This window comes from Somniosus microcephalus, chromosome 1 (assembly GCF_052327205.1).
Source record: "Somniosus microcephalus isolate GS21.2 chromosome 1, FLI_Smic_1.0, whole genome shotgun sequence".
Lineage (NCBI taxonomy): Eukaryota > Metazoa > Chordata > Chondrichthyes > Squaliformes > Somniosidae > Somniosus > Somniosus microcephalus.
The window spans coordinates 381,881,069-382,025,247 of NC_140987.1; the positions used below are offsets into that span (position 1 = coordinate 381,881,069).

Below are 144,179 nucleotides of genomic sequence, written 5' to 3' on the forward strand. Positions count from 1 at the left end.
ATCAAACTAATTACAATTAACACTTTTAACATGCAACATTAGCTGAAAATAGTCTATTTATATATTCAGTCTTTGGGGAGGCTTCCTGATCCTTTCTGGATAGCGCCTTTCCCGAGTGTCTTGCTCTTGGTGCGGAGGCGATTCTGGCCCCCTGTCGTCGGTTGGTTCATCAGCTTCCGATGCTACTGTTTCTGGGGTAGATGCTACCTGTACGTCGGGTTCATCACCAGGTGCATATGGGCGAGGCATGGGGTTGACTTGTTCCTGTGACTCTAGGATCTGGTCAGCATGGCGTCTCACGATGCTCTCCCCAATGTCCACTGTGTACATTAGTGGGCCCTGCCATGTGCATATCGTTCCTGGCTGCCATTTTTCTGTTCGGTAGTCACGGGCCAAGACTGGTTGCCCTACATTGCAGCTCCTTGTTGGCTTCTCATGGATGTGCTGGAATTGCTTACTCTCAACATCTCTTCGTACATTTGGTCTGAGCAAATCCAGGTGAGATCTTAACCTTCGGTTAAAGAACATCATGGCTGGGGCCTGGTTGGTGACTGCATATGTCGCATTCCGGTAGGCGAACAGGAAATTGTCCACCTTGTGCTGCAGCGGAATGTTGTCATTGTACATAGCCTTTATTGCCTTCTTAAAGGTTTGTACGAACCTCTCAGCCAATCCATTTGTGGCTGGATGATACGGGGCGGATGTGTAATGCCTTACCCCATTCTTTTTCAAGAACCTCCGGAACTCTTCGGACACAAACTGTGGTCCGTTGTCGGAGCAAATCTGTTCTGGCAAGCCATTCCTGGCAAAAATGGTCCGTAGGACTGCAATAGTTTTCTCCGTGGTGGTGGAGGACATTTTGATGACCTCAGGCCATTTCGAGTGCGCATCCACGGCTATTAAAAACATTGAGTCCATGAATGGACCAGCAAAATCAATATGCACCCGTTGCCATGGAGATGAGGGCCACTCCCATGGGTGTAGAGGGGCCTGTGGTGGTGCATTTTGGACTTTCTGGCATCCTGAGCAGCTGTTGCTCAGGTCCTCGATTTGTTTATCGATTCCCGGCCACCACACATAAGCCCTGGCTAGGCTTTTCATTTTTACCCCTCCCAGATGACCCTCATGAAGCTCATTGAGCACTCTATCCCTTAACTTGGGTGGAATTACCACTCGGGATCCACACATCAAGGTCCCCCGGCACACTGACAGCTGTTCTCTCCTTGGCGAGAATGCTGGCAACAGTGAGTCGCCATGTGCTGGCCATCCCTTCACCATCAAATCATATACCCGAGACAGTGTCGGGTCATTTCGGGTTTCCTTTTCGATACAAGCGTTAGTTACCGGTAGGTATTCAACTATAGTCGAATGAAATATTTCGACAGGATCCACTGCTGGTGCTTCCTCCGCAGTAGGCAGTGGCAGGTGTGATAGCCCATCAGCATTTCCATGCTGTTTCGTGCCCTTATATTCAATCTCATAGTGGTGCGCCCCTAGAAAAAGTGACCATCTTTGTAGTCGTTGCGCAGTCATCACCGGAACGCCCTTCTTCGGATTAAAAATGGAGACAAGAGGCTGGTGATCAGTCAGCAAGGTGAATTTCTGCCCGTGCAGATAGTGATTGAACTTTTTCACTCCCCACACTAGGCTGAGGGCCTCCCTGTCAATCTGGGCGTAGTTACGCTCGGCTGAGGTTAGTGATCGTGACGCAAAGGCTATTGGCCTCTCTGAGCCGTCCGAGAATTTGTGCGACAGCACTGCTCCAATGCCGTAGGTGACGCATCACATGCCAACCGAATTGATAATGCCGGGTTGTAATGGGCCAATACCTCTTTCGATGTGATTAGTGTTTTGCTCTTCTGGAAAGCTCGTCTACATTCGTCACTCCACTTCCATGGCACCCCCGTTTGCAGTAGGGTGTTCAGTGTAGACAAATTTGGCAAGAACTTATGGTAGTAGTTTACCAGCCCGAGGAACGACCTCAGTTGTGATACATTTTCCGGTGCTGGAGCCTTGACTACTGCCTCAATCTTCTCTGGGGACTTATGTAACCCCTCTTTATCGATAACGTGGCCACAATACGAGATCTGTTTTCTAAAAAACTCGCATTTGGGGCGGTTAGCTCGGAGCCCATATTCCTGCAATCTAGTGAGCACCTGCTCCAGGTTGGCAAGGTGATCACTGTCATTTTCGCCCGTGACCAGGATGTCGTCCAAATAACACTGGGTCCCTGGGATCCCTTGCAGGACTTGTTCCTTGCCCTCTGCCAAATAGCCAGAGCTGATGCTACCCCGAATACCAGCCGGTTGTATTGGTAGAGACCTTTATGGGTGTTGATTGTGAGGTATTTTTTTGATGCTTCTTCTACCTCCATTTGCAGATACGCCTGGGCCAGATCAATCTTAGTGAAGCGTTTCCCTCCAGATAGCGAGGCGAAAATATCTTCAATCCGCAGAAGTGGATATTGTACGGTGTGAAGGACCGGGTTCACTGTTACCTTAAAGTCCCCACGGATGCGAACCTTCCTTGGTTCCCCAGACGTGCTGCTCAACGACTTTTTCATCACAGGGACGATGGGTGTCGCCCACTCGCTCCAGTCTACCTTGGACAGTACACATGAACGTTCCAGACTCTCCAGCTCTGCTTCGACGGCTGGGCGGATCGCATAAGGTACCGGTCTGGCCTTAAACAATTTTGGGCTTGCGTTTTCTTCAATTTTAATCGTTGCTGTCATACCTTTTAGTGTTTCGAGTCCTTGCTGGAACACTTCTTTCGCGTCAGTTAGGATCTTTGACAGTCGCCCAGGTGTGACGTCGTCATCCTTTTTGTCAGCCACAGTCAGTGCCTGTATGGAATGCCAATCCAGTTGTATTTTCTGGATCCATTCACATCCCGGTAATGGTGGTCCTCCATCTTGCAATACATACAGGTCTAGTTTTGGTGTTTCCTTACCGTTATATATAACGGTCACCCTTATTTTTCCTTTGGGGTAGACTTTTTGCCCCGTGTACATCTTCAGAATAATTTTTGTGTCTCTCAAGGGTATGTGTGAGAATAGCCGCTCGTAGTCCCGTCGGTTTATGACTGTTAGGGCTGATCCTGTGTCCAATTCCACCTTTACCTGGACTCCTGCTATCTTGAGAGTGACCCAAATGGTTCGGTGATCCTCCGTTGTGGTCACATTATGTCGTTTCAGACAACTCAGTTCCCTGCTTTCGGAGTCGTTATCACTCTTTTGTTCGTCTGAACTATTCTCCGTCATCTTATGTACCTTCTTGTACTTTTCTTTGGTAGGTTTCTTATTGCTGTTTTCTTTCCCGACCTGCAGACTCGTGCTATGTGTCCTACTTTTCCACACTGTCTGCACACTTTGTCTTTGAACCAGCAATCATTCTGGTTGTGTGTTGTTCTGCCGCAGCGATAGCACTTCTCTGTTCTGTATGACATTTCGTTTGTGCCATATTCTTGCGGTCTCTGTTGTATCTCTGCAGCGCCCCATGCTGCTGCTTCATATGATACCGCAATGCTGAAAGCCTTTTCCAGCGTAAGGTCCTTTTCAGATAAAAGCCGTTTCTGGGTTCCTTCACTTTGAAGCCCACACACAAACTTGTCCCTTAAGGTATCTGCCAGTCCCGTTCCAAACTGGCAGTGTTTCAATAGTTTGCGCAGTTCTGTTAAATATTCAGCATTGCTTTCATCCTTATGCTGGTTCCGTTTGTGAAACTTGAATCTTTCTGCTATCAGCAGCGGTATGGGGTTTAAATGTTCCTGTAGTATCGTTACTATGTCTTCAAAACTCTTTTCCATTGGCTTCGTTGGGGTTACTAGATTTCGTAATAAACCATACGTCTTTGCACCCATTAAATTTAACAATCCCAACGCTTTCTTGTCATCTGACACCTCATTTGCCTTGCAGTATACCTCTATTCGTTCGACATATGTAGTCCAATCTTTGACTTCATTGTCAAATGCAGTGATACTGCCACTCTTCGGCATTTTGGGTGTGGTTTAAAATGGCGTCTCCCAATGGCTTAAAATGGCATCTCCCGTGCTTTCCTTCCTCCCCCGCTGCTGCCAACGCCGCTCCCGGCGGTTCTCGTGGCAATGGCGGCGCCCTGTAGGTTTCGCGTGCTTCTCCTGCGCTGCTGCCAACGCCGCTCTCGGCGGTCCTCGTGGCAATGGCGGCGCCTCGCGGGTTTCTGCGCGTCTCTCTCTCCCTCTCTTCGACGCTGCTCGGCCCCTGAACACCGGCTGCGCCCTGTCCGCTCTGCCCTCTCTCTCTCTCCCCCGTCGACGCTGCTCGGCCCTTTGCTGTGCCACTCGGTCGGGCTCTAGCCCGACGCTGTCCGGTAAGGGTCTGCGCACTACCTGTTGCCAGCCCGTTTCGCTGGACCACCTCGACTGGAAAGCCAAACCTGGCTCTCGACAGCCTCCCCCGCAATTCTCGAGTCTCTGCTGGATGACTGGGCGGTTGCCCGTGGTCGACGCCCGAGTCTCTGGCCTTGACCTCCAATCCACTGATCTCCAGGAATGAATCCCCGGGAGGTGATGCAGAGTTGCAGGTAGGTTCGAACTTGCCTTGTCGCCAATGTTGTGTCTGTGTATAATAAGACACAGACTGCAGGAGAACGGTACAACAGGTGTTTACTCAACGTGGCTCACCCTGGAACTGATCTGTACAGATTACTACTCAGTGCTATATACAGGTGTGGTCACTGCCGGTACTGCAGTATACATGAGCTGTAAAAGATAGTTCCCCCCTTAAAGGTATATACATTACAGGCAGGTGACCAAAAGTTTGGTCAAAGAGGTAGGTTTTAAGGAGTGTCTTAAAGGAGGAAAAAGAGATAGAGAGGCGGAGAGTTGTAGGGAGGGAATTCCAGAGCTTAAGGTCTAGGCAACAGAAGGCACGGCCACCAGTGGTTGAGCGATTATAATCAGGGATGCTCAAGAGTGCAGAATTAGAGGAGCATAGATATCTCAGGGGGTTGTGGAGCTGAAGGAGATTACAGAGATAGGGCAGGGTGAGGCCATGGAGGGATTTGAAAACAAGGATAAGAATTTTGAAATCAAGGCGTTGCTTAACCGGGAGCCAATGTAAGTCAGCGAGTACAGGGGTTATGGGTGCGAGTTAGGACAGAGGCAGCCAAATTTTGGATGACCTCAAGTTTATGTAGGGTAGAATGTGGGAGGCCAGCCAGGAGTGCATTGGAATCGTCAAGTCTAGAGGTAACAAAGGCATGGATGAGGGTTTCAGCAGTGGATGAGCTGAGGCAAGGGCAGAGACGGGCGATGTTACTGAGGTGGAAATAGGTGATCTTAGTGATGCTGCGGATATGTGGTCAGAAGCTCATTTCAAGGTCAAATATGACACCAAGTTTGTGAACAGTGTAGTTCAGCCTCAGACAGATGTTAGGGAGAGAGGGATGGAGTCAATGGCTAGGGAACGGAGTTTGTGACGGGGACCAGAAACAATTAATTTTTTTATTCGTATATGGGATGTGGGCGTTGCTGGCAAGGCCAGCATTTATTGCCCATCCCTCATTGCCCTTGAGACGGTGGTAGTAAGCCGTCTTCTTGAACTGCTGCAGTCCGTGTGGTGAAGGTACTCCCACAGTGCTGTTAGGTAGGGAGTTCTAGGATTTTGACCCAGCTACGATGAATGACTTCAGTCTACCCAATATTTAATTGGAGAAAATTTCTGCTCATCCAGAACTGGATGTTGGACAAGCAGTCTGGAAATTTAGAGACCGTGGAGGGGCCGAGAGAAGTAGTGGTGAGGTAGAGCTAGATGTCATCAGTGTACATGTGGAGCCTGACGCTGTGTTTTCGGATGATATCGCCAAGGGGCAGCAAGTAGATGAGAAATAGGAAGGGGGCCAAGGATAGATCTTTGGGGGACACAAGAGGTAACATTGCAGGTGACTCTCTGGCTACGATTAGATAGATAAGAATGGAACCAGGCGAGTGCAGTCCCACCCAGCTGGACGACGGTGGAGGCGTTGGAGAAGGATGGAGTGGTCAACCGTGTCAAAGGCTGTAGACAAGTCAAGAAGGACAAGGAGGGGTAGTTTACCTTTGTCACAGTCACAACAGTTGTCATTTGTGACTTTGATGAGAGCCATTTCGGTACTGTGGCAGGGGCGGAAACCTGATTGGAGGGATTCAAACATGGAGTTGCAGGAAAGATGGGCATGGATTTGGGAGGCGCCAACATGTTCATGGACTTTGGAGAGGAAAGGGAAGTTGGAGATGGGGCGGTAGTTTGCAAGGACGGAAGGGTCAAGGATTGTTTTTTTGAGGAGAGGGGTGATGACAGCAGATTTGAGGGAGAGGGCGGCAGTACCTGAGGAGAGAGAACCGTTAACAATGTCAGCTAACATGGGAGCCAGAAATGGAAGTTGGATGGTCAGCAGTTTGGTGGGAATAGGGTCGAGGGAGTAGGAAGTGGGTCGCATGGACAAGATGAGTGCGGAGAGGTCATGAGGGGAGATCGGAGAGAAACTGGAGAAAGATGTGAGTTCAGGGCTAGGGCAGGGGGAACCTTAGAGGAAGTTTGGCCCGGTGGGTTAGGGGAAGGAAGGGAAGTGGCAGAGGCAGCTGAATGGATGGTCTCAATCGTAGAGCTAAAGAAGTCGATGAGCTCCTCACACTTGTTGTCGGAGGTGAGGGTGGAGGGGAGAGGGGTTTAAGAAGACAGTTAGCAGTGGTGAATAGAAGCCGGGGTTTATGTTTGCATTCCAGAATGATTCTCGAGTAGTGAGTCATTTTGGCAGACGAGAGCAGGACCCGATAATGCTTTATGTGGTCCAGCCAGATCTGGCGGTGAATGGCTAAACCAGTTGTCCGCCATATCCGTTCAAGTCTGTGTCCCTTGGACTTAATGGAGAGAAGATGAGGGCCATGCCAGGCCATCTATTGTCGTCAACAGATGTACACTTACAGCAGAATTGTTAGCTATCAAGGGATGCTGAGACCAATTGTAAGCCCTTGTTACAAATTCAGGTCTGGCAAAGATACTTTTAGACTCAGTGGCATCAGTCACTCTTGTAAGCAGTCTGAGTGTCTTACTTTTATGGGAGTTGACTCACTGCCCTATATCTATTTAGACAATAGATTAATCCAGGGATTTAACAATAGTTTCACCTTATGATCTGGACCAGATATTTGTGTCACTCCGAAGGTGGACTAAGCAAATATCTTGATAGGGAAACTTGATATGAATCATTAAACTGCTTTATTTCACAGCAAGTGAACATACAGAATGCCCGATATAATCAGATTCACTTACCTCAATAAATACAACTTATTTTTGTGTAATGATACAAAATAAAGAACATGTCATGCCTCATCAATAGGTTGTCTCACTTAACTTATCTATGATGTCGTCTAACTATTCATTCGCATTTCTCACTTCTTTACCTTTGTGAAGGCCCTCTCAGCTATCCCTTTATCCTTCATCAAACCTGACTGGCCTCACAGCCTTCCTGTTTCAAAAACCTTTTTTCTTTGTCCCTGTGTCTCTCTTTTTATATCTCTTTCTTTACAGACAGAGAGATATCAAAGAGCTTTCCAACACAATAGGTGTGAGGTGTTCTTCAATTATCAAGGCAAGCAATCTATAAGGAAAACAACGCCCATTTAGCAAATCAACCATTTTTTGTCTTTTTAAATGGGTTGGATATGCTTTGCTTAAAAAGCAACATTAAAGGCAACCCTCAGTTTGAGCATTACTCCGAAAATAGCAGATGCAACAGGAGTCCTGGGGGATTACCTGCTGAAGCAGGTCCTTTAAAGGGAAAAGATAAGCTTTGTGAGAAAAAATCCCAGATTCATGTTCACTTTGTTTCATGTTGCACCATGAATTCGTTGGTTTTACTCGGTAATCCTCCAGTTTTTCATGTTTGCTTTTTCTCCCAATACTTTTCTTCATTATTTTTGGTTTCTGTTTGTTTAGACGTTGCACCATGCAAAGCAATGAGGATGGGTATTTTTTGAGAGTTCCATACACACTGCACTATTAAAATGAGGAAAAGGGGTTTGTGAGGGTCCAACAAATGCACGGACAATGAGTTGTTTAGCCACACCTATTACTACTCCAGGACCTGCACATGTCAGAGGATTCCTGTGTTCGGCGACTGCTTCACAAGAGAATCGAGCAGAGTTGTGCTATCTGCTGCTTGATGACCTGCACACAACATCTAGATCATCATTCCGATAGAAACGAGGGTTACAACAACACACAGCTTTCTTACTTCTAGATCCTTCCAAGCAAAATTGAGGAAATTGCCTTCAGCTGCCTCGGCCCTAAGCTCTGGAAGTCCCTCCCTCAACCTCTCTGCAGCTCTACTTCTCTCCTCCTCCTTTAAGTCACTCCTCTTTATCCAAGCTTTTGGTCACCTGTCCTAATATCTCCTTAATAACAACAGAAAATGCTGGAAAAACTCAGCAGGTCAGGCAACATCCGTGGAGAGAAATTTGAGTTGACGTTTCGGGTTGGACCCTTCTTCAAAACCAGTTTTGAAGAAGGGTCCAACCCGAAACGTCAACTCAAATTTCTCTCCACGGATGTTGCCTGACCTGCTGAGTTTTTCCAGCATTTTCTGTTGTTATTTCGGATTTCCAACATCTGCAGTATTTTGCTATCGTACTAATATCTCCTTATGTGGCTCGTTGTCAAATTTTGTCTGATAACGCTCCTGTGAAACACCTTGGGACGTTTTTACTACGTTAAAGGCACTATATAAAGGTAAGTTGTTGTTGTTGAGGACTACAATTGCCTTTACCTTGGTCCTGATACCAGCAAGCTTCCTCCTCATTTGCATCCAAATACAAGTGAGCTGAGAGACTGCACTGACTCAGCTAGTAAACTCCCTCCATGCAGCTGGCACATATGATTTTACTCAAGGGGCACCTCCTGCAGCTTGAGCTCCAATTCTTCACTATCAAAAGTAGCAGTGCTGCTCACATATCTCCACTGCTCCCATTGTGAACAATTCAGCAACTTTTCTGTCCCACCATAATATCCCCTTTTTTGATGAACTGTAGCCCTTTTAAGAGCTGCTACCTTGCCAGAGTTTGCAAGTCCCAGTCAAGTGTGGTGCAGGCAAGCTTTGTCTAGTTAAACGAGGGGGCAGGCATTATATCACAAACTTTGATGTGACATGCCCTCACATTACGGGCATGAGTACAACTGCATGATAGGAAGGCATACACGCAAAATTTTCAATATTGCAAAATCGGAACACTCATGGTTACTTTTTGAAGGTTTGAATAGAACAGAAGACATCGCAGTAAAAATCAAGCAGTTTATTCACACAAAGCCATGGCACTGCAGGAGATTCTCCTAACATATGGCCCAGCATATGGTTCCAGAGTTACAGAAACTTCTTTGCAGCTGAGATTATCTTTAGCTCTGAGTCTGCAGGATTTTGCAGACCCTACAGAGCTTTGGCCTACATCCAATTAACAACACTCCTCCAGCCAGATAAGTGAATGATCTCAAATAACAACTTTTCCATCTTCAGTTATTCTGCAAGGACAGAACCCATACTTATTTTTTGTCAAGTGATGACTACTCAAGCTCCCAATGTCTCAGTTGGTAAGACACTGTCAGTAGATAACTAAGCAATATCGACAAGGAAGATCCCAGGATCAGCTAGCGCAGCAGTGGGGGTGCTATAAAAACGTGTCAGCACCTCCAGGTAAAGGAGGGTAAATATCAGCTATGCTCGCTCTCCCGATCTCCCGATTGCTGTACAATGGCCCATGTGCCGTCCAACTGACATATCTAGTTTCCTCCTACTGAATCAAGAGTACCACACCCACTGAACCATTGGGGGAACTCGTTTAAATACTGAGCACTAATGCAGTCTGAAAAGTGCCTTCTTACCCCTTCCAGAGGAGACCTTCTCCTGAACTTACACATGTCGTGACAGCTGTGTCAGCCATGGCTCAGTTGGTAGCACCCTTGCCTCTAAGTCAGAAGGTTGTGGGTTCAAGTCCCACTCCAGGGACTTGAGCACATAAACCTAGACTGACACTCCAGTGCCATAGAGGGAGTGCTGCACTGTCGGAGATGCTGTCTTTCAGATGAAATGTTAAACCGAGGCCCCGTCTGCTCTCTCAGGTGGATGTAAAAGATCCTATGGCACTATTTCAAAGAAGAGCAGGGGAGTTATCCCCGGTGTCCTGGCCAATATTTATCCCACAATGGACATCACTAAAAACAGATTATCTGGTCATTATCACATTGCTGTTTGTGGGAGCTTGCTGTACGGAAATTGGCTGCTGCGTTTCCTACATTATGACAGTGATTACACTTCAAAAGTACTTCATTGGCTGTAATGCACTTTGGGAAGTCCAGTGCGCGTGAAAGGCGCTATATAAATGCAAGTCTTTTTTCAGTTTACTGGAGTCCGTCTACTTGGAGTATGAGTCTGCTGGGTTTTTTGGAGGGATGAGGTAGCCAGAAGCACCTCCACTCCCCGCCTAAAAGGACCAGTAGATAAACCAGATATGAATGGGCCTGTCCTGTAGGAGCCAAGAAAGGAAAAATTGTCTAGCAAGATACACAGTGAGAACACTGTCCAGGAACCTACTTAGCCATCCCCCCACTTAGCCCACATAGAAGCTCCCTTGCCAAAATGGTGGCAGGTATAGGCCTTGATGGATATTTAAGCTATCTGTGCTATTTCACGGCATTAGAGTTGTGGGAGGGGTTAAAAGATAAAAAGACAGAAAGAGGTTGCACTAGTATTATTAGGGGCTTCTGTTGTTAAAATTAGTCAGAATTAATGAGGTTGTAATATGGACTGTGCCTATTTCATATTGTGCAATGCTTTTCTGCAGTTTGGATATTTAAGAACTGTGCGGATGACCTTTGTCATTGGGCAATGTATCTAGCTTGTGTATTAATATCAGTCACATCAAGAGGAAAGGGTCAAAATTCAGACTACGAATGTACATAACCATAGTGATACAGGTTGATCTCCTTTGTTGGAAACAATTATTTGAATAGTGAATCAAGATAAAGACTGAAAACAATAGTTTGAGTTACTAGAAATTAGATAGTTGAGTTCAAAGGTAAAAAGAAAAACTACTAATGCTCAAATTTTTAAATAAGTAACATAAAATGCACAGCAGTTAAAGCAGACTCTGAAAAAGGAAGCTAGGTTAATGTCTCACTGCTGCTAAGTGTGAGAAGCTCATGATTTTTTTCATCTCAAAGATCAAATACTATTCGGTTGGCTCTCTCTGTCTTCTCCCCATCTCCCCTGCTCTGACCCCAGTCAGCCCCATACCCAACACCAACTTGATACCATTCTGTAGCTTCTCCCCCTGCTATTTTCCTCTGAGAGTCACATCCTATGTTCTCAATCACTTCTGACCCACCTCCTCACCACACAACTACATTTGCTTGGTCTAACGCTGCCTGAATTCATCAGGGTTTGTCTCTCAGCCCTTCAAAATTGCCATCGGCAACCCCTTTTTCAAAAAGCTCACCACTAACCTCTCCATCTTCTCCAACTGCTGCCTTATCTCTATCGTCCATTTCCTCTCTCAAGTCCTTGAATGCATGTATGCCACCCAGATCCATCCCCACTTTCCCTATCATTCCCTGTTTGCATCCCTTCAGTCCAGTTTCTGACCTGACCATGTTCAACGGGATCAACCACTCCATCCTCCTTCATCATCTCTCCTCTGGAGACCACCACTTGGTTCCAGTCCTACCAGTTTTCCACATTACAACATGTGACTCCACTTTAAAAGTACTTCATTGGCTGTAAAGCGCTTTGAGATGTCCGGTGGTCGTGAAAGGCGCTATATAAAAGCAAGTCTTTCTTTCTTTCTCCTTACCTGTCCGTAGGTAGCCAGCAAACTCCTATATGGCCTTCGCCCCATACCCCAACATGGTTACTTTGGGAGTGTTCCTTGCCCCTCTCTTTTTCTCCTCATCTATACGCCGGCCCTTGGTGACATTATCCATAGGTGTGAGGCCAGTTTCCATATATATGCTGAGGATACCCAGCTCTACCTCTCCATCATTATTCATGATTTCAATATCAGCACTGTTCTGTTTGACTGCTTGTCCAGGATTAAGTCATGGATGAGCAAGAACTTTCTGTAACAATGTCAGCAAGACCAAAGCCATTCTGTTTAGCTCCTGCCAAAAACTCCATATTCGAGCCCTAGATTCTATTCCCCCGCCCAACTAATCGGTGGACCAGGTAGGTACTTTTTATATTGCAGAGCCTGCAGCGGTGGCCCTTCCCTTTAAGGGAGGGAAGGAGCCTTTGAACGCAGCAGCGCTGCACGGACCAGTGTGCAATGCTGCTAAAGTCTCCGCCCCGCCTGCTGCTGATTGCACTCCAAGAAGGAAGTGGAGCACTTGATTTAGCACTCCACTTCCTTCCTGGAGCGCAAACGGCGAATTTTTCAAAAACTTGAAATTGTTAGCGCCTGGCGCTAACTTTTCAAACTTTTAAAAATTAGCACCCCCAACAGGGCGATAGTGAATTTCTCCCCCTTAATGTCTTGTGCACATCCTCAGTTCCAAGCCCTTTTGCATCTTCTATGTTTTTTGCCTTTTCTCTGACTGCTGTCTTACAACGGTAGTACTGAAATAATTTTTTACTGTTATGCCTTGGCCTCTGCTGCAATGCTTTGTTCTCCCTTTGATCGCCCTTTTAACATGTTTCTGCATCTTCTTATATTCATCCCAGGGAATTACGTGAATCATGCTCCTGTGGCGTACCGATCACAGAACGGACACAATCCGCTTTCCGGTCCGTAGACTATAAATCAGGCGTCATGCCTTTAAGAAGGATCACACCTTTAAGAAACTCGATCTGCAACATAGTTAAGCCCAGAGCGGGGGAGGAGGAGTCGAAGCTGTGCACTGATGAAAGAGAGTTGTACTTTGTGTATTCTCTGACTCCATTTGGTGTTCAGCATGCAGCCTCAACAATTAAACCTTTTCTGTTGAACCTCTCCGAGTTCAGTATTTTTTGCTAGGAGTACGTAAACTCCTATATTGGTGACCCCGACGCTCAGGATGACTCCTAAGCGTAACCATGGCTGACACAAACGCAGTTTCTGTGAAGCTGCTGGAGTTCTGGGAGAACCTGGCCACCACCTGGTTCCTTCAAGCCGAATTGCAATTCCGACTCCGCGGCATCACCGCCGACGCAACGATGTACGGCTACCTCCTCGCCTCCCTGGGCAGCTCCACAATCACGAAAGTCTGGACAACACTACAAAACACTCCGGAGGAAGGCAAGTACGCACATCTCAAGGCCGCGCTCATTAAAAAATTACAGCCTCCCAATTCGTGCGCAACTGCCACCTCCTCGACCTCCCGGGCCTCGGTGGCTCCACGCCGTCAGACTTGCTCTCACACATGCTTGCTCTGACCGACGAGAAACCACCCGGCTCCCTCTTCCGCACGCTCTTTATCCGCCAACTACCTCCCAGCATCCGCCCGGCGATCGTGGCGTCCAGCCTCACGGACCTCGAGGCCCTGGCCGACGAAGCCGATAAGCTCCTGTCCGTCAGCTCCAACCACGCAGTCACCCCCGACCTGGCCTCCGCAGCGTCGGCGCGCGCTCCACCCTCTATCGCGCGGCCACACAGCTCGGCCACGAGGCCCCCCAGGCCCCCACGTCCCCCAAGCCCTCCGACCCAGGGCTACTGCTACTTCCATACCCGGTTCGGCGCACGGGCACGCCGCTGCAGCCATACCTGCACGTTTCCAACCGCCCCCACACCGGCCTACACGATGGCCGTGGGGCAAGCAGGCGCGCTGCTGTACGTTACGGACAGCGCCTCTGGTTGCCGTTTCCTATGCGACACGGGCGTGCAGTGCAGCATCATCCCCGCGTCCGCCCTCGAGATCCAGCGAGGCGGCCGCGGCCCTGCGCTGGCTGCCGCCAATGGCACCGACATCTGGACGTACGGCACCCGCACCGTCACCATCGACCTTGCAGGCCGCCGCTACCACTGGGAGTTTATCACTGCCAAGGTGCTCTCCCCGCTCCTCGGTGCAGATTTCCTGTGCGCCCACGGCCTGTTGGTCGACATGCCTCGGCGCTGCCTCGTGGACATGAACACCATGTCACCTGTCCCGGGCACCATGGCCCCCCCCCAACCCGCCAAAATGGCGTGGCAGTGCCGCGCCCGCTCAACGGACGACTACTCAGCACTCCTGGCTGAGTTCCCAGCCCTCACCAACCCGACCTTCTCCGCAAAGGTTGCTAAGCACGGGGTAGAACACTTCATCCCCACCACAGGCCCACCGGTGTATGCCCACGCCCGCAGACTGGACCCGGCCAAGCTGGAGATCGCGCGGGCCGAGTTCGCCACAATGGAACAGCTCGGCATCATCCGCCGCTCCAACAGCCCCTGGGCCTCCCCACTCCACATCGTCACCAAACCCGACGGGGGATGGCGCCCCTGCGGGGACTACCAGCGCCTAAACAACGCCACCACGCCGGATCGGTACCCCATACCGCACATTCAAGACTTCTCAGCTAGACTGGCCGGCCGCTCAGTCTTCTCCAAAGTCGACCTGGTGCGCGGTTACCATCAGGTGCCAGTCCACCACACGGACGTTCCCAAGACGGCCATAATCGCCCCTTTTGGGCTATTCGAGTTCCTCCGAATGCCCTTCGGCCTCAAAAACGCGGCCCAGACCTTCCAGCGGCTCATGGACTCGGTCCTCCGGGACCTGAAGTTCCTCTTTGTCTACCTGGATGACATCCTGGTAGCTAGTTCCTCCAAGCAGGAACACATCGAGCACCTCCGCACCCTGTTCCAGCGGCTCAGTGAGCACGGGCTCATCATCAGCCCAGCCAAGTGCCAATTCGGCCTCAGCAGGATCGAATTCCTCGGCCACCACATCACGCAGGACGGAGCCATTCCCCTGCCCGCCAAGGTGCAAGCCGTCCAGCAGTTCCCCCGGCCTACCACCATCAAAGGCCTCCAGGAGTTCTTGGGGATGATCAACTTTTACAACCACTTCATTCCCGGAGCGGCCTCCCTCATGCGGCCCCTATACGAAGCCCTCCGGAGTAAGAAAGACAGAATGGCGATCGAGTGGTCGGCGGACATGTTGACCGCTTTCGACTCGACCAAAAAGGTGCTCGCCGACGCCACCATGCTCGCTCACCCACAGCCCAACGCCAGGGTGGCCCTCACCACGGACGCCTCCAACCACGCGGTCGGCGCCGTGTACGAACAGTGGGTCGACGGGGCCTGGCAACCGCTGGCCTTTTTCAGCCGCCAACTGCGCCCCCCGGAGGCCAAATACAGCGCCATTGACCGCGAGCTCCTCGCACTGTACCTGGCAGTCCGCCATTTTAGATTTCTTCTGGAGGGCCGCCCCTTCACCGCGTTTGTCGACCACAAACCCCTGACATTCGCGATGGCGAAATCTGCGGACCCGTGGTCAGCCAGGCAACAACGCCAGCTCGCCGCGGTGTCCGAATTCACCACGGACATTCGGCACGTCTCCGGTCGAGACAACGTGGTGGCCGACTGCCTATCCCGCCCCGCCGTCCACGGCGCCCACCTGGCAGTGGACTATGCTCAACTGGCAGCGGAGCAACGCACCGACCCCAATCTGCTCTCCGCGCCCACAACCCTCCCAGGGCTGCGACTGACCGACGTCGCCTGCGGCCCATCCGCCATCACAGTCAAATGCGACACCTCCTTGGCGCAACCCTGCCCCGTAGTCCCGGCGTCCTGGCGAAAACGGGTGTTCGACATCGTCCACGGCCTCTCACACCCCGGCACCCGCGCGTCCATTAGACTGGTGGGCAACCGATTTGTCTGGCGCGGCCTGCGCAAAGATGTGCGCGTCTGGGCCAGATCCTGCATAGCTTGCCAGCGTGCCAAAATCCACCAACACGTCAAAGCCCTACTCGAGGAGTTCACCGTGCCAGAAAGAAGGTTCGACCACGTCCACATCGACCTCGTCGGCCCCCTGCCGCCATCACAAGGTCACACGCACCTGCTGACAATCGTGGACCGTACCACCCGCTGGCCCGAGGCCATTCCACTGACGTCCACCACCACCGCCGACATCGCGAGGGCGTTCATCGGTACCTGGGTCGCTCAGTTCGGCGTTCCCTCCGACATGATGTCGGATAGAGGCCCGCAGTTCACCTCTGACCTGTGGGCCGTCATTGCCCGAAACCTTGGGGTGGCCGTTCACCGCACCACGGCTTACCACCCCCAAGCCAACGGACTGTGCGAGCGATTCCACAGGTCCATGAAGGCGTCCCTCCGCGCCAGCCTCGAGGACGAGGCTTGGATCGACCGCCTCCCGTGGCTGCTACTCGGCCTACGCTCCGCGGTCAAGGAAGACCTACAAGCCTCGGCGGCGGAACTCGTGTACGGCCAGCTGCTGCGCGTACCCGGTGAGTTCCTGCCCACCGCCACGACCCCCTGGTCGGCTGACCAGCAACGCTGCGCTTTCGCCAACCGAGCACAACAGTTCGCTCCAGTACCCACCGGCCGGCACGGCGAACCAGCAACCCACGTACCACCTAGCCTGCACATGGCCAAATTTGTTTTCGTGTGCCATGACGCCCACCGAGGACCTCTACGGCCCCCATACAACGGACCCTACAAGGTACTCCAGACGGGAAACAAGTTCTTCCTCCTCGAAGTGGGCGGCAGAACTGACAAGGTGTCGGTCGACCGGCTCAAGCTGGCACACCTAGAGCCTGACGAACCCGTTCAAGTGGGCCAACCCCCACCGCGGGGCAGACCGCCTAAGAGCCCGACGCGTCCGACTGCCCCGCTCCCGTCACCAACCGCAAAGAGCCGTTCCGGCCGTGCCATCAAGCCGCCACGCCGGTTCGTACACTCCCTACTAGTGGATTCTGGGGGGAGCTGTGTGGCGTACCGATCACAGAACGGACACAATCCGCTTTCCAGTCCGTAGACTATAAATCAGGCGTCATGCCTTTAAGAAGGATCACACCTTTAAGAAACTCGATCTGCAACATAGTTAAGCCCAGAGTGGGGGAGGAGGAGTCGAAGCTGTGCACTGATGAAAGAGAGTTGTACTTTGTGTAGTCTCTGACTCCATTTGGTGTTCAGCATGCAGCCTCAACAATTAAACCTTTTCTGTTGAACCTCTCCGAGTTCAGTATTTTTTGCTAGGAGTACGTAGACTCCTACACTCCTATGGCTCTACTGCTTTGATCGGTTTGTCTTATCAGTCATGTAGTTAACATGGACCAGTCCCTGTGCTCCCACTCAGTAGCCAGCTTCCCTGCTATCCATTGCTGTCAGTAAAACCTTGACCTTGCCTCTTGTCTGGGTACAGCCCCCACTCTTTCGCCTTCCCAGAAAGTTCAACACACACATCCCCAACACTTGACCCATCCCACCAGAGCCACTCAACTAGACTTCCTGGTTTCGAAGCTTCAGTTTTAGACGATTTACAGAAGATAAATAATCTGCAGGTAAACTTGTCTCCTTTTCGTTGCATTTTTTGTATATTCTTCAGTTTGCAAAGGAGAAGCATTTGAAAATTTCGCCTGTTTCCTATCAGGTGTGTATGGCTCAGACGACTCTCACTTCACAAGTAGCTGGTTGTTGCCTTGTGAAATTGATTCTTCTAGGTAATACGTATACTGATATATGCCTATCTGTTTTGCCTAATCTCTGTGCGGATATTTTGATTGGTCATGATGTGCTTCAGTTACACGAGTCTCTTAGTCTTTCATTTGGAGGGACTAAGCCACCTTTATCTATTTGTGGATTAACCTCTTTATCCATTTCTCCATTATCACTTTTTTCCAATTTGATGCCGGATTGTAAGCCAATTGCTACCAAGTCAAGAAGGTATAGCAGTCAGGATAGAGAATTTATTAATTCTGAAGTTCAACGTCTCTTATTGGAAGGAATCATTGAACCTAGTTGTTCGCCTTGGCGGGCACAGGTAGTTGTCACGACTAACGAGAGACATAAGAAACGAATGGTGATAGACTATTCCCAAACTATTAATAGGTATACTCAATTAGATGCGTACCCTTTGCCTAAGATTGATGAGCTTATCAATAAAGTATCTCAGTATAAGGTTTTTAGCACTATTGACCTAAAGAGTGCTTATCATCAGATTCCTATTGTTAAGAAGGATCAACCATATACGGCCTTTGAAGCTGTATCAGTTTTGCCGAATACCATTTGGTGTTACTAATGGTGTTGCTTGTTTTCAACGGGCAATGGATGCTTTTATAAGTGATAACTCTCTCTCTGACACCTTTTCATACTTAGATGACATCACGGTGTGTGGCAAATCAAGGGTGGAGCATGATTCTAATTTAGAAAGATTCCTTCAAGCTGCGGAAAAAGTTGGTTTAACTTTCAATAAAGAGAAGTGTACCTTTTCGACCACTGAGGTAAATCTACTGGGGTACATTATCTCGGGAAACAAGATTAAACCAGACCCAGAACGTCTGCGACCATTGATTGATTTACCTTGTCCTACTAATTCTAAGGCTTTGCAACGAGTTGTTGGACTGTTTTCTTACTATTCTAATTGGATTGCAAATTTTTCACAGAAGATCCGGCCTCTTATTCGGGTTACGACATATCCTCTATCATGGGAGGCCAGGACGTGTTTTGATAATTTTAAAAAGGATATTCTTGGAGCAGTTGTGCATTCTATTGATGAGCAGGTTCCTTTTGTGATTGAGATGGACGCTTCTGATTTTGCAATTGGGGCTACTCTGAACCAAAATGGAAGACCTGTGGCCTTTTTCTCACGTACCTTGAACAATAGTGAAAAAAGGCATTCTTCAATAGAGAAAGAGGCGTATGCAATAGTAGAAGCACTGCGTAAATGGAGACATTATTTATCGGGGCGACATTTTATGTTGGTAACTGATCAAAAGTCTGTGTCCTTTATGTTTGATGTCAAACATTTTGGAAAGATTAAGAATGATAAAATAATGAGGTGGAGGATTGAGTTGGCATGTTACCATTTTGATATCGTTTATCATCCGGGGAAGGATAACGTTGCTGCTGATGCGCTGTCGAGGGCTTATTGTTCTGTGATTCACGGAGATACGCTTATTAATCTTCACAATGCCTTATGCCATCCTGGGGTTACGAGGATGATACACTTCCTACGCAGTAAGAATTTGCCCTTTTCAGTTGAAGACGTCAAGCGGATGACTTCATCATGTTCTATCTGTGCTCGGTGTAAACCAAATTTCTTTAAGCCTCAACGAGCTCATCTTATAAAGGCTACTTCTCCTTTTGAACGTTTGAGCGTCGATTTCAAGGGGCCTCTTCCTTCAACTACTCAAAACCGATATATATTTACTGTTGTGGATGAGTTTTCAAGGTTCCCTTTTGCTTTTCCTTGCGCAGATGTATCAGCTGCTACAGTTATCAAATGTCTGACTCAACTTTTTGTCATCTTTGGGATGCCTGCGTATATCCATTCGGATCAGGGAAGTTCTTTTATGTCTTCCCAGTTGAAGGAATACCTTCAGAGTCGGGGAATTTCTACTAGCAGAACTACCCCGTATAATCCCCAGGGTAATGGACAGTGCGAACGATACAATGGGGTGATCTGGAAGGCAGTTATGTTGGCTTTGACATCCCGGAACCTTAAGAATACACAGTGGGAAATGGTACTGCCTGATGCCCTGCATTCCATTAGATCATTGCTTTCAACGGCTACTAATGTGACCCCCCATGAAAGGCTCTTTAACTATCCGCGGAGATCTACTACGGGATATTCGGTACCTTCATGGCTTACTATGCAGGGACCTGTGCTGCTTCGACGCCATGTTAGATTGTCAAAATATGATCCTTTAGTGGAGGAGGTGGAGCTGTTGGAGGCAAATTCCCAATATGCTCATATTCGATTCCAAGATGGGAAAGAAAGTACCGTTTCAATTAAAGACTTGGCTCCTTGTGGTGGCCAGCCCTCTTCTGAGGATATTAACAATAGTCATGATTCAGATAATGTGGATGCTGTTACAGATACTACGAATATTTCCAATCCGACTGCAGATAATTATACTTCTATTAGTCAGCCCTCGATGGATGTTCTGAACTGGGTGGTGAGCACTGTGCATTCTCTGAACTGGGCGGTGTGAGCGCTGTGTGTTCTCTGAACTGGGCGGTGTGAGCACTGTGCGTTCTCTGAACTCGGCGGTGTGAGCGCTGTGCGTTCTCTGAACTGGGTGGTGTGAGCACTGCGTTTTCTGAACTGGGCGGTGTGAGCGCTGTGCGTTCTCTGAACTGGGTGGTGTGAGCGCTGTGCGTTCTCTGAACTGGGTGGTGTGAGCGCTGTTCGTGCTCCGAGATGGGCGGTGTGAGCGCTGTGTGTTCTCTGAACTGGGCGGTGTGAGCGCTGTATGTTCTCTGAACTGTGCGGTGTGAGCGCTGTGCGTTCTCTGAACTGGGCAGTGTGAGCGCTGTGCGTTCTCTGAACTGGGCAGTGTGAGCGCTGTGCGTTCTCTGAACTGGGCAGTATCTTGGAGTATCAGCTTTTCCAATGACCTTGGCTGGATTCCAGGTTTTCAACACCGGGTCTTGCACATGCACTGATTGTCCATTCAGCAATTCTGGTAGCGTCTTTGCATGTTTATCGTAATGTTTGCTTCCTACGATTTGTGCTTCTGCCAGCTTTTATCTGAAGTCCTCCTGGTCCTGGGGAGGATGTATTTTTGCTGGTAGTGTAGTCTTAAACTTCCTCCCATTCAGCAATTCTGCAGGTGGTTTCATGTCTGCTTTCAGTGGTGTTGATCTGAGTGATAGGAGGGCAAGGCCTTGGTCTTCCCCCACCTCACTACTTTTGATGAGAGTTCTCTTGACAGTCTGGATCTGTCTTTCGATGAACCCGTGTCCCCTTGGGAAATGTGGGGATGAGGTTACTATTTTGAACCCATACTTTTCTGCCAGAGCTCTGAATTCACTCGATGTGAACTGGGTTCCATTGTCACAGATTATCTTTTCCGGGATTCCTTGTTCAGCAAACAAGCTCTTTGCAATCCTGGTGGTAGTTGTGGCTCTCAAGTCTTTCATCCTTCTCACAAAAGGAAACTTGGAATAGTAATCTGCCACTATGAGATACCATTCTTGATTGCACATGAAGAGATCTGCCCCAACAGTGTGCCATGGTCTTGACGGTATTTCACTAGGTATCATCTCCTCTTTCTGTTGTGCATTTCTGTATTTCTGGCATATACCACATGCAGAGACCATCTGTTCGATATTTTTGTACATGCCTATCCAGTATACAGCTGATCTGGCTCTCAGCTTGCATTTCTCCATTCCCATGTGGCCTTCATGTATGAGATGGAGAAGTCGTATTTGCATTGTCTTTGGCACGATGATCCTCGATCCAGCAAGGAGAATACTGTCTTCTACTGCAATATCGTCTTTAATCGTCCAGTATTGACGAATTGTCGCCTGTACCTGCTGGATTCTCTCCGGCCACCCCTGTATTACTTGTTGTGTGAGTAGTTGCAACTCCTCATCTTTGCTAGTCTCATCTCTGATTTGACTGAGCTTTGCAGGGGTAACATTCACTAGGTGGTGGATTTTTACTGTTAGGCCCTCCACCTCGTGTTTCTCATATGGTGACAATCGAGACAACACATCTGCTAGCACCATTTCCTTTCCTGGCTTATATTTAAACGTGGTCATAGCTTTGGATCCTTAGAAGTAGTCTTTGCAGTCTTGCAGGCGCTTTGCACTGATTCTTCTTATAGATCTGTTCTAGTGGACGATGGTCACTCTCTATTGTAAATCGCCTGCCATATAGGTATGTATGGAATTTCTCGCATCTGTACACTACTGCTAATAGTTCTCTTTCTATGTTGGCGTATCTCATCTCGGCTGACGTCAAGGCCTTTGATGCGAAAGCTATCGGCTTTCCTTCCTGCATCAGAGCTGCCCCTAGTCCTCTGGTAGAAGCGTCTACTTGCAGAGTGACTGGTTTTCTTCTGTCATAATATGACAGACTTGTTTCTTTGCACAACAGTTCTTTAAGTTGTTTGAAATTCCTTTCGTGTGATTCAGACCACTGGTATTCGGCGTCTTCTTTCAATAGCGCTCTGAGATTTGTTGTATGTTCCGACATGTGTGGGATGAAAGAACTCATGTATTGGACCAAGCCGAGGTAACTCCTCAGCTCTTTCTTGTCTTTGGGTGGTTTCATTTCAGCAATCGCCGCAATCTTCTCTGGATTTGGCTTGACTCCCTCTGGTGTATAAATCATACCGAAGAATTGGCATTCCTTGACTTTAACTATGCACTTATCTGCATTTAACTTGATGCCAGCCTTCCTGGTGCTCTCCATGGCCTCATGTAGGTGCATGTCATGGTCTCTTTCATCTGCTCTGTAGATCTGAATATCATCAACTATTCCTTTAGCTCCTTTTCTGTTGAAAGATATCTTGACTGACCTTTAGCCCGAATGGTAGCCGCAGGAATTTGTAACGCCCAAATGGTGTGTTGAATGTTGTCAGTGTTGTTGATTCCTCATCCAACTTCACGTTCCAATATCCATTTCTGGCATCAAGTTTTGAGAAAACCTTGGCTCCTGCCAGTGATGGCGTAATCTCCTCTAGCATTGGGGTGGGATAGTGGTCCCCCTTTATCGCCTGGTTTAGATCTTTGAGGTCCAAACATATTCTGAGACGCCCGTTTGGCTTTTCTCGTACCACAATTGAGTTTACCCAGTCTGTGGGTTCAGTGACCTTTATGATCACTCCCTTTTCTTCCATCTCCGTTAGCTCTCTTTCAAGCTTTGTCTTCAGCTCGATGGGTACTTTTCGTGGAGCATGGATAACGGGCTTTACCTCTGGATCAATGGTGATGTGGTATTGGAAATCTCCGAAACATCCCACTGTATCATTGAAACATTCCGGATACATGTCTTTCAAGTCTTTTTTACTCTTGATTTGTGGGCGGTTCGCCAGTGGGGTGTTGCTGTTTATCTTCAGTGGTGTTTCCGTCAGCTCGTGATGCACTGAGATCAATCTCAACTTCTCGCAGCTGTTTAATCCCAGGATCACTGGCCCCTCAGTGTCGGTGACATAGAACATGCAGTTGATGTTCTTTCTTTTATGTGTCCCTTTGATAAAGGTTATTCCGAGTTGTTTAATCTCACTCCCCCCGTATGCTGTCAGCGTGACATTACTTGCCTTTAAACAACCATTTTTCGGGTAGCTATCTTCTCTCAGGTTTTCGGGAAAGATCTGCTGGTACAGTCTCAATGGGAGAATGTTGCTCTGAGCCCCTGTGTCCAGCTTCAACTTTAAGTTGATGGTTGTGGGCCGACCTTTGACCTTTTTTTTTATTTGGATGATGGTGTGCAATTCTCTCCTCGGAGTATTTTCCGCTCTGGACATCTCGTGAAGCTGTATCTTTATGGTTTCGATGTTTAGTGCATTGTCGTGATCATCATCATCATCCTGCTCATCCATGGCATGGATATTGTGTTTCTTTCTCTGGTTCTGCTGTCCGCCTTTGTTTTTGATGTATGTTCCTTCTTTCTTCATTCTACACCTCTTTTCCCAGTGGTTTAGTTTGCCACATGCATTGCAGCTTGTTCCATATGCTGGACATTTCCTCTTGCCTGTGTAATCGTGCGGTCTTCCACAATTTCTGCACATGTTTCCCCCGTTGTCATGTGCATGTCTTTGTGTGTTGTACTTTTCTCTCACTGCATCCACTCTGTTGTCCGTCTCAGAAGCCGTCCGCATGTCAGCCGTTTGAGAAATCAGCATTTTCATTTGCTGCTTCATGGCTTCATGAGCTCTCGCAGTATCTATAGCCTCTGTTATTCCAAGCTTTTCTTTTCCTATCAGGGCTTTTTGTACCTCTACATGCGCTGACCCCCATATTAGCTGGTCCACAAGCCTTTCCTCCATTTCCTTAAATTTACACTTGCTGGCTTTATTTCTCAGCCTTGTCAGGAAATTGTCAGCTGTTTCACCGGGTTCCTGTCTTAGATTCTGGAATTTGTATCTGTGTATATGGTGATTGGATTTAGGCTCTAGATGGTTGCTGAATTTGTCAAAAATTGTCACAGGGTTTTCCTTTTCCTCTTCAGTCAAACTCCAGCTATTATACAAATCTAGACCTTTTTCTCCTGTCCACAACAGAATGTAACTAACCTTTTCCTCGTTGGTAGTACCCTTCAGGAAGCTTTTGAATGTAAGCTCACATTTCTGTTTGAACTTGCGGAATGCTTCTACTATATCGTCGGCTTCCCAGTTCATGAGGGGTTGCATTTGCACAGTCAGCACCGGCACTCACAATCAGCTCATAAAATCACTTTTCGTCTTATTCGTAGTTCGTATAGCACAATTTTGTACTCACTTATACCGTGCACAGTGTGCCACATAGCGATATAACTACACCATACCAAAGTAGTTCCATACCAAAGTAGTTCCATTTAACGATGTGATACTATAACAATGTAACACCGATTCTCAGTAGGATGTGGACTGGCGGTATTTAAATGAGGCCTGGTGGTTAAAAGCATCGCAACCTCCTGCTGCCTCTGGCGGGCGGAAAATCAACTCAAAGTTCAACTGTTGTTTTGTCAGAAAATTTTACAGATTGGATTGTGCTGGTCAGTTTCAGGTTCCAGTTTAGAAGCACCTGGAACTTTAAGATTGTTTGGCATTTGTGATGTCTGGAGTGTAACCAATGTTCCCTCTAATTTTTATTTTAGGTATCATTTCCAGCGGAACAGCTGGTGAGCGGCCTGTGCGGGACCTACCGATTGTTGCGCAGCTGCGCAATCGCGTGCCCGCCACCCGCTCAGCTTAGGGGGAGCGTTGTGTGTGACCTCTGCACATGCTGATGTACCATTTTAAAATATGGCTGCGTTTAGTGACACTGCCCCAGTACAATTAAGAAGAAGTGTAGTGGCACTGCCAGGAAATGGAAGGACAATACTCATGCAACACTTTGCCTGGAATGTGTAATTTGATCAAGTCAGGCTGTACTGTATTGAAGTTCTCTATATGGCTAAGTTCAATGTGTAATTTGATCCTGTATTACGAGCAGATTTTGTGTGGCATGGCTCAAGGTCAATTGGTTGATATAATGTTTTATAAGAACAGGAGCATTATGCCATGTAATACACAATGTATATTCTTCTGCAAAGGTGAAACTGTTGTTGCAATTTTCAGGCCTTGCTAAATATTTCTCCTGTGCTCTGCACCAAGTGGCACTCCTGTAAGTAAGCTCTTCAAACCTATGTGTAACTTTATATGCACAGTAGCTAGTAACGTAATGTTACTCGGGGGCCCAAAAGAACTCCTTTGTTACTGTAATTCACTTATTACAGTGCAACAAGAAGAACTGATGATCTGCTTCTGGAAGTTCCCTTTGAAGTTCAAACTGGACCCAAGGAAATCGAAAAGAACTCTCACAATTAAATAAAGCTAGCAATCATCTATAGGGTATTTCATATACATATATAAAAAATAGCCTGATGTTTCCGCTAGGTTGCGCTGTTTTTTTTCAGCGCAATTTGCCTGAAATCAGCCAAATCATGGAATTTAAAGCGCAAATTACGTCCAGCGCTAATCGAGTTTCCGCGATCTTTTGCGTTTGTTTAAGAAACATTGTGCTAGAAGTCGGCCCCCATCCACAAAACTGGCCATCCCCCCAGATCAAATTAATCATCATTGCGAGTTTCCGCTAATTGCGCCCGTTTACAGGTCTTCAAGGAAGCTCTTAAAATTAAGCTTTTTTTTTTAGGCGCAAGAACACAAATAAGCATGTTTTAAAAGCTTTTAAATATAATATTTTTAAAATTTACTGACTGCTGTACACCAATATAACTAGCAAATGGTTCTGTATAGTCTTTCAGTTATTTAAAATTTGGTTACTCACAGGTGGTGGGCTGGACACTCTGATTAAAAATGCTTATTTTTTGTGATAAACCCATCTTCAGCTGTATTAATCAAACTACACCAAGTTACCACTCAAATATATCAAGGAGTAAAATGCTATCCGATTGCACTGGTTCATGGAAGATTTTACATTCGGCGATATGCAAATGAATTTGAGCGGAAGCTTGAGAGAAAACACATATCTCAGTTTTAGGCGCCCAAAGCAGGAACTCCAGGCCAATATATCCTATAGATGATGGACAACTTTAATATATTATATCCACTCCATCAACAAAACTGCCTACTTGTACCTCCGTAACATCGTCCATCTCCGACACTGCCTCAGCTTCTGTTGAAACCCTCCTCCATTGCCTTTGTTACCTCTAGACTTGACTATTCCAATGCTCTCCTGGCCGGCCTCCCATTTACCACCCTCCATAGACTTGAGCTCATCCAAAACTCTGCTGCCTGTATCCTAACTCGCACCAAGTCCCGTTCATCCATCACCCCTGTGCTCACTGACCTACATTGTTCCCGGTCCGGCAGTGCGTCGATTTTTAAATTCTTGTTTTCAAATCCCTCAGTGGATTCGCCTGTCCCTAACTCTGTAACTTCCTCCAGCTCTACAACACTCCGAGATCTCTGCGCTACTCCAATTCTGGCCTCTTGCACACCCCCAATTTTAATCGCTCCAGCATTGGCAGCCGTGCTTTCAGCTGCCGAGACCCTAAGCTCTGGAATTCCCTCCCTAAACCTCTCTACCTCTCTCCCTTCCTTTAAGACTCTCCTTAAAACCTACCTCTTTGACCAAGCTTTTGGTCACCGGTCCTAATATCTCCTTATGTGGCTCGGTTTCAGATATTGTTTGATAACGCTCCTGTGAAGTGCCTTGGGATATTTTATTACGTTAAAGGTGCTATACAAATGCAAGTTATTGTTGTTGTTTTAATTGGGACGCTGAATATAAACTTTACCTGAATGAATCTTTTGAAATTTGTCCTCTAGCTTTTCTTCATACAATTTTCAGAAACGACTATGCAGAATCTGCTGGAAGTGCCATGGGACGTCTTCCCATGTTAACACACTATATAAACGTAAGTTGTAGTGGTTGTTGTTACTGAGAAAAAATGGTGGACAAAAATCTTTCCAAAAAGCATTTTGACTGATTCAATTGGTTCATAACAAAGTGCAATGGTGAAATGTTGATTAAAGGTTTTCCCATTATAAATGTTTACATAGGGTTTTCCCATTGTGACATGTTGATAGGTTTTCCATCTGACTCAGGAACTAAGGCTAATGTGTATAGAAAGTGTGCAACATATGTGAGTCTTTTAATTATATATGAATATATAGGCCAGAATTTTGCGGGGTGTCAGCGGGCGGGATTGGTGGCGGGTCAGGTGGGAAAGTGTTCTTTTTTGACAATGGGTTGGGATCCTGCTGTCAACCTGCTGCCACGTGCCTTTCCCAATATTGGGTCTGTCAGCGCTGAGCAGACCCAACAGGCACCGGTGGGGGAGCCAATTAAGCTCATTATTGCCTCATTGACAGATCATTAACAGGCTTTTTTAACTTACCTTTTCACTTTAATTTCATGGCCACGGGAACCACGCTGTTCGGGGACGACAGCTCTCAACCTGAGGCGGGAGTTCATTGGGCATTGCTCCAGCTGAATTCTTGACAGCTTCAAATGTACAGTAAAAGCTCCCACCTGACAGATCTTCACTTTCCTCAGCCACAAGCTATTTCTCAGTCATTTCCAGCACAGATTCTGCAGGCTTTCCACTTACCACTCTCCATCCAGTATCACCTCTTTGGAAGAACTCTCTCACCATTGACAGAATGCTTTTGCCATCTGTACTTCACCTTCCATCTATTCAATCAATGTGGGTGCCCTTTATACTGTCTCACCTTGGTCCTCAGAATCCGACCACAAACAGCCCCAACACCAGCAGCACCAGGCACACCAGCAGCACCAACAACAACACCAACCTTCTCTGCAATCACCTGATGCTACACAGGACAGAGGGCATCAGCACCCGAGCACATTGCAGCCTGGGAGGCCAGCAATTACATCACCATGGCCAGATTTACTTCACTTGATGCTGTACACCCTGGCTGCCACATGATGCGCCAGGTTGGCACCACCCCACACCAACAAAATAAAGCATCCCTACAATGACCAAGCCATTCCTTTCACACTCACCATCATTGTGGGGTTACCGTTATGTCTCACCATTCACTGCAACTCACTAAGCCACTTCCAAAGGTGCACACAGATCTGTCCAAGAACACAATGTGTTGAAATTAAAGGTTTCAATGTTTGACAGCACATTAACAGAAACTTTACATGAACATTGGATAAAACACCCAAGTGCCTACCCTTGTTGTTAGTTGGTATGATTACACTAGGATGAGGGTAAGTGTGAGGGGTGGCTAGTGAGATGGGGATGTGATAAGTTAGATAGAGAGAGAGGGATGGGTGGAACGTAAGTTGGTGTGAGTAAGGATGTGCAGGTGTAGGGTAGGGAAGGCAGAGTGATGGGGATGTGATGACAGGCACAGCAGGATGAAGGTGAGTGTGGCTTTGTACTAACGCTTTGTGATATAATGGGATCATTGAAAGGTTTGTGCCACTGCACCCAGGTCCACCTGACCTGCTTGTGCCCTCCTCTGCAATGTGCAACCAGGCTGTGTTGATCTCCTGGGGAGGTCTCTTCCACCCATGGGAAGGGAAGAAGACCTCCCTGCATGCTGTGACTCCCTCCATAAGCATATGGAGGGAGGCATGGGAGAACCTGGGTGCAGCCCTGCACCTCCGTGCAGTGATTGTCAGTGTTTGCAGCACCTCAGTACTGTAGAACACTGACAGCACAAATGTCAAAATAAAGTTGGCCATGGTCCCTTTAAGGAAACCGGCTGATGACGCATCATGAAATGATGTCACCCGACCTGCTTCCTCTAATTGGCCCGGGAAACGATTAACAAACCCTATCAATGGAAAGTCATTTCACAGTGCGGGATGGAGCCAGCAGCAGGGTCAGGACCCGCCACTGATGTCGCCCGCCACGGACCTGCCGAGGTAAGTAAAATCACGGCCATAGTGTTTTTGTAGTGTGTCTAATGCAGTACGTTATGTATAATGCCCCTCAATGACATGATCCGCAGGCATGGAGTCAACGTCCACATGAATACGGATGACACCAAGCTTTACCTTTCCAATACCTCTTTTCAATCTTCGACAGCTTTAATGCTGTCAGACACTTATCCAACATTCGGTTTTGGATGGGTCACAAATTACTACAGCTCAACATTGGAAGACCAAAGCCACTGTCTTTGGTCCCCACCACAGATTTCACTCCCTTGCCATCAGAGTCCGCTCCCTGCCAGCCCACTGTCTCATGCTCAACCAGATTGTTTCCACTTCTGCAACATTGCCCACCTCTGCTTTACCTCAGTCCCTTTGCTGTGGAAACTCTTCCACATGTGTTCATCACCTCCAGACTATACTACACCAATGCTTGCCTTGCTGGCCTTCATTCTCCACCCTCCATGAACTACAATGTCTCCAAAATTCTGCTGCACGCTGTAAAGTCTGTGGGTATATGATGAATTAATACACAGACTACAAGAGTAACTTTAACAGGACTTTACTATTCGAAGGTCAGGGCGAATCTGCCCAATAAATCCTTACACAGCACTTATATACCGGTGTGGTCACCACCGGTATTACAGTATACAGTAGCCAAGATAAAGTAGTGCAACCCTTAAAATAGTTCTCTTTAAGGTGGAACGTTACATACACTACAATCCTCCCTTTTTAGGTTAACAATATATACATATTCCCATTAATATAACATCTTAACATATATACAACTTTATGTGAAACAGTTCACAGATTCAGTCTCTCTGGAGGCTTCCGGACTCTGTCCGGATAACGCCTCGGTGGTGTAGTCGTTTTCGGTGGTGTAGTAGGTTCTTCTGGCAAGGTCGATTCGGCTTGAAGGACCGTTTCAGGTTCATCGGATTCCAGTATTACCGGATCGGAGGTAGATGCTCTGGGTATCTCTGCTTCAACATTAGACGTATAGAGTTGTGGAGTAGGTTGGGCCTTTGTGGATGATTCTATGATCTGGTCAACATGGCGCCTTAATATGCTTTCACCAATGTCCACGGTATACATCAACGGTCCTAGCCTTTTTCCAATAGTTCCCGGCTGCCATTTCTCGGTACAGTAGTCCCGGGCCAAAACTTGTTGACCTATCTGAAAGGATCTAGTTGGCCTTTCATTCATGCCTTGAAATTGCCGGTTCTCTACGTCCCTTCTGACGTTTGGCTTAATCAAATCCAGCCGGCATCTTATTCTTCTATTGAAAAACATCATGGCGGGAGTTTGGTTTGTGACCGCATGTGTTGCATTCCTGTACGCCAACAAGAAGTTATCTACCTTATGTTGTAGATTTATGTCTGCATTACCCATGGTCTTTATGGCCTTCTTGAAGGTCTGGACAAACCTTTCAGCTAATCCATTGGTGGCGGGATGGTATGGGGAGTACGTATAGTGCTTAACTCCATTGCTTTTTAAGAACTTCCTGAATTCTTCAGACACAAATTGCGGTCCATTATCAGAACAGATCTGTTCCGGCAGCCCATTCCTGGCAAATATGGTCCTTAATACTGTGATGGTTTTTTCCGTGGTGGTGGAGGACATTTTTATTACCTCCGGCCACTTGGAGTGTGCATCCACCGCGATTAAAAACATTGAGTCCATAAATGGACCAGCAAAGTCGTTATGTACCCTTTGCCATGGAGATGAGGGCCACTCCCATGGATGCAGAGGAGCTTGTGGTGGCGCGTTTTGGACCTTCTGGCATCCTAGACAGCTCTTGGTTATTTCTTCGATGTCTCCATCAATACCTGGCCACCACACAAACGCTCTGGCTAGGTTCTTCATTTTCACTCCACCCAGATGCCCCTCGTGAAGCTCCTTTAGTACTTTCTGCTGGAGTTTGGGTGGAATCACCACTCTAGATCCACACATCAAGGTTCCTCGGCACACTGACAGCTGTTCTCTTCTGTGCGAAAATGCTGGCAGCATTGGTTCGCCATGTACTGGCCATCCCTCCACCGTTAAATCATAGACTCGTGAGAGAGTCAGGTCATTTCTTGTTTCCTTTTCGATCATGGAATTTGTTACTGGTAGACATTCCATTATGGTTGAGTGGAACATCTCCACTGGGTCCACTGTAGTCGCCTCTTCTTCCACTGGCAACGGTAGGCGCGATAACCCATCAGCATTTCCATGCTGTTTGGACCTTTTGTATTCGATGTCATATTGGTGTGCCCCTAGTAGAACGGACCACCTCTGTAGCCTTTGTGCTGTCTTAGTGGAAACGGCCTTGTTAGGGTTGAATATGGACACCAACGGCTGGTGGTCTGTCAGCAATGTAAACTTCTTGCCCTGCAGGTAATGATTGAATTTCTTTACTCCCCACACAAGGCTGAGAGCCTCCCTATCTATCTGAGCATAATTTCGCTCAGCGGAGGTCAATGATCGGGACGCAAATGCGACTGGCCTTTCCGAGCCATTTGGTAACTTGTGTGAGAGTACAGCTCCAATACCATAAGGGGAAGCATCACAAGCTAGACGAAGAGGTAGCGTTGGGTTGAAGTGAGCCAACACTTCCTCAGAGGTAATCAATGCCTTGCTTCTGCGAAAGGCCTTCTTACAGTCCTCGCTCCACTTCCATGGTACTTCTTTCCGCAACAGAGCATTCAGCGGATGCAGCACCGTGGATAGATTTGGCAGAAACTTATGGTAATAATTAATCAACCCCAGAAACGACCTCAACTGTGATACATTTTCCGGAGCGGGGACCTTCACGACCGCTTCGATCTTGTCAGGTGACTTGTGCAGCCCCTCTTGGTCAATGACATGACCGCAGTACGAGATCCGTTTCTGGAAGAACTCACATTTCTGGCAATTAACTCGAAGGCCATATTCCTTCAACCTGGTGAGCACCAGTTTCAAATTTGTGAGGTGTTCCTCCTCGTCTTCTCCCGTAATCAGGATATCGTCCAAGTAACACTGAGTGCTTGGAATACCCTGTAAGACCTGCTCCATGGCCCTCTGCCAAATTGCTGGAGCCGAAGCTACTCCAAAAACCAGTCTAGTATATCGATACAAGCCTCTGTGCGTGTTGATTGTGAGATACTGGCGTGACTCTTCCTCGACCTCCATCTGTAAATATGCTTGTGCCAGGTCTATCTTGGTGAAGTGTTTCCCGCCAGACAATGAAGCAAAGATATCCTCAATCCGCGGAAGCGGGTATTGTACCGTGTGAAGCACCGGATTAACTGTGATCTTGAAGTCTCCGCAGATGCGGACCTTCCCCTGTCCCCCTGACTTGTTACTTGATGAAGACTTCATGACGGGAACAATGGGCGTGGCCCACTCACTCCAGTCCACCTTCGACAGTACCCCTGCACGTTCAAGCTCTTCCAGTTCTGCCTCCACAGCAGGTTGTATCGCGTAAGGTACCGATCTGGCTTTGAAAAATTTTGGGCTTGCATGTTCTGCAATCTTGATTTTTGCCTTAATTCCTCTCAGTGTTCCCAGTCCCTGCTGGAATACCTCTTTAGCCTCGTCCAATATTCTGGACAACCGTTCAGGTTTGACATCTTTCTTTCCGAAATCTACCGTCATTGTGTTTAGTGAGTGCCAGTCTATCTTTATTTTCCTGATCCACTCCCATCCCAGAAGTGGTGGACCTCCCTTGGGTAGTACATATAAGTCCATTCCTTGGTGATCTTTGCCCTTGTGTCTCACCTTGACTATTATCTTTCCGATGGGGTATACTTTATGCCCCGTGTATGTCTGCAATACTATCTCCATATCCCGTAGGGGAATATGTTTGAATAACTTTTTGTAATCTTGTTTATTCATGACCGTCAACGCCGATCCGGTGTCCACTTCCATCTTCACTTGGACTTTTGCAATCTGCAGTGTGACCCAGATAGTTTGTCGGTCAGCTTCTTTACTCACATTGTGAATCCTCAGACTACCCAGTTCCTTGCCGTTGGGGTCTGAATCCGAATTCAGTTCATCTGGACTCTTCACAGTCACCTTGTGTACCTTTCTGTACTTCTTCTGCGGTGACTTATTGTTGCTGGTCTTCTTTCCTGACCGGCATACTTTAGCTATGTGACCAAGTTTGCCACATTTTCTACATTCCTGGTTTTTAAACCAGCATTGGTTCTGGTCGTGTGTTGTCTTCCCACAACGGTAACATTTCGTTGTACCTGAAGTCATTTGATCCACACTGAGTACCGCTGTCTTCAGCTGCATTTCCGCCATGCCTCTCGCTGCGGCTTCGTGCGATGCTGCAATAAGGACAGCCTTATCGAGTGTAAGATTGTTCTCTTCGAGCAGTCGCTTTTGTGTTCCTTCCTTCGACATCCCACACACGAACTTGTCTCTCAGTGCCTCTGTCAGATTTACCCCAAACTGACAGAATTTTGCTAGCCTACGCAGTTCAACCAGGTACTCCGCGTTGCTTTCCTCCTTTAGTTGCGTTCTCCCGTAAAATGTAGCTCGTTCCGCTAACATCAGCGGTGTGGGGTTCACATGATCCTTCAGGACAGCAACAATATTAGCGAAAGACTGATCCACCGGTTTAGCTGGTGATAGAAGATGCTTCAATAACCCGTATATCTTCGCACCCATTGAGTTTAGTAAGGTTAGAGCTTTATCATAATTTGCTATCTTATTGACTTTACAATATATCTCGATGCGTTCTACATACGTGGTCCAATCTTCCACATCAGAATCGAATTCGTTGATGTTGCCACGCTTAGGCATCTTCACAATCTTCCTGAGAAACAACGAAATTTTTCTTTAACTTTTTTTTTCTTTTTTTTTCCAAAAATGGCGGTTTCCCGCGCTTGTCTTCTTCCCCGCCCACTTTCAAAATGGCGGTTTCCCGCTCCTGTCTTCTTCTCTGCCTACTGGCAGGAGGGGTAAGCTTTTCCCTCGGGCGACGACCGCTGGCTTTCGGGGTTCGCAGCCTGCGCGCCGGCTTCAGTGCGTTCTTTGTTCCCTTTTCTCGGCAGGGCAACCGGCACTGGGGACAACCCGTTGACGGCGAACAGTTCCAGCCGCTGGCTGAATCTCCTCGGTCTCCCTCGCTCGGCTCTGTCTCTCCCGCTCGCTCGGGCTCTGTCTCTCCCTCAGCGGCTTCCAATCGCGCCTCCCAGCCCTCTCGCAGTCCGGTCCTTTCCTCCCCCGGCTGCGGCTGAGTTCTCCGCGGTTTCTTATTTTTATTTCTTCCCGCGCCTTACGATCCCGGTCGCAGCGCCTCGCGGCCTCGGTAGCTGCCTGGCCTTTCGCCGGTCGCGGTCGAGCTGTCTCACGACGCTGTTGCGTCTCCCAGCCCGCTTGTAGCCCGGTCTCTCACACCGGCTGCGTTCCCGCTGGTAGCCCGGTCTCTCACACCGGCTGCGTTCCCACTTGCACCGCGGCTTCCGTGCCCCACGCTGCCCCAGTCTCAGCGCCTCTGGGCCCGACTTCTGTCCGGCTCCTTTCCCCCCCGACCGTGGTCGAGTTCACCGCCCTTCCTCCGTTTTTTTATTTTTTATTTTCCCCCTACTCACAGTCAACGTGGCCGACTTGCTTCTCGTGGCTGATCGGCTCACTCACCACTGTGGCAGAAGGGACGATCACTGCCTGTTGCTGATGGAAGGCTTCGTGTCTGAATTCTTCCTTCTTCCTTGCTCTGCAGACTCGAGTCTTCTCTCAGCAGAATGACGAGGGCGGGTGCCTCCTCTCGACGCTCGTTAACTGCTTCGGATGTATCGCTGCCGCAGGGTAAGATCGAACTCGTCGCCACTGTAAAGTCTGTGGGTATATGGTGAATTAATACACAGACTACAAGAGTAACTTTAACAGGACTTTACTATTCGAAGGTCAGGGCGAATCTGCCCAATAAATCCTTACACAGCACTTATATACCGGTGTGGTCACCACCGGTATTACAGTATACAGTAGCCAAGATAAAGTAGTGCAACCCTTAAAATAGTTCTCTTAAAGGTGGAACGTTACATACACTACACACGCATCCTGTCCTTTATTGTCCTGCTTACCCACTGGCCCGGTCCTTGCTGACCCACATAGGCTCTCATCTCCTAATGCATCAAATTTAAAATCCTTATCCTCGTCTTTTAATTCCTCCATGACCTTGGCCCACCCTATCCCTGCAATCTTGTCCATTCCTATTTCTCTGTTCCTCTGGCTCTGAGCCTCTCCTTGCCCCGTCATTAGTGGAACAGCCTGGGTCCTACTCTCTGGAATTCCCTTCCTAAATCTGCCCATCTCCCTCTCCTCCTTTAGAAATCTTCTCAAAACTTACTTATTCGACCAAACTTTTGGTCACCCCATCTAATCTCTCCCTTCTTGGTGCAGCATGTGTTTGCCTTATGCTTACATCTGAAGTGTCTTGGGATAAAAACAGAAAATGCTGGAAATACTCAGCAATCAGGCAGCATCTGTGGAGAGAGAAACAGGGTTAATGTTTCAGGTCGATGACCTTTATCAGAACTGGAAAAAGTTAGAGAGGTAACAGGTTTTAAGCAAGTGCAGAGGCAGGGAAAGGGGGGGGAAGAAAGAGCAAAAGGGAAGGTCTGTGATAGGGTGGAAGGCAGGAGAGATTAAATGACAAAGGGATGATGGTGCAAGATGAAAGAAGATGGTAATGGGACAAGTAAAGAAACAAAAGATGGGTCCAGAGGAGGTGTAAATGAGAATAGCAGAATCATCAGCAACACCTGTCATCTGAAAAATTGGGGGCAGAGGTTATGATCTCAAATTGTTGATCTCAATGTTGAGTCTGGGAGGCTGTAGAGTGCCTAATAGAAAGATGAGGTGTGTTCCTCGAGCTTACGTTGAACTTCACTGGAACAATGTAGGAGGCTGAGGACAGAGAGGTCAGAGTAGGAGTGGTCCAGAGAATTAAAATGACAGGCGACCGGAAGCTCGGGGTCACCCTTACGGACTGAATGGAGGTTTTCCATAAAGCAGTCACCCAATCTGCGTTAGGTCTCTGTAGGGGGTGGTGTGTGGTGCCCAGCCAGCTTCGCCCCTTTTGAGCGGTTCGAATCGCTCCCACACCCCTGGGTTCTAGACACCGGACTTAGGTACAGGCGGCGATACAGAAAATCGAGTAGACAAGTGGTTTGGTGCAAGAAAACCAAAATTTTATTAAAAGCAGAATAGAACAATCTTATGAGAATTACTGGTATGAAAAACTACAGGCATAAAACAATTACACTTATATATGAATGGGGAACACGCGGCACATCGAGGGAAAACAACTACATTAAACAATCCCCTTATCCTTATCCCACCCCCTATACCTAACTAGATTAAGCTATGAGGGGCCAGGAATTCATGCTCACCGATCCCAAAACCTGTTGCTTAAATGGTTATGAGTTTTGAGGTCCCTTCCCGCTGTCCTTTGGGGTACCCCGTCGCCACGTGGTCTCAGGGCGCGGTGCTGAAGTTGTTGATGCGAAGCACCCTCCCTTTTCCTCAGCTACCATCGTCGTCTCGTCGCGATGGGTTTTCTTCTTCTTCTCCCTCGGGCGGTTGTCGGCGGTAATGTTACGATCGGAGTCGATTGGCGGTCTTTACCATCTAAAAGATTTTACTACCCATCCTTTGAACGCTAGTATATTCATCATGGGTGCTGCCACCCACTCTTCGAACGCCTGCTTATTCGTAATGTTCATGCATGCACTGCCAACTTATTCACCAAACACCAGCTTATAACAAGGGCATATAAGGTAGCCAAATCTAGTGGGAGGATAGAGGATTGAGAAAACTTTAAAAGACAGCAAAATAATAACAAAAAGATTGATTAAGAAAGGGAAGATAGATTATGAAAGTAAATTAGCAAAAAATATAAAAACAGATAGTAAGAGCTTTTATAGTTATATAAAAAGAAAAAGGGTGGCTAAAGTAAATGTTGGTCCCTTAGAGGATGAGACCGGGAAATTAATGGTGGGAAATATGGAGATGGCAAAAACACTGAATGAATATTTTACATCAGTCTTTACAGTAGAAGACACTAAGAATATCCCAACACTGGACAAGCAGGGGGCTAAAGGGGGGGGGAGGAGCTAAACATGATCAAAATCACTAAGGAAGTGGTACTCGGTAAAATAATGGGACTCAAGGCGGATAAATCACCTGGACCTGATGGCTTACATCCTAGGGTCTTGAGGGAGGTGGCGGTAGGGATTGTGGATGCATTGGTAATAATTTTCCAAAACTCCCTGGACTCGGCAATGGTCCCGGCAGACTGGAAAACTGCTAGTGTAACACCCTTATTTAAAAAGGGCAGTAGACAGAAGGCTGGAAACTATAGACCGGTTAGCCTAACATCTGTGGTAGGTAAAATTTTGGAGTCCATTATTAAGGAGACAGTAACAGGACATTTGGATAATCATAATTTAATAGGACAAAGTCAGCATGGTTTTATGAAGGGGAAGTCATGTTTGACAAATTTGCTGGAGTTCTTTGAGGAAGTAACATATAGGGTGGATAAAGGGGAACCAGTGGACGTAGTGTATTTAGACTTCCAAAAGGCATTTGACAAGGTGCCACACAAAAGATTATTGCTTAAGATAAAAAATCATGGGATTGGGGGTAATATTCTGGCATGGATAGAGGATTGGCTATCTAACAGAAGGCAGAGAGTTGGGATAAATGGTTCATTCTCAGACTGGCAATCAGTAACTAGTGGTGTTCCGCAGGGGTCAGTGCTGGGTCCCCAACTCTTTACAATCTATATTAACGATTTGGAGGAGGGGACCGAGTGTAACATATCAAAGTTTGCAGATGATACTAAGATGGGGGGGAAAGTAGTGAGTGAGGAGGACATAAAAAACCTTCAAGGGGACATAGACAGGCTAAGTAAGTGGGCAGAGATTTGGCAGATGGAATACAATACTGGAAAGTGTGAGGTTATGCACTTTGGCAGGAAAAATCGTAGAGCAAGTTATTATCTTAATGGCAAGAAACTGGAAAGTACTGAAGTACAAAGGGATCTGGGGGTCCTGGTGCACGAAACTCAAAAGGTTAGTATGCAGGTGCAGCAAGTGATTAAGAAGGCCAATGGAATGTTGGCTTTCATTGCTAGGGGGATAGAATATAAAAATAGGGAGGTATTGCTTCAGTTGTACAAGGTATTGGTGAGACCGCACCTGGAATACTGTGTACAGTTTTGGTGTCCATACTTAAGAAAGGACATACTTGCTCTCGAGTCAGTACAAAGAAGGTTCACTCGGTTAATCCCGGGGATGAGGGGATGGACATATGAGGAGAGGTTGAGTAGATTGGGACTCTACTCATTGGAGTTCAGAAGAATGAGAGGCGATCTTATTGAAACATATAAGATTGTGAAGGGGTTGGATCGGGTGGATGCAGGGAAGATGTTCCCGATGATGGGTGAAACTAGAACTAGGGGGCATAGTCTTAGAATAAGGGGCTGCTCTTTCAAAACTGAGATGAGGAGGAACTACTTCACTCAGAGGGTGGTAGGTCCATGGAATATGCTGCCCCAAAAAACTGTAGAAGCTACATCATTACATAAATTTAAAACAGAAATAGACAGTTTCCTAGAAGTAAAGGGAATTAAGGGTTACGGGGAGCGGGCAGGAATTTGGACATGAGTCTAGGTTCGGATCGGTCATGGCCCTGTGGGTAGCGGAGCGGGCCCAGGGGCCGTGTAGCCTGATCCTGCTCCTATTTTGTGTGTCTAATTCTGTTAGATGCAGGAGATGGTTCTGTGATAGTGGATTGGCAGTTAGGATCAGATCAGCCATGATCTTATTGAATGGCGGAGCAGGCTCGAGGGGCCGATTGGCCTACTCCTGCTCCTATTTCTTATGTTCTTATGTTTGGGTTTTCCCAATGCGTCTTTCGCTGCCCCTCTCTGCTTTTCTCGGTTTACCTTCTTCCTCGTCTCATCTCATCTCGTCTCGTCTGCCCGTTTGTGGCCTGTGTATCGTCTGCCCGTTTGTGGCCTGTGTATCCTGTGTGGTTTTGAACTCGGGTCTCATTCTCCTCCCACGTTTGGTCCTGGTGTAATGGGCGTCCTTGGTTGTTAAGCGGTGCGAGGAGCGAGAAGAGAACCCGCCACGAGGCCAGGGTGCGAGTACGAGCGGTAGCAGGCCAAAGGCCTAATGATGAGAGCAGGAGCAAGCGCTAAGCAAAGAGCCACGATTACCACTGATGGGCCTACAATTATACCCGTTCTTCAGCTCCTTATCTGCGTGTCAAATCAGGTCAGTCCATTGTTTTACTTTTGGCGGGCTTGTTTAAATGATTACAACCATTTGCTCCAGGTCTAATGGCCCCGATGTCCTGGTTGTTTGTCATGGATAAGACTTAATTGTCCCCATCCTAACTTGATGGCTACTGTGAGCGGTTGCCAATTAAACATGCAGAAACCTAATGGCCTCGATTATAGGCCCATTCTAGCTTGATTTGTTTCAAGTCGAATGAATGCGTATTCTGTGTTTACTTTGTCTGGCTGGCTCCAGAGAGTCCCTTTTCACAGATTCCTGCATTTTAAGTTTCATCTCCAGGCCTGCTTGTCTGCAGAACCTTGCTTAAAAAAAAATCCTGTTGGTTCGGTCACGAGGCTGCAGAAGCCATTTTGGGTACCCTGTTTTTAATAACTTGTCCAAACAGGGCCCCTTGATCCATAATTACGGGGAGTGCGGGAATTTTGAGGACCCTGCACTTACAGTCTCCCCAGTGTAGAGGAGACTGCATCGTGAGCAGCGAATACAGTATACCTAATTGAAAGAAGTACAAGTAAATTGCTGTTTCACCTGGAAGGGGTGTTTTGGGCCCTGGACGGTGGGAAGGGAGGAGGTAAAAGGGCAGGTGTTGCATCTCCTGCGCTTGCACGGCAAGGTGCCCTGGGAAGTGGAGTGGGTGTTGGGGGTGATAGAGGAGTGGACCAGGATGTTGTGGAGCGAACGGTCCCTTCGGAATGCTAAAAGGCGATGGGAAGATGTGTTTAGTGGTGGAATCACACTGGTGGTGGCTGAAATGGTGGAGGATGATCCTGTGAGTGTGGAGGCTGGTGGGGTGGAAGGGGAACCCTATCGTGGTTCTGGGAGGGAGGGGGTGGGGTGAGAGCAGAAGTGCGGGAAATGGAACGGACACGATCGAGGGCCGGGTCAACCATGGTGGAGGGGAATTCTCGGCTGAGGAAAAAGGAAGACATATCGGAAGCACTGGTATGGAAGGTGGCATCATTGGAACGGATGCGGCGGAGACAGAGAAACTGGGAGAATGGAATAGAGTCCTTACAGGAAGTGGATGGGATGAAGTGTAATCAAGGTAGCTGTGGGAGTCAGTGGGCTTATAGTAGATATTGGTCGATAGCCTATCCCCAGAAATGTAGACAGAGAAGTCGAGGAAGGGAAGGGAAGAGTCGGAGATGGACCATATGAAGGCGAGGGAAGGGTAGAGGTTGGAAGTAAAGTTGATTAAATTTTCCGGTCTGGGGCGTGAGCAGGAAACGGCACCGATACAGTCATCAATGTATCAGAAAAAGAGGTGATGGAGGGGACCTGAGTAGGACTGGAACAAAGAATGTTCCACATAGCCCTCGAAAAGGCAGGCATAGCTAGGGGCCATGCGGGTTCCCATAGCAACACCTTTTATTTGGAGGAGGTGAGTGGAGTCAAAGGAGAAATTGTTCAATGTGAGAACAAGTTCAGCCAGGTGAAGGAGGGTAGATGAGGACTGGTTGGGCCTCCGTTCAAAGAAGAAGCTGAGAGCCGTCAGGCTGTCCTGGTGGGGGATGGAGGTGTAGAGGGATTAGACGTCCATAGTGAAAAGGAGACAGTTGGGGCCAGGAAACTGGAAACAGTTAAAGTGACAGAGGGTGTTGAAAGAGTCACGGATATAGGTAGGAAGAGACTGGACAAGGGGAGAAAAAATAGAGACAAGATAGGAAGAAATCAGTTCAGTGGGGCAAGAACAGGCTGAAATTATGGGCATAGCAGGGCAGCCCTGTTTGTGGATCTTGGGAAGGAGGTAGAAGCGGGTTGTGCGGGGTTGGGTTTATGAGGTTGTAGGTGGTGGAGGGAAGATCTCCAGAGGAGATGAGGTCAGTGACAGTCTTGGAAACGATGGCTTGATGTTCGGTAGTGGGGTCATGGTCCAGGATGAGGTAGGAGGAGGTGTCAGAGAGTTGGCGTTCAACCTCTTCAACGTAGAGGTCGGTTCGCCAAACAATAACAGCGTCACCCTTGTCTGCAGGTTTAATGATAATGTTAGGGTTGGATCTGAGAGAACGGAGTGCTGCAAGTTCAGAGGGAGGTAGGTTGGAGTGAGTGAGGGGAGCAGAGAAATTGAGACGGTCGATGTCACATCGGCAGTTTCCAGTGAAAAGATCTGGAGAGGGTAAGAGGCCGGAGGGAGGGGTCCAGGTAGAACGAGAATTATGAAAACAGGAGAAAGGGTCCACTGTGCGGGGGTAAGACTCCTGGCCAAAGAAGTGGGCGCGGAGGCGAAGGCGATGGAAGAAGTGTTCATTGTTGTGCTGAGCTTGAAATTCATTGAGGTGGAGGCGTAGGGGATGAAGCTGAGGCCTTTGCTGAGGACTGATCATTCAGGGTCAGAGAGGATAGTGAAAACACGGCAAGGGTTGAGATTGGAAGAGATGGGGTCAGAGGAAAGTGAAGGGGAAGAAGTTTCCGGAGAACCGTTGGTATCAAGGATTGTTGACGAAAGTTCACCGACCTGAAATGTTAACTCTGTTTCTCTCTCCACAGATGCTGCCTGACCTGCTGAGGATTTCCAGCATTTTCTGTTTTTATTTCAGATTTCCAGCATCCGCAGTATCTTGCTTTTATATAAGTGTCTTGGGATGTTCTTTGTTAAAATACTGTATTGTACTGTATTTATAGTTGTCAATGAGAAATTGTATGAGGCAAATAAAGAGAAGACCGAGACAGAAAGTTTGCATGACAAACAGGAAGACATAGAATGGTAGAAAAACAATAATACAGTTAGTTACATTTAAAAAATTGCCCATGAGCACCGGCAGGGCAGATCAACTAGCGTAATTTAGGGGGAAAAAACTGTGTGCCTCGTTAATCGTCCTTGCAAAGACCTTTGTTGACGGTGATAAATTCTAAGCAGTCCAAAGAACCGCCTGAGGATTCGCTTCAATTTATTGACTGGTCAACAAAGCACACAGTAAACACTGAAGGCATTAAGACCCAGTGGGCAGAAGGCACAGCTAATCAGTTACAGAAGGACAGCTTCCTGCGGTTCGCTAGGCTGGTGCAGGAGACGCTGTACGGTCTGTGTTTATCCTTTCCTGCCAGGAGGAATACTTGGAGTGGACTATGGCTGTGGATGAGGTGCGGGTAGTTCGCCCCTTTAAGTTGATCGCTCTGATCTGTGTCCTTGTGGCTCTGAGTTTGGACGTGGTATCTTTGCTGAGTCCAGCCTGGGTCACTGCCCAGCGCTCCTCGCTCTCTCTTTGGGATTATTGCAAACAAACCACGGTGGGATGGTACTGTGAGTCCGTTCTCCAGACAGGTAAGGGTTAGCATATAAAAACAAAAATGATCGCAGTAGGATTGTTTTTTCTAAGTCTAGCGTTTGCCACAATTACTGCATATTTCCATATTACACTTTAAAAAAAAGTTTTTTGAGCTCAGCATTGATTTAGAAACCAGTCCCTTTTTACTTGTACTTGATTTATGAGTTTTGTTCTAGAGAAATGCATTGTTATTCACCCCCTGCCCCACACGGTTTTTGTTAAAATAAAACTTCGGGGACAACATTTGTTACAGTAATTGCTTCGCGCCAGAGCGTTATTCTCATTGCTTTGAGCCAAGGTTTCCAGCTGGTGTGTAATAATATTTTTTAAACTTTTTGTTTTGTTTTGTTTGTGAAGTAAACAGAAGGTGAGGGGCGGGGGGTAGTTGATTGACTAAGGATGAAGTTTTCTCTTTGTTGGGTAGAACTCGTGCAACAAAAAGAAGGGGGAGGGGGGAAGAGAGACAGAATGTCGAAAAGAAGATGGGAATGGGTAAACCAGGTCGCGAGGGAAGGAACCAGAAACAAAAACATGTCCTTTTAAGGAACAAAAGTTTTCACAGTTGAGTGGGAAACGTAAAAAACGGGCTAACTTCATTGTGTTCTACTGGATGACACTTTATACTGACCGTGAAGCTGAATTTAAAACATTCTTTTGAAAACAAAACTTGATAAATTCTGGATACAATAATCCCCTTAAAGGAGAAGGGGTGAACCCCCAAACAAAGTTGTCTATTTGAGGGGAATGCAAGGTTCTATTCAAAATGTGCATCTCTAAGACAGGGTGAATTCACAACTGCTGGTAACGAATTAATAACTTTCATCGAATTGAGATAATACGGTATGAGGTAATGATTCTAAAATCTGCTTTGCCTTGGAGTTATTTTTTTAGTGCTCATTCCATTCTGTCACTAGGCATATTTAGCATGTTAGTAGCAATACACTGCACTCAAGCCAATATGCTTTAATATTGTGTGACGTGATACTTGTGTGATAACTCTGAAAATTCATCACCATTAAATTGCTTTTTCCACATCCACCACCAGTGACAGACCTATCACTGCCTGGTGTTATATCGAAATGCTGTAGAAACAGCCTAAATTTAATTATTGTTGGATGTTTATCACAGTTCGAGACTGCATACAAAAAAAATCTTCCACCACACTTACTGAAATCCTAGTGATAACACTGGCTTTTGTTATACATTTACTTAACAGCCAATATATAACTGCTGTGGATATTTTTTCTTACTACTTTTTGCCCTTTCCTTTCCTTAAGCTGTTTTCTCCTTGGTGAGATATGGTTTAGTGACTGGCAGTTGTTGCCTGGTACCTTATCCAACTTCCATTATTTGTGCTTTGACAGCCAGTATTGGCAGGACCCTGGAAGCATTGCAGCCATACACAATCCTGTCCTTGCCCAATGTTCACATACGGCTAGCGGGGGTCATTGAATGCTTGGGACGCAACCCTACAGTGTAAATAGCACTAATGATGTCAAAAGCAGCAGCATCCGATGGGAGAGGTAGTTTGGCTGTGTGCATCTGAAGTGAAGTGCCTGATATTGGGGAAGGAACATGGCCAGAATGAAATGCTCCCTTGTGTAGTATTCCACCTCACAATATAAATATGATTAAGTCGACATTATGGTTGCATAAACTTGGCTTGTATTCCCTTGAGTTTAGAATGTTGAGGGGTGATCTAATCGAGGTACTTAATGATAAAATGATTCGATAAGGTAGATACAGAGAAACTATTTCCTTTCGTGGAAGAATATCAATAAGAAGGCATAATCTTAAAATTAGAGCTAGGCCATATAGGAGTGAAATCAGGAAACACTTTCATACAAAAGGTAGTGGAAATCTGGAACTTGCTCCCCAAAAAGCTGTGGATGCTGGGTCAATTGAAATTTTCAAGGTGGAGATTTTTGTTGGTAAGGGTATCAGTGGATATGGAACAGAAGGTGGGTAAATGGAGTTGAGGTACAGATTACCCATGATCTAATTGAATGGCACAACAAGCTCAAGAAGTTGAATGGCCTACTCCTGTTCTGATATTCCTAATGGACCTGGCACATAATGAAGTACTCTTTCCACTGGAAGAGGGACTTTAGAGTTGTTAACGTGGAATAGATCATCACTCAGTGCAGTGAAGGTGGCCTTGGAATAAGCATTCAAAAAAGTTCCTTTGATGACTTAGTTGGTGACCAACGAGGAACTAAGCTACACAGATCAAGAAGGTTACAGGTTTGATCCCTGATCTGTGCTAACATAATTCTTTGTGTGAATGTGGACAGTGAATGTCAGCAGGTTATTCAACCAATAGCCAAACCTGATCCTGTCTTCATCTGACGACCACATGTATGCATTTTCAAGCAGTGGTCACTGGATAGTCATAGGAAGTTTGGCTGATTTTTCTCCTTCCAGGGGGGCTGTGGCCAACTAGCACCCCAACTGGCTGTTAACTTAGCACAGACCATAACATGGGAGAAGGAAAGTAGGAATGTGTACACAACAGCAGTGGATTTGCCTCCACTTTGGTTGAAATACGAAGTGTTTGTTTAGTTGTAGTAGGGTATGCTAATAGCCAAGTTGTTTCCATGGTGCTCTGCCCTTCAAGTCCGAACAGCTGCACATTCCTCACACCCCAAAGTAGCAGCTGTTGTCAAAACCACAAGACCTATTGCTGTATCTCTTCCTGGGCTGTATGTGTTAATTTTGTTCCAGTTCTTATCTCCACAACCATTATGAAACTTTTATCTATTCACAATTCTGTAAGTTAATTTTCTTGCAATCCAACACCAACTTTGTATCTCTGAGTGCTGGCATTTTCTATGGCTGTCATTTCATGATGCTTCTACTCCTACAATTTTTAGGTCACACTGAGAAGAGCACAAAGGTAGCTTGGGACATGTGCTGGAAAAGATTCTGAAGTTGCACTCCTGAAATATATCAACCCATCTTCTTTCATGATTTTAAATTAATTGTGCATTTTAATTAAAATAGTGCCTCTCTAAGGATAGCAAGGCAGCCAATAAAAATTGGTGTTTATTGGAATATTTAGATTCCCAAAACAAGTTGTGAGACAGATTTCTAGTTGACGATGTGTGAAGTGCTGAGGGGAGGATGGATAATCACTGATGCAAGGTTTCGCTGTGACTGTTGGCATCTGGGCCCAAGCCCCAACACCGGCCCGGCCCGCCGCACACCCGAGCCGCGCCTGCGCGCCCAATGTTGCGGCCGCACATGCGCCTAGCCGTAGTCTGCGACCTGCGCAATATATCCTCCCTGTTGCTCCCAGATTTCTATCAGCGTGCTGCATGTCTAGAGCAAGTGAAGAGATCGGAGCGGGGAGAGGGGGGGGCACTGGAGGGAGGGGGGAGAGTGGGGATCGGAGGGGGGAGATGGAGGGGGTGGGAGGTTGGGCACTGGAGAGGGAGAGAGGAGATCGGAGGGGGGAGAGAGTGGAAATCGGGGGAGGGGAGCGGGGGTAGGAGGGAGTGGGCTGGAGGGAGGAGAGGGGATCGGAGAGAGGGGGCTGGAGGGAGGGGGTGGGAGGTTGGCACTGGAGAGGGGATGGGGAGAGGGGATCGGTGGGGGAGAGAGGAGATCGGTGGGGGAGAGGAGAGAGAGGATATCGGAGGGGGGGAGAGGGGATTGGGGGGGGAGAGGAGGTCGGTGGGGGAGAGGAGAGAGGATATCGGAGGGGGGAGAGGGGATTGGGGGGATGAGGGGGTGGGGCGGGAGAGGCGATAGGAGGGAATGGGCTGGAGGGAGGAGAGAGAGGGGATCGGATGGAGGGTGGGCACTGGAGGGGGGGAAGAACAGGCACCGGAGGGGGGTGAGAGAGAGGGGATTCGGGGGGGGGGAGACGGGATCGGAGGAGGGAGTGGGCTGGAGGGGGGGGGGTAGAGAGAGTGGGGATTGGAGGGGGAGAGGGGATCAGAGGGGGAGGGAGGGAAGAGAGGATCGGAGGGGGAGAGATTATATAAAATAGTGCTGTGGATTTGTCAAATTCAGTCTCAGAAACGGCTACAGCACCCCGCGTGATCTTGCATCGCCCGTTCATGGGGGTCACATTTTTCAAGTGGCTCACAAGTCAACTTGAACTTAGCGTTGGTGAACAGCTCAGCGGTGTGCAGGTATTGCCGGTTCCTACTATCATTGCTGAGTCAAAAACAAAATACTGCAGATGCTGAAAACATTGTCATGGCTGCACTGGAGCAGCTCCGTTCGGGGAGTGGCAAGCTCTTATGCACGAGTCTTTTGCACCTTACCTGGGCTATTTGCTGTGTCCAGTGCACTGGGCCACTTCCCCGTTGCATGTGGAGTGAACCAGTGGAAATAATCTTTCACTATTTAAAAAAAAGGGGCGGGATAAACCCGGTCATTACAGGCCAGTCAGCCTAATGTCAGTGGTGGGAAAACTATTAGAGCCAATAATACAGGACAAAATTAATTGGCATTTGGAAAGTATGAGCTAATAATTGAAAGTCAGCATGGATGTGTGAAAGGCAAGTTATGTTTGACTAACTTGATTGAGTTCTTTGATGAAGTAACGGAAAGAGTGGATCAGGGTAGTGCAGTTGCTGTTGTGTATATGGACTTTCAAAAGGTCTTTAATAAAATACCACATAATAGACTTGTTAGCAAAATTAAAGCCCATGGATTAAAGGGCTGCATGGATAGAAAATTGGCTAAGGGACATAAAGCAGAGAGTAGTGGTGAACAGTTGTTTTTCAGACCAGAGGGGAGTGTGAAGTGGTGTCCCCCAGGGGTCAGCTTTGGAACCACTGCTCTTTTTGATGTATATTAATGACCTGGACTTGGGTATAAAAGGCATAATTTCAAAGTTTGCCGAAGACACAAAACTCAGAAATGTAGTTAACAGTGAGGAGGATAGTAACAGACTTCAGGAGGACGTAGACAGACTGGTGAAATGGGCAGACTCATAGCAGATGAAATTTAGCGTAGAGAAGTGTGAAGTGATTAGTTTTGGTAGGAAGAATGAGGAGAGGCAATAAAAACTAAATGGTCCAATTTTAAAGGGGGTGCAGGAACAGAGAGACCTGGGGGTGTATGTACACAATCCTTTGAAGGTGGCAGGACAAGTAGAGAAGGCTGTTAAAAAGGCTTACAGGATCATTGGCTTTGTAAATGGAGGCATAGAGTTATGATAAACCTTTATAAAACACTGGTTAGGGCCCAGCTGAAGTATTGTGGCCAATTCTGGACACCACACTTTAGGAAGGATGTCAAGGCCTGAGAGTGGGTGCAGAGGAAATTCACTAGAATGATACCAGGGATGAAAGGAGAGACTAGAGAAACTCGGGTTATTCTCCTTAGAGCAGAGAAGGTTAAGGGGAGATTTGATTGAGATGTTCAAAATCATGAATGGTTTTAATAGTGTAAATAAGGAGATACTGTTTCCTGTGGCAGAAGGGTCACTAACCAGAAGACACAGATTTAGGGTAATTGGCAAAAGAACCAGAGGCGACATGAGGAAAAGAATGTTACGTAGTGAGTTGTTGTGATCTGGAATGCACTGCCTGAAAGGGTGGTGGAAGCAAATTCAAAAATAACATTTGAAAAGGAAATTGGATAAATACTTGAAGGGGAAACATTTGCTGGGCTATGGAGAAAGAGCGGGGTACTGGGTCTAATTGTATAGCTCTTGCAAAGTGCTGGCACAGGCACGATAGGCTGAATGGCCTCCTGTGCTGTATGATTCTATATGCGGTCTAACCAGCGACCTGTATAATCACACTGGGGAACCCTCCATCGTGTTGTGTGTCACTACCACTGTGTTAAATGTTTTGTATTGTCTGCAAACTTCAAAATTGCACTCCCTATACCCAAGTTCGAGTAATTTATATATAACAAGAACAGCAATGGTCTTAATAGCAACCCCTGGGGGACCCCACTGCATACTTCTCACCAGTCAGGAAAACATCCGTTCACCACTACTTGCTGCCACCTATCCCTCAGCCAATTTCATACTCAAGTTACCACATTCCTTTATGTGCTTCTATTTTCCGAAGAAATCTGTTATAAGGTACTTTTATCAAATGCCTTTTGAAAATCCATATATACAGCATCTACACTACCTTCATCAATCCTCTCTATTACTTCATCAAATAACTCAATCAGGTTAGTCAGACACGCTTTGCCTTTAACAAATCTGTGCTGGCTGTCTCTTATTAACCCATGCTTCTCCAAGTGAGAATTAATTTTGTTCTTGACAATGGTCTCTAGATTTCCCACCACTGATGTTAGACTTATTGGCCTCTTGTTCCCCCTCTCCTTTTTTGAATAGTAACATTTACAATCCTCCAGTCCTCTGGCATCACTCCAATATTCAAGGAGGATTAAAGATTGTGACCCAGCCTTAAGCTATCTCCATCCTAGCTTCCCTCAGCAACTTATGATGCATTCCATCTGGACCGGGTGACTTGTGACTAAACAGGAAGCAGCATGCTATAGACAGAGCTAAGCAATCCCACAACCAACAGATCAGATCAAAGCTCTGCAGTCCTGCCACATCCAGGCGTGAATGGTGGTGGACAATTAAATAACTAACAGGAGGAGGCGGCTCCATGAACATCCCCATCCTCAACAATGGCAGAGCCCAGCACGTGAATGCAAAAGACTAGGCTGAAGCATTCTCAACCATCTTCAGCCAGAAGTGCCTAGTGGATGATCCATCTTGGCCTGCTTCTGAGGTCCACACCATCACAGATGCCAGTCTTCAGCCAATTTGATTCACTCCACGTACTATCAAGAAACGGCTGAACACACTGGATACAGCAAAGGCTATGGCCCCTGACAACATCCCGGCTGTTGTGCTGAAGACCTGTGCTCCAGAACTAGGCGTCATGCTGGTACTGCATCATGGCTAGCACCTCTAGAAAAGCTGTTCCAGTACAGCTACTGGCGATAACCCGACAAAGTGGAAAATTGCCTAGGTATGTCCTGTCCGCAAAAAGCATGACAAATCCAATCTGGCCAATTACCGCCCCATCAGTCTACTCTCAATCATCAGCAAAGTGATGGAAGGTTTCGTCGACAGTGCTATTAAATGATTTAGATATGAATGTAGGAGGTATGATCAGTAAGTTCGCAGATGACACGAAAATTGGTGGAGTGGTAAATAGTGAGGAGGGAAGCCTCAGGCTACAGGACGATATAGACGGGTTGGTCAGATGGGCAGAACAGTGGCAAATGGAATTTAACCCTGAAAAGTGGGAGGTGATGCATTTTGGGAGGACTAACAAGGCAAGGGAATACACAATGAATGGTAGGACCCTAGGAAGGACAGAGGATCAGAGGGACCTTATTGTGCATGTACATAGATCCCTGAAGGCAGCAGGACAGGTAGATAAGGTGGTTAAGAAGGCATATGGGATACTTTCCTTCATTAGCCGAGGCATAGAATATAAGAGCAGGGAGGTTATGATGGAGCTGTACAAAATGCTAGTTAGGCCACAGCTGGAATACTATGTGCAGTTCTGGTCGCCACACTATAGGAAGGATGTGATTGCATTGGAGAGGGTGCAGAAGAGATTCACCAGGATGATACCTGGGCTGGTGCGTTTCAGCTATGAAGAGAGACTGGACAGGCTGGGGTTGTTTTCCTTAGAGCAGAGAAGGCTGAAGGGGGACTTGATTGAGGTGTACAAAATTATGAGGGGCATAGCTAGGGTAGATAGAAAGGAACTTTTCCCCTTAGTAGAGGGGTCAATAACCAGGGGGCATAGTTTCAAGGTAAGGGGCAGGAGGTTTAGAGGGGATTTGAGGAAAAACTTTTTCACCCAGAGGGTGGTTGGAATCTGGAACTCACTGCCTGAAAGGGTGGTAGAGGCAGGAACCCTCACAACTTTCAAGAAGCATTTAGATGAGCACTTGAAACGCCATAACATACAAGGCTACGGACCAAGTGCTGGAAAATGGGATTAGAATAGATGGCTTAATGGCCGGCACAGACACGATGGGCCGAAGGGCCTCTTTCTGGGCTGTATAACTCTATGGCACTTACCAATAATCTGCTCACCGATGCGCAGTTTGGGTTCCGCCAGGACCGCTCAGCTCCAAATTCCATTACAGCCTTGCTCCAAACATGAAAAAAAGAGCTAAATTCCAGAGGTGAGGTGCCCTCGACATCATGGCAACATTTTGACCGATTGTGGCATCAAGGAGACCTAGCAAAATTGAAGTCATTGAGAATCAGGGGTAAAACTGGCTGAAGTCATGCCTAGCACAGAGGAAGATAGTTGTCGTTGTTTGAGGCCAATCCTCCCAGCCCCAGGGCATCGATTCAGGAGTTCCTCAGGGCAGTGTCCCAGGCCCAACCATCTTCAGCTGCTTCATCAATGACCTTCCCTCCATCATAAGGTCAGAAATGGGAATGTTCGCTGATGACTGCACAGTGTTCACTGCCATTCGCAACTCCTCAGATAATGAAGCAGTCCATGCCCGCATGCAGCAAGACCTGGACAACATCCAGGATTGGGCTGATAAGTGGCAAGTAACATTCGCGCCACACAAGTGCCAAGCAATGACCATCTCCAACAAAAGAGAGTCCTTTTCTTGACATTCAATGACATTACCATCATCAAATCCCCCACCGTCAACATCCTGACATTCACAAATGACCGGAAACTTAACTGGACCAGCCACATAAATACTGTGGCTACAAATGCAGGTCAGAGGCTTGGTATTCTGTGGCGAGTGACTCACCTCCTGACTCTCCATCTAACTCCCCAAAGCCTTTCCACCACCTACAAGGCACAAGTCAGGAGTGTGATGGAATACTCTCCACTTGCTTGGATGCATGCAGCTCTAACAACATTCGAGAAGCTGAACACCATCCAGGACAAAGAAACCCGCTCGATCGGCACCCTATCCACCACCTTAAACATTCACTCCCTTCACCACCAGTGCACAATGGCTGCAGTTTGTACCAACTACAAGATGCACTGCAGCAACTCGCCAAGGCTTCTTCGACAGCACCTCCCAAACCCGCGACCTTTATCAACCAGAAGGACAAGGGCAGCAGGCGCATAGGAACACCACCATTTCCAAGTTCTCCAAGTCACACCATCCTGACTTGGGCATATATCGCTGTTTCTTCATCATTGCTGGGTCAAAACCCTGGAACTCCCTACATAACAGCACTGTGGGAGCACCTTCACCACACGGACTGCAGCAGTTCAAGAACGCAGCTCACTACCACCTTCTGAAGGGCAACTAGGGATGGGCAATAAATGCTGGTCTTGCCTGCATCTTGAGAATGAATAAAAGTTTATTCTGTGTTGGTCCTGTCAACAAGCATGACATTACTTTTATGTGTTATTTGCCAGACACGACTGTGGCAATGTTCCCCTGGCCAGCCTCCCATCTACCAGCCTCAGTGAACTTGAGCTCACCCAAAACTCTGCTGCACATATCCTAACTCGCAGCAAGTCCTGTTCACCCATCACCCCCGTGCTTGTTGACCTACATTGGCCCATGGTCCACCAACACCTTGATTTTAAATTTCTCATCCTTATGTTGAAATCCCTCCATGACCTCACCCCTTCCTATCTGAAGTAGTGTGAGCACTGTGCGTTCTCCAAACTCGGTAGTGTGAGCACTGTGCGTTCACTGAACTGGGCGGTATGAGCGCTGTGCGTTCTCTGAACTCGGCGGTGTGAGCACTGTGCGTTCTCTGAACTCAGCGGTGTGAGCGCTGTGCGTTCTCTGATCTGGGCGGTGTGAGCGCTGTGCGTTCTCTGAATTGGGCGGTATGAGCGCTGTGCGTTTTATGAACTTGGCGGTGTGAGCGCTGTGCGTTCTCTGAACTCGGCGGTGTGAGCGCTGTGCGTTCTCTGAACTCGGCGGTGTGAGCGCTGTGCGTTCTCTGAATTGGGCGGTGTGAGCGCTGTGCGTTCTCTGAACTGGGCAGTGTGAGCGCTGTGCGTTTTCTGAACTCGGCGGTGTGAGCACTGAGCGTTCTCTGAACTGGGCGGTGTGAGCGCTGTGAGTTCTCTGAACTGGGCGGTGTGAGCGCTGTGCGTTTTCCGAACTCGGCGGTGTGAGCACTGAGCGTTCTCTGAACTGGGCAGAGTGAGCACTGAGCGTTCTCTGAACTGGGCTGTGTGAGCGCTGTGCGTCCTCTGAACTCGGCGGTATGAGCGCTGTGCGTTCTCTGAACTGGGCGGTATGAGCGCTGTGCGTTCTCTGAACTGGGCGGTGTGAGCGCTGTGAGTTCTCTGAACTGGGCAGTGTGAGCGCTGTGCGTTCTCTGAACTGGGTGGTGTGAGCGCTGTGCGTTCTGTGAACTGGGTGGTGTGAGCGCTGTGTGTTCTCTGAACTGGGCGGTGTGAGCACTGTGTGTTCTCTGAACTGGGCAGTGTGAGCGCTGTGAGTTCTCTGAACTGGGCGGTGTGAGCGCTGTGCGTTTTCTGAACTGGGCGGTGTGAGCGCTGTGCGTTCTCTGAACTGGGCGCTGTGAGCGCTGTGCGTTCTCTGAACTGGGCGGTGTGAACGCTGTGCGTTCTCTGAACTGGGCGGTGTGAGCGCTGTGCGTTCTCTGAACTGGGCAGTGTGAGCGCTGTGCGTTCTTTGAACTGGGCGGTGTGAGCGCTGTGCGTTCTCTGAACTGGGCGGTGTGAGCGCTGTGCATTCTCTGAACTGGGCGGTGTGAGCGCTGTGCATTCTCTGAACTGGGCAGTGTGAGCGCTGTGCGTTCTCTGAACTGGGCGGTGTGAGCGGTGTGCGTTCTCCAAACTCGGCGGTATGAGCACTGTGCGTTCTCTGAACTGGGCGGTGTGAGTGCTGTGCGTTCTCTAAACTGGGCGGTGTGAGTGCAGTGCGTTCTCTAAACTGGGCGGTGTGAGCACTGCGTTCTCCAAACTCGGCGGTATGAGCGCTGTGCGTTCTCTGAACTGGGCGGTGTGAGTGCTGTGCGTTCTCTAAACTGGGTAGTGTGAGTGCTGTGCGTTCTCTAAACTGGGCGGTGTGAGCGCTGTGCGTTCTCTGAACTGGGCAGTGTGAGCGGTGTGCGTTCTCCAAACTCGGCGGTATGAGCGCTGTGCGTTCTCTGAACTGGGCAGTGTGAGTGCTGTGCGTTCTCTAAACTGGGCGGTGAGAGTGCTGTGCGTTCTCTAAACTGGGCGGTGTGAGCGCTGTGCGTTCTCTGAACTGGGCGGTGTGAGCGGTGTGCATTCTCCAAACTTAGCGGTATGAGCGCTGTGCGTTCTCTGAACTGGGCAGTGTGAGTGCTGTGCGTTCTCTAAACTGGGCGGTGTGAGTGCTGTGCGTTCTCTAAACTGGGCGGTGTGAGCACTGCGTTCTCCAAACTCGGCGGTATGAGCGCTGTGCGTTCTCTGAACTGGGCGGTGTGAGTGCTGTGCGTTCTCTAAACTGGGTAGTGTGAGTGCTGTGCGTTCTCTAAACTGGGCGGTGTGAGCGCTGTGCGTTCTCTGAACTGGGCAGTGTGAGCGGTGTGCGTTCTCCAAACTCGGCGGTATGAGCGCTGTGCGTTCTCTGAACTGGGCAGTGTGAGTGCTGTGCGTTCTCTAAACTGGGCGGTGAGAGTGCTGTGCGTTCTCTAAACTGGGCGGTGTGAGCGCTGTGCGTTCTCTGAACTGGGCGGTGTGAGCGGTGTGCATTCTCCAAACTTAGCGGTATGAGCGCTGTGCGTTCTCTGAACTGGGCAGTGTGAGTGCTGTGCGTTCTCTAAACTGGGCGGTGTGAGTGCTGTGCGTTCTCTAAACTGGGCGGTGTGAGCGCTTTGCGTTCTCTGAACTGGGCGGTGTGAGCACTGCGTTCTCCAAACTCGGCGGTGTGAGCGCTGTGCATTCTCTGAACTTGGCAGTGTGAGCGCTGTGCGTTTTCTGAACTGGGCAGTGTGAGCGCTGTGCGTTCTCTGAACTGGGCGGTGTGAGCACTGCGTTCTCCAAACTCGGCAGTGTGAGCGCTGTGCGTTCTCTGAACTGGGCAGTGTGAGCGCTGTGCGTTCTCTGAACTGGATGGTGTGAGCGCTGTGTGTTCTCTGAACTGGACGGTGTGAGCACTGCGTTTTCTGAACTGGGCGGTGTGAGCGCTGTGCATTCTCTGAACTGGGCGGTGTGAGCGCTGTGTGTTCTCTGAACTGGGCGGTGTGAGCGCTGTGCGTTCTCTGATCTGGGCGGTGTGAGCGCTGTGCGTTCTCTGATCTGAGCGGTGTGAGCGCTGTGCGTTCTCTGATCTGGGTGGTGTGAGCGCTGTGTGTTCTCTGAACTGGGCGGTGTGAGCGCTGTGTGTTCTCTGAACTGGGCGGTGTGAGCGCTGTGCGTTCTCTGAACTGGGCAGTGTGAGCGCTGTGCGTTCTCTGAACTGGGCGGTGTGAACGCTGTGCGTTCTCTGAACTGGGCGGTGTGAGCGCTGTGCGTTCTCTGAACTGGGCAGTGTGAGCGCTGTGCGTTCTCTGAACTGGGCGGTGTGAGCGCTGTGCGTTCTCTGAACTGGGCGGTGTGAGCGCTGTGCGTTCTCTGAACTGGGCGGTGTGAGCGCTGTGCGTTCTCTGATCTGGGCGGTGTGAGCGCTGTGTGTTCTCTGAACTGGATGGTGTGAGCACTGCGTTCTCTGAACTGGGCGGTGTGAGCGCTGTGCGTTCTCTCAACTGGGCGGTGTGAGCGCTGTGCGTTTTCTGAACTCGGTGGTGTAAGCGCTGTGCGTTCGCTGAACTGGGCAGTGTGAGCGCTGTTCGTGCTCTGAACTGGGTGGTGTGAGCGCTGTGCGTTCTCTGAACTGGGCGGTGTGAGCACTGTGCGTTCTCTGAACTGGGCGGTGTGAGCGCTGTGCGTTCTCTGAACTGGGTGGTGTGAGCGCTGTGCGTTCTCTGAACTGGGCGGTGTGAGCACTGTGCGTTCTCTGAACTGGCGGTGTGAGCGCTGTGCGTTCTCTGAACTGGGCGGTGTGAGCACTGTGCGTTCTCTGAACTGGGCAGTGTGAGCGCTGTGCATTCTCTGAACTGGGCGGTGTGAACGCTGTGCGTTCTCTGAACTGGGGGGTGTGAGCGCTGAGTTCTCTGAACTGGGCGGTGTGAGCGCTGTGCGTTCTCTGAACTGGGCGGTGTGAGCGCTGTGCATTCTCTGAACTGGGCGGTGTGAGCGCTGTGCGTTCTCTGAACTGGGCGGTGTGAGCGCTGTGCGTTCTCTGAACTGGGCGGTGTGAGCGCTGTGCATTCTCTGAACTGGGCGGTGTGAGCGCTGTGCGTTCTCTGAACTGGGCGGTGTGAGCGCTGTGCGTTCTCTGAACTGGGCGGTGTGAGCGCTGTGCATTCCCTGAACTGGGCGGTGTGAGATACATAGATACATAGAGATAGGAACAGGAGTAGGCCATTCGGCCCTTCGAGCCTGCTCCGCCATTCAATGAGATCATGGCTGATCTTCGTCTGAGATCATAGCTGATCTTACCAGTTCAGTACCCCGTCCCCGCCTTTTCTCCGTAACCCTTAATCCCCTTAGCCTTCAGAAATATATCCAATTCTCTCTTGAAAATATTTATTGAATTAGCCTTCACAGCCCTCTGTGGCAGGGAATTCCACAGGCTCACCACTCTTTGAGTGAAGAAATTCTTCCTCATCTCTGTTTTAAATGATTTGCCCGCTATTTTTAGACTGTGGCCCCTGGTTCTGTGCTCCCCGGCCATTGGAAACATTCTCTCTGAATTCAGCCTGTCCAGGCCTGCCATAATTTTATATGTTTCGATGAGATCCCCTCTCAATCTTCTAAACTCCAGTGAGTACAAGCCCAAACTATTTAATCTCTCTTCGTAGGTCATTCCCGCCATTCCAGGTATCAGCCTGGTGAATCGCCGTTGCACTCTTTCCATGGCAAGAACATCCTTCCGCAGATGGGGCGACCAAAACTGTACACAATACTCCAGATGCGGTCTCACCAGCACCTTGTACAGCTGTAGTAAGGTATCCCTATTCCTATACTCGAACCCCCTTGATATGAAGGCCAACATACCATTTGCCTTCTTAATCGCCTGTTGCACCTGCATGCTCTCCTTCAGTGACTGGTGCACAAGAACACCCAGGTCCCTCTGCACTTCCCCATCTCCCAATCTATTGCCATTTAGATAATAATCTACCCTCCTGTTTTTACCCCCAAAGTGGATAACCTCGCATTTATCCACATTATAGTGCATCTGCCACGTATCCGCCCATTCCCCCAACCTGTCCAAATCGCACTGTAGCCTCCTGACATCCTCATCAGAGCCCACCCCTCCTCCTAGTTTAGTGTCGTCAGCGAATTTGGAAATATTGCATCCAATTCCCTGATCCAGATCATTTATATATATTGTGAACAGCTGGGGTCCCAGGACAGATCCTTGCGGCACCCCGCTGGTCACTGCCTGCCACTCCGAAAACGAGCCGTTTATTCCAACTCTCTGTTTTCTATCCGCCAGCCAGTTCTCTATCCACGTTAATACTTTGCCCCCAATCCCATGAGCCTTAATTTTGCATGATAATCTTTTGTGTGGAACCTTATCGAAGGCTTTCTGGAAGTCAAGGTACACCACATCCACTGGCTCTCCCCCATCTATTTTACCAGTTACTTCCTCAAAAAATTCCAGCAGATTAGTCAAACACGATTTACCCTTTGTAAATCCATGTTGACTCTGTCCGATCCTTTCCCCATTTGTCAAGTGCTCCGCTATTTTATCCTTAATAATGGACTCTAGCATTTTGCCCACAACCGATGTAAGGCTTACTGGTCTATAATTCCCTGCTTTCTCTCTACCCCCCTTTTTAAATATTGGGGTAACATTAGCTACCCTCCAATCCACGGGTACTGTTCCCGAGTTAATGGAGTTCCGGAAGATGATCCTTAGAGCATCTGCTATCTCCAGGGCCACCTCCTTAAGTACCCTAGGATGTAGTTTATCAGGCCCCGGGGATTTGTCGGCCTTCAGTCCCCTCAACTTACCCAACACCATATCCCTAGAGATACTAATTTCTGTCAGCTCCTCCCTCTCATTAGTCCCTATGTTTGCCGATATTCCTGGGAGGTTATTTGTGTCCTCCTTTGTGAATACAGAACCAAAGTATGAGTTTAATTGGTCTGCCATTTCCTTATTCTCCATTATATATTCTCCCGAATCGGACTGCAAGGGACCGACTTGGGATTTTACCAGTCTTTTCCTCCTGATATACCGATAAAAGCTTTTGCAGTCTGTCTTTATGTTTGCTGCAAGTTTACTTTCGTATTCTATTTTCCCCTTCCTGATTAATCCCTTTGTCCTCTTTTGCTGTATCCTGTACTGCCCCCAATCTTCCGGTCTGGTGCTTTTATTTGCCAGTTGATATGCCCTTTTTTTTGATTTTATGCTGTCCCTAATTTCCCTCGTTATCCACGGTTGAGTCACCTTTTTAGGTTTATTTTTATGCCAAACCGGCATAAACATGTTCTGGAATTCTTCCATTCTATCTTTGAATGCTTGCCATTGTCTATCCACTGTCAATCCCCCCAGAAACACCACCCAATCAATCTTACCCAATTCCCGTCTCATACCCTCGTAATTCCCTTTATTTAAGTTCTGGACCTTAGTCTCTGATTCAATTTCCTCACTCTCCATCTCGACTGAGAGCTCGATCATATTATGATCGCTCTGACCCAAGGGGCCTCGTACAAGAAGATTGCTGATAAGTCCCTTCTCATTGCACAATACCCAGTCTAAAATGGCCTGATCTCGAGTCGGCTCCTCGACATATTGGTCCAGATAACCGTCCCGAAAACATTCCAGGAATTCCTCCTCCTCAGAATTTTTACTAATTTGGGTAGTCCAATCAATATGTAAATTAAAGTCACCCATGATGACAGCTGTGCTCTTATCGCACGCTTCTCTAATTTCCCTTTTTATGCCTTCCCTCACCTCCATATTACTATTTGGAGGCCTATATATCACACCCACTAACGTTTTCCTCCCCTTGCTATTTCTCATTTCTACCCATACAGATTCCGTTTCATCCGAGTTAATATCCTTCCTTTCCATTGCATTAATCCCCTCCTTTACCAGCAATGCTACCCCACCTCCCCTACCTTTTTGCCGATCCTTCCTAAATATTGTATATCCCTGGATGTTAAGTTCCCAGCCTTGCCCACCCTGCAGCCACGTTTCTGTAATCCCAATCAAATCATACTTGTTTACCTCTATTTCCACAACTAATTCATCCACCTTGTTCCTAATGCTTCTAGCATTAAGATACAAAGCCTTCAGGCTTGCTTTTTTCACACTCTCATTATGAATTAGTTTGGCCCTTTGTGTTTCTCTCCTTTGCTTATTGCTTCTCACCTTTCTACCATTTATTTCTGACTTCATATGACTTCCCTCTTTTCCACTACCTAGGTTCCCATCCCCCTGCCAAATTAGTTTAAATCCTCCCGAACCGCCCTAGAAAATATTACCCCGAGGACATCGGCTCCCTCACAGTTCAGGTGTAGACCGTCCCCTTGGTACAGGTCACTCCTCCCCAAGAACTGGTTCCAATGCCTCAGGAATTTAAATCCCTCTCCCTTGCACCATTGCTCAAGCCACGTATTTAGCTTATCTATCTTACTCTCTCTAAACTTATTAGCTCGTGGCACTGGTAGCAATCCAGAGATTACTACCTTTGAGGTCCTACTTTTCAATTTAGCTCCTAACTCCCTAAATTCAGCTTGTAGGACCTCCTCCCTCTTTTTACCTACATCGTTGGTACCTACATGTACCACGACAACTGGCTGATCCCCCTCCCCCTTCAGAATGCTCTGCACCCGCTCCGAGACATCCTTGACCCTTGCACCAGGGAGGCAACATACCATCTTGGAGTCTCGGTCTCGGCCACAGAAACTCCTATCTATCCCCCTTACAATTGAATCCCCTATCACTATAGCCCTATCCCTCTTTTTCCCGCCCTTCTGTGCAGCAGAGCCAGTCGTGGTGCCCTGAACCTGGCTGCTGGTGCCTTCCCCTGATAAGTCATCTCCCCCAACAGTACCCAAAATGGTAAACCTGTTTTGGAGGGAGATGACCGCAGGTGACTCCTGCACTACCTTCCTGCCTTTACCCTGCCTTTTGGTCACCCATTTACTGTCTGAGCTAGCCTTTACCTGCGGTGTGACCAACTCACTGAATGTGCTATCCACAAGATCCTCAGCATCGCGTATGCTCCAGAGTGAGTCCATTCGCAGCTCCAGCGCCGCCATGCGGTCCGCTAGGAGCTGCAGCTGGACACACTTCCTGCACACATAGTTGTCAGGGACAGTGTCCCTGATTTCCCACATGGCACAGGAGGAGCATGGCACGGGTCCGAGCTGCCCTTCCATGACTTAACCCTTACAATACCCTTTTATTTACTACGATTTAGCTTAATTATTGAATTATTGAATTCTACTTAGAATAAGTTTGTGAAAGTACTCACCAACCAGTCACCTACCTGTTTTCTGGTGTTGTATTTTCACTGGGCAGTGTGAGCGCTGTGCGTTCTCTGAACTGGGCGGTGTGAGCGCTGTGCGTTCTCTGAACTGGGCGGTGTGAGCGCTGTGCATTCTCTGAACTGGGCGGTGTGAGCGCTGTGCGTTCTCTGAACTGGGCGGTGTGAGCGCTGTGCGTTCTCTGAACTGGGCGGTGTGAGCGCTGTGCGTTCTCTGAACTGGGCGGTGAGCGCTGTACGTTCTCTGAAGTGGGCGGTGTGAGCGCTGTGCGTTCTCTGAACTGGGCGGTGTGAGCGCTGTGCATTCTCTGAACTGGGCGGTGTGAGCGCTGTGCGTTCTCTGAACTGGGCGGTGTGAGCGCTGTGCGTTCTCTAAACTGGGTGGTGTGAGCGCTGTGCATTCTCTGAAAGCAGTAGTGTTAGTGCCGTGAACTCAGTAGTCTGTCTGACAATGACTGGATTAAATTACACATTGCAGAGACCTTGAATTACTCTACAGTAGACAGGATCAAATTACACATTCCAGACAAACTGTTTGGTGTGTCTTATCCTCCAAGGGGACTAATCAGAAATCTGGTCCAACCCACTTGTGTTGCAAATAGCTCCTTTTATTGATGAGGAGAGAATAAGTTTCTGCTTCCAAAATTATAGCAAATAACTTTAACTGTGATTTGTGGTTCAAGTTACTCCCCTTGGTGTAAAGGAATTTTCTCTGTGCCATGCCACCATCACACCACCAGTCCTTTGGCAATCCTGGGCTAAAATGACCTCTGAGCATAAATATGATGAAATGTCTGGGCAACTCTACCATTGATTTCCACACCTCCCCCTCCCCCCACCCTGCCCATTGGGTCGGCAGTATAGTGTACCAAGGATCACAGGAATGAACCAATGTCCCACCATTTTGTGGTATTAGTGGAAGAGGGTTGGGCTCAAGTAGCAGTTTTTTTTAACTAAATGTTTTATGGAAGACCAATTAAAATGAGTAGCAATAGCAATCTGAGGAGAGAACAAGCCCTGCCCACTGGCAAATATTTTTATTGTTGACATCAAGAACTGTGCTCAATATCACACTTAGAATTACATTTTAAAGCCTGTTTATGTAAGGTGGTGTGATTGCATAATGTGCCAGTATCAGAGTGCATTTATTGTACAGATTCTTGATTTTCCAGAACTTAATTTACGATTGATACATCCAGTCATAGCACTGACCATGCAGAAGAACTTTGGGAGATCTTAGCTACAGATCTGACATAGAAGTGATAAATAAATTTATAAACTGATCCTAAGTGGGGAACCTGTAACCTAGATAATCTCTTGGGGTGGGGTGGGGTGGGGGGGAGCAGGCAGGAGAGAAGATGGAAGTCCAAGGCTAGGTTCCCTTCCCCAGGCCTCCACCAGGAACTCCCTGATGTAGTATTACACTGTACAGACCAAAAGATCCCAGTTTTGATCCTCAGACTGTGTTGATTTTACTGATTTCATCCAGGTCAGCAGCTGCAGTGCTACAATTTGCCTCAGTGCCTTGCGCTAAGGAGGGAAAAATCAGCCAAGGTTCTTACTCCTGCTTGATATCTAGTTACCCCTGCTGGGAAGTGTGCATATGGCTCAGCTGTGATGACCCCTCCTCCCTTCCCCATGTTGGAATAGCATGCCGACACTCACCAGTTACACTTGCGTGAAGGATGGCTACGAGGATGAGTTACTGGAATTGTATCCCAGTATGAGTTGGCACTCTCCAGAGAGGAGGGGAGGAACATTATGGGGAGGGGAATAGTCCAAGGCTCGATCTGAATTGCAGTATGTGTTTACTGGCAGCTTTCTTAACAACATGATTCAATACTGCCAACTCTGAGAATCCTGAAATACTTCTCCTGCTTGTGTGATTTATAATGTATTAGCAGTGGTTAATTGCTGGATGATGTCATTTGTCACTCACGTGGACTGGATGTCAGCCAGGAAAGAGGTTTATTGTCGCATGCGTTCACCAAAGGGAGGTGAATCTGAGGATGTACAATGGGGAGATTTTTTAGAAGAATGGACTGGTCCATCTTTTCTGTTTGCTGCTTTCCCCTCTTCCCCCTCCCCACAGCTACAGATTAACCTAATATTGGATGGTTGCATTTGAAATAGGGACTTGAAATCCAGCCTCTTCATTAAGTTCAGGTTCTGCATCCCCTCAAAGATGACCCAGTTTCTGCTGTACTTTTATTTATTTTTTTAAATCCCTTCAATTTCTCTTCTCTTGAAAGCAGTGATGACGATGCATACTAGGATATGGTCCTATGATTACTGGCTTATCTATCTGTGCTCTTTAGGTGTGAACCTAGACAGCAAGTGTCCGATTAGCTAGTCAACTTTGGGGACATCACAACAGAGACTGATCCTATTTCTATTGATTGCTAACTCACTCTTCCAGCAGGGGTCACTGGATAGTGATTAAGAGCAGGTATTCTTTCCTTCTTTCCACCCACCCCACCTGGGGAAACTGAGGCCACATTGCTACTAGTTTTCCAGTCCTATTGCCTTTTACGTCCAGGCCAGAGCAGGTGTGACACCTGTGAGGTTTAAGATAACATAACCTCCTTCTTGCTGGGGAATAAACTGAGTAACCCCTTCAAGCTAATTACCCTGATTGAGTCATCCTCATATGAGCTGGATCAATTGCAAAATGGCTTCAGTGCTCAGTACGTTCTATGAGTAAGATACAATCACGGGAGATATACCACTTTGATGCCCCCAGCACGTCCTGGGAGTCCTGAAGCAGAAAATCTCCCTTATTGGGTCCAGTGATCCGCATTGTGGACTTCAGATTAAAAAAAAGAAACTTGTTTGCGGCTGCTTTGTGCCATATTTTGACCACCATTTCTTCTATCTCCTACAGACTGGCAGGTCGCTACGCTGGTACTGCTTCTTGCCGGAGGATCTATCACTCTAATTGCATTCCTCTTTGCTGTGATCTCACTGTGCAAGGGCGCTCACAAACGCTGCTACAGGACAATTGCTGTTATGCTGTTCATTTCAGGTGAGTGGGTGTGTGCGATTCCCCTAAGTAGTTCTGGCAGGGACTGAGTAGGAGAAATTGCAGTGTATTTCAGTTGCTATTCATACGTTGTGGGAATAAGAATTTTATTAATGCCAGAAAATCACAAATGGATTGTGGGTTATGGTCTCAGTTTTCTTCCACCTATCTAAAGGCAGTAACCAATTTCTGAGACATAGTTTCATGGAGATCAGTAGCCCTTTGGCACCTTGCTGGAGTAGTCATTCTTCATATGTGAACATAAATTATTTGAAGGTGGTGGGGCATCACGCCATGCCTGATCCTGTCCGTACATACATACCTTCCAGCAGAAATCACTGGATAGTGATCAAGAAGGGGAACCCTGGCTGATTAATATGTTTCTGTCTCCTTCTCTTCTCCCCACCCTCGCAATCCATGGGTGCTGGGATTTCCCTGCTCTGTATGACTGAGTACCATATTTGGGAAGTGTATTTTACAACTAAGCCACAAGAGGAGCACCTCAAGTAACATTAGGACTGGTTTACAAGCAGATTTTTCCACTAGTCAACACTGACACTAGCTCTGGAGACATCTGTGATGCAGATGATTTCCAACCAGACATTCACACCCTCCAAGCTGGAGGAGGTCAGCTCATAAATGGTAGTACTGTATAATGCAGCAAATGTCCCTAGTTGAAAGGGAATATGAGTCTTTTGAAAATTATGTTTCTTTTTAAAAAGCAGGAAATGATGTTTATGAATACTGCTGTACACAGCCACATTCAATATCAACCACTTGACTGATATTGGCCAGAATCCATATTATGGTACGAGATCGATATTAAGCATTGTGTATGCTTCAAAATTGTGAATCCTTGTCTTAAAACACCCGAGTGGTAGATGTTAGCATTCAAGAAGTATCTATACTTGTAGGGAATAACACCCCCCCCCCCCCCGCCCCATACACTATGGCAACGCCTCCCCACCCAGTGATTGGCAGATTACTGTAAAGAATTACCCCTGTCCCATACTACTATAGAAAATCCTTCCCCCGCCTCCCAACTAGGCCACAGCTCTGCACTCACAGACTTGTTACTGTAGAGAATACCTCCATCCCACACTCAGACGTTGCTGCAGACAATTTCTCTCTCAAGCCCACACTCTGCCACAGCCCCCAATACCTGAGACTTCCCACAGCCCCCAATACCTGAGACTTCCCACAGCCCCCAATACCTGAGACTTCCCACAGCCCCATAATACTAGCATGCAAATGTAGCCCCTGTTCCACTCCCCTGCTCTGTACTGATTGGCATATTACTGCATAATGTTCCCTTACTCTGCACTGTCAGTCTTGTGTTGATCAATGTGTTTCTTTTAGTTGTTTTGCAGGCTTGTGCCCTGGTTTTGTACCCTATCAAATTCATTGATGCCAATACACTGAGGACATACCACGAGTTCAACTGGGGCTATGGCATTGCCTGGGGTGGCACCATCTTCATGCTTGGAGCAGCCATACTCTACTGCCTGAATACAGATACCTATGAAGAAGAGTATTATTAGTCCCCTTCTTCTATACCGACATAGACCTAAGAAAACTATTAGATGTAATGGCAGGGTGAAGATTTGCTGCTCAAAGATCACAGTTAGAAAATGTGAATTTGGGGAGAAGGATTCAGTAGGATCACAATGAAGAGCAGGCATTCCTTGAGAGAAGTCTTTGGTGAGCGCAGCTTTCTGGACTGACTTGAGATCCAAGTAAGAATGGAAGGCTCCTGTCACAAGGAATGACTCATAATGGCCTTGTGCAATCTTTACACATAGTTTGTTTTTTAGTTCCTTTAATTCCAAGAGAAATCATTGGCCTTTCTTATGCGTACATTGTATCACACTGAAGCAGTGTACCAGTCAGGCAATGCTTGCTTATTGCTATTGTATGCACTATTTTATTCTGGAAGGTGGGAGACAATTTCTTTTTACTGTCATATTTCTTTTTTAAGCCTTTTTTTTTTTACATATTTGTCCAATTGGCTTATTCCTTTCTCATAATAAATGGTAGGCTTATTCCACATTGGGCTTACATGTGGTAAGCTTATTCAAACATAGTAAGAATTAAGACAGCCATTGGCCATGTCGATTCTGCACACTTTGAACTCTAGCAGCTACAAATTTAGCACAAACATAACATGTGGCCGCTGTACATACAATTATTGTAACCCTTTTTGAGTACTGTAGAACGTGTTATTGTTCCAGGAACAGCATAAACCCCGTGGTTCTGAACATTTCTGTGACTGAACCTTTCAGTTTGACTGATGTTCTAAGGATGTATATGTGAATTTTGAAAGCAGCAGAAGGATTTATTGTAAAATCTGCCCATGGTTAAACAGAAAATCTTTCTAGGATGGGGGGAGGAATGATGGAATCAGTATATACTGTCTGAGCAACTATCATGTCCTCGGTCTGAATTTTCCCACCTGTTAAAGCAATTCACTGATAAACAAACGGACCTTGGTTTGGTTCTAACTGAACAGGTGATATTAATCCATATCAGCAAACCTGCCCCCCTGCCTGCCCCCCAAAAAAGACTTCCTCTGAAAACAATCAGTTAATCGTAAAATATCTTATAAATTGCATTGCTTTTAATTTGACTAATTTTTAAAATCCAGATTGAACAAAAGTTGTTTAGCCCAAGAGCTAACAAATTGGGATTAGCTCATGATGATTTTTATCCAGTCTTTGATTGAACATAAATATGCTTAAGAACAGTATCTGCCTTTTTTTTAATGATTTCTTCTCGCACCTTGAATCTGGGTTTGGCAAGACCTTTTTATCTTCAAAGAGGTATGGATCCATTATCAGTGTCTTGTTCCTGTTTCCTGATTGATATGGATTCTGAAAACAACTCCTCCGACATAATGAGTTAAAAATATTTTAGTAGTTACAGAAACTGATATTTGCATCTTCCCATGTTAATCCAAAGGAATGAATCGGGGTTTCTTAATTTATGATATTAATAGAATAAAGTGAAAATTAAATCACCATTTTGTGTTTCATGATTATCAGTCAGGTTGTACATATGTTTCAACATACAATCTAGAAAGAGTTCCTCAACTTTCTCCCTTCCCTCCTCTCCTGGAGGTGACAATTTATACTGGGCTACGGTTCCAAGAGTGCAGATTGTTCTCCAAAACCATACACGTGGCTGCTTTTTTTAAGCCTAGCTGAATGTCGACAGGCTATTTGACATGGGTGTCAACAACAATTTGCATTTATATAGCTCCCAACCCCCATAAACTTCAGTTCATCCAAAACTCTGCTGCCAGTATCCTGCCTTGTAGCAAGTCCCGCTCACCTATGATCCTTGTCCTTGGTAACCCATTTGGGACCCAGAACTCTAATGCCTCACATTTAAAGTTCTCCTCCTTGCATTTTAAATCCCTCCATGATCTCACTCCTCCCTATCTCTGTAGCCTCCTCCAGCACTCCTCTTGTGCATTCTTACCATGCACCTTTAACTGCCTAGGTTCCACACTCTGGAATTCCCTCCTTAAACCTCTTCGTCTCCCTATCCTTTTTAAAACACTCCTAAAAACCTACCTCTTCACGGGTATTTGGTCACCTCTTCCAATCTCCATTTTTGATTATGCCTCTATGAAGCACTTTGGTATATTTTTCTACATTTAAATGCTATATAATTGCAGATTCTTCTTGACAAGGTAGCAATAAAGTGATGGACAACACACAAACTATAGACGAATCTCTACCTAGATAAGAGTAATGCAGTAGACTTGGAGTACTGTGAACAGTTCTGGTATCCAATATAATGAAGAAGGATATAGAGGCACTGGAGAAGGTGCAAAAAAGTTTTACTAAAATGATGCCAGGACTGAGATGTTATACTTATCGAGAAAAATTGAACAGGCTGGGTGGGGCTCTTTTCTCTCGAAAAAAGACTGAGGTGTGATCTGATGGAGGTCTTTAAGATTATGAAAGCATTTGATAGGGTAGATGTAGAGAAGATGTTTCCACTTGCAGGGGCAACCGGAACTAGGAGCTATAAAAATAAGATAGTTACTAATAAATCCAATAGGGAATTCAGGAGAAACTTCTTTACCCAGAGAGTGGTTAGAATGTGGAACTCGCTACCACGAGTAGTTGAGGTGACTAGTATAGATGCATTTAAGGCGAAGCTCGATAAATACATATGTTGATGGTTAGATGAAGAAGGGTGTGAGGAGGCTCATGTGGTGCAGGGACCGAATGGCCTGTTTCTGTGCTGTAAGTACTATGTAATAGATTTGTCATTGTCATCTTAACCTTCTGGTGTGGTACTGCCCCAACAAATGCTCCTATATACCAGGATGACTGATCACTTTGCTAAAATCTGTAGCAGAGTTGAGCTGTAAGTTTTTGAATGGAAGATACTGTGATCATACCAGGTGACCCACACTGTTGCTACTGCAGAATGTGAATGTCAGACGACAGTGCTGTGAGTTTTTATTTCAGCGATTGGAAAGAACCAGCATGCCCTGTGTGTATGTATATATATGGGTATATATTCCAGGCTTGCATCACACACTCCACCAGTCTGTTTACTTCAAATACATTGTAGATTACAACAGCAAACCTCTCTAACCTACAAAAGTAGATGTAGTTGATGTTTGCCGACTAGAGAATTACCATCATATTTCACTTCATGTGCAAGACAAAATGAAATTGAATACTATGATTTAAACAAAAGATCTGCTCAAGGGATTGTGTGCTCACTGCATAAAAGGGCAAAGGTGAAATAAGAGTTTTCAAACCCACTGAAGCTCGCTGTATCCCATTACCAGATTGCTGCAGAGCAGCAGAAAAATTAAGCCTATTCTTTACCACACAGTGCCAAGTCACAAAGAAACTGTGTCTTTTTGACCGTGTTAAAGGAAAGAAAAGAAAGACTTGCACTTATATCTCAAAGCGCTTTACAGCAAGCTCCCACAAACAGCAATGTGATAATGACCAGATAATCAGTTTTTGTAATGTTGATCGAGGGATAAATATTGGCCAGGGCACCAGGGATAACTCCCCTGCTCTTCTTCGAAATAGTGGCACGGGATCTTTTCTGTCCACCTTAGAGAGCAGATGGGGCCTCGGTTTAACATCTCATCTGAAAGACTGCACCTCTGAAAGTGCAGCACTGCACTGGAGTGTCAGCCTAGATTTACGTGCTCAAGTTCCTGGAGTGTTCATTTTTATTGTTTCACTTTACGAAAAAGAAAGCATCCATAGAATTCCGTGAAAATTACAACATGGAAACAGGTTGTTCAGTTTAACCAGTCCGTATTGGTAGTTATACTCCACACAAGCAGTAGTCCTAAACCATATGCTTGCTCTGTTCCCATCTCCCGTTATCCCTCTTTCCTTCAACCACCTATCTAACCTTCTGTTAAAAATAAATATGGTCTTTGCTTCAATCACTAACTGTCCTAACCTCACAACCCTCTATGTAAAAAGTTCCTCTTGCGCCGTCCTAAATTTCTTTAAATTTAATGGCCCAGAAATTCGGGTCTCCACGGGTGAGTACGCACAGGGTACTCACCCGTAAGCCCAATGGAAGTGCCGGTTTCCTGCACGCACTGCGCATGCGCGGGAAACCGGCACTTCCGTTCCCCTGAAAGGGGTTCAGAGGTCGAACGCGTGCGCAGGAGAGGCTGCGCGTGCGCATCGAACGTAGGTTTTTTTTTTAATACAGGTTTTCCCGGGAGGGTAAGTCTGCAGAAGTTACACATTTAAAAAGCAGGCGTAAGGCCTGCTTTTTACAAGGGAAGTGGTGAATTAATTAAAATTAAAACATTTTTTCCACAGGTTTATTATTTTTAAATACTTTAAAGTTTATTTTTAGCCCCATTAGAAAATAAAATTATTTTTTCAAAAATTTAAATTATTGTTTAAAATAGTTATTTCATGTAATTTATAGTTTATTTTTAAAATGTGATTTAAAAAAAAAATTATTTGAAGATTTAGTGATGTTTTGGGGCCCGTAGTATTTCTAAGTTTTGACAGTTCTTCCTGTCAAACTTATGAATGGGCATTCCCTGCTCCGATTGGCTCCCCATGGCCCACGTGATCCCAGGAGACACATCGAACTAACTGCGCCCCTGGGATATGCAAGCACTGCGCGCCGGCAGCTGGAGCAGGCTCCGGGTTGGAATTCCACGGGGACCCACAGCTCAAAGGCCGGCGCGCAAGGTAAGTGCAGGCCCCCGACCCGAATTTCTGGTCCAATCTTGTATTTATGTCCCCTCATTCTTGAAAAAGCTGGTGTCTGTTTACTCTATCCCATCCCTTCATAATTTTAAACACCTCTATCAAATAACCTCATTATCTCTTCTGTTCTAATGAAAACAGCCCCATTTTTCCCCATGGGGAAATACTCCTCTAGATAACCAGCAATTAATTTTAGCTGCTTTGTAGACTGATGGCATCCAAGAGTGGAGGGTGTGGGAAATATCTCCTTATTGAATATAAAGAAGTTTAATTTCAGTCTATTAATTTTTAGTATGGAGCCACTGCAGTCTGTAGCAGCCATATTCCTCAGATATAGGAATGGGCAGTTATTGGATACTTTATGGATAGCATCTGAACTAACTTCTCCACAGTAACCAGCCCGAGGAGCTCACCTCTTCTTAAAAGCTCAGACTAAGATCAGGACCGAAGGGTACAGAGTACTGTGAGCATGAATCTTGGTTGTACCCGTCAGTCAGATGCCAAGCTGCCATATTCAGAATGTACTTTGAATGACCCTATACACAATATGAAAGAACAGAGAGACTTGAAAGATTACACCAATTTTGAACCTGCCAACTTTACTTTTAATTTAGTCATAAAGTATCAATAAATGTTACTGCCTCACTACAAACAGATGGCGTGCCATAAAGGGCAAAAATGGTACATATTCTACTTTTCAGGTTTTTATAAATTCAGCTTAGGTGGGAATATTGCAACTTTTAGCCTATCCCCTTCAGAATGTCCAGAAACAGACAGTGCAGAGTTTCTCAACATAGCTGTAGTCAAGCTGGTTTTAAAATGTAATCATTACATCACTCAGCTGTGATACTAACTTCTAAGGCACCCTCAAATATTAGCAGAGGATGGCAAAGAACTACGAAGACTATGCTAGGGTAGCAGTGTATCAGACAAATGACAGGCTCACGCCCAACATCAAGCACACAGCAAGTTACCAATCTCAGCCATAGCAATTTTGGGGTGGTCCAGACAGAAGTCACAAAGAAGATTCCGAGGGAGCATCATCGTGCTGGCTTGTCCGTGCACATCTAGCAGCTGGTTTCAGAGCAGGGCAGGTGGAAGGAGCAGGTCACCCACTTGCCTGCTCTCTTTCATTGCAGATTGTGCTGGGAGACCTAAGAATAGGGAAGGGGAAATAGAGTGAAGAGTCTTATTCTCAAAAGAAAAGTTGTGATACCCTGCTGAAAACTAAGACCATATGACACAGATAGGCAACAGCACCTCACAGTGCTGGCCTGAGAAGTCAATAAAATAGTGGCACAGTGAAGCTGAAGTAAATAAATTTTGTCTCTTCTCGTTTCTCCCCTTTCATCATTTGGCAACTAATATGGCGAGGAGGTGACTCATTCCCCAAGTCTCTCAACATGCTGCTCTTGAACTAGTTCTTTAGACATATGCAAGAACTACGTGGGAGATCTTGCTCTATTCCTATCTCTTCATGTGAAGAGGTACCTTGTCACTGCACGCAACTGACTGACCAGAGACGGGAAACTTGCCATTTCAGGAGAAGCAAGACAATTCCATTGGTGTAATAATGCACATTTTCAATTGAATTAAGATATTCGGGTGCCCATAGTAACAGTTGTGGCGGTGGTACAACTGCCTCAGCTCAGACGAGGTAACTCAGAACAGACCTGCATATCAAACTTGCAGCCTTCCTGCTCTGTGTGGTTCTGTACCACAGAGTCGTGCAGTCGCCCGCTAAGCTACCAGGAAAAGATTACAAATATTTTTAGTAGTTTTTCATCTCATAGAACCAAGACTGACAATAAATGCTATAAAATTTCATTGATTAAACTTTAAATAAATAAAGTTTACAATGCAGGACTGGTGTTCAACTTCATACTGTTTATTTTGACATATTCCGTCAACAAATCAAAATTTGAAAAAAAAGTACAGTAGTTTTTCTCTGGATGAAAAATAACGGTGTACCAAAGTCATTTTTATAGGAGGAAAAGGATAAAAAAGGAGTCTTTCCTGAATTACTCGTGCGCTTCTTTGCAGCACATGAAACTAATACTGCTGCAGGCCTGAGAGTAGGTTGTCCATTCTTCGTTGCAATTGGTGTGTGGCCGAGGAAAGAAGAGGGGGAAAGGGTTCCATTTCTTACTAAAAATATGGTTTTACTGAGAACTGAAAATAAATACATTTTACTTTTTTCCTTCAACCATGATGATGTGATAACCAAATTTGGTTTTGACAGGGGGATCTGTGTAAATGGGTTTGTCTGTTGTGCTGTTGGACAGAGCAAAAGCAGCTTCCTGGAAGGGTCCCACCATTGAGCCTCTGGTCATCCAGCCCAGATCGCCCTAAGAAGGAAAACAGTCAGTTTCACATTTGCAATTTGTTTGAAAAGTGTAGAAAGAAAACATTTATATACAGTTTAAAAATTGTGTTTAAGTCTTGCATGCAGCAAAGTTGCACGAACAGCCAGGCTGCAACCTTTAAATTTGAACTGTACTGGTTGGCGTAACAGTACAAAGAAGATTACATCATAAACTGGGCTGTAATAATTTGGTTTGTGTGGGGCTCCACAACTGGGAGCTGCCTTAGTTAGGATTATGTCAGATTTCACAAGCGGTCTTGAATATGGCAAGAGGGCTATTGCCTTTGTTCAAACAGTTTAAGGCTCTATTATAACAGAATGACATCAGTGCATTGCGAACATGTGATAGCACAGTCCGTCCTGGCACATTTGAAGGATAACCTTAAGTGGGAATATTTCAACAAACAAACCCAGTCAAGTAAAAGCATTCTTCAGTTCTTCAGTGACAGAATGTGAATGTTGCTAACCTGACCAAAAGCAGTTCAACATGGAATACAATGACTGTATAACTGCTGCTAAACTAACTCTAAAGCAATCTGTAGTGAACCCATATCTGGTCCGTCAGTGGCACTGTGAACACCGCCAACCTGCTCCAAGGTAATTACCTAGTGAATCCAGATGACTATACTTCAATAAACAAATCCATGCTGAAGTGGCCACAAAGCAATTTTATAGTGAATTCATATAGGTTCACTGAAATGCCAGAGTAAACGGTGTCAAGCTGGTCCCACGGCAGACAAAGACTGCAGCCATATTGCATTTAGCAACAATTCAGAGTGCAGAAAAATTTACAGTCTAACAATTCCACTAAGTATTAGCATTGGGAATCAGATACATCATGGTAACTACTTCCACATATTTTCAGTTAGTACTTACTCCTTGCCTGGCTTTGTCTTCACTGTATTGGCTAGCCACTTCATTAAATTTCATGCCAGATTTCAACTTCTCCATAGCTTCCATAATTTTACTGTGTTTTTCACAGAGAATGTGCCTCACCTGCAACATAAATATTCAGGATTAATGCTGCCAAATAGATGTAGCTCATCATGATTTTTGAAACATGCTATGAATTTTTAAACAAAAAAATTGAACCCAGAACTTCCTTGATGGGGTAAATACATCACTCGATGCGGTACTGAGCCCCACAGAACAGGAAGGTTGAGGTGTTAGCGGATCCCCTCCAGGGCAGTAATAAGAGTGCCCCAATTGTCCTCAGTGCCCCTAGGTTAAGTAGGAGAAAAATAACAGCCAGGGTTCCTGTACCTGATCACTATCACATAACTCTTAGCAGAAAGTGCATGTGTGGGGATGTTGGATGAGAACAGGATTGGCTGGACTGTGATGCCTCTACCATTGAATAGTTAATATTCTGTGTCAGGCGCACACATTAAGAATAGCCTCATGGATGAGCCATCGAGATCTCCTGGCACCTGTACCCCTGCAATATCTGAAGTATCTTCAGGGGAGCGGAGGAGAAAATAAAAATATAATTGGAAAAAAAACTGAACCTAATGTCTTAAAGGTGTAATGTTTCTTTAGAAAATGGGGCAGGGCAACACAGATAGCACAAAGAATTAAGAGTAGTTCCAATAAAATTTTGATTAGCAAGATGCTGAAAATGATGTTGGAATCTTCTCCACCTCATTTCTCATTGTGACCACCCTAGACTATGTACCTCCTATGACCAACAAGTCATATAACCACCTGCACTTCTTTGCTCCCTGTGGACAATACCTGGGCTTTGTTCAGCACCGAGCAGCATAACTATTCCAAATCAAATTTACAAATCCATTGCATAGTATTTGTACTCTAATTCACTGCACTGTACATCAATACAATCTACTCTTGATCCTTCAAAGTTATTTTTGTACTAAAAAAATTGAATTATCTAATAATTTGAATTTAGCAACATAAATAACAGGAAAGTGGGAATTTAGTACTAACAAATTCAAATTATCAGATATTTCTAATTAAAAGCAGACTGTACTATTTTATTACACCAATAAGATAATGCTGACATTTATATAACTTCCACGTCAAAGGATTTTACCTAATAATATACAAATCACTTTTCAAAAAAGTGTTTTATAGGCAAACAGAGGAAACATTCTGGCAGAGATGTCCCAAAACATCCATGTTCATGTGTTTTAAGTTGGTAGTGGTTGAGAGAGTAATGTTCGTCAGGATGTCAGAGCAACTTTCTGCTCTACAAATTTTTTTATTGGATCGTCAACGTTCACCTGAACCACCATGAAGATCAGGTTTGGTTTTAATGTCCAATTCAACAGACGTCACCTCTGGAAATGCAGAAATCTGTCAGTACTGCACTGGACTATTAGCCTAGATTATACGCTAAACTCCTGATGTGGCTCTTGAACCAATAACCTATGACTCGGAGGTGAGAGTATTACCAAATAAGCCCACTGACGCTATAGGATTTGATCTCTTACCTTCACTGCATTACCTCCTTTGGGTCCTTTATCTTTCTTATCAGCATTATCACCATTAGCTGCACCACCTTAAATAGAAACATATTCCATTTTTGTATTTGTCTTCAAAGCAAATGCATTAGTAACTCACAATTCACAGGGATTCAGCCAATTGTGGCACAATCCAAAACTACAGCCATATCGTTTTTGGATTTTTTGACCATTGATGAGCTAAGCTTTGATTCCCCAAAGACTAAATAATAATAATTTGTTAGCCTATCTCAACAATCGATAAACACCTCATACTCATTGGCCTCGATTTTCATTGAGCCATGGAGTCGGGCTTGGAGGCGTGCGGGGGGTTAAAAAAAAAAAAAAAAAAAAAAAAAAAAAAAAAAAAAAAAAAAATCGCAAAAACTGCCTGGTTCCCGACTCCAGGCAATTTTAACTCAGTCGTGTCTGATGGTCCCGGCTCCATCCCGCATCCAACAGGCGGGACTGGTCGTTAAGGCCCTTAACAACCACTAAATGGCCTCTATAATCCTATTTTGAAAGGCCCTTGCGAATTTAACCCTTTTCCCACATGAAACACGCCTGGTGGGAAACACGACGGTGAAACCTGGCGGGAGCACTATTGGATTGCTGACTATCACTGCAGGTCAACCATTAAAGAGGAGATTTGATCAGCCATCATTTGCAGGTGGCAGGACTTCGTGGTCTCGGGTCTAGGGCAACTTTTAGAAGGCTTAACCACACCTGTGGAAGGTTGGAGCCTCACACCCATCTCCAGTGTGATCTCCTGGGAAACCCCTCTCACCACCTTCACTCAGCACTTCCTCAACGGAGGCATATACCAGAAGCATGGGAGCCATTTATTTCCTTCCCATCTGGGCATTAGGGGAGTTTGAGCACCAGCCGCTACAGCAGCAAAATCAGGAACAGCACCAGCAACAGTAGCAGCAGGAGCGCCAAGCTGCTGCTCACATAGAAACATAGAAGATAGGAGCAGGAGTAGGCCATTCGGCCCCTCGAGCCTGCTCCGCCATTCAATGCGATCATGGCTGATCATCCAGATTCAGTACCCGGTCCCTGCTTTCTCCCCATACCCCTTGATCCCTTTAGCCTTAAGAAATATATCCAACTCCTTCTTGAATATATCCAACTCCTTCTTGGCCCACCTGAAGCTGCACAGGTCAGAAGGGGCCAGCACCTGGAAGCCCGTCGGCGCAGGAGATAACCCCCAAACAGGGTCCATAGACACAGGGTCAGCTACCTCAACATGTCTGAGCAGCAGTGCCAAAGGCGGCTCCGACTTTCGCGAGAGGTTGTGACTGACAGCTGCGCAATGCTACAGCAAGACCTGCTGCCCAGAGGACCAGGTGGACAAGCATTACCAGTGGCCATCAAAGTCACCACCGCACTCAACTTTTTTGCCTCAGGCTCATTCCAGGGATCAGCAGCAGACATCAGCGGCATCTCCCAGGCGGCCGCACACACTTGCATCATGCAGGTAACCGATGCCCTCTTTGCCCTTGCGCACAATCACATCCATTTCACCAAGGATCGAGCAAGTGTCACGGCACGAGCGGTTGGATTAGCTCATCTGGCAGGCTTTCCAAGGGTGCAGGGCGTCGTTGATTGCACAAGTGGCCCTTAGGGCACCCCATCGCAATCCAGGTATTTTTGTCAACCGCAAGGGCTTCCACTCAACGTTCAGCTGGTGTGTGACCACAAGGAGGAAATTTTGCATGTTTGTGCCATGTACCCTGGCAGTTGCCATGACTCCTTCATACTGCGCCAGTCTAGTGTGCCTCCGCTATTCAGTCTGCCAGACCAACTTAACGGATGGCTACTTGGAGACAAGGGCTATCCCCTGAGGACGTGGCTAATGACGCCGTTGAGGAGGCCAGCCAATGAAGCGGAGGAGCGCTACAACTCCAGCCACATTTCCACCAGGTCCATTATCGAGCAAACTATCGGTTTGCTGAAGATGCGCTTCAGATGCCTGGATAGATCAGGTGGAGCCCTACAGTACTCAGCAGCCAGGGTCTCCAGAATCATCATGGTTTGCTGTGCACTTCACAACATGGCACAGTGTCGTGGCTCGCAGATTCCTGAGGACCAAGTGGCTCCTCACATATCCTCCTCCGCAGAGGAGGAGGAGGAGGGCGAAAACAAAGATCCTGCAGAGGCCCATCAACCAGCGGCAGCATTACGCGAGATCATTGCTGCCCGGGATGCAAGGAATGCACTCATCCTGGCCAGATTTGCTTAGCCTAGTCAATCAAACACTTTTGCCTTGCAGCTTCTTACCAGAGCTTTGACAATGGCCAAGAACCAGAGGATTCTTAGCACTCTGACCACCATACTGACAGTTGCAAGTATTCCTAAGGCCTCAATGTGGAAGTCCCAATAGCGAAATGACAGATGCCACAACTGCAACATTTGCCATCAGAATTTTTATGTTCAATAACGACGTGATGGCATTTTTACAATAAACACAAAATTGCACCCAAGTGTCTACCCTTGTGACTATTTGTGCAGAATTTTCCTCTTACGCGTGCTCCTACGTGGTGCCTCCCCTGTGGCTTCAGCAGATGTGGAGACCCCTTGCTCACTTTCCTGCTGCCCCTGTCTCGACACCTTTGGCGGGCATCCTCTGGGGTTGCGAGCCTGTGAGGGCTCGTCAACAGTCTGCTGCTCCTGCGGCTGTGCAGGGGTTGAGACGTCTAGCTCACTTGGGTGTGGACTCCGGTGGGGCTCTGACCGAAGGCTCTGCAGTGGCATAGAAGTGTGAGCAGTTGGAGAGGAGCCCCCACTTCCTTTAGGTCTGCCACCAACCTCTCTCTCATGGGTCAGGTCCCCCTCAGCGCCTGCAAGTGGCTGGAGAGCACCTTGCTGCACATCAGGGGGGCCATGGGGACCCGTATCTGCAATGGCAGTCCTACTCAGAAGGACTTCCATGAAGGTCTGGTTTCTCTGTTCAATAGATGCCCATCGCTCCTCAAGAGATGTCATTCTATTCTGAACAAGCATCATGTTTTCCATACCCTGGCGACTAAGCTCCTCCATAGCCGTAGCCATCCTCTCCTCTACGGTAGCCAGCCTTACCACGGAGGTAGCCATCCTTTCCGCAGGAGGTCACACTGGAGAAGTGTCTGAGGCTCCAACCTTTCACAGGTGTGGTTAGGCCTGGCAAAAGTTGCCCCAGACCTGAGACAACGAAGTCCTGCCACCTGCAAATGATGACTGATCAAATATCCTCTTTAATGTTGCACCTGCAGCTGATAGTCAGCAAGCCAATAGTGTTCACGTCAGGTTTCACAAGCGTCATCCCCACCAGGTGCGTTTTGCGTGGGAAAAGGGTTAAACAGGTAAGGGCCTGTTAAAATGGGATTATAAAGGCCAATCAGTGCTGTTTAAGGGCTCTAAAGACCAGTCGCGCCTGTTGCAGGCGGGACTGAATCGGGTCAATCAGACATGTTGTGTATGTACCTTTAAGGGAATAACTGGTCTCAGACTGCAGTACCGGCAGTCACCACCCCTGTATAAAAGGCCCTAGCAGGCTTCTGTAGTTTCAGTTTCCAGGTTGTCTCCATTCAGTAAAGACTTGTTATAATCAACTCCTGCAGTCCGTGTCTCAATTATACACGGACATAATACTGGCGACGAGTAAGAAACGAACTTACCTGCAACTCGGCAGCACCTCAGACGACGTTATTGAAAGTCAAAGCCAGAAGAAAAAAAAATAAATAATAATAATCCAATGAAACTCGAGAAACGGGCGTCGACCGTGTGCAACCGCCCTCCAAATCATCGAATTGAAAAGTGCATGAGAGACTGTCGAGAGCCAGGCTTTGTTCTCCAGTCTGTGGTTTCCCAGCTAATCGGGCTGGTGGCAGGTAGTGCACTGATCCTTCCTGGGCTGCGGCAGGCTAGAGCTCGATCGGGTGGCTCTGCAACGGGGCCGGGCAGCAAGTCGGGAAGCAGAGAGAGAGAGAGAGAGGGTGGAGCACACAGGGCGCGGCCGGTGCTTCGAAGCCGGGCAGCGTTCGGACAGAAGAGGGAGGGAAGTGTCCCAGAGGGTCCGCTCCACGACGGGAACGGTTCTTCAATTAACGGAGCAAATATTGAAGCGCGATAGACAAATAAAAATACCGCGGAGAGCAGCGTTGGCAGCAGCGATCGGGGAGGCACGAAGACCATAGGGCGTCGCCATTACAGGATAGTAAAATAAATATAAATCGCCAGCAACAGCGTTGGCAGCAGCGGCGGGAAAGCGCGGGAGGCGCCATCTTAACTCGGCGAGGAACAAGGAAAAGCGCGGGAGGCACCATTTTGATCCATCGGGGACGAAGGCAAAGCGCGGGAGGCGCCATCTTAGATTTTCAAAGATGCGAAAGGCTGGCGATATCACTGCCTTCGATAATGCAATAGAAGACTGGACCACGTATGTGGAAAGAGTCGAGGTATATTGCGAGGCAAACGAAATAGCCGAGGAGAAAAAGGCATCGGTATTGCTAAATTTAATGGGCGCAAGAACGTACGGCCTATTGCGGGACCTGATTACTCCAGCCAAACCAAAGGCGAAGAGTTTTAACGAAATTGTTGCTATCCTACAGGAACACCTAAATCCTACACCGCTGCTGATAGCAGAAAGATTTAAATTCCACAGGAGAAATCAGCATAAAAATGAGAGCAATGCTGATTACCTTACGGAACTACGCAAGCTATCAAAGCACTGCCAGTTCGGAGCAGGACTGGCAGATACCTTACGGGACAAATTTGTCTGTGGACTCCTGAGTGAAGGAACCCAGAAGAGGTTACTCTCAGAGAAAGAGCTGACGCTAGGTAAGGCTTTCAGCGTGGCAGTATCGTACGAAGCAGCAGCAAGGGGAGCTGCGGAAATACAACAAAAGCCACAGGAATACGGCACCCACGAAATGACACGGGGATTTGCAAAATGTTATCGCTGCAGCAGAACAAACCATGACCAGAAGGACTGCTGTTCCAAGGACAAAATATGCAGGCAATGCGGAAAGATGAGACACATTGCACGAGTTTGCAGGTCTGGGAAGAAGATCAACGACAACAAAAAGGCTACTAAGGAACCGTACAGGAAAGTACAAAAGATGATGGACAGTAGTTCCGAATACCAGATGAGCGATAGTGAATCCGGGAACAAGAGACTAAGCTGTCTCAAACTTCACAACGTAATCACAAAAGAGGATCACCGAACCATTTGGGTCACCCTCACGATAGCAGGGTCCCAAGTCAAAATGGAATTGGATACAGGATCAGCTCTAACCATCATGAATCGACGAGACTACGAGCGGCTATTCTCACACATACCCTTGAGAGAGACATCCATTGTCTTGAGGACGTATACGGGGCAAAAAGTATACCCCAGAGGAAAAATAAGGGTGCCTGTCGAATACAACGGCAAGAAAATACGGAAATTGTATCTCTACATTCTGCAAGATGGTGGACCACCGTTATTGGGACGTGAATGGATCAGAAAGATAAATTTAGACTGGCACTCCATTCAGGCACTGACGGTGGCTGGTAAAAAGGATGACGACGTCACTCCTGGACGATTGTCAACAATCTTAGCTGACGCCAAAGAGGTATTTCAACAAGAACTGGGCACTCTTAAAGGCGTAACCGCCTCGATAAAAATAGAGGCGAATGCAATTCCCAAGTTTTTCAAAGCAAGACCGGTACCATATGTGTAAAGTCTGTGGGTTGTGCAGTTAATAAATACACAGACTTCAGAAGTAACAAACAAACAGGTCTTTACTATTCGAAGGTCCGGGCGAATCTGCCCCAGCAATCCTGCCACAACACTTATATACTGGTGTGGTCACTATCGGTATTACAGTATACAGAAGCCAAACAAATAGTGCCACACCTAAAGTAGTTCTCTTAAAAGGTGAACGGTTACATTCAATAGTTCCCTTAAAGGTAGACGGGTACATACACTACAATCCTCCCTTTTTAGCTTATTACTTACAGTGTCTCCGTTAAACATACATATCTTCAACTTCCTATAAACAAATTACAGGTATAATCTCGGTGGAGTCAATGTCATATAAAACAATTTACAGATATAATCTCGGTGGGAACAGTTCACAGGTTCAGTCTCTGCGGAAACAGTTCATAGATTCAGTCTCTGATCTTGACTCGTTCCGAACAACATTTCTTTGGTGTAGCCGGTTCACCTGGCTAGCGTGACTCCTCCATAGCCTTTTTCTTGACGTAACAGCTTGAACTTTCGTCCTGTTGAACCAGCAGTGCGGACTTTTACAACCAACTGGCTGTCTTGACATTTTCCAGTTTTTCAACTAATTTAGCTCCTTTCGTAGTGTTCCGCCTGAGATGGTAGAAGTGCTAATATTTTAGACAGTTATTATCTTCTGCTTCTTCTTTTTCTTTTCTGCCTTTTTGAAACTCTCGGAGCTCCTTTCTCGGCTGCCAGCTGTAGCGCCACCAACTCTCTATGTTCCTTAGACCTTAAGTGCTTCCTCCGGATTTCAGCACTTTGGGAGTTTTCATCACAAGCTGGGCAGACCACATCCTCATAATATTCAGTGTCACTCAACAGGTCATGGTAATATTCGGGTTCGTCCTGAGTTAGGCCAGCGAGAGAGCCTTCTTCTTCCTCCTCACCCGTCTGGACGTTAGCTGACGGTGGTTCCTTCCCTAGACATCTTTCTTGAAAAGACTTCTTCATGCATTCATATTCATCCCGCTCTTCCTGGGTTGTCTGCCATTCCTTCACTACTGACCTCATTTGTGAGTTCAATACCTTCCCTTCCACCGGGGATTGCGGTATCAGGCTATTTAATCCTTCTACTGAAGCAGCTGTTTCAACATTCTTCTGTTCACATTGCCGTGATTCAATGAACTCTTCATAGAGTAAACTGTAACACAAAATCTGTGTTGCCACCTCAGTTATTTCTGTAACTTTTGGGAGCTCCGAATTCCTTCCCTTTGCAGATTGAAGCTCGTGTTCCCATTGTGGAGTCTTGTCTCTCAGCATGTGAAGGAGTTGGCTGACCGTTAACTCTTCCGCGGGGACTCTGTGGATCAGAGTCTTCACCATTTCATCCACCTTTCCCTCCAATGCTTTCACCTTCCTTTCCTCTTGTACTTTGGTTTCAAGCGCTCGAAGAAGTTGCGCCTTGATGCTCCCAAGCTCATGTTCAGAGCCCATTCTTACAGTCTCTGTGTTTCTTACAGTTTCCTTCCCTTCCACTGAAAGGATTCCCAGTTGACTCTGCTCTTCAAGTCGTTGAACCTCGGTCATTGCCGCCTCATATTTGTCTTGGGTTTCCTCCAATATTTTTGAGAGTTCTTGGACATCTTGTCTTTCATGTTCTGCCATGTCTTTCACCGCTAAATTCTCATCTATGGATGGAACTTCTACCGATGAGTCTGTCTTGGCCTGGAGCTCATCAAGAATTTCCTGCAGCCTTTGGACTTCTTGCTCATGTTCAACCTTTAGTTGTTCATATGCTTCTACTGAAACTAGCTTTTCGGAGGTTGCCGAGTTAATCCCCTCCAGAATCGTAGCCTGGGCCTGTTCATACTGTTCTTTCCACTTCTCACACTCTGCTTGTAAGGAGTCGTAGAGAAGAACTGGAATAAAATCCCGGCTTCCTGAAGGTTCCTCTTCATTTGCTTCTTTCGCAATTTCCTGTTGGAGTTCAGCCAAGGCTGCTATGCTATCTGCCTCTTGAAGTCTCACTGCCATCAAATCTTCTTTATTCTTGCAGTCTATCTCAGTCATTTTCCCTTTATTTTCATTTAACTGAGTGATAAGCTCCTCTTGCAACATTATTCACATCAGGTAAAGAAGCGTTTCTCTTTTCCATGTCCAAGATTTTTTTCTGCATCTCTTTAAGTGCACACTGCGATTCAGCTTCTCTTAACCTTGCCTGCACTAGCTCCGTCTCCAATTGCAGAACAAAATCCTCAGTGTAGCGTGGTTTGCCTTTATGCTGTATCTCTAGATCATGCAAATATTCTAACTCCTGAACATCATAAGGGAGGTGTGATCGGTAATTGGTCACGATGGCTCTATGGTCGCTCTCTGCTTGAGCCAGCAGGTTCTGTTGTCTTTCCAGACTCTCCCATTCGGTGTCATAGAACTTTTTCACAGGCTCAGCGCTTCGTGGCTGCGGTCGCTGCCCGGATTTTTCCCGCCGATCGCGGTCCGGCTGTCACCCGACGCCGTTGGACCCGACTTTTGGCCGGCACAGCTCCCCCTCGACCGAGGTCGAGTGCTCTGCCCTTATCCTCCGGATACTTCTACACCTTCCCCTACTCACAGTCTCTTCGGCCGCCTTGTTTCTTGCTGGTCGGCTCACTCCGCACCGTGGCAGAAGGGTAGTCAGTGCCTGTTGCTGATACAGCTTTTGTTGTTAGTCTTCCTGCTTTCTGTTGTTGCAGCCTCGTGTTTTCTTTTGGTAGCACGACGAGGGCGGTTGTCTCTCTTCGACGCTCTTCGTTGCTTTTGGTAATCTTGCCGCAGGGTACGATCGGACTCGTCGCCACTGTAAAGTCTGTGGGTTGTGCAGTTAATAAATACACAGACTTCAGAAGTAACAAACAAACAGGTCTTTACTATTCGAAGGTCCGGGCGAATCTGCCCCAGCAATCCTGCCACAACACTTATATACTGGTGTGGTCACTATCGGTATTACAGTATACAGAAGCCAAACAAATAGTGCCACACCTAAAGTAGTTCTCTTAAAGGTGAACGGTTACATTCAATAGTTCCCTTAAAGGTAGACGGGTACATACACTACAATATGCAATTCACCCAGCCGTCGAGGCAGAGCTGGAGAATCTGGAGAATGCAGGCGTGTTATCTAAGGTAGACTGGAGCGAGTGGGCGACACCCATCGTTCCTGTCATGAAGAAAATGTTAAACAATAAGTCTGAGGAGCCAAGGAAGGTTCGCATCTGTGGGGACTTCAAGGTGACAGTGAACCCAGTCCTTCACACAGTACAATATCCTCTTCCAAGGATAGACGATATTTTCGCCTCACTATCTGGAGGGAAGCGTTTTACAAAAATTGACCTAGCACAAGCATATTTGCAGATGGAGGTTGAAGAATCCTCTAGGAAGTATCTCACGATAAACACTCACAAAGGTCTTTACCAGTATAATCGACTGGTATTCGGAGTAGCATCAGCTCCGGCGATATGGCAAAGAGCGATGGAACAAGTCCTGCAAGGGATTCCGGGGACTCAGTGTTACTTGGACGACATCCTAGTGACAGGTGAAGATGACAGTGAACACCTTGCCAACTTAGAGCAGGTGCTCACTAGACTACGTGAACATGGGCTACGAGCCAATCGCCTCAAGTGCGAGTTTTTTAAGAAACAGATATCGTATTGTGGCCACGTGATTGATGAAGAGGGGTTGCAGAAGTCCCCCGACAAAATTGAAGCGGTAGTTAAGGCTCCAGCGCCTGAAAATGTGTCGCAACTGAGGTCATTCCTCGGATTGGTGAATTACTACCATAAGTTTTTGCCGAATTTGTCCACAATTCTGCATCCACTGAATGCCCTACTACGAACGGGAGTAGCATGGAAATGGAGCGATGAATGTAAGCGGGCCTTTCAGAAGAGTAAGGACCTAATCACTTCAAGAGAAGTATTGGCTCACTACAACCCATCACTACAGATAAGACTGGCGTGTGATGCGTCTCCCTACAGCATTGGGGCGGTACTGTCACATAAATTCCTTGATGGTTCAGAGAGGCCGATAGCTTTTGCGTCACGCTCGTTAACTTCAGCCGAGCGTAACTACGCCCAGATTGACAGAGAGGCTCTCAGCCTGGTGTGGGGGGTGAAGAAGTTCAATCACTACCTGCACGGTCAGAAATTTACTCTACTAACTGATCATCAACCTCTCGTCTCCATTTTCAACCCTCAGAAGGGCGTACCGATAATGACGGCACAACGGCTACAGAGGTGGTCCCTGTTCCTAGGGGCACACCAATATGACATCGAGTACAAAGGAACTAAACAGCATGGGAATGCTGATGGATTGTCGCGCCTACCGTTGCCGACGGTGGAAGAGGAACTGGCAGTGGATCCAGTGGAGTTATTCCACTCGACTATAGTCGAATGTCTCCCTGTGACGAATGCAAACATAGAAAAGGAAACACGAAATGACCCGACACTCTCCTGGGTCTATGATTTAACGGTGAAGGGATGGCCAGCACATGGCGAACCACTGCTGCCAGCATTCTCGCCGAGAAGAGAACAGCTATCAGTGTGCAGAGGAACCTTGATGTGTGGATCCAGAGTAGTAATTCCACCCAAATTGAAGGATAGAGTGCTCAATGAGCTTCATGAGGGTCATCTGGGAGGGGTAAAAATGAAGAACTTAGCCAGAGCGTTTGTGTGGTGGCCGGGAATCGATAGAGAAATCGAAGAGATGACCAAGAGCTGTACTGGATGCCAGAAGGTCCAAAACGTCCCACCACAAGCCCCTCTACATCCATGGGAGTGGCCCTCATCTCCATGGCAAAGGGTGCACATTGATTTTGCTGGTCCCTTTATGGACTCGATGTTTTTAATTGCAGTGGATGCACATTCAAAGTGGCCAGAGGTAATAAAAATGTCCTCAACCACCACAGAAGAAACTATCACAGTCTTACGAACCATATTCGCCAGGAATTGGCTGCCTGAACAGATTTGCTCTGACAATGGACCACAGTTTGTGTCTGAAGAGTTCCGGAGGTTCTTAAAGAACAATGGTGTTAAGCATTACACATCCGCCCCATATCATCCAGCCACTAATGGATTGGCCGAGAGGTTTGTTCAAACATTCAAGAAGGCTATCAAGGCAATGTGTAATGAAGATATACCCCTACAACACAAGGTGGATAACTTCTTGTTTGCCTACCGGAATGCGACATGCGGTTACCAACCAAACTCCAGCCATGATGTTCTTCAATCGAAGACTACGATGCCGCTTGGATTTGGTTAAGCCAAACGTCAGAAGAGATGTGGAGAACAGGCAGTTTCAGAATATGAATGAAAGGCCGACCAGGAGTTTTAAGAAAGGTCAACCAGTTTTGGCCCGGGACTACCGCACAGAGAAATGGCAGCCAGGAACGATCTGTACACGGCAAGGACCTCTAATGTATACCGTGGACGTTGGAGAGAGTATTGTAAGACGCCATGCTGACCAGATTCTAGAGTCACTGGAAAACGTCAACCCACACCACGATCTGATACACCTGGCGATGAAACCGAAGTACCAATTGCATCTACCGCAGAATCGGTGATATTGGAAGCAGACGAACCAAACAACGACATTGATCCCGACTCAACCTTGCCAGAAGAACCTGATATTCCAAAGAGGCGTTATCCAGACAGAATCAGGAAGCCTCCTCAAAGACTGAACTTATAATTGCTTAACTTCAACCAATGTATCTAGCAACCGTAATTGTAATTGTAATTAGTTATTATTTAGTTGTTAAATGAATGTTATGTACTGTTTATCTAAAAGGGGAGGAAGTGTTGTGTATGTACCTTTAAGGGAATAATAACTGGTCTCAGACTGCAGTACCGGCAGTCACCACCCCTGTATAAAAGGTCCTAGCAGGCTTCTGTAGTTTCAGTTTCCAGGTTGTCTCCATTCAGTAAAGACTTGTTATAATCAACTCCTGCAGTCCGTGTCTCAATTATACACGGACATACTAAGACACACCTAGGTTAAAATGGTATGGAGGCAGGAACCAGGCCGGGGGGGTCCCGACCCCCAGGTTTTGCGATTTTAACCCCCTGCCTGCCTCACGACCCAATGAAAATCGAGGCCTATGAGTCTACTCCAGCACTTTAAGGAACGCGAGATCCACTTACAGAAGTGGCTAACGCCACTGGACCAGAGAAGATATCTTTGATACTGGGCTACAGTTCCATGGATGTTAGCAGGCTTTTGATATATTCTTCAAATGGTCATTTTTCATGTGTGAGCGTGACCAGGCAATTTGACTGTGAGGGACCTCCAAAGTTGACCGACTTGTTATCACCCAATATCCATATGTGCATTTTCTAGCAGTAAGTGATCGGAAGTGGGTACCTTGCCCGGTTTTTCCCTCTCCTAAGTCCAAGGTCACTTGAGCTAATCACATCACCCACACCACTACAAAATCAGCACAGGCCAAGGAAAAAAACATGGGAACTTTCTGACATATAAAGCTAGGAATCACACCATGTTGCGTACCACTGAAAAGTCATCCGCTGTGTGCTGATTTTCAAATGCAAAATACCTATGTATTATATCAAGGGCTGCACTGTTCAGTCCCTAAAATAAGATCCACTATTTTTTTTAAGTAACAATTTCCATTCTGTGCATGTTGATTGTGCTGCAGTCTAAACACAATTTCCCCTCAATTGGTATGTTGCTGAAAATCACCAAACAACAGTTCCCTTGGCAACCAATGTATAGGAAACCTATACCAACTTATTAAAATAACAACAGAAAATGCTGGAAAAACTCAGCAGGTCAGGCAACATCCGTGGAGAGAAATTTGAGTTGACGTTTCGGGTTTGACCCTTCTTCAAAACATTTTCTGTTGTTATTTCGGATTTCCAACATCTGCAGTATTTTGCTATCCAACTTATTAAAAGCTGCCCTTGTACTCACAGCCAACAAAAGTTACATAAATACAATAGCAAAATACTGCGGATGCTGGAAATCCGAAATAACAACAGAAAACGCTGGAAAAACTCTGGAGTTTTCCCAAAAGTTACATAAATGTCACTTAACATTTATTAACAACGTCACCACGCACTGTTTCACCTGGGCCCACAGTAAGCCCACTCTCAATTGTATCCTATTTTTTAAAAATCTCCTTGAAAGCAGAACCTGGACCTGCTGGAGTCGTACTGCCAGACTTGGGCCCTGACAATAAATCCCCAAAAAACCAAAGTCCTTGTGTTCCAGCAAAGATCCAAACAACATGGACCCACAATAAATTTCACAGTAGGAACAACCAAAATTGAACAAACCACTCACTACACATACTTGGGCTTAAAAATCAGTTCTACGGGAAACTTCAAACTGGCTGTGAATGAACTGAAAGAGAAAGCAAGAAGGGCTTTCTATGCCATCAAAAAATCAATCCAAATAGAAATCCCAATTAGCATTTGGCTCAAAATTTTCAAATCAGTAATTGAACCAATTGCACTCTATGGCAGTGAGGTCTGGGGACCACTAACACAACAAGATTTTGCAAAATGGGACAAACACCCAATTGAGATCCTACATGCGGAATTCTGTAAAAGTATCCTCCGGACTCAAAGGAAAACAGTAAACAACGCATGCAGGGCGGAACTAGGCCAATACCCATTAATAATCACTATCCAAAAAAGAGCCACCAAATTTTGGAATCACCTACAAATGAGCAACCCCCAATGCTATCACTACGACGCCCTGAAATGCCAAGAGCTGACCATAAAGAAGAATACCCTCAGTCAACTAGTCCTGGGACTCAATAAAGTAACTAACAACAATACTAACAATAACCAGCCCCAGGACAGTGACAGGGTAACACAAAGAATTCGACCCAACACAATCGTCGCTAAGCAAAAGGAAAAATATCTGTCATATTGGGCAGAAACAACAAAAACCCAAAGCAAACTCAATTGCTACTTGGCCCTAAACAGACAATACAACATAGCTGATTACCTGACCATGGTAAAGGATAACAAACTGAGAAGAACCTTGACAAGGTACAGACTTAGCGAACATAGCCTAGCGATCGAAAAAGGCAGACACAGGCAGACCAGGCTGCCAAGAGAAGACAGGATATGCTCTCACTGCAGTCAGGGAGTAGTTGAGACAGAGATGCACTTCCTCACAGCCTGTGGAAAATATCAGGGCATCAGAGAGAATTTCTATCAAAAATTCTCACAAATATGCCCTGAATTCAGAAATCTGACTGACAACCAAAAACTCCCATTCCTACTGGGGGAGGAGAGAAGCTGTGTAACACTGGCGGCACACTATGTTACAGCTTGCCATGAACAGAGGGACAACCAGTAAACTAAGACAAGAGTATAAATAAACAAGGCGAAAATATATTTATAAACTCAGGGATATACCTGTTTATACACTGTATGAATGGAACCGCGTTTATGTGTTCAACCATAAATGTATTTTGATGCTTTGGCAACATAAGATGTACCTTATCATGCCAATAAAGCGATTTGTATTGTATTGTATTGAAAGAAAACATTTATTCATCCCTCTCCCCTCTCTACATTCTTTCCCTTTACTTCTCAATACCACCCCCCTCTTCTTTTATGTGAGCACTATATAAATACAAGTTGTTTTCTGTGAGAGTGTATAACAACAAATATAACACTCGAGTCTATCCTCTTCCAGATATTTGCACACAGACGACGTTTAAACTTCCATCAGAACACTGATTACAATTAGACAATGTTTAAACCAAACAGACCTTTCGTTCCCTTTGCTCCTTTTGCTTTCCCTTTAGGAGGCATGATGATGCACAGAGCAGACACAGAAAAACCCCGATACCAGCCGCCTGGACAAGTGCCCGCAGCAAACGAGCTGCCAAATAACGAGACGCGTTATTTAACTAATACCCAACAAGATTGCGGGGGATAGATTTTCACCTCGTGAGATTTATGTAGTGGGATGATTCCTTAAAAACGTTCTGTATCAACCGATAAAAAGCGGCTCCCATCGTCATCAAGCAGCGCCCACCAGATGAAGGACCGGCAGCAATAAAGCAATCCCTTGCTGAATGCTCGTTGGGACTGAGGGCAGATATTGGATAATAGCAGGAGAGGGCGAACTAGTAAGATCATGTTGTGAAGTATAATGATAGTGAATGAGGGGACAGTGCGAGCAGCTTACAGCGGATGAAGGGTTTTGGCTCGAAATGTTCGGTGTGGGAATTCTCGTTATGTGGTGTGCTGGGCCTGCTGTGTATAGCCAACAATTTATGTTACTGTTTCAGCTTTCAGAGAGTGAAAGAAAAAATAACGAGAAAAAAAATCAGGAAAAGAAAAAGAGCAAGAGACAGCAAACTATATAGCGAGAAGGGAAGAAGGGACACAGGGAAGGAGGAAAGAAATAAACTGCATTTATAAAGTGCCTTTTGCATCATCAAAAAAAGATATATTTATATAGCGCCTTTCACAACCACCGGTCATTCCAAAGTGCTTTTCAACGAATGAAGTAATTTTTGAAGTGTAGTCACTGTTGTAGGATACGCAGCAGCCAATTTGCACACAGCAAGCTCCCACAAACAGCACTGTGATAATGACCAGATAATCTGTTTTAGTGATGTTGATTGAGGGATAAATAGTGGCCAGGACACCGGGGATAACTCCCCTGTTCCTCTTCGAAATAGTGCCATGGGTTCTTTTACATCCACCTGAGAGAGCAGACGGGGCCTCGGTTGAACGTCTCATCCAAAAGACGTCACCTCTGACAGTGCAGCACTCCCTCAGTACTGCACTGTTAGCTCAGATTTTTTTTGTGCTTGAACCCACAACTTTCATGACTCGGAGGCGAGGGTGCTACCAACTGAGCCACTGGTGACCCAAAGCACATTGATAAGCAATTAATTACTTTTGAAATGCAATCACTGTTGCTATTTAGGCAAATATTGCAGACAATTTGCACACAGAAACATCTCACAAATAGCAAATGAATGATCAAACAATCTGTTTTTGGTGATGGTAGTTGAAGGAGGAATGTTGGCCTGCACTGTTCCCTGCTACAGTGCTAAAGGATCTGCTGCATTCACCTGATCAGGCAGATAGATAATTTCTCAATAATACAGCAATGATATATCGAGGGTTGCTAACCATCTGGTTTTGGACTAAACAATACATTTAAATAAAAATGTCTGGAAATGCCTATAAAGCCAGACACTGGAAATTTCAAAATAGGAGTCCGTCAATCCTCCCATTTAATTTTATGATGTGGAAGAGTTCAGGACATCGGGAGAGCTCCCCTACTCTTTTGCATTAGTGCCATGGGATATTTTACATCCACCTGAGATGGCAGATTTCAGTTTAACATCTCATCCAAAAGACAGTACCTCCAACTGTGCAGCACTCCCTTAGTAAAATGCCCAAGGCGCTTCACAGGAGTGTTATAAAACAAAAAATATGTACTTGTCATGGAACTATAGCAAAGAAGCAGGCCATTCCGCCCATTGTGCATTTGTTGGAGCAACCAGAAGGAATCCAACTGCCCTGTTCTCTCTTCACAGCATTGTATCATCATTGTCTTCAAATATTTAACACCGGGCTAAACTTCCTCTAAGGTTCCCCCCTGCCCTAGCCCTGAACCCACATCTTTCTCCAGTTTCTCTATAATCTCCCCTCATGACCACTCAGCGCTCATCTTGTCCACGAGACCCACTTCCCACCAAACTGCTGATCACCGAATGTCCTTTTCTGGCTCCCATGTTAGCTGACATTGTTAACGGTTCTCTCCTCAGGTACTGTCTCCCTCTCCCTCAAATCTGCCGTCATCACCCCTCTCAAAAAAACACGACCCCTCAGTCCTTGCAAACTACCGCCCCATCTCCAACCTCCCTTTCTTCTCCAAAGTCCTTGAACGTGTTGTCGCCTCCCAAATTCGTGCCCATCTTTCCCGCAATTTCATGTTTGAATCCCTCCAATCAGGTTTCCGCCCTTGCCACAGTACCGAAACGGCTCTCATCAAAGTCACAAATGACATCCTTTGTGACTGTGACAAAGGTAAACTATCCCTCTCGTCCTTCTTGACTTGTCTGCAGCCTTTGACACAGTTGACCACTCCTTCTTCCTCCAATGCTTCCATCATCGTCCAGCCTGGTTCCATTCTTATCTGTCTAATCGTAGCCGGAGAATCACCTGCAACGGCTTCTCTTCCCACTCCCGCATTGTTACCTCTGGTGTCCCCCAAGGACCTATCCTTGGCCCCCTCCTATTTCTCATCTACATGTTGCCCCTTGGCTACAACATCCGAAAACATAGTGTCAGTTTCCACATGTACTCTTGATGACACCGAGCTCTACCTCACTATCACTTATCTCGACCCCTCCACAGTCTCTAAATTGTCAGACTGCTTGTCTGACATCCAGTTCTGGATGAGCAGAAATTTTCTCCAATTAATTATTGGGAAGAGCGAAGTCATTGTTTTCGGTCCCCGCCACAAACTCTGTTCTCTAGCCACTGACTCCATCCCTCTCCCTAACATCTGTCCGAGGCTGAACCATACAGTTTGCAACCTTGGTGTCATATTTGACCTTGAAATGAGCTTCTGACCACATATCTGCAGCATAACTAAGATCGCCTGTCTCCGCCCTTGCCTCAGCTCATCTGCTGCTGAAACCCTCATCCATGCCTTTGTTACCTCTAGACTTGACTATTCCAATGCACTCCTGGCTGGCCTCCCACATTAGAAACATAGAAGATAGGAGCAGTAGTAGGCCATTCGGCCCCTCGAGCCTGCTCCGCCATTCAATGAGATCATGGTTGATCATCCAAACTCAGTACCCTGTCCCTGCCTTCTCCCCATATCCCTTGATCCCTTTAGCCTTAAGAAATATATCTAACGCCTTCTTGAATATATTTAATGAATTGGCCTCAACTGCCTTCCGTGGTAGAGAATTCCACAGGTTCACCACAACATGAACAGACTTAACAACAGTTGTTGGTATGGTAGCCTGCAGTTATATCTCACAGTAATAATTCCCTATTTCTTGAAGAAACATTAGAAATATATGCATCACTATTGTACTTAACTGATTTGTTAATGCCTTTACTTTAAGGGTGACGTTTTTCCTGCATTAAATCGCTATATAAATGCAAATTGTTGTTCCTGTTGAGTGGTTTTGACACCTGCTTGTTCATGAACGCTATTCACTGAATTGGGATAAATCCAACTTGTATGTCTACCCTACATAAACTTGAAGTCATCTAAAACTCAGCTGCCCGTGTCCTAACTCGCAACAAGTCCCGTTCACCCATCATCCCTGTGCCCGCTGACTTACATTGGCTCCCAGTTAAGCAACGCCTCAATTTCAAAATTCTCATCCTTGTTTTCAAATCCCTCCATGGCCTCGCCCCTCCCTATCTCTGTAATCTCCTTCAGCCCCACAACCCCCCCCCCCCCCGAGATATCTGCGCTCCTCTAATTCTGCCTTCTTGAGCATCCCTGATTATAATCGCTCAACCATTGGTGGCCGTGCCTTCTGTTGCCTATGCCCTAAGCTCTGGAATTCCCTGCCTAAACCTCTCCGCCTCGCTACCTCTCTTTCTTCCTTTAAGACGCTCCTTAAAACCTATCTCTTTGACCAAGCTTTTGGTCACCTGCCCTAATTTCTCATGTGGCTCAGTGTCAAATTTTTTGTCTTATAATACTCCTGTGAAGCACCTTGGGACATTTTACTACGTTGAAGGCGCTATATAAATACAAGTTGTTGTTGTTATTTTCCCTTATAAGATGCATTGATGTCTGTCTCAACCACTCCCTGTTAAAAGCATGCCATGGCGATCTGGGTGAGGTAGGGAAGTTGGCTGGCTCTTGTGGAAGAAGGTATGAATCACCCCTCCCGCCGAAAACACGAGCAGGCTTGGGGAGGGATTTAAATGCAATGCGGAGGGTGTGACTCTGTCATCCAGAGCAGGGGGCAGTGTGTTTGGCAGCGGGCGGTGACATCAGTGGTTTCGGTGCACCGGGACAGTCAGTGCTGGCCACGTCAACACAAGGTGTGTAGTGCTCAGCGGATGCAGGTAAAGATCTGGTCGGAGTGGGTCAGTCAGAGCCGCAGGAGACAGGCTCCGTAATGACTTTAATCTGATTTATTGTGTCCGCAGTATTTTGAAGTGCAGTCCGACTTGCTCGTGGCCTCGCACAGACACTTTATATTTTAGGCCTTGCCGTATCTCGGGCCGCGTCCCACAGCAACGAGGGGAGGAGCTCCGTTAGCAGTGATCTTGAGGACATCAGATCGCTAACTTGTCCTGTTCAGCTCCTGTGCGATCTCAAATTTGGGGTATTTGTAATGGTTCCAACACACACCTGAAACCACATTCCAGCCTTCGAATCAATCCTTGCCTAATGTTAATATTGGTAGAGATTTTGAATAAGCCCCTTTCATGACCTCAGACGTCCCAAAGAGTTTCACAATGAAGTTCTTTTGAAGTGTATTCACTGTTGTCATGTAGGAAAATGCAGCAGCCGATTTGAACACAGCAAGGTCCCCCAAACACCAATGAGTTAGAGACCAGATAATGGCCTAGAAATTCAGTTGCTTGCGCCAGCTGGTAGCGCCTTAGGAGGAGGAGAAGTTGGGCGCTAGGTGGCTAGCGGCCGGGCGCAGCGCGATCTGCGCCTCTCCCCAACTTCACTAGAGATTTAGCCTCGGCGCAAAGTCTTTGCGCGCTCAGCTGCGCGCGCAGATCCTGATGTCATTTCATCGTGCAACGCCCTTTGTGCACCCCAAACCGGAACTTCAGTGGTGCCGCCCTTCTTTGCGCCTGGCGCCCCCAGCGACTGGTAGAGGGGAACGGTTCCCGCGGGGGGCGCTATTTAAAGGGGACTCCTCCTGCATTATAAGTGACAGCCATTTTGTGCCAATCCTGTGTGAGAGACAAAGGCAGAGAGCTTTCTGCTTTGACTCAGCGCTCGCACAGGTACTTCTGGCTTCAGGCCAGAGCTTTGCACTTGGATTTCATTTTCAGTGCCATAGCCTTGAGTCGCCACATATACTGTAATGGGGGCTACAATGGGTGGAAACGTTGGCTTTCTGCATTGCATTCAAAGGGATCAGAGACGCCGTGAGAGAGTGCCAGTCATGGCCAGACGGAGAAGGGCCAACAGGTGTCAGCACAAGAGGCCTTACCCACCCAGGGTATACCGCCAGCAGTTCTCATATCTGAACATGTCTGAGGAGCAGTGTGTTCGGAGGCTGCGATTCAGAAGGGAGGTGGTCACTGAGATCTGCCACCTGCTTCGCAGAGATCTGCAGCCACAGCTGAGGAGCAGGACGTCTCTGTCGGTGGCAGTGAAGGTGACGGTGGCTCTCAACTTCTATGCCACCGGCTCCTTCCAATCCGCTACTGGGGACATTGCCAACATCTCCCAGTTCGTGGTACATTGCTGCATCCGACAGGTGAACAATGCCCTTTTCAGAAGTAGACGTCAGTACATCTCCTTCCCCATGACCCTGGACAAGCAGCAAGAGCGTACAATGGTATTTGGATGAATAGCGGGCTTCCCCATGGTCCAGGGCATAGAACTGATGAACCAGCATTGGTCAGGCCTTGCTTCAGGGCTGCAGTGCGCAGGGCATGGCAGCCAGACAAGTCCACCCTCCCCCTTTAAGAGCTGACCGGCGCCAGAGTGTCTGCTGTCAATCAGCAACTCGCCGCACCTGCGCTGCGCCCGCCCTCGGGGGTATCGCCCCGGACCGCCGGCTTAGCGCCTAATGATAGTCGTGCATCACCTGTTTTAGCGCAGCAGCAACCTCTTGGGGCGATGCGACTGAATATCGGCGAAGGTGGCGCGAACTTTAGCGGCCGCCCGACTGTAGCGCCCCGAACGTGGCTATACTGAATTTCTAGGCCAATATGTTTTTAGTAATGTTGGTTGAGGGCAGAATGTTAGCCAGGACATCGGGAGAACTCCCCTGCTCTTTTTCATTAGTGCCATGGGATCTTTTACATCTACCTGAGATGGCAGATCTCAGTTTAACGTCTCATCCAAAAGATGGCACCTCCAACAGTGCAGCACTCCCTCAGTACTACACTGAAGTGTCAGCTTAGATTATGTACTTAAGGCTTGAACCTGCAACCTTCTGACTCCGAGGTGAGACTACTACCACTGACACCTTTGAAAGAAAAAGGGCAAGAGAAAGAGAGAGGATTTGTATTGTATCTTTAACGTACTGAAATGTCCCAAGGTGTTTCACAGTTGGATGTTACTCCAGAGAAGGACTAGGAGGTGCAAGTCAACAAAAACACAGAGATGGGTTTTAAGGAGTAATTTGAAGATGGGACAAGATGTAACAAGGCAAATTAATTTAGGTAGGGAGGTCCAGATTGTGGGGGTGAGATGACTGAGGCCCTAGCATTGATAGAATAGAGGAAGGAAGGAGGCAATACGGAACAGATCAGAGATGGCAGAATGGAGGTGGAAATAGGAATGATTATTTAATTTTTTGTTTCATTGCCCTCTTGTGTGTTTCATGTTCTTGATCCACGGTGATAATTTTTAAAAATTAATTCCTGGGATGTGGGTGTCACTGGCAAGGCCAGCATTTATTGCCCATCCCTAATTGCCCTTGAGAAGTTGGTGGTGAGCTGCTGCCTTAAACAGCTGCAGTCCTTGTGGTGAAGGTACTCCCACAGTGCTGTTAGGGAGGGAGTTCCAGGATTTTGACCCAACGATGATGAAGGAATGGTAATCTATTTCCAAGTCAGGATGGTGTGTAACTTGGAGGGGAAGTTGCAGGTGATGGTGTTCCCATGCGCCTGCTGCCCTTGTCCTTCTAGGTGGTAGAGGTCGCAGGCTTCGGAGGTGCTGTCGAAGAAGCCTTGGCGAGTTGCTGCAGCGCATCTTGTAGATGGTACACACGGCAACCACGGTACACTGGTGGTGGAGGGAGTGAATGTTTAAGGTGGTGGATGGGATGCCAATCAAGTGGGCTGCTTTGTCCTGGATGGTATCGAACTTCTTGAGTGTTGTTGGAGCTGCACTCATCCAGTCAAGTGGAGAGTATTCCATCACACTCCTGACTTGTGCCTTGTAGATGGTGGAAAGGCTTTGGGGAGTCAGGAAGTGAGATACTCGCCGCAGAATACCCAGCCTCTGACCTGCTCTTGTAGCCACAGTATTTATGTGGCTGGTCCAATTAAGTTTCTGGTCAATGGTGACCCCTAGGATGTTGATCTTGGGGAATTCGGGGATAATGTAATGGCATTAGGATAACCATTTTTATACCAACTCTAACATGGGGCAGGCTAGGATGGAGTGGAACCAGTTGTGCTATTCTTGAACTTCAATAATGAACTCTTCCACATCATAAAATTAAATGGGGAGGATTAACTGACTCCTATTTTGAAATTTACGGTGTCTGGCTTTATAGACATTTCTAGACATTTTCATTTAAATGCAGTGTTTAGTCCAAAACCAGATGGTTAGCAACCCTGGATATATCATTACTGTATGTTTATTGAGAAATTATCAATGATTGCTGTAAAATTTATGTCCAGACCAAAAAGGATGGATCTGAGTTTTTTAAATGGTGAAAAGCTAGGAACGGTGGAGGTCCAAAGTGATTTAGGGGTCTATGTACACAGATCACTAAAATGTAGTGATCAGGTACAAAAAAATAATCAAAAAGGCTAATGGAATGTTAACCTTTATGCCTGGATGGCTAGAATATAAAGGAGAGGAAGTTTTGCTGCAGCTATACAAAGCCCTGGTTAGACCACATCTCGAATACTGTGTACGGTTCTGGGCACCGCACCTTAGAAAGGATATATAAAGGATATAGAGCAGATTCACCAGAATGTTACCAGGGCTCCAGGGGTTAGATTATGAGGAGAGATTACATAAACTAGGCTTGTATTCTCTGGAATATAGAAGGCTAAGGGGTGATTTGATTGAGGTTTTTAGGATTTTGAAAGAAATTGATAGGGTATCAAGCGATATGGAGCCAAGGTGGGTGGATGGAGTTACGATACAGATCAGCCATAATCTCATTGAATGGTGGAACAGGCTCAAGGGGCTGAATGGCCTACAGTATGTACCATACATTATCAATAATTGTGGTACCTCAGACACATTGTGCGCAGAACGGTCCATGTGTGTGGCTTCTGCCTTGAAGCAGTGTTCCGGTCTATAATCTGTTTGTTAAGCTCTGTTGGGACATGTATAAGTTTAATAATAGCTATTGTGATGAAGAATTCAACTTGGGTTTTAGATATTCAGTGAGTAGATTGTTTATTTTTTATTGCCTGCTTTGGGAATTACTGTGATCTGTATTGTTTGTTGAAAATTATTATCTATACTTCTAGAACGGATAAAATATTTGTTTTGTCATGTAATTTGCCATTCAGCTTCAAGGGCTTTCAGCTGAATCAGTTGCTTCTATTAAGAGCCAAGTACGAATTTGTGGTTGCAAAGTTTTCACTTTGAATTTAAAAGAATATATTTTGCAAAAATTTTTGTTTCATAGGCACTTAGAGAGTTGTCTTTTTTCCCCATTCTAGTTCTACAAGAGTGCGACAGATGTGACACCTCCATCCAGCTTGGCTTGATATTCTCATTCAAGTGACCAGCAGTGATGTTTGTACAGCATGACAGTGCTGAAGCAGTTGCCAGAGCAATAACTATATGCAACAATGGACTAACCTTTGAAGAACAGTCAAAAGTTTAGTAACCGGTGAAGTCTGACTGTACCAGATTATCCTGACACTGACGTCACTTGCTGAGCATTTTAAAATTTTGATATGTGATGCCAACGAATGCCATTGATTTGGGCATCTCTCTCAAAGTGCAATAATAGTAGTTTATATTTGTATTGTGAAAAAAACACAGCAGAAAGCTTTGTGCATTACAGCTGAAAACCTGAAGTGAAAAAAGTGGTTCAGCCCAGAGTTTTCCTTGAGCATGCATTTGCTGGTCTGTGTGTATGTGGGAATTATTTTGAGGAGTTGTGGGTGCCACTCAGAAGACACAGATTTCAAAGATTGGCGGGGGAAGCTGAAAACAATTCGGAATGGAATTCATAAGATCGACACATATCTGAATGCAGCACTGGATTTACTAGGTGGGGAGGACGGGCTCTGCAAATACAAATGCAATGATGGTAAGTAAAATGCTCAGTAATGAGTTACGCTGTTCAATAAATGTGTATGGTAGTTTTCTAAAGGTTAAGATGCTGGCTTGGTGCTCTCGAAACATAGAAACATAGAAGATAGGAGCAGGAGTAGGCCATTCAGCCCCTCGAGCCTGCTCCGCCATTCAATGCGATCATGGCTGATCATCCAAGTTCAGTACCCGGTCCCTGCTTTCTTCCCATATCCCTTGATTCCTTTAGCCTTAAGAAATATATCCAATTCCTTCTTGAATATATTTAATGAATTGGCCTCTACTGCCTTCTGTGGCAGAGAATTCCACAGGTTTACCACTCTCTGGGTGAAGAAATTCCTCCTCATTTCTGTCCTAAAAGGCCTACCCCTTATCCTTAGACTGTGACCCCTGGTTCTGGATTCCCCGACCATCGGGAACATCCTCCCTGCACCTAGTCTGTCCAGTCCTGCCAGAATTTTATAAGTTTCAATGAGATCCCCTCTCATTCATCTAAACTCCAGCGAGTACAAGCCCAATTGACCCAATCTCTCCTCATACGTCATTCCTGCCATCCCAGGTATCAGCCTGGTGAATCTTCGCTGAACTCCTTCCATGGCAAGAACATCCTTCCTCAGATAAGGCGACCAAAACTGCACACAATACTCAAGGTGTGGTCTCACCAAGGCCCTGTACAACTGCAGCAAGACATCCTTGTTCCTGTAAAACCCTCTCGCTATGAAGGCCAACATACCATTTGCCTTCTTAACCGCCTGCTGCACCTGCATGCTTACCTTCAGCGACTGGTGCATAAGGACACCCAGGTCTCGTTGCACTTCCCCTTCTCCCAATCTATTGCCATTCAGATAATAATCTGCCTTCCTGTTTTTGACACCAAAGTGGATAACCTCACATTTATCCACATTATATTGCATCTGCCATGCTTCTGCCCAATCACCCAACCTGTCCAAATCATCCTGTAGTTTCTCGGCATCCTCCTCACAGCACACACGCCTCCCCAGCTTTGTGTCGTCTGCAAATTTGGAGATATTACATCTACAGGAAACTTTGGTTTATCCGGAGGTTGTATGTCTGGAATACTCGATCTAACGGCAAAAATCAGGAGCCGTTTTCTATAAGTTTTTTTTAGATCTCGTTTTTTTTTTCCCAGTCAGGCACTGCAAGGTCTAGCTATAGCAACAGCTTCAGCTAGAGACGCTTGCATCTGCAGCCGACTCTTTAGAAGCTGTTGCTAAGCAACAGTGTTTGTTGTCAGATACGGATATGAAAACCTCCGTATGCTTCAACATTAACTTTGTATGTCCGGCAGTTTTGATAGATTGGCAACACGCCGGTCCCGTCGGTGCAGGATATCACAACGTTTCCTGTAGTTCCCTTGTCTAGATCATTAATATATATTGTGAATAGCTGGGGTCCAAGGACCGATCCCTGCGGTACCCCACTAGTCACTGCCTGGCTCTCGGAAAAGACCCGTTTATTCCAACTCTTTGCTTTCTATCTGCCAACCAGTTCTCTATCCAAGTCAATACCTTGCCCCCATTCCATGTGCCTTAACTTTACACGCTAATCTCTTATGTGGGACCTTATCGAAAGCCTTCTGAAAATCCAAATACACCACATCCACTGGTTCTCCCTTATCTATTTTACTAGTTACATCCTCAAAAAATTCCAAAAGATTAGTCAAGCACGATTTACCTTTTGTAAATCCATGTTGACTTTGTCCGATCCTGTCACTGTTTTCCAAGTGCTCTGCTATTACATCTTTTATAATGGACTCTAGCATTTTCCGCACTACCGATGTCAGGCTTACCGGTCTGTAATTCCCCGTTTTCTCTCTACCACCTTTTTTGAATAGTGGGGTAACATTAGCTACCCTCCAATCCATGGGTACTGTTCCAGATTCCATCGAATGTTGGAAGATGATCAGCAATGCATCTACTATTTCTAGGGCCACTTCCTTAAGTACCCTAGGATGTAGATTATCAGGCCCTGGGGATTTATCGGCCTTCAATCCCATCAATTTCCCCAACACCATTTCCCTACAAATACTGATTTCTTTCAGTTCCTCCCTTTCATCAGACCCTATGTTCCCCGACATTTCTGGGAGGTTATTTGTATCCTCCTTTGTGAAGACAGAACCAAAATATGTATTTAATTGGTCTGCCATTTCTTTGTTCCCCATTATAAATTCCCCTGATTCTGACTGCGAGGAACCTACGCTTGACTTCACCAATCTTTTTCTCTTCGCATATCTATAAAAGCTTTTACAGTCAGTTTTTATGTTCCCTCATATTCTATTTTCCCTTTCTTAATTAATCCCTTTGTCCTCCTTTGTTGAATCCTAAGCTGCTCCCAATCCTCTGGATTACTGCTTTTTCTGGCCAATTTATATGTCCTCTCCTTGGATCTTATGCTATCCCTAATTTCCCTCGTTAACCACGGTTGAGTCACCTTTTTTGTTTTATTTTTATGCCAAACTGGGATGAACAAATTCTGTAGTTCATCCATGCGGTCTTTGAATGTTTGCCATTGCCTATCCACCGTTAACCCTTTGAGTGACATTCCCCAATCAATCCTACCCAATTCGTGCCTCAGACCATTGTAGTTTCCTTTATTTAAATTCATGACCCTAGTCTCTGAGTCAACTACATCATTCTCCATCTTAATGAAGAATTCGATCATATTATGATCGCTCCGACCCAAGGGGCCTCGTACAACAAGATTGCTAATTAATCCTTTCTCGTTCCATAATACATAGTCTAAGATGGCCTGATCTCTGGTTGATTCCTCGACATATTGGTCCAGGAAACAATCCCGTAAACACTCCAGGAATTCCTCCTCCACAGTAATGTTACTAATTTGGTTAGCCCAATCTATATGTAGATTAAAGTCACCCATGATGACTGCTGTGCCCTTTTTGCACGCTTCTCTAATTTCCCTTTTAATGCCATCCCCAACCTCCGCATTAGTGTTTGTAGGTCTATATACCACTCCCACTAACGTTTTCTGCCCCTTGGTATTTCTCAGTTCTACCCATACAGATTCCATATCATCAGAGCTAATATCCTTCCTTACAATTGTGTTAATCCCTTCTTTAACCAGTAATGCTACCCCACCTCCCTTTCCTTTTTGTCTATCTTTCCTGAATATTGAATACCCCTGGATGTTGAGTTCCCAGCCTTGGCCACCCTGGAGCCATGTTTCCGTAATCCCAATCAAATCATATTCGTTTATCTCTATTTGCGCAGCTAATTCATCCACCTTATTACGAATGCTCCTTGCATTAAGACACAAAGCCTTCAGGCTTGTTTTTTTAACGCTCTTAGACCTATTAGAATTATTATTTACTGTGGCCATGTTTGATTTAAACCGTTGATTTCTCTGACTGCCACTTTTGTTTTTCTCCTTCCTATCTTTTGCTTTTATCCTCGTTTCCTTTTCCTCTGTCCCCCTGCTTAGGTTCCCAACCCCCTGCCATTTTAGTTTAAACCCTCCCCAACAGCACTAGCAAACACTTCCCCCTAGGACATCGGTCCCGGCCCTGCCCAGGTGCAGACCGCCCGGTTTGAACTGGTCCCACCTCCCCCAGAACCGGTTCCAATGTCCCAGGAATTTGAATCCCTCCCCCTGGCACCATTCCTCTAGCCACATATTCATGTGAAATATTCTTCTATTTCTACTCTTGACTAGCACGTGGCACTGGTAGCAATCCTGAGATTACTACCTTTTGAGGTCCTATTTTTTAATTTATCTCCTAACTCCCTATATTCAGCTTTTAGGACCACATCCCGTTTTTTTACCTATATCGTTGATACCTATATGCACCACGACAACTGGCTGTTCACCCTCCCCTTCCAAGATGTTCTGCAGCCGCTCTGAGACATCCTTGACCCTTGCACCAGGGAGGCAACACCCCATCCTGGAGTCTCGTTTGCGGCTGCAGAAACGCCTATCTATTCCCCTTACAATAGAATCCCCTATTACTATAGCTCTACCCCTCTTTTTCCTCCCGTCCTGTGCAGCAGAGCCACCCCTGGTGCCAGGAAGTTGGCTGCTGCTGCCTTCCCCTGGTAAGCCATCCCCCCCCCCATCAGTATCCAAAGCGGTATATCTGTTTGAGAGGGGGATGGCCACAGGGGACCCCTGCACTACCTGCCTGCGCCTACTACTCTGCCTGTTGGTCACCCGTTCCCTTTCTGCCTGTGCCACCTTTACCTGCGGTGTGACCAACTGATTAAACGTGCTATTCACGACGTCCTCAGCATCGCGAATGGTCCAGTATGTATCCAATTGCTGCTCCAGCACCGCAATGCGGTCTGCCAGTAGCTGCAAATGGACACACTTCCTGCACACATGGTTGTCAGGGACACAGGAAGTGTCCCTGAGTTCCCACATAGCGCAGGAGGAGCATATCACGGCACCAGGCTGTCCTGCCATGACTTACCCTTTAATTAATTGCAATTAAATTAAATCAAATCAATCCCACCAATTACACTACAGTTAAATGGTATATTTAAGGGCCCTGGTTTACAAACAGTCCCGCTACACCACAGAGACTTTAGAAACTATAAACCACAGAGTTAAAGTTTAAAAAAGAGAGAACCAACCAATCACTTACCTGCTTTCTGGTGATGTCACACTTCGATTACTTTTTACTTCTCTCCCTCCCTCTGAGTTCGGAGATTGGAGATTAGTACGCCTACCTGGTCCTCGCCGCCGCTTTTATACTGCCGCCACTCCGCGATTCCCGCCGCCTCTCGCGCCGCACTAAATTGTCATACCGACTGATCATTTGTAATATTTCTTTCCCTACAACCTTCCTAAAATATATTTTCATCCCCTTGTCTCCTCTCGGTAGTTTCTGGAGTACCGATAGCTGTTTGGTACCTCACCGAAGTGGCCATTTTTCATGACTTTACTTAGTGAATGTCAACAGATTTATTCATCCATGCAACATACTAAAACTGGGCTTGGTGCTGTCCTCACCCGATGAACACATTGGCACATTTTCTAGCAGGGAATTCTGAGAGGTGATTAAAAGCAGGAACCCGCGGTTGATTTTTCTACTCCCTAGACCAGGATCTCCGAGGCACATTGTGGTGCCTTGGCTGAGATCAACTAATTCCATACAGACTAGGTACTGAGCCTGTGACCTTCTTGGTCAATACAGCTCATTACCACACCATGTAGTGTATTTACTGGGCTGTTGGCCATGGTGTGTGCGCTATTTATTAATAGAGAATTTTGAAATGGTTCAGCCTGAATATTTTTAATGACTGCGTACAGCTCTGGATTCTGGACTGCTAAAAGTGCTGTTCTCTATTGTGCTGATCTAAACAGTGTCCTCTAACGAAGATCGGATTCAGTGGCACACGTTTGTAGATTTGTTATACTATATATATAGTCCCATGTGGGCAGGTATTGATTTTACGATAGCTTTCATAATTTGCCCAAAAATATAATGGAAAACTACCTGGACTGACTGTCATTTAGTTAGATAGCCTTCATTTAGGCCCCATAGAATTTTTGTCCAGTAAGATGATACCATCTCTTTTTAAAGAAACACCATTCCTCATTTTGTACTGTGGACAGTTGACGCACCAGTATTGTGAACAGAATGCATTCTTGTTTCAAAATCAAATATTTCAAATGTTAAACATGCTGCTCCTTTGTAACAGCAAGGAAAGTCTAAGATTCTGGTTGGTCAGCATACAACAAACACATTGGGCCGTATTTTCCGATCGGAGGCTTCCCGCGCGCAGAGGCGTCCGATCTGGAAAAAATCTATGCACTTACCTGAGGGCTCCTGAGGTGCATATGGTTCCGATCCTGGGCCTCTCCAACTCCAAGTGCACAGGGCCCACGTATCCCAGAGACCCATGCGGTTCGCAAGCGTTCCTGGGATCACGGCCATGGGGAGCCAATCAAAGAAGGGAATCTCCCTTCATGCACTTGACAGATAGACCTGTCAAATATATGAATGGAGATCGATGAAAAAACATGGTTTAAAAAAAAATTATTTAAAGTTTTACTATCAGCTTTTTAAAATTAGTTGAAATTACAATAAATTAAATATTTTAAACAAAAATTAATTTTTTGAAAAAAATAATTGAAGTTTTTTACGGGGCTAAAAATAAACACTTTTTTAAAAGTATTTTTAAATGATAAATGACAAACATTTTAAAAAACTTTTTCTCAACTCTTATCCTGGTAAAAGCAGGCCTTACACCGCTTTTACCAGGCGTAAGAATTGTAAGTGTTTTCTGCGGGCGGAGGGTCTCCAAAAAGCAGAACTATCCACCCGCAGAGGCTCTTCTCCAGCACAGCCGGAGGATCTGTCAAGAGCATTCTTGACAGATCAGAAATGCCGGTTTTTAGCACATGCGCTGTGCATGCCTGAAACCGGCATTTCCGATGTCGCTACAGTTGGGTACACAGCGCGTACACACCCGTAGGGATCGGAATATCCGGGCCAGTATAGTCTTAAGAACCAATTCCAGCCTTTTATGATGCGATGATCTGTTGCAGTTTAAGATGCTCCTTAAAACCTACCTCTTTGACCAAGCTTTTGGGCATCTGTCCTGATACTCCCTTCTGTGGCTTGGCGTCAAAAATGTTTTTATTGATATCGCTCTTCTAAAGTACCTTGGGATGTTTGCTACGTTAAATGCGCTGTATAGATGGAAGTTGTTTTTGTAAGCTTGGCTTACTCCTACCCCATAAGCTGTTTTGAAATCATGTGCCTGCAGCCAAGGTGGTCACAATAACACAGAATGTGACCTGGTCAAGAGTAAAATAATTAACTGAGGCAATAAAAGTATAGCATCATTTTGTATGATTTTCAGACATGTATCATATAAACATAACATATGGCTTGCAATATTTTGTAAAGCATTAGTGCTGATAGTGTACAGTTTTACATTAGTAATACATGAGAGCAGTATATATTTTGCCCAATGTCCATAAACAAGATTTGATTTATATCCTATTCGTGAACCTTTTATTTGTCTAGAGTAAACACATTTTGTGGGAAATCAACCTTTCTGGCTGGTAACTTGAAAAAAAGAATCCCTCCCTTCTCATTGTTGTGCTCCTCTGTCAGCTGCTAGCTGACTGTCCTTTTAAAGCAATGTCTGCAGCTCCTGTTGCCAGACAATAAAGAAATGCTGTGGTTGTCAGGATTCCCTACCTGCTCAGTCGTGCAGAAATAATGAATCCGAGCCCATGAGACAAAGGGGCTGAGAGTACCTCGCCCACACTGCTTGTCGTCTTTATGAAAGCTGGAGGTTGGTGTGTACTTTATTCGGGAGGCACTGCCTCTGCAAGATGAGTATGCAAGTTTCGCACTAAAGATCTGGAATTTTAACTGTGAATGACAGTTACAGGTGGACTTGATATTCATAGTGATGTTTAGTGAGTAATGTGCAACCTACTGTGAGTTACTTCTGCAGTGTTTTAGTGTTCAGGCAACAAGAAAAAATGCATGAGTGTGAATGGTATGGAATAGGCATTCTTTAAAGGAGACTGGAGTGGTTTAGCTTTTGATTCCAAGACCCAACATTGATCTTTGCTTGTGTTTTCTCCTGCTTCTTGTGCCACCTTGAATGAGTGTGTGCTGGACTTAACTTACCGCCTCTGGTTCCCATTTTGTCACTGCTGAACACTTTAGCTTGATGACTGGCTGGGAAAGAGAACTCTCTTCAGTGGAAAGTCACAAATATACTGGGTGTTCTGTGTTAGTCTGTGACCCTTGTGAGTCACCAGGCTGTCAGTGCTGATTAATTTTAATATCAGTGGTTCTCTTGTGGGATTGTCACGTTGAGTCAGAAGATACGCTGTATAACAAGGTGACCCGAGCAAGCCCCTACAACAACCGCTGTTCGCAGTTCCAGCAGAGAGAGATGCTTCTGCTTACAATAGGGCCTCTCTCTTTCCTTCTACCCCCACTCGAGGGTCTGTTTTCATGTTCCTCCTTCTCAGGTTTGACTCTTATTATCTATCCCAGTCGCTATGTCTCTTTTCTTATCCCCACCTCTTGATTTGCGTTGTGCTGTGTGGGCTGGAGCACTGGTGAAATAAAGAAAATTGGAAGTTTAATTACCTTGGCTTGTTTTCTTTATTTCAGCTTTGTGTTTGGGAATAAAATCAGGTTGAACAAACTGGTGATTTTATGCATTTCCACAGTGCTGTGTGGCAGTAACTGGAATAGAGGCATGGACGAATCCGAGGCTCAGTAAGAGTATAGTCTGAGGAGCAGAATATAAGGGGATTCTGGAGGAAAAGGGAGTAGAGGTTAGATATAATATAGTGGCAGCGACCTGGAAAAATATATATTTTTTGGCAGCAACGCTACCTATTCCAGTTGGTTGGGATTCGTCACATCTTAATGAGCTGTACGATGACGTGGTTTGTCCTCAGAATTATTCACACAGAGTCTCCATTCTCAGCCATGCCGTCATGAGCAGATACTGGGTTAAAGGAATGGAAGAGGGAAAATCAAAGGCTGCTTGTGGAGCTCTGAGGAAAGAAGAGAATTTAAATCCCTGTTATAAGGCTGCTTACAAAAACTGTTTTTAACCAGAGGATTGGACCCTAAAGGGAATAAAGTTAACTTTTTGATATGGACTAAGAGTTAGAGGTTGTAAATGAGGAAAGCTTCAAGACAACACAATGGTGTAGATGCATCAGGAATGCAGAGAAATAAAGCAGGGCTTCCACACTGTGCCCTAGTGTTAAAGGGATCGAATGTCATACAGACCAGAGACCCCTGGTGTATGCTGTAAACAGTTGGTGCGCTACAGTTAGCCTCAGTACCCCTGGGCTAGAGAGAGGAAAAAGCAGCCAGGGTTCTTGCTCCCAATCGCTATCCACTACTCACTGCGTGTGTGTGCATGTCCACTCGAGCTGCTGAAAAACAAAATAAATAGAGGATAAACCCATATGCATTACTCATGGGTGTTTGAGTTGCAAAATAACACTTTCCCCAGTTGCTTGGCAAATGGAATTTTCCAGTCTTTGCACAAACCCAGATTTATACTCTGCAAAGTTCCATTGTCTGATTTTTGTTTTGTATTTCATAAAGATTGTCATAATTCAGAATAGATAGGAGTGGTCAAAAAAGGTTGCAATGATGTCACATGCAGTACTCTATAATTTACACCAATATATTTGGGTGCAAGCTATTTCTATCTAATCCTTATGTTACAATGTGCAACGAGAAACCATGTAAGATTATGGAGTTATAATCGTAGAAACATAGGGCTAGATTTTCAGTATAGACAGTTTTGGGGCGCTAACCTTAGCGCCCGCCCGAAGTTAGCGCCCGCCCCAAAGTAACGCCCCGTTGCCGGAAATTCAGTGGCTTCGCCCTAAGAGGTTGGTGGAGCGCTAAAAGAGGCGTTGCACTACTATCTTTAGGCGCTAAGCCGGCGGTGCAGAGCGCAACACCCGAGCTCGGGCGCAGCGCACGGCAGACACTCTGGTGCCAGTGAGCTCTTAAAGGGGAAGGGTGCATGTGTTTTTTTCAAAGGCAGAGTCTGCGGGGGAGAGGAGGAGGAGGAGGAGGAGGAGGAACATCGTTCACAACGACACACTGGATCCTTCCACACACCACATGCAGACTGCCGTTTATAGTGCAGGAGGAGTGCCCTTTAATTTGCGCTCCCCAGGGTGTGTTGCATTCCATTTTACAAACGCTCTGGACGCCAGCCGCACAATGGGGCGGTCCGACTGAAGTTTGGATTCGGGGCGGCCAAAGGGCGTTGCACGAGGATGTGACATCATTTTCTGCGCGCGCATCCGGGCGGCCGCTAAACTTTGCGCCGGCGCTAACGGGCAACTTAATTTGGGGCGGGGCGCAAACTGCGCTGCGCCCGGGCGCTACACGCATAGCGCCCGAAAATCACTTCTCTTAAGGCGCTAACTGCTGGCGCAAGCAACTGAAAATCTAGCCCATAGAATCTTATACACACAAGTGGGCCATTTGGCCCATTGTTCCTGTGCCGGCTCTTTGAAAGAGCTGCCCAATTTAGTCTCGCACCCTGTTGGATAATTCCTTCCTTATCCTTTTAAAATAGATTTGTACAACTAGAGACAGTAAAATGTTTGATAATTCACTTCATTTACTATTGACAAAACACTAATCTTAAAAACCTCAGCCTTGCATCCAAAAATACTGTGCGTAGATTTAATGAGAAATTTTGAAGCTGGCTTCTCCAAGCCTGTTCACGCCACAGGGTTTTGAATGCAGCTTCCTTACCTTCTTTCTAACTAAGGAAGGATATACTTGCCTTGGAGGGAGTGCAACAAAGGTTCACTAGACTGATTCCTGGGATGGGGAGATTGTCCTATGAGGAGAGATTGAGGAGACTTGGCCTATAGTTCCTAGAATTTAGAAGAATGAGAGGTGATTTCATTGAACCATATAAAATGCTTCAAGGGCTTGACAGGGTAGATGCAGGGAGGATGTTTCCCCTGGCTGGGGAGTCTAGAACCAGGGGTCGCAGTCTCAGAATCTCAGAATAAGGGGTCGGCCATTAGGACTGAGAGGAGGAGAAATTTCTTCACTCAGGGTTGTGAATCTTTGGCTGCTCAGTCGTTGAGTATATTCAAGACAAAGATCAATAGATTTTTGGATATTAAGTGAATCAAGGGATATGGGAATAGTGCAGGAAGGTGAAGATGAGGTAGAAGATCAGCCATGGTCTTATTGAATGGCGGAGCAGGCTCGAAGTGCCGAATGGCCTACTCCTGCTCCTATTTCTTATGTAAAACATGGCATCTGTCTTATATCTTTCTCGATTATGGTTCTCTTCCTGCTGGATGCAACCCTATCTTATGTTGTACAACCACCCAGTTATTTCAAATAGTTTGCCAAGCAGAGATAAAAAGGCCTATGCCTTTTAATACCAGACTGTTACTTCGTGTTATTGCTCTTCTAAAGCATGGCCCTGTTGTAAACAACCCTTTCGATGTATGCACTCCTAGCACCCCCTGCTGTGATAAAAGCCTGTGTTTCAGAAGCTTTTCTGATCCGCAGTATCCAGAAGGGTTTTGGAGAATATGACGGGAAAAGACAGGCTTTTTGAGTTTAAACAAAAGGAAAGATTGGATAGGCTGGGGTTGTTTTCATTGGAACAGAGGAGACTGAGGGGAGACTTAATTGAGGTCTATAAAATTATGAGGGGCCTAGATAGAGTGGGTAGGAAGAACCTAGTTCCCTTAGCAGAAAGGTCAATAACCAGGGGGCATATATTTAAAGTAATTGGTCGAAGGATTAGAGGGGAGTTGAGGAGAACTTTTTTCACCCAGAGGGTGGTGGGGGCTCTGGAACTCTGGTTTAGCAGGACTTCCTTGTTTTTGTATTTAATGCCCCTATTTACAGAACCAAGTATCCCATATGCTTTCTTAACTGCCCTGCCACCTTCAAAGATTTGTGAATATGCATCCCCAGGTCCCTCTCCTCTTACACCCCCCCCTCAAAATAGTACCATTTAGATTATACAGTCTCTTCATGTTGTTTCCCCCAAAGTGCAACACCTTGCACTTATCCACATTAAATTGCATCTGCCATGTGTCTGCCCATTTCACCAGTCTGTCTATGCCCTCCTGAGGTCTGCTACTATCCTGCTTACTATTTACAATGTTGCCAAGTTTTGTATCATCTGCAAACTTTGAAATTACACTCCCTATACCCAAGTCCAGGTCATTTATATATAACAAGGAAAGCAGTGGTCCTATACTGACACCTGGGGGACCCCACTGCAATCAGAAAAACATCTGTTCTCCACTACTCTCTGCCTCCTATCCCTTAGCCAATTATGTACCCAAGTTACCACCACCTTTTAATCCCATGTGCTTCTATTTTCTGAATAAGTCTGTTACGTGGTACTTTATCAAATGCCTTTTGAAAGTCCATATATACAACATCTACTGCACTACCTTCACCAGCTATCTGTTACTTCATCAAAGAACTCAGTAAGGTTAGATACAATTTGCCTTTAACAAATCTGTGCTGGCTGTCTCTTATTAACCCATGCTTCTCCAAGTGAGAATTAATTTTGTCCTTGACAATGGTCTTTAGTATTTTTCCCACCACTGACGTTGGACTGATTGGCCTGTAATGAACAGTTTTATCCCTCTTCCCTGTTTTTTGAACAGGGGTGTAACAGTTGCAATCCTCCAGTCCTCTGGCACCACTCCCATATCCAAGGAGTTCTAGTTGTCAACAAGGACATTTTACAGTGGGGACTGATGCTGTTGTCTATCTGGAAGGGATTTGAGCGCATTAACCTTTTCTTTTTCTTTGCAGGATCCAAGCCAGTTCCTCGTTACGGCTATAAGCCTCCTCCACCCAATGGATGTGGCTCTCCTATGTTTGGAGTTCATGTAAGGAATGCTGTGTTCTGTCAAAGATTTGCACCTTGTGTCTTACCAAGTTTATTAAAGCTCAGTGATATTGAAAGAATTGTGACAGTAGCTTCATTAATAAACAATATAAAGTTGCTGAACAGAAAGTTCCCTTAATTATGTCCATGACCGGCAGGAGTGTTGCATAAATGCTAAGTCAGTATGCTGAATACAGTTTTATGTCTTTTGGGTTTGGGAATTTAAAGATCGGCACAGTATTTAATTTTTACTGAAAGTCATGAATGCAATTTTCATTTGTCTCCTGAGCCCCCGTTGCTCAGTATTACTGGCAGTCATCAGTTATTACACATACTGAATGTGTGGTGTGTGTTTTTTGTCTGCAGTACTTGGTTTAAAGAAAGGGAAACTAAATTAAATTTGTCTTTTAAGGGTGAGATAGCACCTGGGAGTAAAAGTAAATGAATTTGAGATTTCCAGTTTCTTACCAGTGGTTTTAATACAAACTCCAGTGTTGTGCCATCATCAAAGTGAACTTTAAAAATGATTTTTCCTGTTCATGCTTGGACTAAATGAAAATACCAGATTTATCTCAAACCAACACATCTTCATGGTCAATTTTTTTTTTACCTGCTGCTTGAGACCCTTATCCATGTTTTTGTTACGTCAAGGCTCGTCTTATTGAATGCTTGCCATCCTGGGCCCCAGCTTAGCCCACAACCCTACTGCTCATGTGCTGTCACACTAGCCCATCACTTTGGCTCCACTGGCTCCCTGTTTCCCAGTGCATCAAATTTAAAATTCTTACACTCGTGTATGAACCCTTCCATGATCTCACCCCAGCTTCCTCCAGTCCAAGTCTCATTCCATGCACTGCAGTCGTCCAGTTCTAGCCCCTTAGCATCCTCTAGCTCACCCCTCCGCCAATCCCATATTCTTCACTTGGTGACTTCGCTTTTCTGTTGTCTCGGTCCTTCTCTTTGGTATGCTCTCACTAAATCTCTTCGCCTGCTACTTTCTTGACCTTTAAAAAGCCTCCTCAAATCTATCTTTTTGTGCTTTTGGGCAACTCGCCTAATTCTTCTATTCCTGCTCAGCCCATTCTGTCCTATGTGAAGCGCCTTGGTCATGTTACTATGTTAAAGGTGCTATATAAGTGCAAGTTGTTGTAAAGGGGAAGTTCAAAGACTTGGCCACATTATCTGGGCAAACTGCTTCCTCACAGGAAACAATAGATTATTGAGGAAGAAAGTAACTCGGCTGGTTACAGAATGATTTAGGTAGAGACCAGGGAGAGATTGCCTACTTGATGACTTATTTTGGGTGGAGAGGGCAAGGATGAAGGAATGAAACCCTGACATGGGGAGGGGTAAGTGAAAGAATAGCAAAGTATTAAAGATAAGCTGTGAGCAAAGAACAAGATCAATTACAGGAACACTTCAGAAAAGGACAACACAAAAATCATGTCCAGCATTTCCTTAAATAAAATATTAAGGAAGGTTCCCTTAATGGCCTCCTGTAAAAAGCACCATCCTGTGCCACGGAGTTGATTTTGCTACAATTGAACTTGGAGCTTCTGGAGTAAGAAGTGGAAGAAAAAAAATCAGCCAGGGTTCCAGTTCTTGATTGCTGTTTAGTAACTCCTACTAGAAAATGGGACAGATTGGGCTCAGCTGTCATCCCTCCATGGTTGAATAACTGTGACTAGGCTCACACATGAAGAATGGCTGCTTGGGCAACGTGCTGAGGATTGCTGGTGTCCATGGAACCAGACCCCAACAAGAGGTTGCGGAGAGGAGAGGAGGAAATTGTCACATCTATCTATCGACATCCATCCCCTTCTGTCTCTCTGTATGGCCCATTCACTTGTTGCCTTTTATCAATTAGATTGGGCTGTGGTAATGCTTCCACTACTCTTCCAGCAATTCAGTTGGTCCATGGGAGCCATGTAACATGTAGGGGGATGAAGACTCTGGACTTCTTTTATTCCACTAATGGCGCTTCACCAGCTTGGGGCTGCAAATGCTAACATCGGGCTATTGCTCTCACTCTCTCTGGTTTCTCTGTATTATAGTTCTTGGCTGCAGGGATCCAACACAAGTTACAAAGGCTGGGAAGCCTGTCCTACTTCTGGCTACCCAGCTAGCTTTATACCTCCCAGCCCCCAGCTGGCTTGGTAATTTCTTGGCCTCAGCCTTCTCTTCCCAACCAGAGAGATTTGGTTTGGCTTTCAACCCAGCTTTGTACTCCCAAAATGCTTTGGCTCCACTTCCTAGCCATGTGTGCACACTACCCACCCCAGGTGGCGCAGGGACTGAGTGGGCCAGGCCCAAAGCTGGAGCAGGAGCTGATTGGGTGTGAGGGTCTAAAAGCAACACTAGTTAAATAAATAAAAGACTGAATCTAAATTTGCCCATGCTGTCTTCTTATTTCACAACAGCTGCCTGGCATGTGTGGTGCTTGTAGCCATTAGGCACTGCCTATGCTCAGCTTTTGGAGCATCATGGTACCAGAACATAATGGGGGCCAATACTCTCCAACTTCAGTGTTGACCCAAGTGCTGACTGCAGATTTTATCATGAGATTACTACCCAGTTCTTGAAGATTTTACATCTCTCATGCACATTTATGTATATTTTTGTGAATAGTTGGACGTGGGAATCCCTTCCATGACGAAGTGCTGCAATCAGCATGATCGGTGTTATGATACTTGTGGTAATGCTAAACAGGACTGTGATGAAGTGTTTCAGTACTGCCTGTCCGTAATTTGCAGAAATGTACAGAAAACATTAGGAATGGATGCGACGGTACAAGGTAAGTGCAGCTAAATCATTTGCTGTCCACTGCCTTCAGCTAGAACGTTGTTACTGCTTGTGAAGTGTTGACACCGTCCATAAGGAATTATAGCCACAAGGGGCTGCAAATGCTTTGGTGCTGTACGTTGGAGCATCAACTGCAATTTTATGGAACAGTGATTTTCCAATACTGTTGACTTCCTGACTTGAGCTGGGACTCATTCCCTGCTCATACTGAACTTTATATTTACATATCAGCATGAGGATTAACAGCCAAGACCCAGAACAATGGTATTCCCAATTCAGCTCAATAGCAGGTTGCTGGAGACTGACCTGCTCGTGTATCACAAGATAGTAATAACTATAGGAAGGCCATTTGACCCATTTTAATTAATCAATCCTGGGAAATCCTAACATTACCCCCATTGTACCATCCAATTGTGTCTTAACTGATTCCAAGGTTTTGGCTCTGCTACTTCATCTGGAAGTCTTATTATACACATTGATCACTGTTTATGTGAAGAAGAATTTCCTGATGTCAGTCTCAAAATTACCTTTTTACTAGTTTGAACATGTGACCCCCTCGATCAGCCTTGTGGCTTTTCTCTGCATTGATGCCAGTGCCTGATTCTCTCTCTTGTTTCTTGCAAATTGAACTGAATGCAGTATTCAAAGTGTGGTCTGACCAGAGCACTATGATCACAGTGGGTCTTTTCCAACCAAGACATCCGACATGACAACTTTGTGCGGTTGGATGTTGCAACACAAAATAGAAAATGTATTATTGGGTAGGAGATCCTTCTGCCAATTCTTTACCGTGTATCTGGAGAGAGTTCCCCAGATTGAAATCCCACCCTCAGGCTATTGTGCTTTAATATCACAAAGTTGAAACCCCTCTGAGATTTGTAATTTAATGAACTTGTAACTTCGTTAGTGAAATAAGTCAGTAAGTGATAAAGAATGAACTTGCATTTATATAGTGCCTTTCACATCCTCGGGACATTCCAAAGCACTTCACAGCCAATGATGTACTTTTTTAAGTGTAGTCATTGTTTTAATACAGCCAAACATGGCAGCCAATTTGCACACAGCAAGGTCCCCCAAACAGCAGTGAGATAAATGACCAGATACAGGAAACTTTTTTTTTATCCGGCACCGACGCGGTGCCGGTTCATCAAAAAATCCGGATAACCGAGAGCTATAGTAAAAGATACAGAGAGCTGAGAGCTCCGTATAAAGCAACAAACCCTGTTGCTTAGCAACAGGTGCAGAACAATGGCCACAAGTTCCAAGCGTCTCTGTAGCTTAGCAACAGCTGCAGCCACACCCAATTGCACAGCAACAGATCGAGGAAGGCAAGTAATATGAAGTAAAACTTACCTGAACCTACTCCTGAATTTTGGCAGTTAACCGAGATTTCTGGTTATTTAGGTGCCGGTAAATCGAAAGTTTCCTGTATATGTTTTAGTGATGTTGTCTGAGGGATAAATGTTGGCCGGAACACCAGGAGACCTCCATTGCTCTTCTTCAAATAGTGATTTTTAAGTTCATCTGCAAGGACAGACAGGGCCTCGGTTTTAACATCTCATTTGAAAAACAGCACCTCCATGACCATGCTGCACTCCCTCAGTACTGTACTGAAATGTCAACCTAGATTATGTGCTGAATCTCTCGAGTGGGACTTGGAACCACAACTGTCTGACTTGGAGGCGCGAGTGCTGCCACCGAGCCAAGGCTGATACTATTCCTGACTTGCACCTGAACTTTTGTCCTGTACACTTGCATATCTATCTATAATTGCTTTTGAGTATGAAGTAAAGAATTGACTTGAGAGCATATTGCAGTTTAGATACTGCAAAATAAAATGAATGTATATGTGTTTACAACAGTTTTAATATAATGTAACTCAAGTAAAATAGTCCTGAAGTTGCAGTACTTGTTGATGTAATGCTGTGACAACAATTGAGCTAATGTGTATACAGCAGGTCAGAATGGTGTTGCTGTGGATCAGGGAAAAAGAGAAAGAAACAGAATCACTGAAGATTTCCAAGACAAGTTTCTCCTTGGATGGAGTTAACTCGTTCCCTTTAAGTCCCCCAGCTTTGGTGTGGGGGGGGGAGAGTGATATCTTTTTGGGGTGTGTTCACTCTGTTTATAAACACTAAAATACACCTCAATAACTTAAAAACATTCCCCTGGGGACAGTGGTTTGCTCATGCAATTTCATATACTGTGTTCCTGATCTCAGTCTGATCTCCTGGGTTTGAGGAGGGAGTATTTGGGCTCCAGTAGATAGCAGGGAGGAACACTGAAGGGCAGGTTGACTGTCTTCTGTCACTCGTTCTAGTGATTGGTTACAGGTTGACATTGAGAACGGTCTTCTTTATGAATTCCATTCTCAGGAGGGTGCCCTGTGCATAAAGATAAGAGAAAATAATTTAAAATGGGTCTTAAGGAGTCATCTTTGAACTAATTACACCAGGGGTGGGGATGAAGAAGTTTGAAAGAGCCCATTCAAGGCTGAGTAGGATTTGCTAAAGCCTATATGTTGCTTTTTACAATTGTATCGGGCTACTACAGTAGTGGTTGCAGAATTTATATTTCTGGGGATAGGGTCAGGTTTCAAATAGAGACCAGGCTATTAATCAGTCGCTCCAGGGAGAGGACAAGTTCAAAGAGTTGTTGTCTTGTGTATTTGAATTAATTCGGTTTTGTGGGGAGGTTGAAAAGTTATTTTCAAGATTTTGGTGCAAGTGCTTAACTGTAGCAAAGAGGGCATTGTAGTCATTTGAAAGTGAAAAGCAGAGCATTGTTTTCATTACGACATTACATAATGCAGCACAATGTTTTCTGACCGTTATATTTACTGTACTGAGAAGTTGAAAAGCTGTGCCAATAACCTTCCAGTGTGCAGTTGTCCTTTTCAAGATAAAATCTAATTGTATTCAAGTTGATCCTCACATTGTCCACATGAGAACTTTGAGGTGCAACTAGATCTAATTATTTAACATCCCGATCATATGACAGTAGAAATTGAAAATCCATCGTACAGTTTTTTCCTTTAAAAGCAAGTGTTTTTAATAATCTTAAGTTTGTTCCTTAGAAGAAGCAACTAAGTTTATTTTTCTCTTTTTTTTATGTAGCTTGTGAGAATGCTGTAGAATTGCTTTTCAATGCAGTTATGCATTTGGGATGCAAACCCTACCTGGACAGTCAACGGGCCTCGTGCAAGTGTGCATATGAGGAAAAAATCGACCTCTGATGTGAAGATTGCAAAAAACAAATGTTTTAAATAAGAACCATCCTTTCCCTATGGATCTGAAAATGCCCTCCTTTTCTCAGGAGAATTTTTAATTATGGAGTATGTATAATATTCAGAAATATGTATAATTTTCTAACAGATTCTTGTTATTTCAAAGATTTTCACACAAATGTTCTATGTTCTTCCTGTCAACTGTTTACATAATTTAAAATGTGAATTATTGCAAGTTATCTGACATGGTGTATTTTAAGCCCCAGTGCACTACGTTATGGTGTTGCAGGTTATAGCCCCATGCTCATACACTGAATTCCATCTTGTCTTCTGGGATGGAGCCCAGCAAAGCTGGTAAAGTTCTCTCTTTGCCCACCGTCTGCCCCATGTCAAACCGTGAGGGAAGAAAAATCAAAAGGTGAGTTAACGGGCCATGCTCATGCACCACCTAGTGACAGGTTATTGAGTGACACTTTCACAAGACCAACTGGCAATGATGCTGGGCTGTGGTACCCATAGAAAAGAATTGTAGAAATTGCAAGTACAGGAAACTTTCTGGTATCCGGCACTGACGGGACCGAGCTGGTGCCGTACCATCAAAACTGCCGTAGAAACCAGCGCTAATGTTAAAACATACGGAGCTTTTGAGCTCCGTGTGAATCAACAAACCCTGTTGCTTAGCAACAGCTTCAAAACAGTCGGCCGCAGCTTAAAAGCGCCTCTGTAGCTAAGCAACAGCTTCAGCTAGACCTTGCAGAGCCTGACTGGAAAAAAAAAAGCAACGAGAAGTAAAAAAACTTATAGGAAACGGCTCCTGAATTTTGCCGGTAGATAGAGCTTTCCGGACATTTTAACCTCCAGTTAAACGAAAGTTTCCTGCATATTGAATTACTTTATTTCAAATGGGAATTTAAATCAAGATTAACTGGGTCTGAACATCATACAAGTAGAACTGGGTTACCAGGCTGACAACTAAAATCAGTGGCTTGTTACTGCAGATGCTGGAAATCTGAAATAAAAACAGCAAATGGTGGAAACACTCAGCAGGTCAGACAGCATCTGTGGAGAGAGAAACAGAGTTAACGTGACAAAATGTCATTGACCTGAAACGTTAACTCTGTTTCTCTCTCCACAGATGCTGCCTGACCTGCTGAGTATTTCCAGCATTTTCTGTTTTTATTATAACTAGCTTGTGTTGGCTTGGTATTCCAAGCATTTGAACACCTGTATTCTAATTAGCTGTGACATGAGTGTTGACAGCAGGAAGAATGGAAATTGGTGAGCAGCCCAGATCATCGAGTGAATGCTGGTGAGCATACTAATGGAAATGGAGAGAAAAATACATCTTAAAGGAAACGTTTTCTAAATTTAATATGCTTACATATCTAGTGCAGGGTTACAACTATCTTGCTAACAGTTTCCATGTTCCTTGCTCCTAAATAGTAATTGCAATTTTTAGTTTCCTTTTCATAGATGGGGAAAGTCCAAATTTCCATTTCTTTGCTGCAGAATTTGTATTAAAGAAAGAACTTGCCTTTATGTAGCACCTTTCACATTCTTGGGACATCCCAAAATATTTCACAACCAATTTAATTATTTTGGAAGTGCAGTCACTTGTTATGTAGGCAAATACAGGAGCTACTTTTGCATGCAGCAGGATCCCACCAACAGCAATGAGATAAATCACCAGTTAATCAGTTTTTTAGTGTGTGAGGGATGAATGTTGGCCAGGACACCAGGAGAATTCCTTTGCTCTTCGAGAAGAGCCATGGAATCTTTACATCCGTGTGAACAGGTAGACGGGACCTTGGTTTAACGTCTCCTCTGAAAGACAACACCTAGAATAATGCAGCAGTTCCCAGTACTCCACCAAAGTGCCAGCCTAGATTATATGCTCAATTCCTAGAGTTGAATTAACCTACAGTTTGCACTATTTTTATACTTTTTTGACAAATTTACACTTATAACAGATTGCATGATTTCTAATTACCCTTTTAAAAAGTCAAATCTTGAGATAATGCACTGTTGCTTTTGAATATTGAGCTTTAAAGAATGGCATCCTCCTCTCGCACCATCATGGCACAGACATACAAATGGTTTTCTTTCCCGCTAGGGGTGTGTTCTCTCCCCTTTTCTGTTTAAAGTTAACTGGAGGTTGCAATTGGCAATCTCCATGGAAAAATAACCAGTTTTTAAAATGTGCCTTGTTACTTTGATAGATGTCTCAACCTGTCATTTTCCAGTGCAATGTGAAATATCTCTTTACTAAAGTCTCCCACCTAGCCCCACCCCCAAGTCCTGTCTTTACAGGACTTTATCTGTAACGAGATAGGTAATGACCACAGACAGCTGGAAAGAGGTTACAAGTGCCTAAAATACTCACTATTCTTTTACTTCTTGTACTCAAGTTTAAATCCAACCCAAACTGATGGTGTGTAAGTCAGCTAACTCTAAGGATCCTATCTGACAGAAACTTGGGCAGTCACAACCCAGTTTCCAGTCGGCATGAGTTTACAGCTCAAAACTGTCCACAATTTGACAACAATTTATACTAAACTGGCAATTCCACTCTGGCAAGAAAGATAGCTGGTGTGGTAAATGGAAATATCACACCATTGCAGTAGCGAATGCTCTTCTGAGTTTGTGATTAAAGCCCATTGTTTGTTCTGTGTGGAGGTAATTTTACCCTCCATCTAACCTGTGATATGTGTGAGCCGGGAGTACGTGATGCTTCAAGGAGGTGGGGGAAAGCACATTTGTTTTCTGGGAGATGTTGAAAGTACAGTGCTAAAGTCATGAGGAATGTACTAAATTTATTAATAGGTACTCAGGCTTCTGTTTGTACTTGTTTTCTAATTCTGAAATGGTTTTCTAATTCTAAAATGGTAATATTTTTAAGTCATTTCTGTTTTGTGTATCAAACATTAAAATTTATAAAGAAATATTTCAAAAAGTTGCTTTGGTTTCTTTAATATAATGGGAGTTTTTAAGCAACCTTTTTATTATTCAAATCACACTTAAGAGCAATTTTTTCCAATCCATTGCACAGATTATTTTCCCATTCCACGGACAAGCATTTGGGAGGGGATCCTGTTCTCCAATATGAAAAACCCTGACTTTTTTATCCTCGTCTCCAAATGAGACACACTGAGGCCAGCTGTAGGACCTCCTGCATTGCCACAACTGAGATTAGGTTACTCTGTACAGTTTGGCGATTGGATCTGGAATGTTCCTGCTGTACACGCCTGAAGAGTGCATTTGCCTTTGCACCATTGGGGAAACCTGCACTTATCAACTTTAAAGTAGCATTTACCAAGCGATGAAACATCGGCCCAGAATTTGCTGGAGTGGGGCATCTCGTGGCGTGCCCCGTTTAATTTCTTTTTTCTTTCCCCTCACCCTTCAACTTTTGCCCCGCAAGTTTCTGGAAGTGCAAGCTGAGAACGGTGCAGTGAGGTCAGTGGGGCATCTGGGACCTTGGTGAACGATGGGACCAACAGTCTTATCTCCTTAACCAATGAGATTTAAGGATAGAGAAAGAAACCGGAACAATGGAGAATGAAATTGAGCGAAGTAGAGTCAAATTAGGTACAGGGAAAGAAATACTGGATTAAGAGAAAAAGAGAAGTAAGAATAAAAAATTAAATTTAAAAACCTCTAGGAACAATTTACTGCCTGTAGGAAAGAGACTCAAGTTACAATTGTTCCATTTCTGGGCCAGACAGGTTGAGTGGCATTGCAGGAACATAAATCTCTTCAATAAAAAGACCCTTATGTCGTTAAGTACCAGGCCTAACTATCTGCGCAGTTTAATTTGTTATAGCAGTGCAAATGCAACAATTTCTTGAAACTCAGGGGAGGTTGATGGCGACCTGCCATTTCACAAGGCTAATGGTGGAACGTTGCAAATAGTCCAGCAATTTGTGGTGGTTTGCAACTCACGGGGTATCTCTTCCTCGCCACAAATTGCTGGGTTATTTACACACTAATAATGGCATGCACATTAAACTCTCCGTTATATTCCCAGCAATTTCTGGCCCACCAAGTACCGTGCAGCAGACACACTGAAGGGTAAACGGTTTGCAACACATTACCTGTTCCACTAAAGTGGTTGTAGAAAAGGCTCTCTCAGCTCTGAAACTGATTCTTAAAGACCAGCTCAGAAGGGGAAGAAGCTGGCATAGATGTAAAGTAGGCACAAGTGCACATGGTTCATTGTACTCGATCCAACAATAAAGCATTGATGTCATTAAATTTTGTGATTTTTTTGTTGTTGTCCTTTTCAGTTCTTTAGCTTGTTGCCAAGCACCGCATAATCCCATATTTACCCATTAAGTGTTCTTTGTATGCTATCCTTCAGAAATAAATCTGTCTTGTTTGGATACACTGCATATCTCATGTTTCCCCATGGAAAGTCCTATTGGCTACGCCACTTCGGACAGTGCCTGGTATTGAGGCACAAAACAGATTTGAAACAAGGGAAAATTCACCTTTTGAACCATTTTACTGTAGATCCAGTTCTCAACAAGTTCTGCTTTTGCTTATGTAAATACTGTTGGTGATTACATGAGTTTACCCACTAGACAGCTTAGCAGATGATAAGTGTTTCTCGTTTACAGTATGTGGATGATTCACAAAATGCTTCAAGAGGAAAAGTCATATTCCAAAACGTTTTTATAAAAAATATTGTTACGAGTAATTCAAAAATCAATTTAATTAGTTCTATAAATTTTGGTTGTGATTTAGAAGGCTTGGTGTTGGTGATTGTAGTAATTAATAGTTCCTAAAGGTGACAAAGTTAACATAAATCAACAGAATCTAAAGCAATAAAACTTGATTTTCTGTTTACTGATAGTATAGCATTGGCTGGACTCAATTTACTACAAAAGAGTTCTTGATTTTTCCCTATGGGGAAGCTCCTACAGTGGGAGGCTATGATTAGGAACACAATGTGGTTGGTGGTTCACAAGACGCCAAATCTTGCAACTTTTAAAAATGAGTAAGAAGGCTACTGCCCAGTAGATAAATACACTTCTGGGTGTGATGCACCCATATATACCAAGAAGGTCCCCAGTTCAACTCCTAGTTTGTGCTGAGATTGCTGACTTCAGCTGAGGCAGCACTGAGGAAGGGTATAACAGTCAACCTCAGTGTTTGTGATATAAAAGAGTGGAGAGAAAAAACATACCCATGATTGAGTGCCTTCAGAAAAGACATACAGGACTACCTCAGCATAAGTGACTGGTCGGGAAGAAGGGGGCGGGGGGAATGAGGATATTATGAGCTCCATAATATGTGTCAATACTGTCTGGGTGTTATCACGCTTAGTCAAAAGTTGGCCCCAAAATAAAACACATTCTTAAAAGATCAGCTGTAAGTGGCTTAATGACTTAAAATGGAAAACTAAGACAAAAAATAGTTCACAACAATGACCATGACAAGCGGGACTAATAGGGTTCAAAAATGATGACTTTCCGAGAAAGGAAGGTGATATATTTAATGAGAAGGAGGCATTGAAACATTGGCTGAATGTAATTTCTGACACACACTGTGGTACAGACTGACATAATGGATTAGAGATTATTTTGTGGGAGCATAGGTGTGTACTATGGAATCTTGAGGGATGCAAAATGTTTAAATCCTTATTGCCATTAATTTGCATATATCTTAACTTGCAGATGCTATCACCTTAGTGTTCTGATTTACAATGTTTTCATTAATGAGGAACAGCACGAAAAACAGCCATTTCAAACTTCCAGCCCCACATCGTTAAAACAACAAATAAGTAATACAAGATAAATAAAATGTATATACTGTATAATTTCTCATCATTTAATCTATTGTAAGCAGCAATATATTTCAGAATCATGCTGAAATGTTATTACAAAAGTTAACAAATCATACACAGTTCAGTTGCTTGTGTTTATACTTCATTCTTTAATATTGAGTCAAATAACCCACAGGTCTTCACCCGAGGTTACTTTTGAGGATTCCAAAGAAAACATTGTTCTAATAGCAGAGGAGCAGCAGGACGCAATAGGACATTGAAGGTGCTAAAATATTCTAGCAGATAACTCCTCACTTCCAGGATACTGCACAATGCCACCTTGAAAAAAAAAGTCTTTGTTAGATCCACCTGAATTGCAAAAGGAAAATGTTAACTTTAACTGTTAGCCATTGGGACTTCTGACACCCAAGCTCCTGAGATTATTGGGCAGCATCAAGTGCCATTGTCATTGATGTGTGCCTCCATTCTGAGAATTACTCTCGAGAGACATATATCAGTGATGTATCCTGCCAAAGAAACAGGAGTAGGCCATTCAGCCCCTTGAGCCTGTTCCACCATTCTATTAGATCATGGATGACCTGTCCTTTGCTCCATATCCCTTGATACCCTTACCTAACAAAAGTCTATCGATCTCAGTCTTGAAAATTTCAATTGAACCAGCACTATCTTTGTGTGGAAAAGTGCTTCCTGATTTCAGTCCAAAATGGGCTACCTCTAATTTTAAGATTATGCCCCCTTGTTCTGGGTTCCGCCACCAGAAAGAAATAGTTTCTCTGTACCTACCCTATCGAATCCCTTATCATATAAAAAGTCTTGATTAGATTATCCCTCAACTTTCTAAACTCAAGTGAATACTAACTAAATTTACATAACCTGTCCTCATATTTTAACCTTTTAAACCCTGGTATTATTCTGCGCTGTATTCCCTCCAAGGCCAATATATCCTTCCTGAGGTGTGGTGCCCAAAACTGAATACAGTACTCCCAATGGGGTCTGATCAAGGCTCAGTACAACTGAATCATAACTTCCTCACTTTTGTATTCCAACTCCCTTGAGATAAAGTTCAGCCTACTATTAGCCTTTTTGATTACTTTTTTTGTATCTGTACTGGCTTTTAGTGATTTATGTACATGAACATCCACATCCCTTTGCTCTTCCACAGTTTCTAGTCTGTCACCATTAAAAAAATATTCTGGTTTGTCTTTCTCGGATCCCCACATTAAATTCCATCTGCCACAGTTTTGCCCATTCACTTAGTCTGTCTATGTCCCTCTTTAACTTCCTGCGCCCATGCAAGTTACTGTACCTCCTAACTTAGTGTCATCTGCAAATTTGGATATACAACTCTCTATTCCTTCATCCAAGTCATTAATATACATGGTGAAAAGCTGAGGCCCCAGTACAGATATTGGAGATACTTGTCCAAGTGCTCAGTCACCCTGTCCTTGATAATGGATTCCAATAACTTCCCCACAGCTGATGTTAAACTGATAGTTCTGTAGTTACCTGGTTTCTCCCTCCCTTCTTAAATAATGGAGTGATATTTGCAATTTTCCAATCCAAAGGCACAGTTCCCAAATCTGGAGAGCTTTAGAAAAGTATGACTAACGCATCTGCAATTTCTTCCCCTATTTCTTTTAATACCCTGGGGTGGAAACCATCATGTTCTGGAGATTTATCCATCTTAAGTCCCATTATTTTTTCCATTACCATTATTTTATTTATATTAAATTCACTAAGTTCCTCCCCTTGACTTATTTTTACGTTCCCTTGCACAGCTGGTGGCCCAGAAATTCGGGTCGGAGGCTTCCCGCGGGTGCAAGCCTCTGACCTGCACTCACCTAGCGCACCGGCCGTTGTGCTGTGGGCCCACATGGGATTCTGATCCTGGGTCTGCTCCAACTGCCGGCGCGCAGTGCTTGTGTATCCCAGGGGCGCAGCGCAGTTTGTTCAAAGCGTCCCCTGGGATCATGTGGGCCATGGAGAGCCTATGGTAGCAGGGAATCTGTATTCATAGATTTGACAGGAAGACCTGTCAAATCTATGAATACAATTCAGCCCCAAACATAACTAAAACGTCAAATAAATTTTTTAAAAATCACATTTTTAAAATAACTATAAATTACATAAAATAACTATTTTAAACAATAATTTAAATTTTTGAAAAAATTAATTACAGTTTCTAATGGGGCTAAAAATAAACTTACCTTTCTTTAAAGTATTTTAAAATAATAAACCTGTGGAAAAAATGTTTTTATTTTACTTAATTCACCTTGTTAAAAGCAGGCCTTGTGACTGTTTTTTTTTTATAAGCGTAGCTGCTGGAGACATACCCTCCCGGAAAAACCTGCAAAAAAATACAGAAGTTCCAGGCGTACGTGCTGCCTCTCCAGCACACGCGTTCGACCTGTGAACCCCTTCCTTTAAGGGAACGGAAGTTCTGGTTTCCCGCGCATGCACAGTGCATGCACGAAACCAGCACTTTTGTTGGGCCAACACGTGAGTAACCAGCGCATACTCACCTGTGGGGACCCGAAGTTCTGGCCCACAGTATTTTGTTCTCTTCTTCCAATGGGGAGAACAGATACAAAGCATTAAGTTAACAAGTTTGTCATTTCCTTATTGTCCATTCTGGTTTTACCTACATCTGTCTTTAATGGGCACACATCCCCCTTTACCACTCTCTTAATATATTTATAAAAACTTTACTATTAGATTTGATATCCCTTGTAAGTGTTTTTCATATTCCTTTTTGACCTCATTACTTTCTTTGTATCCCTTTGTTGCTTTTTATAGCTCTCACGGTCTCCTGGATTTCCACTTTTCCTTGTGTTTGTGTAAGCCTTTTCTTTTAGCTTGACACTGTCTCTTACCTCATTTGACCATGGTTGCTTAACTACACAAGTGGAGCTTTTGCCTTTTAGGGGTATGTATTTTAGGCAATTTTGTTGAAATCAGAATTTGCTTGAATACAGAAAAATTCTTAGTCCCTGAGAATTTTGAGTGCTTCCTCATAAATAAAAATCACAAACACTAATGTGTAACAGGATCTATTTTAAACTTTTTGTCTGCAAGCACTTTTATAATGAAATTGAGGTATTAAAGATTCTATAAAATTGCCTCATAATCTGAAAAGTTACGAAGTGAGATATTTGTGCTGAGATGCCTGGTGCCTCTGTTGTTCCTGTGACTTAAGTAGAGCCTTTCTCAGCTTCATAGAAAATTTCTGCAACATACCTTTTTAATATGCATTTTTAGATTAGCTAAGTGTTGTGAAACTGTTAGCTGCTTCTGGAAATAATTATTTTTGTCTTGAGGACCTGTGTGTAAGCAATGGAAGAGAATATGGCTGTTTGTCATTGACTGTAAACAGATACTTTGACTAATATATTTGACTATTTATTTGACTATTTGTTTATTTATTTATTTATTTGACAGATTATTTGACTAATACCTCAGTTTTGTGAAATGACAGTGTATGCAAATTTGCCACAGTGACAGGGGACAAAGTTATCATCTGGAATGGCCGGCCCACCAGGGCATATCCTGAAAAGAAGGGTGATAGCTGAAGATTAACATCAATCTGAGGTTTTAAAAGCCCACGCAGAGAGGTATTTTTGCAGCTAGGTCTCCCTGTTCTACAGTTTACTCATTTTCACCATTTATTTATACATCATGGTGGTAAGAGAACTCCATGAGGACAGCACTGAGTTCTGCCTATGTGAGATTTTGAAATACAATTTTCAAGTATACATACATTCAAGTATGTAAATTTTGCATTGTATTTTGCTTGGTATTACATAAGAACATAAGAAGTAAGAGCAGGAGTAGGCCATATGGCTCTTCGAGCCTGCTCCGCCATTCAATAAGATCATGGCTGATCATCGACCTCAACTCCACTTTCCCGCCCGATCTCCATATCCCTTGATTCCCCTAGAGTCCAAAAATCTATCTCAGCCTTGAATATACTCAGCATTCAAAGCCCTCTGGGGCAGAGAATTCCAAAGATTCACAACCCTCTGAATGAAGAAATTCTTCCTCATCTCAATCTTAAATGGCCTACCCCTTATCCTGAGCCTATGCCCCTTAGTTCTAGACACTCTAGCCAGGGGAAACAACCTCTCAGCATCTACCCTGTCAATCCCCTTCAGAATCTTGTATGTTTCAATGAGATCACCTCTCATTCTTCTAAACTCCAGAGAGTATAGGCCCATTCTACACAATCTGTCATCATAGGACAGCCCTCTCATCCCAGGAATCAATCTAGTGAACCTTCATTGCACCGCCTCCAAGGCAAGTATATCCTTCCTTATTTAAGGAGACCAAAACTGTATTCAACAACATGTGCCCTTATATACAGTAGTGCCTTTAACACGGAAACATGTCTTCTTGTTTTTGTGTGAATCTTAATTCTTGTAGATAAAAATTTGACTTGTATGTTAGCCTGGACAGTATGGTCTGATGCTGTGATTTTCCACCTTTGAGACAGGAGTATGTAAACTCTGGTGTGAAATAACTCAATAAAATAATAATTATTAGTTCATTCCATCCTGCTCACGTTCATGGCACAAAAAGGGTTGTAAGCTTCAGATCATAAGGCATGAAGGTCCATTTATGGAAACTGCATTTCATCCTGAAGACAAATAGAAAATAGCTGAATTGTAACAACCCTTGTTGATGTTTTGAACTTTAAAACTACTCCTTAGATACAGCCTGGAACCACACACTTACAGCACTCCACTTTGTGCCATCATGGATGGGAATGCAAAGTTGATGTGTTTTAAGTCCCCATTTCCTCTACTGTGCTATTACAATGTAAAAGTCTACTTGACACTTTTTAAAAAATTGTATTTATTTTCTCTTCCCTATTTTTATCTCTTCAGACGTTACAGTCAATCTACAACTGCCACTCTAACCAGCAGCGAGAGTGTGCATGAGAAGAGTTAGCTATGTCCTTTGTAGAACACTGGCTAATTATTTCCCTGGCACATAGCCTGGTTGTTGCTTTTTCTGGTCGAGTTCGACCTTACGCCACAGTGTGTGTAGTCTTAGTTCTTCTGGCCAAATTGATTGATTTGAAAAGCTTTTTTTTCTTTCAAATTATTGTGAGAAATACTGCTTTTTAATGACACCTAAGCAATCCTATACTATATATATGTCTTTTTTTAAATTAAAGGCACTGAGTCAGAAACCGTGACATTCATCCAAGTTTTGCAAAGTCGTGATGCATCAAAGTGCCAGTGAGCAGCTGTTTCCTGGGATACTGAGGACTGCGTAGGTGTTGCATTCCAATTTAGTGCAGCGCACTGGTGTGATTCCAATGACAAAACGAGCTGTTGATGGGAGGGGGCGGGAGGGGGGGTGGTGGGTGGCTGGACGCCGCATATTGGCATTCTGGAAGCTGTAGTCCCTGTTTAAGGCGTGGCCGCCATCGAATAACCCGCATAGTCCCGCTAAAAAAATATATCTTACACCCTGGGTAAGGAGGTGGGCTGGGGGGGGTGGGGGTAAAAAAGCCAGTCTGGGAATTATTACTGGAGGAAAACTACAACCCCCACAATGCTGCATGGCCCGGCGAGGTGAGGAAACCAAACTTGCTCAACGAAAGGCTCCGCCTATACTCGTCAGCGATTGGTGGATGGGGCGGAAGCCCGCTCGCTGTATGGCGGAGGCGCCGATCCGTCAGGGCAGGTGGGCGGGGCCGCTGCCAGCAGGCTGGGTTGTGCTGCACAGTCGCGGTGGTGCGGGCTGTGCTCGGAGCGCATTTAAAGGCGTGACGTGTGAGGTACGTACTGTATGTGTCTCTCCCTCTTTTGTCTTCATTAATGAAAGTCTAAAGGCGATTTCATGTATTTGTTGAAGCTTCTTAATGTTGCAGCTGAGTGGCTTTCCAAGGTGTCTCCGTTCTTGTCCTGATGATTTTTTTTTGCTGCAGCATCACTTCTTTCCACCCGCACATTCCCGTTTCCATGGAGACCCCATGTAATATTTAAGGATGAAATGATCAGAAGCCTTCAGCAATCTGATTTTACTGAGCCAGTATTATCTATAAGCAAACTTAAAAAGAAATAAACCTTGTTGGTAAGAATCCTTAAGTAAAGCAAACACCCACCCCCCTGTTGATCAGCCCTGTGTATTTTCACTTGATTCTCTTTTCATTTTCCGAGATTGTTATTACATTTGTTGGACTGACTCTCGTGTGATATTACAGACAAGGTTTGTCAGTATCTTGTTTAAAAATATTTAGCTGTGGGTTTTATTCTTGTTTTTAATTTTTTTTGCAGAGTAGCTGTTGTATGGACTCGAGAGTTGTGGCTGGCTCTCGAGGCATTGCTCCAATTGAATAAGCAATGGCATTAAGCTACAGATGTAGAGCATTGCGGGGTTAAATGTGCTTTTTTCCAGTTGTGTAATAAACGTCAGTGTGCATAATTCTAGTTTTATATTTGAACATGAAATGAAAATTGATTGTTGTGAGTTTATTGTCTCACTCCACTCTTACTGGGAACCAAGTCTGATTGTGGCTTTTATTTATGTGTAGCTACAGAGAGGGACAAAAGGAGGGGGGCGGAGAGGGGTTGGTAGGGTCGGGTAGGATCTTATGGAGAACTCTGAATTGTTTGATCTACATACCTAGAAGATGACTAAGATAGAGTAGCCACTCCATCAAAGAGCAGGGCCTACTTAAAGCTATAGTGAACTACAAATATTGCCCACACTTTTATTTTAAAAAATACCATACATTTATCGAGCACCTTTCACATGGACATTATACAAGGAGAGTTGTGAAGACTGAGCAGCAAGTAGGGGAGATGACCAAAGGAATAGGCTGAGACAAGTATTGAGAAAATCTTTGAAGATGGGAAGGAAGTTGGCAAAGGTGAAGAGGTTTAGGAAGAGAATTCAAGTGCAAGAGGGCAGCACGGTGGCATAGAGGGCAGCACGGTGGCATAGTGGTTAGCACTGTTGCCTCACAGCGCCAGGGACCCGGGTTCGAATCCGGCCTCGGGTGACTGTCTGTGTGGAGTTTGCACATTCTCCCCGTGTTTGCGTGGGTTTCCTCCGGGTGCTCCGGTTTCCTCCCACAGTCCAAAGATGTGCGGGTTAGGATGATTGGCTATGATAAATTGACCCTTAGTGTTAGGGGGATTAAATACGTGGGGTTACGGGGATAGGGTGGGATATGTGTTGGTGTAGGGGTTATGGGGATTGGGTGGGATATGTGTCGGTGCAGGCTCGATGGGCTGAAATGGCCCCTATCTGCACTGTGGGGTTTCTGTGATTCTGTGATTCTGTGATTTTGAAGTTGATACTTTGCGGAACAAGGAGGCAGTGGAAGTTTTCGAGACTGGGTGCGTAGGAATTTCTTCAAAATCAGATGTAGTTTGTGTAGGTTTGAGTGGGGGGGGGGAAGAGCATTACAGAAATTGAACATTCAGATGTTGAATGCATAGAGGCAGTGAGATTAGGTAGGGGTGTAGATGGGTGATATTCTTGAGGTGAAAGTAGGTGGTCTTGGTGATGGACTGGATATGAATGGGTTCTGAAACTCAGCTCAGGGTTGAATGGGACCTTGAGAGATAGAGCAGTAGCTCAGGAGGACAGGGGAGTTGAGAATAGACTTTTTGTGGAGGTGGAAGGAGATCATAGCAGTTTTGAAAAGGGGGAAACAATTCCTGATGGTGCTGCGAGCATGAGGCCTAGGAGTGTTATTTGTTTTTGATGGATTGGGTTGGAAGGGGATTAATGAAGCACATAGAAAATTCAGAAGCCTCCTTGTTTTGTGCTTTGAGCAGCACACACATGCTGCTGACTTCGGCTTTCCACTCTTTCCCCCCTGGCATTGTCCCAGTTTTGATGGCCATCAACATAAAAACATGAGCCACATCTGCTGGATTTGACCTTGCTGTGAAAATATGGACATTTTAGTCACAGAGAAAATGGATTAGCTTTCAATTCTTCTGATTTCTCAGTGATTAAAATCACCATGTGATATGGTACAGAGCCACACAGCCCAGGAAGGTCCTAGGTTTTATTCCTGAGTTAGCTGATTACAATTACTGAAAACTTGGCTAGCCTTCTCTCTCCTGATTGTTAGCCAGTGAATCCTGGTGGAAAGTGTGCATTTATGAATTCCAGGTGAAGATATGATTGGACTTTTCCCCCCCCCACCTAAGTAAAAGTACCTGCCATTATTCCCTAACATGGCTCACACATGACTCGGTAAGGCACAGGAGGGCTGTGAGAACTGTGGAGCTTCTGTATGATTCACTGTCTTCAGAAAAGGAGAAAATTGGAGGAAGAAAATTAGTTAGATTCCTTAGGCCAGCCTTTTTGTTAGAAATCGAGGGCCTCACTGGCTTTTGGTGTCAATTTGAAGTACAGTACTTTGCCCAATGGTGTTGCATGTTTAATAAGTGTATGTTGGTTTGCCCATGATTGCATATTTGCTTTCCATAAGAACATAAGAAATGGGAGCAGGAGTAGGCCATTCGGCCCCTCAAGCCTGCTCCGCCATTCAATAAGATCATGGCTGATCTTCTACCTCAACTCCACTTTCCTGCACTATCCCCATATCCCTTGATTCCCTTAATATCCAAAAATCTATCGATCTGTCTTAAATATACTCAACGACTGAGCCTCCACAACCCTCGGGTAGAGAATTCCAAAGATTCACCACCCTCTGAGTGAAGAAATTTCTCCTCATCTCAGTCCTAAATGGCCTTATTCTGAGACTGTGATCCCTGGTTCCAGACTCCCCAGCCAGGGGAAACATCCTCGCTGCAACTACCCTGTCAAGCCCTATAAGAATTTTGTATGTTTCAATGCGATCACCTCTCATTCTTCTAAACTCTAGAGAATATAGGCCTAGTCTACTCAATCTCTCCTCATAGGACAATCTCCCCATCAGGAATCAGTCTGGTGAACCTTCGTTGCACTCCCTCTATGGCAAGTATATCCTTCCTTAGGTAAGGAGACCAAAACTGTACACAATACTCCAGGTGTGGTCTCATCAGGGCCCTATATTTCCACGATGCAGTGTGGCTCCATTTGTCCTGTAGTCTGCATTATTTATTATCTATTACTGACCTGCAGTCTAATGGCAAAAGCCTACTCTTAAAAGATGAAAAGTGGACATTGCCTTTGTTCAGTGGCATGTATTGTTATGATTAGAATTCTACCCCAGTGATAAGTCTAAAGGTCAGCTATTTGAAGGAACAGACAGTCTGGGTGTACTTTTCAAATTTAAATAAACAGGACTTACTCATAGTAGAGAGAGGCCCCACTGTGATTAGTCCCTTATTTAGTCACCAAAAAGAAAAATGCTTTGAAAGTAATGTCGGCAACCAGAGGACACAGATTTAAGATAATTGGCAAAAAAGTCAGGGGGAGATGAGAAGATTTTTTTTAATGCAGCGAGTTATGATGATCTGGAATGAACTGCCTAAAAGGGTGGTAGAAACAAATTCAGTAGTAACTTTCAAAAGGGAATTGGATATATACTTGAAAAGGAGAAATCTGAAGGGTTATGGGGAAAGAGCAGGGGAGTGGGACTAATTGGACAGCTCTTCAATAAGCTGGCACAGACACGATGGACCGAATGACCTCCTTCTGTCTTGTATGATTTTTTGGTTCTATATTGTGCATGGATCATATCGAGGATGGGTACTCAAGTTAGCCATGTCTGAAATAATTCCCTGAAAATGGCTGTTGGATGGCATGCCAGCGCTTGGATGAAGATACTCATAGCAGATGTAATGTAGAATAGTGTGTACCCTACAAAATTAAATGTGGCTTGGTGACAAAACAGATAGCTAAACACTTTTGGGAGTCAGCCATCATAGGTAAGTGCTGTTTATTGGTATTTAAAAAGTATGTTCCTTCTAATTATAAACAGCTGGTGCAACACTGTGTGTCTTGTTTTTTAGTTTAAGAATGAACACTGGAAGGGTGCATTCCAGAAGGGGGCATTCCTGAAAAGGGCCTCAATGACATAGCAAGCTGGATGTGCAGGGGACTTTTCCTTATTCCCGCATTGTTGTTCCATTTTGAATGACAGCCATTTCAGCTTAATTATGTTATTAAATAACAGCTCAAACTGTCTAAGTGTTAAAATTATGTAACGTTAGGACTCCATTCCTTATGTCTGCAGCGTTTCTGTATTTTTTTGTTCCTCCATTGTCCTCCTCCCTTAACCTAGTGATGCTGAGGCCAATAACATTCCCACTATGTTTATTTTTTTTGAGAAATTACTTTTAGGACATCACTGAAGATACCACTTACTTAGCTTTATAACTTGCTGAGTAGTAATTCCATTGATTAGGCGTAGCTAAAATAAATTGGATTAAAAGGTGTATTATTTGCTTTGGCTCTGCCAGTTTAAATTTTGGTGCAGATTGAGAGAGTTCTGTCCCTCCTGGAGTTTAACTCAGCGAGGCTCTCTCGGGGTCTGTCCACTCCTGGCTCTACATTCTGAATTTTGAAACAACAATTGAGACTGGAGCTTGGCACTCAGTCTCTCTCTCTGCATTGTTACAATTTAAAGAAAAACAGATAAAGTGCTGAAAAAGCTGATAGTTGGGTGGATTGAATTCAGCAACAGCGTGTAATGAGTCACAAAGCAAAATTCCTGCTGGGAATGTGCAACTCTTTGCAAAACGTGCAACACTTAAAGGGATGTTTTCAGATAGACCAATTGATAATTTTGATTCCAAAATGCCTGAAACTCTGGACAGTCAGGAGTGCGTTAAAAGGTTTCAAAACAGTCTGCTCCAGTCTTTTATGTTCCTACTTTCCTCTTGCACTCATGCCCCCACTGCACTAATCCAGGCTCATGTTGCTCTTGAGTCAGCAGCTTGGCGGTGTGAGAAAGTTGCCAGGGTGATCCTACTAGCAATATGTCTTGTTCTTATTTGAGGGTATATCCTTCTATTTCGTCCCCTTTTTACCTGATCTTCCTGGGCCTTGCATCAACTACAGCCGAGAAAGTGGACAGGTGACCAGTTCACAAGCCCCTTCTAATGTTGCTCTGAATTTGCTCTTTGGAAGTGTGCAGGAGTGGCTTGGAGGAGGGTGTCTCCATCCAGTTATTTCTGGGTGGCATAGTGGTTAGCACGGTGGCATAGTGGTTAGCACTGTTGCCTCACAGCGCCAGGGACCCGGGTTCAAATCCGACCTCGGGTGACTGTCTGTGTGGAGTTTGCACATTCTCCCCGTGTTTGCGTGGGTTTCCTCCAGGTGCTCCGGTTTCCTCCCACAGTCCAAAGATGTGCGGGTTAGGTTGATTGGCCATGATAAAAAAAAAATTGGCCCTTAGTGTTAGGGGGGATTAAATACGTGGGGTTACTGGGATAGGGCTTGGGTGGGATGGCTGTCAGTGTAGGGACCGGGTGCTAGGGTTTGGATGATCAGCCATGATCTCGTTGAATGGCGGAGCAGGCTCGAAGGGCTGAATGGCCTACTCCTGCTCCTATCTTCTATGTTTCTGCTTTCCTTGTACATGCCTGGCCTCCAGTCACATCTTTCCATGGTTTGAAGTCAAGAGCCCAGTGGCATGGGGGTAGGGAAACCAAATCTATGTTCCATCTGCAGTGATACAGGAGATTGTTGCTCCAGTATGCTGGATTGCACACCTGCTAATATTTTTAGATCCAGTCTTCTCCCCTATCCTGTTTTTTCCCTCTTCTTCCAAATGTAAGGGTTCATCCCGGGGTATGCCAAAGCATCCTTGAGAACATCGAGCTGTAATAAAAGCTTTTTAGTAAATGCTTACACCGCCATTTCTATTAGCATACAGTGTAAGCATTCCGCACAGTACTGTAAGCCTAAGTCGATCTTCTACAGCAGTCATTTGCTAGTCATAGTCACAAGGTCCCAATCTTAGCAACGACATGTCTCTTCTAGTCACGCCTGCTGTTTTCAGACTTCTTGGATTAATAATTGTCATAAACTGGGATAGCCAACTAGAAACATTAATGACAAATAGCAAACACGTAGAATCTCTGTAATTCTAAAACTGTTTGAAGAGATTGATGCTGGGAAATCATGTCGTTTTCTGCCCTCCTCAGCTAAAGGCCTGACATATGTTGATGTGCATTTCCATGGGTACCAATAGTCCTATGGCAAGTGACTCTAGCTTAGGGACACCGAATCAAACCGAGGACTTTCCTGATCATTATGGCTCAGTACCACACCACAGTGCTGCAAAGGGCCTCTGTGTTAGTATATTTGTAGTGGTTAAGTTGCTAAGACAACATTCTGCAGTACATGATTATTTTAGGAAAACCAGTTACATTTATAATCCTAGGAATAATCTTGCATGCCTATACATGAAGTAAAAGCTGTGCTGTTAAAGTCATGTCTTCGAATTGGTTCTGGGGCTGAATAATGCAGCCTGTGCTACGAATGGATGATAGATGCCTGCAGAATGACCTGACTAAATTGCATGTGCAAAATGATATCGGACAAACATTGTATCCACCAAGTTCCCCCACACATTTTCCATTTATACCATTGTTTCTTATCTTGTGTTCTGTTAGTGTCACGCACAGCGCATTTTAATTTATTTTTAAAATTGTTTTCTTGATGGAACCAATTGAGTGTTAGCAGGATTCCCAGATGCTGCATGAAGTACCCTTGGACAGCTACATTAGTTCTGTGGAACTGCACCTGTATCTAACTGGCTAGAAGTCAACTTGAGTAATGATGTGGAACCCGGTACGGTGCTGGCAGAGTCTGTAAGATCACTTGGGTTCTGGCAGTTACTGAGTACTGTTTGGTTTAAAGCAAGTTGCTAACCAAGGTCAGACTCGAGCTGACAGGCCTATCCATTTTACTGATGGTGATGTCAAGGTTGATATTTGGAGCTACGGACTAAATTGATTTGAGCTGGGAATGTTGTTGATTTCCTTTACTAACTAGTCCATGTTGGAGTAACATTTATAGCATTTGTTCAGGGTTAAAGACCAGCAGTTTAATTCTTGTTGTTCAACTGCGTCTTACTTGCATAATTTATTCACTGTGGGCCTGGGATTCCTTCCTGCTTCTCTTTTTTTAAAATTCATTGATGGGATGTGGGCGTCGCTGGCTAGGCCTGCATTTAGTGCCCATCCCTAATTGCCCTTGAGAAGATGGTGGTGAGCCGCCTTCTTGAACCACTGCAGTCCATATGGTGTAGTTACACCCACAATGCTGTTAGGAAGGGTGTTCCAGGATTTTGGCCCAGCGACAGTGAAGGAACGGCGATACAAGTCCAAGTCAGGATGGTGTGTGGCTTGGAGGGGAACTTGTAGGTGGTGATGTTCCCATGCGTCTGCTGCCTTTGTCCTTCTAAGTGGTAGAGGTCGCGGGTTTGGAAGGTGCTCTTGCTCCCCAGGACAGCAACAGTCAATGTTCGCAAAACAGTATGTTTTAATAATTTGTCACTGTGCTAGCCTAAATTTCTATCTGTGATTCAGAACTTGTTGGCTTGGAGACTACTTTTGCTACTTCGAGTGCTTCTTGGCTCACAGGCCTTCTGCAGTGGCTGCCCGTCATCAGTACTCTTAAGAATTTGTTTGGCATTGTAATACTGGTAAACTCCACATTTGTACTGTAAAGAATGGTGTATAGGTCAGTACAGTGCAGCTGTCACTTGCTGCTGGAAGTAATTAGTAACTTGCACCCTGGGGCTTGGTGCTTCCCCTTCATCTTTAATTTTAATTCATTTATAAAGGAGCAAAGACATTGTCATCATACTGTAAGTACAAAATTAGGGGCTATAAGCAGAGGATGAATCAAGGGATACCAAAAAATGTTAGTAATGTTAGATGTATGAGCTACAAATTCCACCATGTGTAGTATAAACGGGATAGTATATGTGTTCACTGATTTTTGTTTTTTAATATAATGGTTTATTTTGCGGGTTTGTTGGCGCAGAAGGCTGTTGTGCATGTGACAGAGAAATGCTATTTATTTATTTTTACTTATTCGTTCACGGGAGGTGGACGTCGCTGGCAAGACCAGCATTTATTGCCCTTGAGAAGGTGGTGGTGAGCTGCCTTCTTGAACCGCTGCAGTCCTTGTGGTGAAGGTACTCCCACAGTGCTGACTGACTTTGTCATAGCAGTTTGGTACAACTGAGTGGCTTGCTGGGCCATTTCAAAGGGCAGTTAAGAGTCTGGAGTCACATATAGGCCAGATCGGGAGAGGATTGCAGGTTTCCTTCCCTAAAAGACATTAGTGAATCAGTTGGGTTTTTACAACAATCCTGTAGTTTCATGGTCACCATTACCGATGCAAGCTTTTTCATTCCAGATTTATTTAAATAACTACATTTAAATTCCTCCAACTGCTGTGGTGGGATATTAATAATTAAAAAGGCAAATGAAATGTTGGCCTTTATCTCAAGAGGGCTGAAATACAAAGGGGTGGAAATGATGTTACAGCTATACAGAGTGCTGGTTAGACCCCATCTGGAGTACTGCATTCAGTGCTGGGCACCGCATAGGGGGTGCAGCGCAGACTCACCAGAATGGTATCTGGGCTAAAAGGGTTAAATTATGAGGACAGGTTGCATCGATTAGGATATAGACGATTAAGAGGTGATCTAATTGAGGTGTTTAAGATGATCAGAGGTGTTACATAAGAACATAAGAAATAGGAGCAGGTGTAAGCCATTTGGCCCTTCGAGCCTGCTCCACCATTCAATAAGATCATGGCTGATCTTCTACCTCATCTCCACTTTCCTGCACTATCCCCATATCCCTTGATTTCCTCAATATTCAAAAACCTATTGATTTCTGTCTTGAATATACTCAGCCACTGAGTATCTACAGCCCTCTGGGGAGATAATTCCAAAGATTCACCATCCTCTGAGTGAAGAAACTTCTCCTCATCTCAGTCCTAAATGGCGGACCCCTTATTCTGAGACTGTGACCCCTGGTTCTAGACTCTCCAGCCAGGGGAAACATCCTCCCTGCATCTACCCTGTCAAGCCCTGTAAGAATTTAGTATGTTTCAATGAGATCACCTCTCATTCTTCTAAACTCTAGAGAATATAGGCCTAGTCTACTCAATCTGTCCTCATAGGACAATCTCCCCATCAGGAACCGGTCTGGTGAACCTTCATTGTACTCCCTCTATGGCAAGTATATCCTTCCATAGGTAAGGATTCCAAAACTTGTACACAATACTCCAGGTGTGGTCTCACCAGGGCCCTATATAATTGCAGTAAGACGTCTTTACTCTTATACTCAAATCCTCTTGTAATAAAGGCCAACATACCATTTGCTTTCCTAATTGCTTGCTGTACCTGCATGTTAACTTTCAGTGATTCGTATCCAGGTCTCTCTGAACACCAACGTTTCCCAATCTCTCACCATTTAAAAAATACTCTGCTTTTCTATTTTTCCTACCAAAGTGGATAACTTCACATTTCTCCACATTGTATTCCATTTGCCATGTTCTTGCCCACTCACTTAGCCTGTCTATATCCCCTTGAAGCCTCCTTGCATCCTCCTCACAACTTACATTCCCACCCAGCTTTGTATCATCAGCAAACTTGGATATATTACATTTGGTCCCCTCATCCAAATCATTGATATAGATTGTGAATAGCTGAGGCCCAAGCACTGATCCTTGCGGTACCCCACTAGTTATAGCTTGCCAACCCGAAAATGACGCGTTTATTCCTACTCTCTGTTTTCTGTTCGTTAACCAATCCTCAATCCATGCTAGTATATTACACCCAATTCCATGAGCCCTAATTTTGTTTAATAACCTCTTGTGTGGCACCTTATCGAATGCCTTCTGAAAATCCAAATACACCACATCCATTGGTTCCCCCTTATCTATTCTGCTAGTGACAAACTCAAAAAACTCTAACAGATTTGTCAAACACTATTTTCCTTTCATAAATCCGTGTTGACTCTGCCCAATCCTATTATTATTTTCTAAGTGCCCTGTTACCACGTCCTTAATAATAGATTCTAGCATTTTCCCTACTACTGATGTCAGGCTAACTGGCCTGTAGTTCCCTGTTTTCTCTCTCCCTCCTTTCTTAAATAGTTGGGGTTACATTTGCTACCTTCCAATCTGTGGGAACCGTTCTAGAATCTATGGAATTTTGGAAAATAACAACCAACGTTGATGGGGTAGATAGAGAGAAACTATTCCCTCTGGTGGGGGCGTCCAGAATAAGGGGGCATAACCTTAAAATTAGAGCCAGGCCAGAGATAGGTATCATGGACGTTGAGCTTGGAAAGAGAAAGGTTCAGGATTAGAAAGGGTGGGAGATTTTGGGTGGGGATGACAGGAAGAGGAGTAAATGGCGGACACAGCTGCTGAAAGATTTCATCCACGATTTCTTAAGCACTATCTGGAACTTGGCAACACGAATGCCACAATGAAGTCCAACCTGTGCACTGCACCAACCACAATAATGTCAAAGCTGTAGTGGTAGAGATAAAAAAGAAAAAACACAAATGCTACAGATCTGAAATATAAACATAAAATGTTGGAAATGCACAGTAAGTTGACCAGCCTCTGAAAGGTAAAGATAGGATATGAGCCTTCATCAAAACTTTTCTTTCCCTTTTTAGATGCAGATCAGTGTGCCCTGTGTTTCAAGATTTTCTGTTTCTGTGATCTATTCTGTGACTCTAATACAGCCCATGGGTGTTTTGTTGACACTGAAATATCCATGTTGTCCGAGGGATGCAATTAGTGTGAATTTATTGAGTGGTAATGATTACCAGGAAATAAAAGTCAGTATTTGTTATTTTTGTAGTTTCCACTGTGTAAAGTTAAAGAATTTACTAAACTGTCATAAATAATAATGGTTTAATAAAATGATTTACACACAGAGGAAGATATACTCCAGTATATATATCATGAATAACAATGACTATATTATATAGCGCAATGACTATTATATAAATATACCTTATTTTGGAAAAGAAACCTTGATGTATTAACTATGGAATGATGTATGAGAAGAGTGATTAAAATGGTAGTAATGTGATTGCTGTTAGTGATATTTAAATATATGTAACATAAAATATATTACTATCCAGCAGATTACTGGAATACTTTCCATATCCTATGTTTTCAACTGACATAGTACTGAGTTAACAAAAGAGTTATGCTGTAATTCTCCTGATATGATCATGCATACTGATCAGACTTGAATGAAGCATTAGAAGAAATTTTAAAAAATCATCACTTGCTTGTTTGTCCAGGGACTACTCAGGATTTGCTTGAATTAGTACCAAAGTGGTTCATATCAAAGTCACAAATGACACCCTATGTGACTGTGACAAAGGTAAACTATCCCTCCTCATCCTTCTCAATCTGTCTGCAGCCTTTGACACAGTTGACCACTCCATCCTCCTCTATCGCCTCTCCACCCTCGTCCAGCTGGGTGGGACTGCACTCGCCTGGTTCCATTCTTTTCTATCTAATCGTAGCTAGAGAATCACCTGCAAGGCTTCTCTTCCCGCTCTTGCATCGTTACCTCTGGTGTCCCCCAAGGATCTATCCTTGGCCCCCTCCTTTCTCTCATTTACATACTGCCCCTCGGCAACATCATCCGAAAACACAGCGTCAGTTTCTACATGTACGCTGACAACACCCAACTCTACCTCACAACCACTTCTCTCAACCCCTCCACTGTCTCTAAATTGTCAGACAGCTTGTCCGACATCCAGTTCTGGATGAGCAGAAATTTCCAACAACTAAATATTGGAAAGACCGAAGCCATTGTCTTCGGTCCCCGCCACAAACGCCGTTCCCTAGCCACTGACTCCATCCCTCTCCTTAGCATCTGTCTGAGGCTGAACCAGGCTGTTCGCAACCTTGGTGTCATATTTGACCCTGAAATGAGCTTCCGAAGACCGCCTAATTCCACCTCCGTAACCTCGACCGACTCCGCCCTTTCCTCAGCTCATCCGCTGCTGAAACCCTCATCCATGCCGTTATTACCTCTAGACTTGACTATTCCAATGCACTCCTTCTGGCCTCCCACGTTCTATCCTACGTAAACGTGAGGCCATCCAAAACTCTCTTGCCCGTGTCCTAACTCACACCAATCCCCATTCACCCATCATCCCTGTGCTCGCTGACCTACATTGGCTCCCGGTTAAGCAACGCCTCGATTTTAAAATTCTCATCCTTGTTTTCAATTCCCTCCATGGCCTCGTCCCTCCCTATCTCTGTAATCTCCTCCAGCCCCAAACCCCCCCCCCCGAGATCTTTGCGCTCCTCTAATTCTGGCCTTTTGAGCATCCCTGACTTTAATCGCTCAACCGACGTGGTCATGCCTTTAGCTGCCAAGGCCCTAAGATCTGTAATTCCCTGCCTAAACCTCTCCGTCTCTCTACCTCTCTTTCCTCCTTTAAGATGCTCCTTAAAGCCTACCTCTTTGACCAATCTTTTTCATATGCCCTAATTTCTCCTTCTGTAGCTCAATGTCATATTTTGCTTTATAACACCCCTGTGAAGCACCTTGGGATGTTTTACTGCTTTAAAGGCGCTATATAAATACAAGTTGTTGTTGAATTAGTAAAGTAGGAGATCAGTCTTCCCCACTGCTTATTACTTTTGGACTGTATAACATAGACTGTGTTTTAAAGACACAATCCATCTTGATTTGGATGATTTTGATAAACCATTTAAACTTCACCTTGTAATATATGGCATCACCTGAACTGCTTGATATATAGACATTATATGTAGTGAATGCTATTCATCTGGAATATGTAGTGAAATAACTCCTAAAATCACTACTCAAATCATGCCACAGCGCTGAAATGGCCCTAATCAGAGTCACAAATGACATCCTATGTGACTGTGGTAAACCATCCCTCCTCATTCTTCTCGACACACCATGCTCCTTGAATGCCCCTCCTCTGTTGTCCAGCTGAGTGGGATTGTCCTCGCCTGGTTTCACTCTTCCCTATCCAGTCATAATCTCCTGCAATGGCTTCTCTTTCCGCATCTACACCATTACCTCTGGAAGCCCCCTAAGGATCTATCCTTGGCCCCCTCCTCTTTCTCAGATTAAAAGCACTATATAAATGGAAGTTGTTGTTGTTGCATGCTGTGGGTCAAAATTCCTGATCTCACTACAGTTTTGAATCTCCCAGAGTGGTAGCAGCAGTTTGGAGCCAGGTGCAGCAATAAGAGGTGAGTTAGGGAAGATTACACCCATGGGTGGGGGTGGGTGGTGGTGAGGGATGAAGAGTGCCAGGGTGAACTGGGGGGGGGATAGTGCCAGAGGGAGCATGGAGAATAGTGCTAGGATAGGGGAGGGGTGTAAGATTAGGGGGAAGAGGAAGATCATGCCAGTGTGAATGGGGAGAGGAAAAGATTGTCAGTGTGATCTGGGGAAAGGAGAGAGAAGAGTTCCAGTCAAAAACAAGGGAGAAAAAATAATTTATATTTATATAGTGCTTTATCACATCCTCAGGACATCCTTGAGTACTATACAGTCAATCAACTACTTTTTGAAATGCAGTCACTGTAGTTATGTCAGGAAATGTGGCAGCCAATTTGGCACACAGCAAGGTCCCACAAACTGCAAATTAACACGTGACTGGATAATCTGTTTTTTAGTGGTGGTTGAAGGAAGAATTTTTACCGAGACACACTGGGAGAACTCCCTGCTCTTCTCTATATATTGCCATGGCATTTTTTACATTCACGTGAGCTGGTAGAGGGGGGCCTTGGTTTAACATCTCATCTGCAAGATGGCACCTCCAACAATGCAATACTCTCTCAGAACTGTTCTGAAGTGTCAGACCAGATTAGACTAGATGAAGTCTGCAGTGGAGCTTTAACCCATAACCTGAGTCAGAGGCGAGAGTGTCACCAACTGAGGCAAGTTGATACAGGAAGAGATAATTAGCTCTGAACTGGGAAGGGACGGGAATAAGTAAACAGTTTGACATTCAATAAAACAATTTAACAATCAGAGTTAGCAACAGAGAATACAAATAACATTCATAATAACATTGTCATTGTCAAAATCTTCTGGTGATTAATTTGGGAATTGGGAACCAGTACATTCCAATAGGGTAGCATTTAATCAATCAATAGCAAAATACTGCGGATGCTGGAAATTTGAAATAACAACAGAAAATGCTGGAAACACTCAGCAGGTCAGGAAGCATCCGTGGAGAGAGAAACAGAGTTAACATTTCAAAGGGTCACAGACCTGCATTTTCTGTTGTTATTTAATCAATCAAGTTTGATGTGCACATATCAAAGATCTTTTTCTACTCCAGTGACATTGTGAGTGGTATTCCTCCATCATAATGTCATCAAAACATAACCTAATAATACCACACGATGAGTCGAACACAACATGCTGAATCTAACCAGCAGTCCAAAGCATAAACAAGGTAATTAAGGGCAATTAAGAGACTCTGGTAAAAATACAAGGATCTCTCTTTGTAACACTTTAGGAATATGGATTGCACTGGTGATCCAGTCTAGGCATCCAGATAGTATGCGAATGTAAAGTTCTCTTTTGCCACTCCCCTAGTCAACTTAGCAATAAAGATTGGTACAACAGAGTCTAGCCCACTGAAAAGTAAAGTCATCACTGGCCGGAGTCCTTTTTCCAAGTAGGCTGTAAAGAATACTTGTATTCACCCACAATGGTAAAATGAGTAAGCACATAAAGGGTCAGATGTATTTCTGCTGAGTTTGGAAGTTCAACCATTGTACATACAGCAGGAGAGCTGGGCCTGCTGACTGTCGGACATCATGGCAGTACTCTCGGACATCATGGCAGTACTCTCGGACATCATGGCAGTACTCTCGGACATCATGGCAGTACTCTCGGACATCATGGCAGTACTCTCGGACATCATGGCAGTACTCTCGGACATCATGGCAATACTTTCTGATAGTACCTTCGTGACAGTGACTGGCAATTTACTACGTCAACTGTAACAAATCATGCATATGTCACACTTAAGGCTAAAGGGATCAAGGGATATGGGGAGAAAGCAGGGGCAGGGTACTGAATTTGGATGATCAGCCATGATCTCATTACATGGCGGAACAGGCTCGAGGGGCCGAATGGCCTACTCCTGCTCCTATCTTCTATGTTTCTATGAGATTCATCCATGTTGAGACTGGCAGCCCTTTGAGGTGGAATTGATTCTATGTCAATTGCACTTTGACTTTAATTGTTCAGTGCTGCAGCTGATAATTTTATTTTATATTTCCTTGTTCATTTAACGGAATACAGGATAATGCTGTATAATGGGTTAGCCTAGAGTTTCCTTATTTATAAGCTAGCACTAATTTTCTATAAAAATATTCATAGTTTATTTTTAAAATACATTTACATATTGATGGGCCTTCAATAACCACAAAACTAGAAGTTATAGACTTAAACAAGTTGGCTTTTAATCACTAAGATCAGAGCTAACATCTCAACACGCCGACTGGTTCACAGGAATGAGTCATACAGATCCTGGGATCTTTATGTAAGAGAAGTCGGGCGGAGCCAAGAGCCCAGACCTGGAACCTCCCAGGTTAGTCAGGAAAGAGGAAGTGAAACTATACACAGTGGGGGAGGGTAATATACATGAGTGCAAAATGAATACAGGATCAAGACAAACAGATTTCGTTACATTCACCCCTTCTATAGATTTAGTCCATCGGGGTGATGTTTCTTAAAAGTTGGTATAAGTGAGTCTGTCAGGAGGTTTTGCAGTTCTCAGTGATCGGCGCAAAGCCGGTTGGGGTGCCTCTAGGGGAGTGGATTCTGGTTCCTCCGCTGTCCGGGCCTCCGCAGTGTCTTCCAGGTTATCTGCAGTGTCCTCCAGGTTAAAGTTGGGTATTGATACCTCTGGGCGTCCTGTCTCTTTGTAGTGTAGATCTTCATCGGGTAGTCTCCCATCGTTCTCTCCGCTCCCCGAGGGAGCGAGGTCTTTTATGGAAACAGTGTCCTCTCGCCCGTCAGAGTATTCGATATAGGCGTACTGAGGGTTTGCATGGAGGAGCTGTACCTTTTCCACAAGGAGGTCCATTTTATGGCCTCTCACGTGCTTCCGCAATAGTACTGTCCCCGGAGACGTCAGCC

General features: G+C 45.3%; 4 protein-coding genes across 8 annotated transcripts in view; 3 read left to right on the plus strand and 1 right to left on the minus strand.

Moving 5' to 3' along the window:
- The first annotated feature begins 42,066 nt into the window (after positions 1–42,066).
- On the plus strand, positions 42,067–66,011 carry LOC147125034 (transmembrane protein 47-like). Its single transcript, XM_085996237.1, has 3 exons — positions 42,067–42,525; positions 62,857–62,997; positions 64,354–66,011. Exons 1-3 carry the CDS (start codon positions 42,330–42,332, stop codon positions 64,533–64,535), a joined length of 519 nt encoding a protein of 172 aa, XP_085852363.1. The 5' UTR covers positions 42,067–42,329; the 3' UTR covers positions 64,536–66,011.
- Positions 66,012–71,088: 5,077 nt separating this feature from the next.
- pin4 (protein (peptidylprolyl cis/trans isomerase) NIMA-interacting, 4 (parvulin)) lies at positions 71,089–88,682 on the minus strand. Its single transcript, XM_085996270.1, has 4 exons — positions 88,511–88,682; positions 74,037–74,104; positions 72,463–72,582; positions 71,089–71,569 (listed from the first exon to the last, which is right to left on the minus strand). The coding sequence occupies exons 1-4, from the start codon at positions 88,551–88,553 to the stop codon at positions 71,411–71,413; spliced, it is 390 nt and encodes a 129-aa protein (XP_085852396.1). The 5' UTR covers positions 88,554–88,682; the 3' UTR covers positions 71,089–71,410.
- Positions 88,683–88,776: 94 nt separating this feature from the next.
- pla2g12a (phospholipase A2, group XIIA) lies at positions 88,777–119,266 on the plus strand. Of its 4 annotated transcripts, none has more exons than XM_085996259.1 (5): positions 88,777–88,873; positions 97,299–97,897; positions 110,210–110,286; positions 112,914–113,079; positions 116,204–119,266. In XM_085996259.1, the coding sequence occupies exons 2-5, from the start codon at positions 97,699–97,701 to the stop codon at positions 116,320–116,322; spliced, it is 561 nt and encodes a 186-aa protein (XP_085852385.1). In that variant the 5' UTR covers positions 88,777–88,873; positions 97,299–97,698; the 3' UTR covers positions 116,323–119,266. The 4 variants fall into 4 exon arrangements, with proteins under 4 accessions (XP_085852385.1, XP_085852391.1, XP_085852374.1 ...); XM_085996265.1 differs by lacking the exon at positions 88,777–88,873 and adding an exon at positions 92,523–92,616; XM_085996248.1 differs by lacking the exon at positions 88,777–88,873 and adding an exon at positions 92,660–92,813.
- An 8,346-nt stretch (positions 119,267–127,612) lies between these two features.
- The window catches only part of prrg3 (proline rich and Gla domain 3), a 51,969-nt gene continuing 35,402 nt past the window's right edge, over positions 127,613–144,179 (plus strand). The window contains exon 1 of one of the 2 annotated variants that reach the window (XM_085996273.1): positions 127,613–127,895. In XM_085996273.1, the coding sequence (XP_085852399.1) occupies positions 127,668–127,895 (228 nt within the window). In that variant the 5' untranslated portion in view covers positions 127,613–127,667. The remainder of the gene's footprint in view (positions 127,896–144,179) is intronic. The other variant, XM_085996278.1, reaches the window with a different exon arrangement.

Coding starts and splice junctions, on each gene's coding strand:
- LOC147125034 (XM_085996237.1), top strand. CDS start 42,330: ATGGCTGTGGATGAGGTGCGGGTAGTTCGCCCCTTTAAGTTGATCGCT. Junction 42,526..62,856: donor TGAGTCCGTTCTCCAGACAG/GTAAGGGTTAGC, acceptor TATCTCCTACAG/ACTGGCAGGTCGCTACGCTG. Junction 62,998..64,353: donor TGTTATGCTGTTCATTTCAG/GTGAGTGGGTGT, acceptor TGTTTCTTTTAG/TTGTTTTGCAGGCTTGTGCC.
- pin4 (XM_085996270.1), bottom strand. CDS start 88,553: ATGCCTCCTAAAGGGAAAGCAAAAGGAGCAAAGGGAACGAAAG. Junction 74,105..88,510: donor AGGAGCAAAGGGAACGAAAG/GTCTGTTTGGTT, acceptor TTTCTATTTAAG/GTGGTGCAGCTAATGGTGAT. Junction 71,570..72,462: donor AAGACAAAGCCAGGCAAGGA/GTAAGTACTAAC, acceptor TTTCCTTCTTAG/GGCGATCTGGGCTGGATGAC.
- pla2g12a (XM_085996259.1), top strand. CDS start 97,699: ATGCATTTGCTGGTCTGTGTGTATGTGGGAATTATTTTGAGGAGTTGT. Junction 97,898..110,209: donor CAAATACAAATGCAATGATG/GTAAGTAAAATG, acceptor TTTTCTTTGCAG/GATCCAAGCCAGTTCCTCGT. Junction 113,080..116,203: donor AATGGATGCGACGGTACAAG/GTAAGTGCAGCT, acceptor TTTTTTATGTAG/CTTGTGAGAATGCTGTAGAA.